General features: G+C 48.4%; 2 protein-coding genes, 3 long non-coding RNA genes, 1 other non-coding gene and 1 pseudogene across 20 annotated transcripts; 3 read left to right on the forward strand and 4 right to left on the reverse strand.

Moving 5' to 3' along the window:
* Window positions 1–8,944: 8,944 nt before the first annotated feature.
* Window positions 8,945–9,053, reverse strand: LOC120643291. The gene has a single exon (XR_005662970.1). It is a non-coding gene; the product is annotated as a small nucleolar RNA R71 (small nucleolar RNA).
* A 25,116-nt stretch (window positions 9,054–34,169) lies between these two features.
* Window positions 34,170–35,292, reverse strand: LOC120640493. The gene is made up of 3 exons (XR_005661835.1): window positions 35,260–35,292; window positions 34,822–34,941; window positions 34,170–34,198 (listed from the first exon to the last, which is right to left on the reverse strand). It is a non-coding gene; the product is annotated as an uncharacterized LOC120640493 (long non-coding RNA).
* A 920-nt stretch (window positions 35,293–36,212) lies between these two features.
* Window positions 36,213–37,844, reverse strand: LOC120640495. The gene is made up of 3 exons (XR_005661837.1): window positions 37,763–37,844; window positions 36,623–37,560; window positions 36,213–36,279 (listed from the first exon to the last, which is right to left on the reverse strand). It is a non-coding gene; the product is annotated as an uncharacterized LOC120640495 (long non-coding RNA).
* Window positions 37,845–38,650: 806 nt separating this feature from the next.
* On the forward strand, window positions 38,651–41,151 carry LOC120640494. Its single transcript, XR_005661836.1, has 2 exons — window positions 38,651–38,927; window positions 40,757–41,151. It is a non-coding gene; the product is annotated as an uncharacterized LOC120640494 (long non-coding RNA).
* Window positions 41,152–41,952: 801 nt separating this feature from the next.
* Window positions 41,953–46,090, forward strand: LOC120640492 (protein phosphatase 1 regulatory subunit INH3-like). 7 transcript variants are annotated; one of them, XM_039916357.1, is made up of 3 exons: window positions 41,953–42,304; window positions 43,796–44,243; window positions 44,687–46,083. In XM_039916357.1, exon 2 carries the CDS (start codon window positions 43,843–43,845, stop codon window positions 44,236–44,238), a length of 396 nt encoding a protein of 131 aa, XP_039772291.1. In that variant the 5' UTR covers window positions 41,953–42,304; window positions 43,796–43,842; the 3' UTR covers window positions 44,239–44,243; window positions 44,687–46,083. The 7 variants fall into 7 exon arrangements, with proteins under 7 accessions (XP_039772291.1, XP_039772287.1, XP_039772289.1 ...); XM_039916353.1 differs by having other exon boundaries at window positions 41,953–44,243; window positions 45,478–46,090; XM_039916355.1 differs by having other exon boundaries at window positions 41,953–44,243; window positions 45,486–46,090.
* A 15,319-nt stretch (window positions 46,091–61,409) lies between these two features.
* On the forward strand, window positions 61,410–76,668 carry LOC120639999 (annotated as a pseudogene).
* A 456-nt stretch (window positions 76,669–77,124) lies between these two features.
* On the reverse strand, window positions 77,125–92,613 carry LOC120640490 (phototropin-2-like). Of its 9 annotated transcripts, none has more exons than XM_039916341.1 (23): window positions 91,990–92,613; window positions 90,687–91,405; window positions 90,510–90,601; window positions 90,143–90,410; window positions 89,828–90,059; window positions 89,652–89,722; window positions 84,923–85,029; window positions 84,726–84,775; window positions 84,525–84,629; window positions 84,115–84,174; window positions 83,633–83,722; window positions 83,076–83,152; window positions 82,444–82,528; window positions 81,975–82,055; window positions 81,669–81,772; window positions 80,802–80,851; window positions 80,208–80,314; window positions 79,777–79,896; window positions 79,101–79,152; window positions 78,185–78,297; window positions 77,733–77,873; window positions 77,538–77,644; window positions 77,125–77,434 (listed from the first exon to the last, which is right to left on the reverse strand). In XM_039916341.1, the coding sequence occupies exons 1-22, from the start codon at window positions 92,596–92,598 to the stop codon at window positions 77,603–77,605; spliced, it is 3,375 nt and encodes a 1,124-aa protein (XP_039772275.1). In that variant the 5' UTR covers window positions 92,599–92,613; the 3' UTR covers window positions 77,125–77,434; window positions 77,538–77,602. The 9 variants fall into 9 exon arrangements, with proteins under 9 accessions (XP_039772275.1, XP_039772276.1, XP_039772281.1 ...); XM_039916342.1 differs by having other exon boundaries at window positions 77,125–77,438; XM_039916347.1 differs by having other exon boundaries at window positions 91,484–92,180.
* Between the last annotated feature and the right edge of the window lie 51,566 nt (window positions 92,614–144,179).

Here is a 144,179-nt window from a genome sequence, read left to right on the forward strand (position 1 = left end):
AGTATGATGTCTGTCAAAGAGTTAAAGCTAGTCACTTGAAAGTAGCTGGTACTCTCCAACCTTTACCCATTCCATCCTGGAAATGGGAGGACATCAGTATGGATTTTATTGTCGGTTTACCCAACACTTCGCAGAAGCATGCTTCTATTTGGGTAATCATTGATAGACTCACCAAGACTGCTCATTTTATTCTAGTACATACAACTTATTCTGCCAAGAGGTATGCAGAGATTTATCTCGATCAGATTGTCCGTTTGCATGGAGTTCCAAAGACGATCATTTCTGATCGTGGGGCTCAGTTTATTGCACGTTTCTGGGAGCAATTGCAAGAATCCCTTGGAACAAAATTGATTCGTAGCTCAGCTTATCATCCACAAACAGATGGGCAAACTGAACGAATCAATCAAATCCTTGAAGACATGTTGAGGGCATGTGCTATTCAATATGGCAAGAACTGGGATAAGTGCCTAGCACTGGCAGAATTCTCTTACAATAACAGTTATCAATCCAGCTTGCAAATGGCACCATTTGAAGTGTTGTACAGTCGAAGGTGTCAAACTCCTTTGAGTTGGTCACAAGCTGGAGAACGCAAAATATTTGGGCCAGATTTAATCTCTGAGGCAGAGGAGAAAGTCAAAGTTATCCAGACTAATCTTAAGGCAGCCCAATCAAGACAGAAAAGTTATGCAGACAAAAGAAGAGATCCTTTACAATTCGAGGTAGGGGATTTCGTATATTTGCGAGTATCTCCTATTAGAGGTGTTCAACGCTTCGGTATCAAAGGGAAATTAGCACCCCGATACATTGGACCATTTGAAATTATCGAAACTTGTGGACCCATTGCCTACCGACTTCGTCTTCCTTCTCAGTTGGCTGCCATTCATGATGTCTTCCATGTATCACAACTCCGAAAGTGCACCAGGGTACCTACTGAGATCCTTGAACCACAAGATATCGAGATTGAATCTGATCTATCTTATACGGAGTATCCAATCAAGATTCTTGATACCAAGGAAAGAAGTACTAGAAGGGAGAAGATTAAAATGTACAAAATCCAATGGAATCATCATACTAAAGAAGAAGCTACTTGGGAGACTGAAAATTTTCTCCAAAGAAATTTTCCTGACTTTCTTAGAACAAATTCAGGTATCAAATCTTTCCATTCCTTTTCTTCCTGTAATCTCGGGGCGAGATTCCTTTTAGGGGGGAAGGCTATGACACCCTAGGTGTCTGCACATTAGTGTTGCATACCTTTTATACATCATGTGCTTGTTTTGCTTGAATAAGGACCTTTTTGTAATTAGAAAAGGTTATATGTGTAATTATGATTTTATGCAAGGTCCTTTCTGTAGATATATTTGAATTGGGTGTGCAATTATAGCTTTTGTGGAGGGTGTTTTTGCAAAATGTGGTGTAATCATTACATGGCAGGGAACTTTTCAAATCAGCCCAAGTTTGAAGTGAAATTTCATTGAAAAAGACAAGTTCCTTTGAATTCAAATTCCTTTCTTTGTTTTCAAAATTAGCTCCCTATCCTTTGATCAAATAAATTTTTGCACAACATCAAAGTTGTAGATCTTGAAAAGTTGAACAACTTTCATGTTGGGCACTTTTTCATTTGAGCCTTATTTTAAAAGTTATCGCTGTTTTACAGTGGGGTCCCTGAAAATTTTGGAAATAGCGCTTAGGTCCTTATCCCCATCCTCCAGCCTGCTGGCTCTCGGCTCCACGCCGCCGGCAGACAGCGGCGCTGCACCCGCCGCTGTGGAACGGTCGGGAGGCCACCTCCGCCTGCTAGCTCTAGCCACGCGTCGCCCTGTTGCTCCTCCACCGCCCTCTAGCCTCGCGCTGGCCCTCTTCTTCTCGTGCCACGCTCCCCAGAGGCCACCGCCGGCCGCCACCCCAATGCCGCCGTGGCTAGCCCGACGCAGTGCCCCAACCCCTCTCCTCTCACGCGCATCAAAACCAGGAGGACCCCCTCCTTCTTTTCCCTTCGCGCTTTTGCCAGTTCCTCCACCCCACGCCCTAGAACGCCACCGCCGCCCCGCTCGAAACCCCGGCGAGCTCACCCCCACTGCGGAGCTGCCACCACAGACCCGCTCCAACCCTATAGCCCCCACCATTAGCCGCGCCTCGACCTCGCGCAGCTCCCCAGCCCTTTCCCCTCGCCTATTCGCCACCGGAGTCACCCCGCCGCCGCGTTCCGAGCTCGCAAGCCGCCGCTCGCCGTCGACACGCCATCTCCGGCCCTCCTTTCGAGCTCCAAAGCCGCCCAAAGGTCCGCGTTGGCCTGCTGATCTTTTTCCCCAACTCCACCCTCGCCGCCGACGCTCACCGTCGCCGGATTCGGCCGGTCAAACCCTGCCTCCCCTCTCTGACCCGGCCAAGGACTTCGGTGCTTGAATTTGAAAAAGCCCAGGGGGCTGTCTGCGATGTCAGTGACTCAGGGGAATAGTGCTATAGGGGCTTGTTTGTAATAGTTTGTTGTGATCTTTGAAATTCAATATCAATTCGTGGAAAATTCGTAAAATAGAAAATCTAGATGTTTTGGAATCCTCTTGAAGAGCTCTATGCAGTAGAACCATAATATGTTATGCTTTTGTTGAAAGTTTTTGCTGTACAAGTGGTTTTGTATCACTAGGTAAATAAATACTAAATGTTTTATCTTTTTCTTATTTGACGTTTGAAAGCTTGTCTTGCTCTGAAATCTTTTATGGTAGTTTACTCATGTGACACCAGTTTTCCTATAAAAATTTCGTGATCAGTTTTCTTGTATAGCTATTTATTTGATTTAATCCTTATTTAATAGACTTTATTTATGGTAAATAGTTCCTGTTCTTAATAAATCATGAAAATATTTCTGAATGTTCTTCTTGAGTAGCTTAGCTTGTCCAGGAAGTTTGAGCCTCATTTCATGAACAGAACAGGAGCTAAAAATGAATCTTGCTATTCTGATGCTGTTTTGTTTATTTTCGCAGAATTAATTCTGTGTAGATAAAATCATGAAAAATTCACAGTAGCTAGTTCATTTATGTGTAGATCTCCTGTTAAATTTTGAGCTTCTTCTTTGCTATAGTTTGACCTGTATAATTCATGCTTGCTCTAGGTGTTGTCTGAATGATGAATTGTTGTGATTAAATGGCTACATGTCTTGGCATGATTTTTACAGGGTAGCTTAATCTGTTCATGTCCTGTTTAGGGTAATTTTTACTAAATTTATTTCTGTTTGTGCTTTGAGTTGTTTATTTATTAGCAAACCATGACTTATTTGTTATAGGAAATCACCCCCACTTGTTTATGAAGTTAGTAAACTTCATTTGTGCTGTTGATCATGATGCCTTGTGTAGTTAGATTTGTTATTTAACTACTCTATAAACGATTGCCCATGTGTGTTTATAATGTTGTTCTTGCATTACATATAGATACGACTACTTTGTCGGACGGGACGTACGAACTGATCCCGAATTCCGAAGGATGTGATCCAGAAGTCCAGGTGAACGCCGCTAAACTGACTGAAGCCCCGAACCAAAGTTCAGAAGAGCCTAGAGCTGAAATAGTTAGCGACTACAGAGAAGGCAAGCCCCGGACATAACCTATATTTCAAATTATTATCATTTACTGTTGTTACTTGCTTATGCATTTACAGTTCTCAGGATTTGAATTGAAACCCTAGATGCATGATCCTAGGAACCTATGTATTGAACACTAGACCTGAGTTCGACTACTTGCTAAGCTTATAGGACCGGTAAAAGTCGAGTGATTGCCTGTCACTCGTGAGCTTTATAGGAATTGCGTGTTTACTTTCTGTTATCAATATAAGGACGACGGACGGGGTCGTATTCGATATCATGACCTTTGGTGAGACCCCGTCTGTATTGATGAACTTGCTAAGGCCGTGGTGTGTGGTAGCGGTGGTTAAGTTTTTGAAAGTACTAGCCACATGCCGTAAATATGGTACGCGGCAAGCCTAGTAGCCGATTGGACCGGGGAGTGGATATACCTTTCACTCTCTCTTTAGAGATAGGTTTTTAAATGTTATTGTTGATCAACACTGCGACTTCAAGGGACAAGGGTGGACCTCGTAGAAGGGTGGACCTTGGAGCCCTGTAGTCGGGGAGAGTGACCCTATCCACAAGCCAGAAAGAAAGGGCAACGGTTGTTTGGGAACGACCCGATGGTGTTCCAGACATGTGTGTTAGGTTTGCCTGGCCAAGTTAAGAAATTCGATTCGAATCGTCTGCTTCTCACAGTTTGGGACTGCTTGATCCCTTTGCCACACAGAGTAATAAGAGCAACAATATTACTTATCAATCTTGATGTTTGCTTAGTTTTCTACCATGATTGGATAGTAGTTGCTTACATAGAATTGTTAATCAACTAGAATCTTGAAAGCTAAAACTTGAAAGTAAGGACCTACTCTTTATTGCTTTTCAGCAAAAGAAGGAAAACCAGAGCCTCACAAACCTTGCATAGTCTAGCTAAAGTGGGCTACTTATACCCATTATCGGTTAAGTCTTGCTGAGTATTAGAATACTCAGCCTTGCTGTTGAACCCCTTTTTCAGGTATGAGTTTTGAGGAGCAAATCGCTAGCTTGACCTATCCTTGCTCATTGCCTCCTGGCTGGTCCGTAGAGTGGGATACGTCTGCGACCGGCAATGACTATGACGAGTGATACCATGCTTGGGCTAGCCTGGTATACTTTTGTGACGTGTGTAGCCGTCGTGCTTTATCTTCCGCTGTTTTAAACTCTGAACTTTTAGTTATGGCTTGTATAACTGCTTTACTTAAGTTGGTTTTGTAATAATTGTTTGAACTGGTTTGTAATCACTACTGAACTTGCCTGTGTTGTAAAATTTGTGGTTGTAATATCTCTGGACTCGCCTTCGTGCGGGGTATGCTTGTTCGATCCGAGAACCGGTGGTTGTATCGGGACGTTACCCGACAGACCAAGAATTGTTCCGTTTGAAGTGCGTTTGAGCTGGTGTTGCCTTTATGGTGATGGCCTGCGCACTTGAGCCGGGATAATTCAGGTGGTTTTGCCACATTTTCCTCCTCTGTTAGCTTCAATCTTGCACGAGGAGATGCTCCATTGAATTCCAAAGTTGAGTCCAGAGAATTGATAAAGGTTTTGTGCACTCACTCCATCAACTTATCATCACTTCATTGGTTGAGGACAAGCAAATGTTCAAGCATGGGGGTTAGGTGGAGTAAGTGCATTGTGTTGCCAATGGTTCTGAGGAGCAAAAAGAAAGAAAGAAAAAAAAGAGGAAGAGAGAAAAGAAAAAAAATGAATGATGATGAAAAGCTCCTCGGTTCCTTTAGATTCATTAAACTCCAGGTACTATGAAGATTATTCTATACTCAATTATTCCAACCATGTGCAATCCGATAACAAGGACTTCAGTCGTGCCTTGGGATCAACCGTTGTCATTTGCACATGTCCACAATCTAAAGAGTGTGTTCCATTCTCTCCCTCTTCACAAAGAAATTATTTTCCAATGGTCTTTTTGACGAGTCTTGGTAAATCCATAAGAAGTATTTCTTGTTTTGATAATATCTTGATTATAATATCTTTTGTTAGGACTAACCTTTCCAGAGCTCCAGATAAAGCCTCACACATACATATGAGATAAAGAAAGGAGAGAGTTCTAGCAAGTTTGAGAGACAAGATGAGCTGAGAGTTTCCATGAGCAAATTGCAATGAGGTTTGAATTATTGATCTTGGTTTAGCATTACTTATGGAACTTACTTTCTTAATTCTGAGACTTGTTTAATTTTGAGAGCATGTGCTTAATAATTGTGGGGAAGCATTTAACTTGTATCTACCTTCCACATTGAAAAAACTGGTTACAACTTGAACTATTAACTGCAAAATATTTTGGGAGCATTGTGTTTTCTCGTGTATGATCAAGTGCAGGGATTTGACACTGAAAGGCAGCGCTAATTTTTATCAAAGACTTACTCGAGGACGAGCAAGGTTTAAGCATGGTGGGAATGTTGGCGCTCCTTAAGTATCCATTTTATCCCCTGTTTAACTTTGATAATGGCATGAATTTAATATCAGAATCACTAACCATCCTAACCTCGGCCCAATTATTGGTCGTTTTTGTGTTTGCGAATATATTTTGAAGGTACTTCGTTTTTGCAGGTTTTTGACCAATTTTGGAGCATGAAATGGCGAGGCCCACGATCACGCGATGACACGAAGAAAGATGAAGGCCAAAGCCCGAACAAAGGATCGAAGGCCATGATGATTAGAGGCACGTTCATGCACATCCACCCTCCAATGAAGCCCAAAAGATAAAGCCCACAAGATAAGATCAAGATATTTCGGGGTTAAGCAAAGCAAAGAGATATTTAAGGAAGGATTTTCCATCCTATCCTTCTCCTCGAAGAAATCTCGAAGATAACGACGTCTAATGGGGTGCAATCGTGAAAGACATAAACTCTAGAAGATTCCAGGAGACTTGGGGAGAAAGATGAGCACGAGCCGGCGAAGGAAAGAGCCAGGCCGGCCGGCCTAGGCTCATTGGGCCGGCTGGCCCAGCCCTTTTCTAGGTCGGTTCGACCTCCCCTTTGACCGAGGGTTCCCTGAAGCTATTTAAAGACTCCTCCCCAAGGTTCACGCAGAGATCAATTCGGGAGACGACGCCAAGGAGCAGAGAAGATAGAGGGACACCTCTCGGAGAGCCGAGGGTCGTGCTAGTTGTCTAGGGTTCACCCTACCCGACGTGGGAACCTTGCAAGGAAGACCACGTCGGAGTTCTGGAGCTAGGATCATCAAGATCAAGGTAGGGCCCCGGTTGTGATCTTGTGATGTACAATCATTTATGGTGAAGTTATTTGTGATTCCGAATGTTTAGCGACCATGTTCTCTCTTTCGATTTCGTTCTTTTCTTTGGGTTTGCTTCATCCTAGATCTATTATCGAGATAGATCGCTTAGCATGATCTTGTAGTCATGGTGGCTAGAGGTTCATGACGGAATTACCAAAGGGGGTTCGACTTGCTTCAGGGTATTTCATTCAAAAGGGGGGCGTCGTGATAGGCCGTCTCCACAAAGTAGGCGGAGTATCGAGGGATCGGATTGGAGATTTTGGGTTTAAAGAGGCTTTTCATTGAGATTCACATCTACCTTACTTCACTTCATCTAGCTGGAACTACAACATATGCATGATCTAGGTGATCTAGATTGGTTATCTCTAACTCTCTCTTGCTACCTTCGGTGTTTGTCGTTTTTAGTAGATTAGATTCGTTTTCACCATCTCAACACAAAGGAATCTCTATGCTAGTAGATTGTTTCTTGTCTCTTTGGTTCTGTGGATTGATAAACCTTGGGGGAATACTCTGAGGGAAAAGCTACAGGAAACCGTGCGCTTGCGGTATATAAATCGGGGGTGCTAAGGAGCGTCAACAATGATCTGGGTACGGATAGAGGTTCGTTGTGCTTTGGGGCTTGCTCTAGTGTTTTCCTCATCCATCCGAAGGGTGGGAGACCTGGGGGCACTAGAGTAGTGACTTCATACACGAGCGTGGTGCTCGGGAATGCGGGATCCTTCGAATATGACCGTGCTCCACGGTGTGACTGGGGTAGACGGCAGGTGGTGACAGCCCTGTCCGTCCGGCGTAATAGTGGTGTTGCGTTTAGCGTACTCCCCGATGTTCGGGTTTGGTGTAGGAGTTCATGCAAAGAGGTAATAGGACTGGATATACTCCGGTGCGGGACCTTCTCACCGCTATCCCATTTTCCTGGCACCTGCAGTTCTAACCATGATCTAACATGACCCCAGCTTTGGATAGAAGCACTAGGACACCTAACCTAGCCTAAGCTCCCGCTGACTTGACGTAGGATAGAGTAGTTCATTGTTTTATAGTTTCTCTCCTTTATTCCTTCCTCTTGGAGTTTGGATGTGTGCTGTGTCGCATTACCCTTGCTTATTCTTTACTTGAACTTACCCCTGTTAGAGCATTGCCTATTGCTTGAGGCACAATGTCATGGTTAATGTTGAGTACAATACCTTTGCCACTGCCGTCCTTTGGGACACAAATAAATGACGATACCCTTACTCTCCGGGTGAAAAGCTACAACGGTATATCCGTGCGCTTGCGGATCCATCTATAATCGTATTGATTATACCATGAGAGTGGCACCCCTTGGGTGCAGTTGTTAGGATGGGTTTGGCGCCCTCATTTCTAGTGATTGCACTAAGGACTGCCAACAGACATTTCTGGCGCTGTTGCTAAGGATTAACCATTCCTAGTGATTGCGCTAAGAAATGTCAACAAGCATTTTTGGCGCCGTTGCCGGGGACGGCATGTGAACAAAGATATTGTGCTGATATTAACTTAGACCTTGTACTCAGTATATAGTCTTTACTCTTTCAGGCTAATGTCACTTTATGTCTTCTTTTATTTTTGATTTGAAAGAAGACAGTGGTAGTGTATGACCGGTTTCTCCCTGCCGGAAAACTACATAGACAATCCAGAGAGGCTCGTGAGAAGGGCAAGACCTTGCGTCGTATCTCCTCTCGCTATCCTCCCGGCACAGAAATCCATTTCGGAAGCACCACTCGTTCTTGAGACTATAGCTGAAAAGACTCTCCACGAGTTCTCCGTCCCCTCCACCAACAATGTGGCCACTGGCCCCAACATCAAGGCTGGGGACATGAACTTCGAGCTCAAATCAAGCCTCATCAACATGGTGCAGGCTAGCCCATTCTGTGGCAAGCCGAATGAGGACGCAAATGCACATTTGCAGAATTTTCTGGAGCTCTGCGACACCGTTGTAATACGGGGTGTCACCGCCGACGTTGTCAAGCTTCGTCTGTTTCCCTTTTCCCTCCTGGGGAAGGCGAAATAGTGGTTTTATAAAGAAAAGGACATCGACACCTGGGCCAAATGCTCCAAGGCGTTCCTCGCAAAATTCTTCCCGCTGGGCAAAACAAATGCCCTATGCGGGAGAATTTCAGGTTTCCAGCAGACAGGGATGGAATCCATCCCAGAAGCTTGGGAGAGGCTGCAGGAATACATCCTGGCCTGTCCTCATCATGGCATGGACAAGTGGCTCATCCTGCAAAGCTTCTACAACAGGCTCACAATGACATCTCGAGCCAATATTGATGCTGCTGCTAGAGGAGCCTTCCTCGACCTGACTATCGCCAAAGCAAAAGAATTGGTCGACAAGATGGTCTCCAATCAGGGGTGGAGCGATGAACGACTCCAACCCCATACAAAAGGCATGCATACCGTCAAAGAGACGGATATCATTGCCACGAAGCTAGACCTCCTAATCAAGAAGATGGAGGAAGGGAGCAAACAACCAATCCATGCTCCCGTTTATGCCATGGGTTCGCACTTCACGTGCGAAGTCTGTGGTAATGATGGACATTAGGGGAACGATTGCCCCGAAACCCGTGAAGACTGCGCCTACCTCAACAACAACAACAACGGGTACCGTCCACAACAAGGGGGCCAGGGGTGGAACCAGCCACGTCCACCTTTTCAGGGAGGTAATAACTACAATCCTTCTTATAATTCGAATTTCAATTCAAACTAACCTCCCTTGAGAGAACTTGTTCTTGGCCAAGTTAAAATCAACAAAAATATAAATAAAAAGCTTTTGGCCAATGACAAATCCCTGGAAAGTTTAAATGTCAAGCTTGAAACTTTGTCTTCAACTCTTAAAAATGAGTTAAGTTTCAACAAAATGATCGAAACCCAGCTTGCACAAATTGTTGCTTCGTTACCTGCTGTTGAGAGCGGGAAGATCCTGGGGCAACCTGAGTCTCCCATTGAAAATGTCAGCATGGTGTCTACCGGATGGGGTAACTCGTCCCGTAGGCCTCCACGTAATAACCATGCAGGTAGGTACTATCCCCCAAGGAACGATGTTTGGGATGGCATGGTGGCAACGGTGCAAGAGGATCCAGGGGTCCCCATGATCAGCTTCTCGATCTACATCAAACACTTCGAGCGATGCCTATGCGATCTAGGGGCAAGCGTGAATATAATGTCCAAAGTAATATATGAAGCACTTGAATATCCTGCTCTTTCCCAAAACAACTATGCTCGTACAGCTTGCAGATTCAACCATTCGGTATCCCGAGGGGATAGCCGAACACGTTTTTGTACGAGTATGAGACTCCTTCATCCTTGCCGACTTTGTGGTAATGGATATGGAGGGCGACCTCGGAGTCGACCTCATACTTGGGCGACCTTTTCTAAGGTCTGCCAAGGCAAGGATCGATGTCAGAAAGGGAGAAATCCATTTCCGTGTCGGAAGGGAGGATATGTTTTTCAGGTTCAAGAAGAAGGAAGAGCAGCGCTTCATGATCCAACAAGACAGTGAAGGGTAAGCACTCTAGGGGGCACCCGAACCCCAGCCAGAACAACGACCCTCCGCACCTAAAAGAAAGAAGAAGGAAAAGAAGGTGTGGCGGAAGGTCGAGAGTTCGGCCTCGTCCAGTTCTCCAGGACGAGCCGATGAATGGTAAGAACGACGGAGAAAAGTCGTGCACGTCGGACTTTAAACGACGCGCCCTTGCCAAAGGTAAATTGGTATTTATCTCATATTTGCTTTCTCCGCTTTTCAACATTTTCTTTACACCTTATTTATTTTTCTCCACTGCATGTTTGAAATTTTCAAAATTGTTTTCTGCATGCTGGAATTTTTCTAGCATTTTTCCCTTTTTACAAAAAGACCAAAAATATTTTCTGAGTTTTAAAATCCTTTAGGAAAAATAATTTGGACATCTTTTCGAGCAAACTTTTTGCCGTGCACCATATTTTCAAAGAACTTAACCGTTGAGGAAGCACCAGGCCGAAGGGGGACACCAGGGGGCCCACCTTGGGGCCGGCCGACCCAGGGCCAACGGCTCCTGGGCCCCACCTTCTCCAACGGATCCATAGCCGTTGTGGCTTGCCTCTCCTCTGGTGCACGCGCCATCTTCTCTTTAAATAGGGGCCGAGAGGGGTGTTGAGCTCTCTCATGCTCACACACTCACTCACACTCCCTCTCACACATTCTTGCTCGAGTTTCCATTGGATTTTGGCTCAAGTTTGGTTTCAAGAAATCTCTCTCTCATTTCTTTGCTGCAAGATCATCTGCTCATTTGAAGGAACAACTTTTGGGTAAGAGTTTCATTTTCATTTCACTAACGTAACCCGAATCGAGTTGTTCTTGTTCGTTCTTGTTGCAAGCATGAGAGGTGCAGGGCGGAAAATTTCCAGAGCTCTCAAAAGGATGACGAGGTTGGGCTCGTCCCGTTCGTAGGGCGAGTCGAGCTCTCATCATTCCCCCGAATCTGCACCAACACCGACTACGATGGACTATGAGCAAGACGAACAAGAAGAACAATTCGAGGAGCAAGCTGCAGAACCACAAGCCGAGGACATGGAGATAGATGAAGATGATGCACCTTACCTCGACTAGCAAGTCGACCGCGAGCGTCAAGCCTACGCCATGATCAAGAATCGAAGCTTTGGTCATACCAGAGCCTTCAATCCGGACCTTCTCGAAAAAAACAGGTATGGACATTGACTTTGCTCAGTGTTTGGCATGCGGTTGGATGGGATGGTTTTTTGCCCATTGAGGAGAATGGTTCTCGTCTCCTCACCATCCAGTTTCTTTGCACCCTTCGGGAGGTGGACGATGGTGTTTCTTTCCAACTTTTTGGAGGTCAACACTATTTTAATTGAAGAAATTTCAGTCACCTCCTTGGTTTTAGCGCGCACTTGCCGATTTCCCTTGCAAAAGCTTGCCGCGGTTTTGATCGACATGAGTTTTGGGGTTTGATTTCGGGTCAAGTTGTTCATGGCAAGTTTACACCTCGGTACAATGACATTAAAAATCCGACTCTTCGTTTGATGCACAAGTGGGTGGCTATCACTCTCTTTCCAAGAGATGATCCACGACCAGTGCGGAACGATGAGTTGATGATATTATATGCCATGGTCAACAAAATCCGAATCTCCCCCGCACAAGCAATGGTTAAGCAATGGCTCACAAATTTTCGGATGACGGGTCCTATTGAATGCACTTCTTTGGTTACCCGCATCGCATCAAACACGGGAATCTTAGATGGGAACCCCGTTCCCTTCGTTGAGGAGCTCCGTGTTATGATCGATGAGGCGTACTTGGTTCAAGGCCACACGCTCAAGAAAGGCCCGGATAACTCCTTGATTTTCTTTTCGCTTGGTTATGCAAATGAAATCCCGTTGCCAAACGCGGGGTATCATTTGTATAATTGCCGTTCGCTAACCATCCCTCTTGTTCCACAAGAGGAGAACCGCAGGCATAGTGTTTCTGGTCTTCCTGGCAGGGTTACAAGAAGCAGGGCCAGAAGGAACGAGTTCATGTAGCAGCAACCTCAGCCTCAACCACAGCAATATGAGGCTGGAGGTTCGTCATGGCAGAGTGCCAGCTCCACTGAGTGGGCACGGCAGGCCTCAGGGCACCGGTCCACCAGTTCCAGCTCTAGTGGTCCCCCGCGACGTACAGCTTCGTCCAGAGGCTTCGCCACTTTGACTCGACAGATGGGCGAGCTGAACGTGTGCACCACCAACATCGACGAGTCGCTGGGCTAGCACATCGAATCAACACAGAACTGGCAGCGATACACAGGCGAGAGGATCCGCAACCTGGAGCAGCAACAGCAGCAATCCCAGGAGGAGTGGAGGGCCTACTACCATTGGGCTGGGTTTAATCCCAACCAGCAGCAGTGAGCCTGAAGAATGAGAGGTACCTTGTATCAAACTCTATCTTTACTACTTTCAAAACCTTGCATGAAACCAAACAAAAATTTGCAAAATTCTGAAAATCCAAAAAAAATTTACATAACTGAAATCAAATAAAAATTGACAAAACCTTTAAAAACACAAAAATATTTACTTGCTTTCCAGTATGTGTAGTAAGCATGCGTAGTTTTTCCTTGTTGAGATGATGTATAGTTGCTCTGTTAGTTCCTTTCATATGCCTAGTTACAACCTTGTGCTCTCCCTAAATTCTGAGTTTGGTGACTAGATGTTCAAACCTTAAGCTTGAAATTTGTGGGTAGCGAAAAGCAAAATTCGAATCTAAGTTGTTGTGGGTTATGATATGGCTGAAAAGAGTTGCTATGATCTTCTCCTACGTGATGCTTGATATCTGGAGTATTTCTTTTCAAAAATACAAAAATAAAATAAAGTTCCTCGGTGATATGCAATTCCTATCCAGAGCCATATGAGTTACAAGTTTGAAAAGCCTTTTCTACATATGCAACTTGTCTTCTCATTGAGCTTTGTCAAATTGTTGTGACCCTTTGTGAGAATCACTTCATACGCCCATGATCAAGATCACGTACACGTCCACTCACATGCTATACTTCCACACCTGGAAGATAGCAAGTACATCACCCATCCATCCACAAATAAAACTCCAAGATGTGCCATGTTTATCTCTCTCCAAAGTTATCATCATAATGTATGGGCTATACAAAAAGAAATAAAAAGATGCATACCCAAAGAAGGTATGCCACATGCCCACAAGGCATGTCAAAAAAAAGGAGAAATGATGCATACCCAAAGAAGGTATGCCACACACCCACAAGGTGTGTCAAAAAAAGAGAGAGAGAAAAAATATAGCCCATACCAAAAACATTACAAGGGAAAGAAAATTCATATAAAGGAGTTCTCATCCATCATCCACCAAAAATATCCACACACTTGCACATCGTGATCAAGGCTTATGACTTGTTTCTCCTTTGAATCCGGTCTTTGACTTAGCGAAATATGAGAAGCAAGTTTGCCATTATATCCTCCATACCTACAGATCCACCAAAAAGAAGCCATTAGAAGTAGGATGGAAAAAGAAAGGCGCATAAAAAGGCCTTGGTGAGGAATGAAACACATTGAGCGATCCGAGAGATCACCCGAGGAACTACATTATTTCTTTTATAAAACCTCCAGATTGATAGTTGAACAAAGGAGTGGTAAGTGGTACTCTACAAGCTGTTCTGACCCTCAACAGCCAAAGATGAGGATGATGCTATAAGCCCCACAGGAGTAAGATAAAAGGTGTGAACAAGGCCAACTTATTCAGAATAAAGGTAAGAACACTCCTGATCAACAACCTAAGTCTAAAACTTTGCTCGGGACGAGCAAAGGGCTAGCTTGGGGAGTTGTTGACGGTGCTTAAGTGCCATTTTCACCCATTAACTATACTCAACAATAAAGGAAAATGGCATGCCTTACTCGCATATTTGTATCACTAACCTTGCTCCACAGTTGTTTTTGAGTTTTGTACATTTCAGATGAGCAGGAGCGGAATAAGACGAAAACACGTAGCAGACGGCATACAACTACGCAGAATATCACGTCCGGCGTCATCCACTTACAAAGAGGGCCCATCTGGCAGAGCAAACGGGCGTGCCACGCATAATGCATACAAGGAAAGATATTAGGGCCCACATGTCAGCCTACCAGAGAAGGATAAGGACGAGAGGTGGCAAGGTGGGGCCGGCCGACTCCCTGGGTCGGCCGAACCTGGTCGGCCTCCCGTCCAGGTGCATTTTGAGGAGGAGTCGGCCCCAAGTCTCCTGATTACCTTCCATACATGCATTTGGCGGGAACTGACCTCCACTAGTATAAATAGGGCCCCCTCTCACCCCCCCCCCCCACACACACACTTCATTCCGTTCTCTCCAAGAAGGCTCTCCTCTCTCTTGCTCTCTTAGCTAGGTAGTGGAGCTAGGCAAGTTCTCTTTAGCGAGCAAGTCGTCCTCGGGGTCGTTGAGCAATCCTCGGCTCCTGGTATGGCTTTGTATCCGACTTGTCAGACTTCTATTCATAATATAGAGTTTTGCCATGGTTGCTTTACTATCTTGATAGTTTATCAATCCATGCTTAGATCATTCATAAGTTATGCTACGATCTTGGTTAGGCCAGATGATCCGGGTACGGATAGAGGTTCGTTGTGCTTTTGGGCTTGCTCTAGTGTTTTACTCGTCCATCCGAAGGGTGGGAGACCTGGGGGCACTAGAGTAGTGACTTCATACACGAGCGTGATGCTCGGGTATGCGGGATCCTTCGAATATGACCGTGCTCCATGGTGTGACTGGGGTAGACGGCAGGTGGTGACAGCCATGTCCATCCGTCGTAACAGCGGTGTTGCATTTAGCGTACTCCCCGACGTTCGGGTTCGGTGTAGGAGTTCATGCAAAGAGGTAACGGGACTGGATGTACTCCGGTGCGGGACCTTCTCCCCGCTATCCTATTTTCCTGGCACCTGCAGTCCTAACCATGATCTAACATGACCCCAGCTTTGGATAGAAGCACTAGGACACCTAACCTAGACTAAGCTCCAGCTGGCTTGACGTAGGATAGAGTAGTTCTTTGTTTTATTGTTTCTCTCCTTTATTCCTTCCTCTTGGAGTTTGGATACCCTTACTCTCCGAGTGAAATGCTACAATAGTATATCCGTGCGCTTGCGGATCCATCTGTAATCGTATTGATTATACCACGAGAGTAGCACCCCTTGGGTGCAGTTGCTTGGATGGGTTCGGTGCCCTCATTTCTAGTGATTGCACTAAGGACTGCCAACAGGCATTTCTAGCGTTGTTGCTAAGGATTAACCATTCCTAGTGATTGCGCTAAGAAATGTCAACAAGTCATTCTTTAAGTGGCTTCATGCTTGCATCGCCATGTTGGACGCTGGGGCGCATTTCCACGTAGATATCAGCGTTGTGGTCGCCGTTCGCACTCTGAGCGCCACAGTGTACGGGCTATTTCCTGCCAAAGCTGGCAACGCAGGCGGAGTGACGAAGGTGCAGCTCCGTTCCCTCCAGGACGAAAGCTTCCGCTGGCTCGGGGATGAAGCTGTCTGTCTTGAGACGTTGCCGGCCTTGGCAAAGAACATTGCCAAGAACTTCATGGACCATATCTTCAAGGGTGAAGACCGTTCTATTGTGCGGCGTGAAGTCGAGCGAATGAAGCCCCAGGTGACTGTTTGTTTTCTCTATTACGCTGCTTCTTCGCTTTGAGAATTGCTCACTGATTTTGGGTGCTAGTGTTTTTCAGCTCCAGGCTAAAGCCGATGCCGTCACGGAGCCCATCCTCGCCGAAGCTGTGGTGTCTATGGCTGCCGAAGAAAGGCCAGAAGGCGAGGGTGGTCATGCTGGTGGGACCGTCGTGCCGTCTTCTGGCGAAGACGGTCGGGGGGCTGCCAACGAAGCCCCGACGCTCGAAGACCAAATAATGGCGGCCTCTTCTCACCCTGCGGCTGGCGAGGTGTGAGGGTCGTGGCTCGTGATTGTGTGGACAAGTTTTTAGGTTGTAATTAATATTTTTGAAAACTAACACCTTCGGTGTCTGCGCAGGACCCTGCGTTGGCCCGTGCGCAGGTGACCGAAGGCATCCTTCCTTGAGTTCTGAAACGGGGAAACTTCTATGTTGCTGGTACATCTTGGGCGAAGTTTCATGCCTGTCAACCCTTGCTCTAGTTTGAAGATTTCTGGGCAGATAGGGAGCGCGTTTATAAGCGTCGAAATGCCGATACGAAGCATTTTTTTGCAAAGTTCTAGCGCGACCCTGAGAAGCACGCGAAGATTCTCGCTGACCTCGCGAAATAAAATGACTCCTCGACACCGATAGGCCGTATAGTGCTCCCGTTGGACTCCTCGAACCGAAACCGGAGCCCGTGGACGAAGAGCCATTGTCTCCGCATGAATTTATGTATCGCCGCAAAGGCATCTTCGATGAAGGCTCTGGTTAATGTTGCATTGCCCTCAACTTCAGGGGACGACTTTGAAGCATTTCTTCCCCGAACAGCCGAAGAAATTTTAGATCATGCGGTCCGAGATGTCATATCTGAGGTGGACCGCATTATCTTCGAGGAGGAAGCCTCGGATGTAACTGTATGATTTGTTGTGTCTTCTAGCCTTTATGCGAAGTGTATGTTCTTATTGTAACAAAACTTGTACTTTGCATCTGTAATGAATGTGTTCTTCATTCCTGTTTACCCTTCGACTGTGCAAAAATATATGTTGCAAAGCACCACCCCCCTTTGTGCGGGCGAGAGGGTGAATGAGGTTTATTTTGTCTGATGGCATGGCAGTCGTGCGCGAATTGGTTTTGCAAAACGCCACCCCCCCTTCGCTCGACTGGCGGGGATGATGAATCTGTATGTGGTGGCTATTAGCCCCTTCGGTCCTTCGGCTTGAACAGGGTCACCTAGCCTTCGGCTTTCACACGATAGGACTTTTCCGCCTTAAGCTTTCGCATGTAAGGACTTTCATAGGAGACCTTCGGCTCTTTAGCCGGAGAAGGTCACACCTAGCCTTCGGCTTTCACACGACAGAACTTTCCCACCTTAGGCTTTCGCACGTAAGGACTTTGTAAGGAGACCTTCGGCTCATTAGCCGGAGAAGGTCGCGCCTAGCCTTCGGCTTTCGCACGATAGTACTTTCTACCCTTCGCATTTCATGCGAAGGGATTTCTCTTTATTTCTTTGGAAGTGAAGCTAAGGGAAGCGAAGCCCTTATTCAGGATTGCGCCCCGTGCTTACTTCTTCCAAGCGTCATGGCTTGCAATTTGTGCCGATGACTCCCCACTTCGCTTCAACAAAGAGGGATAGACGCTTCGACGCCTTCTGAATGTGCCTCTGCCTTCGAGAATCTTTTTGCGGGGGCCTTGTTTATATTTCACAAGGGATTACACAGGGTTCCGCCTCGTTAAAAAACTCACACCTTCGACGCCCAACTTGGACGCGCGAAGGCTTCCCCCATGAGGAAAAGAGTATGGGCCCTTCGATACATTGTGCGAATCTTCGCAAATGAAAAAAGAATTTGCATAACAAGAAAAAACTAATATACGAGCCCCTTCGGTTATTTCGCTCCGGTGGCTCTTACACAGTTCTTACACATAGTACTTTTGTAGCATGTCCTTGTTCCATGAATATGGGTCTTCGGTGCCTTCCAGCGTGTGAAGACTACAAGCCTCCGGTCTTGCCATGGATGCGATGATATATGGGCCTTCCCATTTGTTGTACATCTTGCCTTTTTGTTTGGCCTTCGGTATTCTTCGAAGCACTAGATCCCCCTCTTTGATATCTCTGGGCTTCACTTTCTTATTCTTCCACCTTCGTGTCTCTTCTTGATACTTGCCCAAGTTAATTGCTGCTTGTTGCCTGCTTAGATCGTATCGGTCGAAGGCTCCATGTCCTCTTCTATCGTGTCTGCCCCTTCGGCTATTCTCCAAGATTTGAGCTTGATTTCCTCGGGTGTTACGGCCTCTTCGCCGTACAAAAGCTTGAATGGGGTAAATTTTGTGGCCCTGGACTCTATTGTGTTATGAGACCATATGGCCCTTGGCAGCTCATCCGCCCACTTTCCCTTCGGCAGTTAGGTGATATTTTTCTTGATGCCTGTGAAGATGATGCCGTTGGCCCTCTCCACCGCACCATTTGACTACAGGTGGTAGACCGAAGCGAAACATAGGTTCGTGCCCAACTGTGTACTGAATTCCCTGAACGCTGCACAGTCGAACTACTTGCCATTATCCACTGTGACCTCCTTCGGTACGCCGAGCGACAAATAATGTTTTGCCAGAAGAATTTCTGTAGGGCTCCTGCCGTGATGTCTCTGAGCACCTTGGCTTCGACCCATTTCGAGAAATATTCAATTGCGACTGCCGCGTACTTGTAGTTTCCCGGTGCTGTAGGTAGTGGCCCAACTATGTCGATGCCCCACCGTGTGAGGCACCATACCAGAGGCAACAACTGTACTTCGTCGGGTGGGAATTTGCTGTATGGGGCATGCCTTTGGCAGTTTGGGCATGTGCGAACCACATCATGTGCATCTGCCACAGCCGAAGGCCAATATAAACCTTCGCGGAAAGCTTTTCCAACTAGAGCCCTCGTTGCGATGTGCGAGGAGCACATCCCTGCATGTATCTATTGGAGTAACTGTCTGCCTTCGTCTTGTGAAATGCATTTTAGAAATGGCGCGTAGACCCCCCCCCCCCTCGGTACGATTCTTCGCCGATGATCTTATAATTCCGGGCGCGGAGCGCCATTCTCTTCTCTTCCTTCTCATCCTCCGGGATGAAGCGCCCGCGAAGGTAGGCCACGATAGTAGCCCTCCAGTCTTCACTGGTTATGGCATTGATGAACTTTGCAGGTTCTTTGGCGCAATTGACAGAGGTCTGCTTTAATGTTTCAAAGAACACATCTGGCGGTAGACGATCAAATTGCGCTGCTGCCTTCGGCAGCTGGTCGGCCTGCTTGTTCTGTGATCTGGGGAAGCTGCGTATGCTGAATCCAAGAAAATATTTTTCCATACTTCGCACTGCTACCAAGTACTTCGCCAACTCTGGCTTCAATGCTTTATTGGATTTGTTGATATGCCCTGTGATCAACTCAGAATCAGACCTGATGGACAACCTTCGCGTGCCCAGCGCTCTTGCTTTCCGAAGACCCAAGAGTAGGCCTTCGTACTCTGCGACGTTATTCGTGCACCCCTTGAAGTCGAGCCTGACTGCATACTTCAGCTGCGTACCCGAAAGGGCTATTAATACTGCCGAAGCCCCAGCTCCATCTCTCTGATAGGCCCTATCACACTCGAGCTGCCATATTGTTTCTATCTTTGGCTGTTCATGCGAAGGTGTAGATGGAGTCTAGTCTGCGATGAAGTCTGCCAAGACCTGTGATTTGATTGATGTCCTGGGTACGAAGTCAATAGTGTGTTCGGCTAACTGTGTAGCCCACTTGCCGATTCTACCGGAGGCTTCTCTGTTCTCAAACATGTCCCGAAGAGGGAAAGAGGTTGGGACCTTGATCTTGTGGCTTTGGAAGTAATAGTGAAGCTTTCGCGCTGCCATGACCACAGCATATGCCATCTTCTCCATTTCTGAGTACAGCAGTTTTGAGCCATTGAGGGCTTTGGAAACAAAATATATGGGCACTTGTGTCAGTGTCCCTTCGACTGTGCGCTCTTCGACTAGAGCGGCACTAACAGCTGCACCTGATGTGGCGATGTATGACAGCAACTCTGCCTTGTCTGAAGGGCTGGATATAACTGTCAAATTTTCAATGTATTGCTTGAGGGTTTTGAAGGCCTTCGCTTGCTCTTCGCGCCACTCCATGTTGCTGGAGCCTTTCAATGCTTTAAAGAATGGAAGACACTTCTCTGCTGACTTGGAGATGAATCGGTTTAGCGAAGCCAACCTGCCTGTTAGCGAAGCCAACCTACCTGTTAGCTTTTGCACCCCCTTCTTTGTAGTTGGCGGTTTCATCCGCCTGATGGCTTCGATCTTCTCTGGATTTGCCTCGATTCCTCTCTCAGTGATCATGCAGCCTAGCAGCTTGCCTCTTCACACGCCAAAAACGCACTTTTCTGGGTTCAGTTTCAGTCCATGCTGGCGAAGGTTCGCGAATGTTTCGTGAAGATCTTGAATGTGGTCTTCCTTCTTCTTGCTTCTGACCACCACGTCGTCGACATATGCGGAGATATTTCTTCCTAGTTGGTCCCCCAGTACAGTCTTGATCATTCTGTTGAAGGTGCAACCCACGTTTCGAAGGCCTTCTGGCATTCTCACATAGCAATATGTCCCGAAGGGAGTGGTGAAGCTGGTTTTCTCTTTGTCTGCCTTGTTCATGAAGATCTGGTGATAGCCGGAGAAACAATCCAGCATGCTCACCATCTCCGAGCAAGCTGCCATGCCGACCAATGTGTCAATGCGCGGTAGTGGGTATTCATCCTTTGGACTTGCCTTGTTGAGGATTGTGAAGTCTATGCACATTCGCAACTTCCCATTTTTCTTCGGCGCCATGACAACGTTCGCCAGCCACTCTGGATACTGAACTTCGCGGATGACACCCGTGTCCAGCAATTTTTGCACTTTGGCTTTTGCTGCTTTCTGCCTTTCTTCAGACATTGTTCTTTAGCCCTGCTTTACTGGCTTCGTCTTCGGGTTTACGTTGAGCGTGTGCTCAATGACCGCTCGATTGACCCCTCGCAGATCTGATGAGGACCAAGCGAACACATCTTGATTGTTACACAGGAACTATATGAGCCTTGCTTCTTCAGCCTCTTCGAGCCCTTTACCGATGATTACCATTCGGTCGGGCACGTCTTCGCACAAAGGTACTTTCTTCGTGTGCTCTGCTGGTGATACTCCTCCTGACTCTTTTGGGTCTTCACTGAATGCAGCGTTAGTGTCCTCTTCTGGTGTTTCAAAAGCATGTACTGTTTTGTTGGCGCTAGATGCATTCTCTTCGCATCTCCGCGCCTCTTCTTGGTTGCCGAAGACCGTGACAACTCCCCCTGCCGAAGGCATCTTCATGCACAAATATGGCTGATGAATTACTACTGCGAACTTCACAAGTTTGTTGCGACCGAAGATGTCGTTGTAGGGGTAGTTGATGTCCACCACATCGAAGGTTATTGCTTCGGCTCTCTGTGTGGCCCCTTCGCCGAACGTGACATTGAGCTCTATCTTGTCGAGAGCTTCGATCCTCTTTCCTCCGAAGCCAATGAGCAGGTACTGCGACTTCTGCAAGGCTTTTTCGGTGAATCCTATCTTGACGAAGCACTGCCACAACAGGATGTCTGCAAAGCTTCCATTGTCTACCAAAATTCGCCCTACGTCATTTCCTGCGAAGTGTACTAAATTCTTGCCGATGTAGGCGCTGATGACGAGGGGGTCATTATGGGGGTAGTGCTGCAGCCGAAGATCTGCCTGTGTGAAAGATATCGGAACATGCGACCAAGGTGTTCGGAAGCATTTGCCTTCGCTCACATGAGAGATAGTTCTGAAGTATTCTTTGCGTTGCCTCTTCGTCTCATGCACAGGTTCATTGGATCCTCCGGAGATGGCATTGATGATGTTAACCATGCTGCCGGAGGGTGCATCGCTTGCTCTTTCTGGTATCTGCCCCGGCTCAAGCTTCGGAGGTGGGGGTAAGATTGGGTCATAAGACTGTGGTGTGGATCTCCTCGACCATGTTTGACTATACTGTGGAGGGGGTAGCATTGGCATTGGTTGTTGCGGAGGTGGCATTTGGTGCGCGTACTGCAGCGGGTTGTAGTTAAAAACTGGATATGACACCGGCCAATTTGGCATCGGAGCACAAGTGGTGGCGGACATCGAAGACTGTTGTGGCAACTGCGAGGTGTGATTGACTGGCTTCGCTGGCTGGGAATTCTGCCAATCGAACTCTTCTTTCCTCTCGATGGCGAAGGGGCATTCGTTTATCCAATGGCCTTTATCCTTTTCGTAGAAATAGCAAAATGGGATTTTCTCTCTTCGACCCCCATTGTCTCTTTGACTCTTGTGGAGTCGTTCTTCGCGATGGTGACGGTCATCGCAGCTGGACCTTTCATCATGACGGTCCCTCTCGCGCTTTTCCCCGGTGATGGTGTTTGGAGTCTCGAGGTTCTTCTTTGGAAATGTTGTTCACTATTCTTTGGTGCTTTGCCTGATCCGCGTGCCATGGTTTCGAATGGGACCTCTCACTATTTCGTGGCTTCTTCTGTTCATTCATTTCTTCGAGCCTTAGCCTCTTCGTGCGGTCAGATATGCAGTATTCTTGCATTATCTCAAATAGCTTGGTGACTGTCTTCGACTTGCGCCGGGATATGTATTCTCCGCATGGGCCTAGATTGATCCCCTTCACTACTGAATCGATGATGCTCTGGTTGGCAACATTCGACCCTCTTGCGCGAAGCTTCATGATTCTCTGAAGGTACTCCTGTAGGGTCATGCTTCCTTGCTTCAAGTTGTTGAAGTCGCATGATGTGACTTGGTCGGGTCTTACGGCTCGAAAACTCACGCGTAGCTCAGAGCAAAGCTGATTCCATGACAATATGCTTCCGGGGGGGATGTTTGCATACCAGCGCTGGGCCAGGCCTCGCAGCGCGAGGACGAGTGCCTTCGCCTTGCACGCGGTGCCTCCTCCTGCTGTTTCTATGGTGGCTTCGTACATGAGGAGGAATTCATCAGGGTCCGACTCACCATCGAACTGGGGCAACACTGCCGGGTTAAGGCGATGGGGCCATTGTACTTCCTCCAGTTCTTCGGATAACGGTGTTCTTCACTGATAGCTCCTTCGGTAGTGCTCTTCGCTGTCCGATTCGGAACGGTCGGAGATCTCTTCGATCAGTTTGATCCTTGGGCGGACCCTTGGTAGCTCGTGTTGCCGCGGGTTAGTTGCGGCCATCTCCTTCGGTGGTTATTGTGGTGGTGCTTGCATTTTCTCAAGCAGCATTTGTTGTGCTTGTAGCTTCTTTTGTAGCGCCTTGCAGCGAAGTTATTCCTCTTTCAGCTTGTTGTATTGCTCTTATCGCTCTGCTTCGGTTAACATGGTTTCCTTCCCCTTCGCTCTTGTTATCATCTGTTGCTCCGAGGGCCCTACTTCCAAGGCCTGCCGTTGAGCCCTTCGCACTTCTTCGAGGCGAGCGTCGATGCGGCGCATCGCCGCAATGTCTTCGGCGGAGATGCCGAGGTCGAGCAGGTTGACTTCGTGCTGGCCGTCTGCGATAGTGTCAACGGAGATGTCATCGCTGTTGGTTTCGTTGGCCTATGTCGCTGCCCCTTTGTCTTGCGAAGGTGTCATCGTCGTCGTCATCGTGTCCTCCGAAGTGGTACCGGTGGTTCCCTTCTTCTTTGTCGCCGCATGTGGTGTATCGAACCGACGGGTGGGCGACAAACTGTTGGTGGAGAGTGTCCCCGGAACGGGCGAACACTACAACAGTAAGGAAATGCACACAAACCAAGTAGGAAAGTTTCTCTTTCTCTATTCAATGTGTCCAATCAATGTACATTACAGGGGTATTTATAGGCGGTGTTTCGCTTTCCAAGTGCAATTACTACTCTAAGCCTTTACAACGGTCATATCCCCAGAATATTCCTGGATGTACACGTAATTTCCCTATTACAGTCGCCGGTGCATCCTCATTGTGTCTTCGGCCAAACGACCGAAGACCATCATATTCTTCGCTCGTCCTTTGCTTCATTGCACGTGCCGCTTGGTCCTCGCGTACCTTCGGCGTCCAGTCCGAGGGTCTTCCGAAGACCAACATATTCTTTGCTCGTCCTTAGCTTCAACGCACATGCTGCTTGGTCTTCGCGTACCTTCGGCGTCCAGACCAAAGGTGGTGTCCCCAACAAACACCACCCCCTCATACTAGACGTAGGGCAATTTCTGGATGGAACCTATCTAAATAACTCAAGTCATTGTGTGCTAGACCATTCTGATCAGACACGCGAGAACACGAGCAATCGAGTAGTTTGGTAGTCGCCCAATTCCGGCTGCGATAGATTGGCACCGTCCATGGGGAGCGCTTCGCGTGTTTTGTTTCTTCGGCGATCGGATGGTTTCATCCGCTTCCGTCGCCGCTCCGGTGGCAAGCCAGAGCGAGACTATCTGCTTTGGCACTCTGGAGTTCCCCGCTGTCCCCCGCATAGGGCAGTGGGCACCTCCACCGTTTCAGCATTCCCAGAGCTTCCATTTCAGAAGCCTGGAATTCATCACCGACAAGTTCGGTTCCCTCCACCTCCACGACAAGGAGCCCGCTCCGGCACCTAAGGAGGATGCACTAGAGCCGCTACCTCTGCCTCCTAGGCCCATTCGGCTGAGGCGACGTCGCGTGCTCCGCCCGCGCACCAAGAAACGCGGGCCTTCATGCCCCGTGCGCGTGGTGCTCCGGCACATCGCGCTCATGATGGCCTCCAACCCGGCCGCCGAGGATGTTGACTTGGTGCTCTACTCGCTGGCCAATGTCTCCCGGTAGCTGAGGGGTGGGCCACCACTTCCTCCACCTCGATCGCCCTCGAAACCATTCGTGTTCGGGCAGGCCAACTCCGCGAACGCCAATGATTAGGAGACCCACAAGGACATGCACGAGCATCGCCCTGCATCTCGGCTCGTGGGCGTGTTGGAAGGCTACCCCACTCCGTCCACGACCTCTTGTGCGATGAGGAGCCCTTGAGCGATGCTTCCAGCATGGGAGACAACTACCTGGCAGGTGCTCGCACATCTCCGTGCATGTGTGCGATGGCAGCCGTGCTGCGCGAAGGGTCACCTTTGGTCGAGCCGTCCAACACGACTCACACTCCTCCGGATCCTCGCGCGGACACGCTAACCAATGCTCAGGCTCACGCCACTGAGCTCCGCGCCTTGCCGGCGCAGGGTCCTCCCCCGGTGAACCCACCGCCTTGGCCTTGTTTCGAGTCAAAGGAGGGAAAGCCCACGGGAGCTGCCCACCGCAGGTCCCACGGGGTCCACAGCAACATCGTCAATGACGCCCGCATGCAGCTCCCTCGAGAGCTTTGCACGGGTAAGAACATTGCTGCCGCGGCCATCCTCTTCCAGGCGCCCGAGGATCCGGTGCAACGTGCCCTGCAGCACCAAGTCAAGGACTTGTTGGAACTCACCGCGGTTCAGCAGGCGGAGAGCTCCTCCCTGCAACGCCGGCAGGCGGTCTCGTGTCCCGCTAGGAACGCGCGGTCGAAGCGCGGGGGGCCCTCTGCAGCGACGCAGGCTCCGCCCGTGCCTCCGGACGCTGGCAACAACGCGCCCGCTGTCGCTCCCGTACACGCGCTGCTCCCGCCTAGGCCTCTAGGGTATGATGCGCGGAGCATGATCCGTGGAAGGCAGCAGGCGCGGCGTGACGCCGACGCTAATCGCGCGGCAGCCTGAGCCGAAGATGCGAGGGCATACACCCCGATCCCAGAGTGTTTGCCACTCCGCCGCCGCGGTCGTCCATGCGACCCCGACATTGACCTGGACCGAAGCCCGAGCCCCTCCAGGGCCGCGCGCCTTCTCTAGGGCGATTTGGAAGGCACAGTTCCCCAGCGATTCTGGCCACCGGCCGACATCGTGAAGTACACCGGGGAAACCAACCCTGGCATATGGCTAGAAGATTACCGGCTCGTGTGCCGGGCCAGGGTGTGCGAACAACGACTTGTTCGTCATTTAGTACCTACCCATTTGTCTAGGAGACAACGTTCGCGCCTGGCTCGAGTTCTTGCCGGCCGATTCGATCGGCAGCTGGGCGGACCTGCGGAAGATGTTTGTTGGAAACTTCTAGGGCACGTACGTCCATCCAGGCAAATCCTGGGACCTTAAGAGCTTCAAGCAGGAGCGCGGCGAGTCCCCCCAGGATTACATCCGTCGTTTCTCCAAGCAGTGTAACTCTCTCCCTGACATCATCGACGTTGACGTGATCAGTGCTTTCCTCATTGGCACAAGCTGCAAAACACTGGTCCACAAGCTGGGATGCCAAAAGCCACGAACCACTCGCGAGCTCCTAGACATCGCGACTAACCATGCCACTGGCGAAGAGGCCGTAGGAGCTTTTTTCGTGCAGGATCAACCCACCGCAAGAGCAAAGAAGGAAGGCCCTGCTAAGAGCCCTGCCAACCATGACGCCAGGAGGAACAAGAGGAAGCGCCGACCGCTCCAAGGCCACGAGGTGGCGGCAGCGGAACAACGACAATAGCAACAAGAGAGGCACCAGCCCTGGAAAGAGCACTTCGAGCAGCTACTCGACAAGCCATGCACCAACCATGGCTTCCTGGTGAAGCACAAGTTCAAGGACTGTGACCTCATGAAGCGCCTCCTCCGGCGGACCGGCAGGAATGAGAACGACGGCCATGACAAGCGGCCACCCGTTGATCAAGAGAAGGAGAAGCTGGCGGAGGAGAAGTTTCCGGACATTGATCACTACCTCATCATCATCGGTGGCTTGGAAGACGACTGCTCCAAATGCCAACAGAAGGTATGGCTTCGCGAGGTCTGTTCCGCAGGAAGTGCAATTCCAAAGCAGCTAAGGTGGGCGTCCACCCCGATCATCTTCAACCAAGACGACCAACCACCGAACGTGCCTCGGCCAGGGACCTACCCGCTCGCCGTCGACCCCGTCATCAACAACATGAGACTGACCAAGGTACTGATGGATGGGGGCAGCAACTTTAATATTCTCTACATCGACACACTCGACGCCATGGGGATCCCACGGTCCTGCCTACGGACCTCCCACTTCCCGCTCTATGGCATTTTGCCGGGAATGAAGGCCTACCCGGTCTGCAACATTGATCTCCCAGTCACCTTCAGCAGCTGACGGAGGTACATCCGGGTACCTCCCAACCGAGTAGTTATCTCCCGACTGGGTACCTACTCAACCAGGACCACTCTGCATGACTACCCGGGGAACAGGCACTCGGCTGGACGTCGGAAGGTTCCTCCGAGGATCAGGATCAAGGCGTGGATATGGATTCCACGTATCTAGGGATCTCGACCGACCTAATTTCATGTAACAACCCGAGTAGATATCCTCCCTTACTTGTAACCCACGGCACCTGGCCTATAAAGGCATCGTGAGGGGACCCATAGAAAACGCATCACATTATACCTTATCATTCATCATCGTCAATACATAAAACACAGGACGTAGGGTATGACGCTCCCGAGCGGCCCGAACCTATCTAAACCCTAGCGTCATCTCGCAACCATCTAGCTCTTGGCTCCAGAATCTCCTCTTCACCTACAAATCTACCGCCGGGCATACCCCTGGTGGACTGGCCGGATAAGCAATCCAACAGTTGGCACGCCAGATATGGGAGATTTCTCAGGAGTCCTTACAGTGAGTTCGATGGCATCAAGATCCGGCGTCTTCTTCTCCACCAACGTCAGCATCCAGATGCAAGCTGCCGCCGGATTCTCCTTCACCTTCGGTAGTTTCCCAGAAACTACGGTTCCCTGGAACCCACCCACCAGCCCCTCGAGCACCGAGAGCGGCAACTCCACAAGCATCAAATCCAATCTGACGGCACAAAGCTCCATCGTTCGTCAGATTTCCAAACTCGACATCAATGATCCTCCGATCGTTCGCCCCAGGGCAACGCGTCGTCCTGTCATCTCTAACACTGATCTAATCTCCGGAATAGATCGTGTCACCAGATCCATCGCCGAGTGCATCCAACTCGGCGAGAGTGTGCTGGGTCGTCCAGACGACTCGGCACTCGTACCCTACGGGCTCCGCAACGACTCGGCAGTGTACTCGGATCAGGTCCGAGTACACATGGGCAACCTGCGCATCACCAAGTTGGATCAGTCCAACTCGGAGCAGATCCGATCTGACTCGCCCTCACATCCTGAGGCCGAGTATTAGGTTGTTGTTTTCACCCTCCCGCCCAACTGCGACAACCCCGACGGCCGACGCAAGATCTCGGTCATCTCGCTGGACTTCGAGTCCTTCGACGGTGAGGACGACCAACAGCAAGCAGAACGCCTTCACCGTAATGCTCTTCGCGCCGATCGCCAGGCCAACGAGGAGGTCATCCGCCAGGGCGAAGAAGATCTCGACAACTGCAAGCGTCGCAACCCCCGGGTTGCACGAAGGCGTGGATCTCCCCCAAGGACCAGGAACCTCGAGAACGAGTTTGTCCCGGACTACGACGGCCACGAAGTCTTCGCCACGCCATCTGCAAACATGGCCGCCGTACTCCAGGTATTCGAGGGTCTTCCTCAAACCCCTGAGATTGCAAAAGCCCGTGCTCGTCTCCATGTTGCAGCAACCCAGGCTCAGGGTCTGAGGAAGGTGTACTCCAACTATCGGGCGCAATCGAGCTCCAACCGCTCGGTGCATCCCCACCGCCGTGACGAGGAGGTCGACCAGCTCGATCTTCGCGCCCACCTCGACCGCCGCGATCTTCGACCCCGCATCAACAACCATCATCGTGAGCGGGATGATGCCGAGCGGGAGTGTCGTCGCCGCTACGACCAGGAACACGGCGCACCTGGCGCCAACCGCAACAACCACCATCATCAATCTCGCGGCAACGACTACAACCCGGCGGACAATCTCGACGGCTTCTCCGCCATCCAGTGGCCCGCGACCTTCAAGCCGGTCGGCATCGAGAAGTTTGATGGAGAATCCGACCCCAAGACGTAGCTACACACCTACGCCATCGCCGTTCGAGCTGCCAACGGCAACAACGACATCATGGCGGCTTACTTCCCAGTGATGATGAGCCGCCAGGTGCTCAACTGGCTGGAATCCCTTCCTGCCGGCTCGATCAACAGCCGGCAGGATCTGTGCACCGCCTTTGTCCAGTACTACCAGGCAGCCAGTCTGGGTCCCAAAACTAGATGGGATCTGGGTAGTGTCACACAGCTTCCCTCCGAGTCCCTGCGTGACTACATCAAAAGGTATTGTGCTCATCGTAACACGATTACGGAGGTTGATGACAGGGATGTGATCTACCACTTCTACCAAGGCCTCCATAGCATTGAACTATGGAGGAAGATGTTTGAGAACAGCCCCAAGACCATCTCCAACATGATGGCCGACGTCAACAAGCACGCCAACATAGAGGATGCCGAGCGCGCACACCGTCGCCACAAGGACCACCGCGACCCTATCGACCGTCCTCGCCAAAGGGACGATGACTCGGCGTCCAGGTGATGATCGTCCTCCACGACACTGCAAGAATCGTGACCACGCCGAGTCATTCAAGGCCCGCGAGTGTAAGCGCGGCCCCGACAACACCGTCGCCGTCGCCGATCGACCCCAGCAACGCACCTCCCTCGACCAAGAGGAGCTCGACAGGCTCCTTGACGCCAAGTGCCCCTGGCACAAGGACGCCAACCACACAGCATGCGAGTGCCGTGCCCTCTCCAACAGCGTCGCCCCAGAAGAGCCCAAGCGACCCAGGCTCGACGACCGCGAAAGGTCGGGTAGCTCCAGAAGCTCCCGTGGCCGCAACCGAAGAAACCGCTCACCCAGGTGAGACGAGGACAACGAGCAAGGCAACAGATCACCCGGCACCTTCCAGGAGGAGCAACGGGTGGTCAACATCATCTTCATCCGTGGCGACGTCCAGATGTCTCACTCTTGCGAGACGGAGAACATCAACACCACTGAAGCCATGGAGAGGAGCAGCAACCAGGCCTTGGTCGCCTAGGCGGCAAAGGCCCTCGCGAAGGATCAGCTTCAGATACCTTCCAATGACTCGGCACCAGGGTCCTAGCTGCACCCTGACAACCAGACGAAGGCAATCGTCATTAGTGACGAACACCCCGACAAGACCGCCATGATCAGGGCCGAGCTTGACTCCGCATAGGAACTCACGCTCACCTCCTTCCTCCGCGCCAACTGGGACATCTTCGCATGGAAGCCTTCTGACATGCCAGGCGTACCGAGGGAGCAAGCTGAGCACTCCTTGGATCTCAACGAGAAGGCACGGCCCGTCAAGCAACTGTTGCGTCGCTTCGCTCAAGATTGGAAGGAGGCTATTAGGGTAGAAGTAACCCGGCTCCTAGCCGCTGGTTTTATCCGAGAAGTCACACATCCAGAATGGCTGGCAAACCCAGTTCTTGTAAAAAAGAAAAATGGCGAATGGAGAATGTGTGTTGACTATATAGATCTCAACAAGCACTGCCCTAAAGATCCCTTCCCTCTCCCGCGCATCGACCAGGTTGTTGAGTCAACAGCCGGGTGTGCGCTCCTCTCTTTTCTTGACTACTACTCAGGCTACCATCAGATCTCCCTGAAGAAGTCGAATCAAGAGAAGACCTCTTTCATCATGCCCTTTAGGGAGTACTGCTACAACACTGTGATGTTCGGCCTCAAGAATGCAGGTGCTACCTACTAGAAGGCCATCCAAAAATGCCTCCAGGGGCAGATCGGGCGCAACGCCGAGGCCTACGTAGAAGACGCCGTCATCAAAACAAGGTCCAATGATCAGTTCATTGCTGACCTCCAAGAAACATTTGAAAATCTCAGGAGATTCAAATGGAAGCTAAACCCCACCAAGTGCATATTTGGCGTTCCGTCCGGGAAACTACTCGGCTTCATTGTGAGCAGCCAGGGAATCGAAGCCAACCCAACCAAGATCAACGCTATCAGGTTCATGAAGCCACCTAGGTGCAAGAAGGATCGGATGAAGCTTACAAGGTGTATGGCAGCCTTGAGCCGGTTCATCAGCCGGCTCGGCGACAAAGGCCTGCCCTTCTTCAAACTTCCCAGGAAGTCGGACAAGTTTGAGTGGAACGAGGAAGCTGTCGTAGATTTCCAACAGCTCAAAGAGTTCCTCACAACTCCACCCGTCCTCACAGCTCCAGAAGATGGGGAGACGCTACTTCTCTACATCATGGCAACCACTCATGTGGTCAACACCGCCCTGGTCGTCGAACGAGACGAACCAGCCCATGTCTACAAGGTACAATGACCCGTTTACTTCATCAGGGAAGTACTCGGCGAGTCCAAGCTGCGCTACCCCCAGGTGCAGAAACTCCTCTACGTGATCCTAATCACGTCAAGGAAGCTGCGCCACTACTTTTAGGCGCACAACTTCCAGGTGGTCTCCTCCTTCCCACTCGGCGACATACTTCACAACAGAGACGCCAATGGCAGGGTTGTCAAGTGGTCGATGGAGCTAGGGGCCTTATCCATTGAGTTCCTCCCCCGTTCCACCATCAAGTCACAAACCGTGGCCGACTTCATCGTTGAGTGGACGAAGATCTAGGACCCTCCACCCGACGAACAACCTGAGCATTGGATCATGTACTTTGACGGCGCCCTCAACCTCGACGACGCTGGTGTAGGCATCTCATTCATCTCCCCGAGTGGTGAGCAGCTAAAGTATGTCCTGCAGCTACTCTTCAAGGCCACCAACAACGTGGCCGAGTACGAGGCTCTTATCCACGGTCTCAGGATCGCTGCCTCCCTTGGCATCAAGAGGCTCCTAGCCTACAGCGACTCCAAAGTCGTCATCCAGCAAGTTAACAAGGATTGGGACTGCACCCAGGAGAAGATGGATGCCTACTGCAAGGAGATACGCAAGCTCGAGGCCCACTTCTATGGCCTGGAACTCCACCACGTCCTCCGGGACTACAACGTGGCAGTCGACGTACTCTCCAAGCTGGGCTGCAAGCGGGCACTCGTCCCGGCCGGAGTCTTCGTACAGGCTCTCAATTCCCCCACTGTCAAGATCGAAGAAGAACCTCCCACTAAGCCTGACCTAGAGCCAGCCCTGGGCCAGGAAGTGCTGGTCACCAGTCCAGATTGGCGAGCCCCGATACTCGACTTTATCATCAACAACAAGTCCTATCCGAAGGACAAGGAGCACGAGCGACTCGCCCGCCGAGCCGCAAACTACGTCGTCATTGGAACCGAGTTGTTCATGCACTCGGCCTCCTCTGGAACCCTTTCTAAGTGCATCTCCCAGCAAGACGGAGTCCGACTCCTTGGCGAGATCCACTCGGGAATCTGCGAAAACCACGCAGGAGCGTCAACCTTGGTTGGCAAAGCCTTCAGATCAGGCTTCTACTGGCCGACGGCCCTGGCCGACGCCTAGGTTATTGTCAGATGGTGCCCAGGGTGCCAGTTTTTCTCCAAGCAGCAACACGTCCCGACTCAGGCCCTGCAAATGATTCCTCCATCCTGGCCATTCGCCTGTTGGGGACTCGACTCGGCGGGACCACTCAAGGCGGCACAAGGCGGCTACACCCACATCTTCGTCGCTATCGACAAGTTCACCAAATGGATCGAGGTGAAGCCAGTCTCAACCACATCGGCAGCTAAGGCAGTCGAGTTCATCGAAGAAATAACACACGGATTCGGAGTTCCCAACTAGATCATCATAAACTTGGGCTCCTCCTTCACCGGATTCGAGTTCTGGGATTTCTGCCAGGACAATTGCATCGACGTATACTACGCCTCCGTGGCTCACCCTCGGTGCAATGGCTAGGTGGAGCGCGCCAACGGCTTTATCCTCTAGGGGCTCAAAGCCAGGATTTTCAACCCGATCGAAAAATACGGCTCCAAATGGATCCAAGAACTACCCGGAGTAGTATGGAGGCTGCGCACGCAAAGAAGTCGGGCAACCGGCTACTCCCCCTTCTTCATGGTCTACGGTTCTGAGGCTATCCTCCCGACATATATTGCCTTTGGTCCTCTGCACACCCAGAACTACGACCAAGGCGAGGCCAAAACAACTCGGCGAACCGATCTCGATTCGGCGGAGGAGCACCGTCTAACGGCAGCCCACCAACACGCCCGGTACGAGCAGCAGCTTCATCGTTACCACAACAAAAATGTCCAGCAGCGCGACTGCAACGTCGGCGACCTGGTACTCCGACGGGTCCAGTCCCCCGGAGGCAAGCTAACTTCCCCATGGGAAGGCCCTTTCATCGTCACTAGTGTAGTTGTCCCAGGAACTTACAGGCTTCAGCGCGAAGATGGAACGAATGTGGGCAATCCATGGAACATCAAATACCTTTGTCTCTTCTATCCATAGAAGAAAAAAAAAGCTATGTATTCCTCTCATCAGTTGTTAATAAAGTTCAAAGTTTCCAGTTACTTGTACTTGTTCTTTTTCCTTACCCCCCGACTCATTCCGCACACTCGGGGGCTGCGCGTCGGTCAGCCTAACTTGCCTACCACACTCAGGGGCTGGGCTCGGCCAGTCCAATCCGCCCAAGTCTACTCAGCATAGACACCCCCTAATGTGACCAGTTTTTGTGAGCACAACCCTGCTAGTCCTGGAACCACCCTGCGTCGCCTCTTACTACCTGCGCGCTTGATGACCAGCTCTCAACCCGGCAAGTAAAGGCACATCGCAGGGTCGTCTTTCCTAACTACTCGGCCAACTCGACAACATCTCGGATCACGGAATAAAACACAAACACATTTATTTACATACAAAATAAATATTGTTTTTGGCCATCCGATGACCATTTTCCTAGCTTCTACAGTTGCAGGTTGAGGTCGGCCGCCACGCGTTCTGCGATCGGCCGGGCGCTGATGAGGTAGTCGGACCAGGAAAGGTTCGAGGTGTCCGGCGCCATCCCGTCACCCACCGGCTCCAAGTCGGCCTCCGGGTAGTGGGACATCACGAGTCCTAGGGTGACTTGGGCCGCATCCTCGGCGACCCCCCTGGCGAAGCTCTCCAGCCGCCCACGCGCCGCCTCCAGCCGCGCCTCCAGGTCCTCCGCCGCGGCCGCACCTTCCGGCTCGAAGGTACAACTTTTAGGTGACTGCTCTTATTTCTACTCAGAGGCAAAAACAAGTTCACTTTTAACCCACGAACAAGCTTACAGACTGGTCCAGTGGCTTAGGACTTGAGATGACAAGGTTGAAACTAAACTATTTCTTAAGGTATTGCTTACCAAGAGCCCACCAATCAATGGCACTTGTGTGTGGTGCACCCGTGATGACCTCCTAAAATAACAAAACAATTACATGACAATTATGTTAGCATGAGAAACAACTAAAAGAATTAAAAGTTCAAATAAGTTCAACAAAATCATAGGGTTCATTATCAGTGTAAAAAAATCCAAGTTATTAGGCTTCTGGTGTTTGATACCATATATTATGTTAAAAGTTTCACAGAACCGATTCATAGGGCAACGTGGCACTCTTAGACCATCCATGCTGATTGCTTGCTAAACAAATTAGTAAAAATACTTTAAAATGATATGAAAGTTACCAAACTGCACCCAAATTCTCACTGAAACTTTCCTTGGACATGAAACTGTACTCTAACTTAGGAGTAACCCATGGCATATAACAAACTACAACTCTTCTCTTATTCAGTTATTCTACAATTATGACAAGTACTCTCATCATACATCAATCTATCACAACAAATATCATGATTAATATAAGCATGTGTATGTAAGGGGCATAACTATTTACCTTAGGAATCTAATGATCTATTTCTAGATGGTAGCAAGATATAAAGACAATCACATTCAAATTATATTGAAAATCATTACATGCTGAAACAGAAAAGAGAAACGCATCAAGTTAATGAAGCTACATATACGGGCACTATATCATACTGGTGCTATGTACTCTTCAGTTCCAACGAAAGAATTCGATGGAGTGGCAGGGTCTGAAACAAAACTTAGGGGGAGAAATTCTTTAGATCTTCTCCGTCTTGAAGTCGAATGCTTTATCACCTGCAAGAGTATTACCATTACAAAGGTTAAGGCTTTGTATTTTTAACTTTAAGTGAGCAAGCTCTTGTAAAACAAAGATGGAGTCATTAAGAACACTTTAAATTAATGTGCCATTAGCACCAATAAAGAGTTATCTGTTCTCCACTTCAACAATCGTGCAAATGGAAACGACAAGCCCATAACTTAAGTATTAAGGCATTGATTTAACTCGTGCAATGCTGCACATTCTATTTCTGCATATTGTGAAATAACGTGGTTTACTGACCAGCAATTGGTATAATGAACAAAATGAAAAATGTTGGAATAACCTTGACTTACATGGGGTTTTGAAGAAGTCAAAAATGAGAGGCATAGCTCTCTGTACAGTTGGAGATGGAGCATCAGTCTCTTTCTGGGATGATCTATGGGCTGGTGAAGTTCTTTCTTCTAAGTTTTCTTATCTCTACAGTTTTGCTGCAAACACAGGGATCTCTGTCAAACAAATTATGCTCTCTGAAGACCTGGATAGTATCTTCAATTTACCCCTTTCACAGGTTGCTCATGATCAGTTGTTGGACTTGCATCCTTTTATTCAATCTGTTTCTTATGATCCTGAAAGGAAAGATGTGTGGACCTTCATTTGGGGAAATGCAACTTACTCTTCAAGAAAGTACTACAAAATGGTGTTCCAGAACTACCATCCTTCGCCAATTTTTAAGAAGATATGGAAATCGAAATGTACACCACGGCTCAAGTTTTTTGCCTGGCTTCTCTTTGTGGACAGACTAAACACAAGGAATATGTTAGTCAGGAGGCATTTTCATGTTCAGCCCAATTCCTTCTGTGTCCTCTGTACAACAAACACTCATGAAGATTTGGACCATCTCTTTTTCAACTGTCCTTTTGCTGCTGCTTGTTGGCAAAGACTGGATTTTCAATGGGCGTCCATACAGAATATAAGTGAACGTGTCCTAAACCTCATGGTTACTACTGGAATACCTTTCTTCATGAAAATATTCATCTTTGCTGCCTGGGAATTATGGAAGCTTCGAAACTCAAAGATTTTTTATCAAGGCCGCCAATTGTTAGCTTATGGTTTAGAAATTTTAAGAGTCAAGTTTTACTCCAGCTCGTGAAAGTTAGAGAGGATCAGCGTCCATGTATCATTCAATGGCTAGAGTCGCTATAGCTTATTATTGTTTTGTATATTCCCTTTCTCCTTCTGCTTTGTAAGTAAACTTCTCTTATTTTTATAAAAGTTTTGATGTGGGGAACTCCCCCACAGTCCATTGCTCAAAAAAATGTGTCCATCCTCTTGGAGCAAAATATTTTCTGGTTTTAGATCACAGTATATAATTCCTGCAACAAAAACACCATACATAACTACCAACCATTGAAATCATTTCAAACAATATCCCTTCTAATCTAAAGAATTGAAAAACAGGGCACAGATTTTCATGATTTAAAGGATATTAACCAGTACTCAATTGAAAAAACTATCAATTGATTACACCTTATTATAAAGAATTTCAATTACGCACATACAGCCGGGCTGGCTATATCTTAGATCCAGCCAGAGAGTTTTAAAAAGGTCATTTGGGACAGTGAAATACTTTGAGTTTCTAGTCCCACTAACATCTGCATAATGCACATGAGGAAGAGATTTTTCCAAAATGTTAAACTATAATAACAACAGCAGTACCAAGGCAATGGAGATACTCGAGACCAATTACAACCTCCACAGCATAAAATCTGCAGAAAAATATAAATCAAATAATATACAAGGGAATGAGAGTAACGGCAAGATTCAGTAAATATTCATAACAAAGGATTTAGAAAAAATGCAATGGAAAATAATTTAAAATAATCATTTTCAACCTCTATAATCCTCATTAAAATAGCAGAAAACTGTACAGTCCTTAGCATAGGTAATACTAGTTGTTAAATTAGAGGTATTCAGGAAATTTGCCAGCTAGAACTGTTTGTTTGATGAAAAGATAAACCAGAAGCATATCATAGAAATTCAATTTTGCAAGAGGGGTATAACCCTAATAAAGATAGATGATTTTTTTTAAATGCAGTTGTTTGCAAATTAGCCCATATCTATTAGGAAGAGGATCCATACGTTGGAAAGAATCAAAGCTTATGAACCCAAGCTACAACGATAAACTAAGAACCATTAAAAATACCCTATTATTAATCACTCTCTCTATTTTGACATTTTTTTCTACTTCCTTTGTACCATATTCAAGAAGAAATATACCATTATTATTAGTAAAAATATGTATAAGATTATAAAAATATTTATGAGACGAGGTGTGGGCTATTTTAGTACTTTTCCTAAAGATAAGCTAATATTTGTATCTGACACAAGCATGGAAATAAAAAAGGACAGACCCAGTGGTGGAAGCTCCCACACAAGTACGGAAATAACACATCAAAATTGGAAGGCACACGTTAAAATTTTACATTAAATGGTCATGTTTTAATAAAAAATCATCAAGGAGTCATCAAAATGTGCACTCACAACAGCTACCTTGCAGATTCTTCTCTGGAAAGTTGCATGGGTTGTCTATCAAGTAGTGCAAATAATTCTCCTCCAGGACAAAAGTCTGTTATCAGACAAACATGTGTTGGTGTCTGAAAAATACACAATGATTAGTTGATTAGTCATATATATATTTGAATTCTAAATTTTCTTGAAAATAAAATTACTAAATTGAAAACACGGAGGTGGATGGCCTCCTTACAGAAACCATAAGCTGGTAAGTTGTATACCTTTTTCATTATTATCAATTTTAAATGACTAAAGTAAGACACAGCCACATAACTCAGAACTGACCTGGAACGAAGTATATAGTGTTGTAGAAACGGATGATCTAACAGTGAGTATATTTCTCTTTCGATACAAGCCCGATGAACCTACACATTGAAGAAATTTACCACAAGAAACTTTACCAACTTAGCGTAACGCTGAGTTCGCATTTGACATTTTGTCATTTTCTTCTATCATTTGATAGGTTCAATGAGATACCTCTACATCGCACACCTCCATTTGATCTGAGCTACCTCAATTATTATTATGGGATGGACTAGGGGAATATATAGACTACAATCTATTTCATGTATCTAACTCAAATGTGAACTCGTATTATTTTAATCTCCACTACCCTTTTATCTACCTTTGAAAATCATTTCTCTGCTTTTTTTTACGCCTCCAGCAAAACGTGCCTCGCCTTACCAATAGAACGAAGGAATCTATCTACTACTCCCTCCATACTCAAAATAATTGACGTTTAAGACAGCGACACGGTCTCCGAAACACAACTTTGACTTCTTATTTCTCTAAAAATATTTATTAAAAACTGATATATGTATACTTTTATAAAAGTATTTTTCAAGATAAATCTATTTATATATTTTTTACATTTTCAAACTCAATAATTTGAGAGTTATTCATAATTTATATTCTCAAGATTTGACTCAAACCTTGTCTAAAACGGCAATTATTTTTTATATGGAGGGAGTACTATCTAAAAATAACGAAGTTCAGTCTACCTCTCATGTGGGTCTGCCTTGTTCTGCCCTCTCTGTGGCTCTAGGGATGGCAACGGGGAATTCCCCGCTGGGGATCGTTTCCCCATCCCCGTCCCCGCGAAGAGAAAATCTCCCCGTCCCCATCCCCGTTAGGGCTAGTTTGGAAGCAGCCTTCCCCGCCGGGATCCCGGCCATTTCTCCGCGCCTGCAGCCCACGCGGAATTCTCCCCCGCGGAGTCCACAAGATCCTTTTGGAAGCCCGTTGCTTGGTGTTTTCCGGCCCGGGTGAGCCCAATTCCCGCGGGAAATAGTTCCCGGCCTGTGGACACCGGTGAGCCCTCCCCGTCTCTCACGACTCGCGGAGTCGAGCGGGAGAGCGCCGCCGGCGGCTGCCGATCTACTCCGGCGACCTCGTGGCGGCAGTGTCTCCTTCGTCGGCGTCTCTACGGCAACCACATCCTTCGCATCAGGTAGTTCCCCCTCCCCTTCCCCTCACCACGCATCTCCCTGTGCCTCCGGTTTCTTTCACCCGCTAGGGAGAGTCGGCGCCGCGGGGGGAGCCGTCCGCGTAGCGGAGCTCACCGGGCACCACCGCCCAGCCGAGCCGGACGCCTGTGAACCCGGCAAACTTGGAGAAGGAGCAGATCTCGATGGCCACCTCCCGGGCGCCGGGCACCTCATAGATGGACTGCGGCTTGCTGTTGTTGCCGCCGCCGCCCTCAAACTGACCTTGCGCAGGTTCTGCGCTCCGTCCGAGATGAACACCTCAGACTCCTTTATCCCATGTTTGGGTACACTTTCTCAGCTATGACCTTGCGCAGGTTCTGCACATTTTCGCGAAGCAAATCAGATTGTGGTTCAGTGAACTGAAACATGGCCTTGCTTTAGGTAGCTGTAGCAGGATTAACTACACTTTAGACTTCAGTGTAGAGGGTTCTTTGCATTACCATTTGACCTTGCTCCGGTCCGTAACCCTGATATCCTTCTGGAGTGGATAACGCAAGTGCATACTAAATATTTTATAGAGTCAATTTCTTAGCGCTTTTTCCTTTTTCCTGCCTCATGAGTATGATTGATTGGTGGCATCCTTGCTCTGAAATGTAAGTGCTTACAACAGCAAAGACGTCATATCCAAAAAAAAAAAGTATTGAGTCCTTTGTTTTTTATAGAGTCAATTGCTTAGCGCTTGACATTTTGTTTAGCAATTGCTGCTGCGTAGATGTCAATGGATCCACATGTGTTAGTGTGCATGAAATTTTAAGTTGCTGATAAAACAGCAGTAATTATTTTCAAGTTTATGAATCATTTAGTAATTTAGTATGCTTAAACAAGGCAGTAATTATTCTACATATATGCAGGAACTAAAGTGCACATGCATTCAGAAAAAAAGATTGCTTTTGCTTATACTCTTTGTACTACATTACTATATTCTTTGCATGTGTAATGAGTAATGGTGCTGGCAACATGCTTGTCGCCGGCCTTGCTTGCTTGCCGCTTGCTTGCACTGATTAGTAATGGATTGCCATTGCATCCGGACCTCTCACATGGATGGAGAGGGAGCAGGCGAAACTAAAGCCTGCATTCCATGGGAAACTAGAGGTTTGCTAATTTTTCTCTGGGTCTTGTGTGGACAAACAAAATGAGTGCTATACTTATTTTCTGCCTAATGTTCAGAGTGAAAAAGGCCAGTAAAAAGGCATATACTAGATCATGGACTCGTTGATGCTGCCTTGTTTGATGGTGTACTAAATAATTACTGCATATATTGAAATTTTTAAGCATTACCTTAGTTGTTGCTGCCTTGTTTGATGGTGTACTAAATATTTTACTAAATAATATTATCTATATACTAGATCATGGACTCTTGGGATGAGGAAGTTAGGAGATTCATGTTAGAGGAAGAAGAAGACGATGATGAATTATTTCTAGTTCTGGTCCCCGCACTTCAATTGGCCATATATGATGAAAAAGAGCCAGAGCACACCTCAATTTTGACCGGTCCAAAATATGTCAAAGAAGGCATATTCAGTTTAGTTGCAGTGATAAAGCTTCTTTATTCATATTCCGTTCAGTTGTACTTCGGAGTAGCTTGTACCTGTTCTTGTCTTCATGGTAGCATGGATGATATAGCAATAGCGGTTCATGCTTTTAATTTGAATGCATAATCATTAGATTATGTGTTTAGAAAAGTAATATTGACATGCATGCTGGTGGTTTGAAGCATTGTGTCATTTACTTCTTTCACCGGTGCTTTGGTAATTATTTAACTAATGTGAACTTTCTTTGTGTTACTTTGTAGAGCACTTGCTGCAAACAGTGCATAGAAGGTACAAGTAATTTCGTGACAGGAGTGGCACAAATGCAGAGTGGTGAAAGTTGAGTATGGTGTTGCTGGGTCACAAATATTAGTGCTTCGACTTCTTCCTAGCGTCTGAAATTCTTGTTCCTGATCGAAAATGGTCAAATAAATTGCTCGCCTTATTTTCTTTTATATTATCTATCTGGGTATGTGCATGAACATGACCATATATAAGCCATTCATCTCAGTTGGACAGTATATCCTGCTATTCTGAAGGCCACGTGATCATATTGTTGCTGTTTTGAAGGCCACGTGATCATATTGTTGCTATTCTGAAGGCTACATGTTCTGGAATTATATTGTGATGACGAATCAACATGGCAGTTGACTGTTAACGATGCTACATGTCCTATTGATTCTTTGCAGTTGTGTTATTTGTATGCATGCAAGTACCTGATATGGTGGGATGATACAAATATGTTAGATGCATGCTTTTGATAGCATTAATCTTTGTTTTTTAATTTATATATGTAGGGCAAACTATATTTTCTACATTCTGTAACAGAGCCGCTACCAGCGAATATATGCATGCTACTTAATTTGTCTCAATTTTTTAATTTATTTGAGAATATACGCATGTCCTATTGATTTCCACCACTTGTCTTCCAAATAGCTATAGGGAATTAATCCCAACCGGGAATTTCTCCCCATGTAATTGAGGGGGTTCTCAGCTGCCAGGAAAATCCCCCTCGGGGGTTTCCCATCCCCTGGGTAAAATGCCTATTGCTGCCAACTAGGCCTAATAGAGGAATTCCCCGTTAGACCTGGGCATGGGTCACCCGACCCGAACAACCCGACCCAACCCGCTCGAAAAAAACCCGACCCGACCCGACCCGAGCTACGTGGCGGGTGGGCACGGGCCGTATTTTTTGACCCGCAACAATCAACGGGCCGGGCACGGGCCGTGATTTTTGACCCAAAACCCGACCCAACCCGAAAAACCCGACCCAAAGGCCAAAAAACCCGACCCAACCCGAAAAAAACCCGACCCGACATGCCCGCGCAGGGTGCACGGGCCAACCCGACCCGACCCGGTGATAGGTACGGGTCGGGCGCGGGCCGTCCTATGCGACCCATGACCCGACCTTGACCCGACCCGAACCCGACCCGACCCGATGTTTGGCCAGGTCTATTCCCCGTTGCCCCACCGTGTCGCGGACCACCTCCGCTCGACGAAGACGAACCCACCTCCTATTCCTCCGCCTCCTCCATCCGCGCCATGGCGACGACGCAGATACCTCCTGATCCTCGCGAACTGGGGTGGCCAGCGGAGACGGAGCTGTGTGACACGTGGCCGCTCACGGAACTCCTACGCCGCCGGAACCACTCCCTCCCTCCGCCGCCGCGGGAGAGTCACGGACACCGCCTCCAGTTCGCCGGAGACCGAACTGCATCCAAATCGGTGGCAGGCGGAGTCCGATCTGTGGCTGCCAGAGTTCGATCTGCGTGGAGGCGCGGCCGCTCGACCGACCCCCTCCGCTGCCGCCGGTGAGTCAAATATTCGACCTGTGCTGCAGGTGACATAGATCTGAATTCATTGCTTGTCTGCCACCATTCATGCTATCGTCATTCATCCGTTCTGATACAATTTGTCTGCCACCATTTGAGGATTTGAATTTTTTTTTTGAGCATTGAGGATTTGAATTGTGATTGGCCGTTGTCTGGTGATCCAGCAATGTGAGGTCGTGCAGAGGCTCTAGGAATTTTGCCTTACAATGAGGATAATGGAAGAGGAATTAGCCTTTGTCCCCAGTATTTCTTTTTATTAAATTGGTTCATGATGCATTACAGTATTTCCCCATTGCTTCAGCAAAGAATTGAAGATAAGTTCTCATTGCCCCTTGAATACCTCCCTAGAATTTTCTGGTATAAAAACTATTGTGGTTATGAGTAGGACCATTGGCTGGCATAGACAGATTACCACAAACACATATTGGTAAATGTATTGTTCCTACACGGATGAAAGTCTTATTTGCTAAATTTGAAACGTTTGTCAAGAATTTTACATCCTACGTGTATGTTCCCAACGACCACCAATAGCCTTCTTGACACCTCAGCGCCTGCAGACCTTCATAGACCATGTGCTTTTGTACAAAAAATCTCGTTCTGTATCTCACTTGAAAGAATTATAGTAATCTAATTGGCTAATCTCATACTTTTTTTTGCAACTGGAATTTTACATGCTCCAGTGTGTTCTGAATTATGAGGGAGGTATCACTTCTTCAACACGCCCTTTTAAACTATGTGTTCTGAATTATTGTGATTCATAGCAGTTTAGTTTCTTTTACCATTTGAACTGGAGTCAATAATGTTAGGGCATACAACAATGAGCACATGATCATTATAGCTATTTTAATTTGTCATAATAAGGTTTCATGGCCATCTGAAAGTGCTACATGCCACCTGAAAATTACTTCCCAGCGAAATAGGAAGATCCTGATCAGCAGTTACAGATACTAGATTAGTACTCTATTCAACTTGGTTTAGTCTTCACCAGGAAGGCAGTAGTTGTGACTGAAGCTTCTATATAATTGAGGCTTGTTAGCTTCTCACTATACAGATACTAGCTTTCAATCGCCACTGTCCTGGAAGAAAAGCTCACTTTGTGATATAGTTTATAGTTGCTTATCGTTTCTCCACATATATTTTGTGGTCTTTAATAATTGTTTCTATTGATCAAATATGGGATGTTTACTTATGTATTCGAATGCGGCAGACTTCATGATCGATGTGTTTCATGTCCGAAGTGAATGCTTATGGAAAACTTCTTTCTGCAAACGTAGAAGATTATCTTAGCCGCATCATAGTTAGGATAAAATAGAATTTATTATACGTTTGAATGCATATTTAGTTGACCTTGGCGACAATGGTGTGCCGATGGGTTTGATTTATCTCAATACTTTTTGGAACAATGACATATGATGAATATTGTTATTGCTACCAGATTTACACCTGTTTACACTGATTTTTTTCCTGTAGCAACACACAAACATTCAACTTGTAGAGGAGGAAAATCCACAATTCCCATGGCGACCCGTGCGCCGCCGCCGCCGCATTCATCGTCGGCCGGATCCGTGACCGTGACCGTCGACCCCTCCCCCTCTTCGTCCTCCTCGGCCCCGCCACCGGCGACGGCCGCGCCGGCGCCGGCGGAGGCGGTGGTGCTGCGGCTGAAGCGGCGGGGCAAGAAGAAGGTGTCGTGGAAGGAGGGGACGGTGGACAACGAGGGCCTCGGCCGCAAGAGCTCCAAGAAGTGCTGCATCTTCCACAAGGAGGTCCCCTTCGATGAGGACTGCAGCGATGACGAGGCCCCCGGCGGCGGGCACCGCTGCCCGCGGGGAGATGCTGGCGAGGGCACCAGTGGCAGCGGCGGTGGCGGATGCCCGTCCTCCTCCCACGACCACAGCCATCACCACCACTGATCTCGGTGCGTATTGGGGCTTCTTGATCCCTCGATGCTTATATTCAAGCTGCTGTGATGAAATTTTGTGATCTGATGATGTAATTAGTTGAGTGGAAATGCTGAATTCGTGCTCAATTGTTGGGGAGACATGTTATTAGGGTACAATTGCTGTGTTGGTGCTTGTCAATCATTTAGTGTATTGAATGTTGAGACCTATCTTTTGCTTAATATGATCTGAAGTCTGGCTGTTATTGCTGCCTGGCATTGTGCAAACATTTTGCTATAGCGTGTAGATTTGACCTTATGATTTTGAAATCCTCAGAAGAATTTTTGCATTTGTGAAAGGGACCTAGTTCATGCCTGAATGCATAAACATGCACATCTATTCTTTTTGTTTTCAAAACTATGCACTGCAGCTTTCCATTGTTTCTGTATTGATCATGCTGTGTTTTGGTTGGTGTAATCAGCAGGCAGCTTTGATGAGCCTCTTCGTCAATACCTGTAGTCATTGGTTATCCTGCCAAGGAAACTGATGCTTCTTTATGCCGGCTTTTAGTGAAAAGTTACTGTACTTTTATGCTGATGCTAAGCTAGTATTACCTCATATCAGAACTTGCGAGAGACAGCCATTGGGCCAGGCATTGTTAGGCTGCAACTTCTATGATTGATGTATTGTTCTGGCGTCCAAATATCTATTTTGACATGAGTTCCTTTTCTTGTTATTATTGTCATAGTTCAATTGTCTCAACGGTGCTAAGTCTGTTCTTCTTGGCGATTCACTGGTCAATATATAATCCTTGTTGACTTCATTGTATTTGTCTCTTATATTGTAGCAGTTTGCTGTTTGTTAATGATGAACTGAGGTTGCTCCTATATGATGTCTGTCTTATTGGTTTGGTTATACCATAATTATTCTGACCCTCATAGTAGATAACTAGACATGTTACCTTAATCAGGTTATGAAACTTGTGTTTTGTATACCTTGGATATCACCATCATATAAGAACACTATTGCGGGAACATATTAGTTGCAAATTAATTACTAGGTCCACTGTCCAAATGTCATCAGAACAACAATGAACTTCTGGTGAAATAAGGTTCTTAAGGTAGTTGTAATTTTAGACTGGAGCCATGTGGAAGTTTGTATATCTGATTTGTGTAATTATTGACAGAAATGACTGTGAAGGTAATTATCAGTTTAGTGATATGGCTGCATTGAAAATGTTTTGGTTGTGAATGTAACGAGTACTTGTCTTAGATCCAAAGAGATCTGGATGCTTGATATCTGCTCAAGATACCTTCAGTTATGATCAAGCAAGGCAGCATCACGTATTCAGGTGAAGCCCAGACAAATAAAGACAATTGTATCAGTTTCAGTTCCTGTCGTGTCGGGTGTGACCCAAGATCTAAGTTTTTGTTTGTTTTCTATTGTTACTTGTACATTGCTGTAAAACTAGTATTGATTCAAAGAATAGATGCTGATTAGGTGATGACTGCTGCAGGGGTGATGGTGATTTGAAGGGGACAAGGGACCTATCTGTCATGTGTTCCCATGGGATGTGGAGGAAATTTGCCAGAAAAGAAAAATTGCAGATTTGCAACCATTTATGCTCATCTAATGATTTACCATTTAATGATTGTTTTTTTTGTAGTCCACTTACATATTTCATATGTGCAAGACATAATGGTTTTACCTCTGACACCATAAGCTCTAACCAAGCTCGTGTCACAGACTCTTGTACCGTATAGTATTTTTTTTTCTTTGTGGATTTTTAGAGCTAGTCCCTTCTGTAGATTTTAATAACTAACTAAAATTACATGTAGTGATGTTGAAAAGTTGTATCGGCTTAATATTGTTTTCTTATTTGATAGCTTGCGAGCCTCTAATCTAAAATTGAGAAGCAGGAAAACCAATTGGCACAATGGATTGTTGCGTCACTTTTGTGTCTTACAGTAGATGCAGGGCCAAGATCACTAAACTGAAACAAATCAGACGCCTATAACAGCTTCCAGCGTCATGTTATTAATTAAAGAGAAAAGTAACAAATCAAGACCCAAGCCACCTAAAACATCTTTACAAATTGCAACACAAGGGCCACAAATAAAGAAAGAAAAGCCACCAGAGCATGAGAAGCCTCTGGAAGTCTGGAGGTCCTTGGCTCTGGTGTCAGACCGCCGAGGGCCCACTCTTGCCGTTCTTGGCCTTGTTTGGTTTTCCGTGAAAAAAATTCGCGAAAAAAAAATATTGCGTGCATGAAATATTAAATAAAATTTATTTGTAAAATCTTTTCACATATAAGTATAATTTTGCAAGTCGAATCTAATAAGCTTAATTAAGCCATAATTAGATACAACAATGCTACAGTAATCATAATCTAATCATCCTCCAATTATGCGGTCAAAGACCTCATTAGCTACAATAACTATAATTATGGAGGTACTTCTGTGATTAGACTTTATTTAATACATTTAATTAATGGTTAAAGGTACAAAAAGTTTTTGCGAAATTTTTTTCATCCCAAACCAAACAACGCCAAGACTTCAAGCAGCCATCATATGACACAGCCATTGCGCGAGGAGTTGTCACCTTAGTTCCATCTTGTTCGGGCAATAAGGTCTCAATTCTACACAATACACATAATGTTTCTTTCTTTTTCTTTCATCCACAGACAAGAGACTGCTAAACTAAAACATGAGACGAAATAGACTAATTTATTAGCTCTCTAGCCCTCTAATTTTGTCAAAGCAGCTCCGTACAGACAGGATGATCTCCGGCGTGATACAGTCACGAGCAGCCAGCTTGTATTGCTCAAACTTTGCTTTGTCGCATTTCAGTGCAGCTGTCCTGCATGCCCTAATGCTTCCTAGAAGAAGTGAATGAGATGATGAGCTCAGTAGTTGAAAACAAAGTAATAAATAGTGTATAGCAGCATGTTAGGGGATTAGTGTGTGTGTCGCGGATAGCAGGTGCTACAATAGCACCAAGTCCAAAAAGTAGAATTCAAAAAATATTCAAAATTTTAGAGCAAATATGAATATTAACATCAAATTTACTTCAAACATTTGAAACTTTTTAATTAGCCATCACATTTCACGCTACAAGTGTCACGAAGAAGCATAGATAGGTAGATACAAAAAGATGGATCAACACATATTAACATTAAGTGCTCATACCAATTAAGAAGAATGTCTTTTATCATCCTATCATTATTCATCATTGCTTAAATCATCATTTTCAATATTCATATTGCCATTCCATCCATCTTCATTCTCATTTGGACCATCTCATAGCAAATAGCGGTCCAATATGAGCAATAGTGGTCCACTAATAGCGGATGCTAAGCACAATAGCGGGCGCTAAGTCCGCACATGCTATTTAGATCTACTACCTTGTAGCGATAGCGAACTGCTACCGCTATAGCAGTCTGTAAGATTGGGTATAATGCATGGGATTGTATTGCATTGAGCCCCTTGAGCGGTATATATAGAGTATAGAGACTTGGGGGTAAGACACCTTCCCGATACATATGTCAGTCTGGAATTACATATCCTAACCTACCAAATATACTCTTAACATTTCCCCATGGTCATAGCGATAGCAACACAAACGGATAGACTTGAGAGCAATGGACATCCCCCCCCCCCCCACAGTCATAACGTCGGTGCGAATGCTTCGACTAGAGTAGCTCATGCAGATGATAGCCCTTTAGTGCCATAGTAGCCGAGGTTGAGGTTGACATGGTCGAAGCCGTGGAGGAGAGTGCAGGTCCAAAGCATCAACAGAGGCATGTGAATACACAAAATCATCAGCTTCTTGCCAATGACAGCAATAGGATGGTGAGTGGCGGATGGCGATGGTAGATGAGGCAGCTGAACACTGCTCAGGCATCTTCCTTCAGCAACATCGACCGCCGCATCCCGTGAAAACGGCAGTAGGCACGGACTCAGATCGACTGTCAGCTTGACAAGGACCAGCAGCATGGGTAGCGCCACCGCCTGAAAAGGCGGTGACATCGGCGATGGTGGCTTGATCACGAGCGTAGGAGCTGTAGTCTGTGAGGGCACAATGACAACCTCGTCCTCGGGAGTGCCGACGACGATGCAGCGACGAACGGTAGGGCGACGCAATCCGATCTCTGATCGAAATGAAAAAGACCTCGTAGGACATTGAGCACCAAGACCCGGTCGGGCACCGGACACCCGAGGTCATGAAGAGCATCAACCATGCCCTTCATCCTCCTGCAGAACTCGCCAATGGAGAGGTCTCCCCGCTCGAAGGTGCGGAAGGAGGCATCGAGTTGGAGAGCACGGAACTCGGCGTTGCCGAGGAACTGCCTCTCGAGCGCCAGCCAGGCCTGTCCAGCGGTGCCGCCATGAGTCCTGACGATGTCCTGCAGATCTAGGCTGATGGTCCCAAAGATCCAGGATATGACGACGCTGTTGAGGCGCAGCCACACCACGTCGCACGCCTCGACCGGCTTGTCGAGGAGGACGTGGTTGTCGAGGGCGTAGCGGCGGAGGGCGAGGAGGACCTAGTCCCGCCAGCGCCCGTAGGAAGAGGACGTAGGGTCGAGGAGGATGGAGACTAGTGCCTTGATGTTCTGGACGCCGGCGGCCTGGAGGTGGAGCTGGACGACCATGGGGTCGGTCGGGTCGAGCCGGGGTCCAGATCCAGAGGGCGGGGCCTGGTGGGAAGAAGAAGCGCCGTGCTCGGTGAGGGGAATGATGGGCTGCTTGCCGGAGGAGACAAGGAGGTAGTGCTCCGCCTCAGCAACCCGACGAGTGAGAGCGTCGGCCGCGGAGCGCTCGCGCTCCCAAGCGAGGGCAGCCGCGTGGATCCGCTCCTGAGCCGCCGCAGCCTCGGACTTGGCGGCGAGGAGGGCCGCGGCAAGAGCGGCGTCGGCCGTAGCAACTCCGGCGGTGATCTGCTCATCCGCGTGGGGCATACCGAGCCGAGGCCATGGAGGAGGGTGGGCAGCGGCCACGGCCACGGCAGCGGCAGTGCCGGGCGCGCCCGTGCCCGTGCCCTGGACAGCGGCGGTAGCAGCATCGGCGCCCCCCGCACCCCCTCCCCCCAGCGGCAGTGCCCGCGGCCCCTGCGGCGCTCGCGGTGCCACCGCCGCGGTGGTGCCTGCAGGGCCCGCGGCGGCGGCGCCCGCGGCAGCGGCAGGTGCAGGCTCAAGGGTGGCCAGGGCGGCGGCCGGAGCTCACCAGGTCGGTGGAGCTCCAGATCCCGCAGCGCCAGGGGCCGACACGGCAGATCCAGCAGCAGAGGAGAGAGGAGGGAAGGAGGAGAGGGGCAGCGGCGCCGGCGGCCGGCCGGCCATGGAGGCGGCGGCGACGGCTGGAGATGGAGGAAGAGAGAAGCTAGTCTGATACCATGCTAGGGAAATAATCTCAGTGTATTCCTCCAAACCCTAGAAGGGTAGGTAATATAGTAGTTGTACATGTGTCTCTAGATGGGCCTACCACACCGGCCATATGGGCCACTCACATATGCACCAACACTTTAGACAAACTGATACAATTCTGTAGTACATGCTCATTTCATAAGGTCCCTTAACAGCAAAAGAGCACGGTTACATAGATTCATGATTTTCAACTCCATCAAAATGTAACTTCCTAATAGTTGTTTGCATTGTAGCAGCTTGATCAACTCCCATTAGGAAACTCGTGTATCCCCCTGGTATGTATGGAGCAGCCACTGCAGAAGGATTTGCAAATAAATTGAAGTGTGGTAGCGTGGAACTAGAATATCCACCTTGAAAAAAAGGAGCATCCATGGTTGAAGATGGCCCAACATTATAATCCTGTGTCATAGCATAAGAAAGTGTTCATAAATCAACCTTCTAATGGAATAAATTTTAAAAATAGGTACTGTCTTACAATTATTTGGTTTGGCTCAGCACGTTCATCTCTTGTTTGTACATCGTTATTTTCCAGATCTTCACCTACATTGAAATATATAAGGAAAAAGTCCATTTTTAGCCCCTCAACTCTTTGCGAAGTCTAATTTTAACCCCTAACTGCCAAACCGTCTAATTTAGGTACCTCAACTTTACAAACCGGTCAATTTATACCCTGAGGCCGGTTCTGGGGATTTCATGCTGATGTGGCGGCGGTTTTCGGCGGTCAAACGCCATGTGGCGCTGATGTGGAAACCCAGAGAGAGAGGGAGAGACTCAGAGAGAGAGAGGGGGAGAGGGAGCATAGCAGAGCAAAGCTCGGCGTCAGCCTGCACACGTCGACGCCGCCGGCCTCGGCGGCGGCGCTATCTTTTCCAGTCGCCGTTTCCTGCCTCCTCACGCTGCCGCCGCCCATCGTGGCCATGCTGCCCGTTGAGGTCGGCGTGGTTGAGCCACCTTGTGCGCTGACGCCATTGCCGCCGTCATGGTCGTAGCTGCCTGCCTACTCCGGTGATGTGGTGGCCCACCTGCTTCGCTCCACTCTGGCGCGCCTCCCCTTCCTCGGCCCCCGCTGCTACTCCCCGCCCGCACCTAGGTGGCGCCTGCGCGCCTGCCACCATGGCCGCCAGGAGCGTGAGGTGGTGGCTCCCGCCACCGCCACGCAGGAGCAGCGCGGTGAGCACGAGGACGCTCGGCGGATGGTGGAGGCCTGAGCAGAGGACCCGACACGCGCCCATCCCCTATTTTTTGCTCCTCACGAGGAGGTGGTCGGCGCTGCCGCCCTGGTCCTAGCGGCGTACGACTCGCGCGATGATGCAGACGAGGCGGACAGCCAGGAGGCGCATGAGGAGGCGACCAGCACAGGTGGGCTGCGGGCCCAAGCTGAGGCGGCCGGCGTGGGTGGATACGGGCGGCGGCATCATCATCTCGGCGTCCTCGGGCCCCGCCGCCTCGCCCGCGCCACCGGATCCGTGGCGCGGCGCACGCGCGGTACGGCTGGGAGCCCCGGTCGGAGCGCGTCAAGTACCTCCGCCACCGCGCAACCTTCTTCCCCAAATCCGGCCATCCGCGATTTGCCTCCTCCGGTGAGCCCCATCTCGATTCCTCACGCCCACACCTTCTCCTTCCTCCTCTCCGTCGATTTTAGTGCTCACCCGACCGATTCCCCTCCTGCAGCACCTCCCCGCCGTCGGCTTCCGCCCGTCGCCGCCGTTGCTCTCCGTGCCGTTCCTCCGCTGCAGCTTCCCTCCGCCCGAGCCCCTGGTGAGCTTTGCCTCGTCCCAGACCATGTCGTGCGCGCGCCGGGCCACCGGAGATGCACCGGGGCTCGCCGGGGAGAGGGAGGCATGGGAGAGGGAGGGAGAGAGGCGCCGCCGCACGAGCTCGGGAGAGGGAGGGGAGGCGCTGTGCGCACCTGGATGGAGAGGGAGGGAATGAGTGGGTGATGCGCGGGCCCCACATGCCTATGTGGCGGTCAACGCCAGCGTGGCGTGGTCAAAACCACTAAACATCGGTCAAAACAGCATGTCCCTCGCCCAGGTGCTAAAAGTGAACGGTTTTAACAGTTGAGGTATCGGTACTAGACGGTTTTATAGTTGAGGGTTAAAATTAGACTTCGCAAATAGTTGAGGGGCCAAAAATGGACTTTTACACATAAGCAAAAGTTAGTGGGTAGGTCCTTACCTTTCTTCTGGGCACCCTTCTTCTTCTTCTTCCTCCATGGGTTCTTTTCAACAATATTTTTAAAATGTGTCTGCTTTGCAACTTTAATTACTTCAGGAATTTTAAATCATATTACACCATTTAATGGTTCCCTGATACATTTATTTGGAGAAGGACTCTCATTGAATTTTTCATGCATCTCACTTAGATAATTATCCGCTTCCGAGTTTAAGTCATGCATGGCTTTATGCAATTTGTCAAGAAGTTCTTTTGATGACGAACACTTCAATGCAAGAGATGTGGCCTGCCGAGATACAAGTGCTGCCTGTGTTTTCAAATCTCCCTCCTCGGTTCCTTGTTTCGGAATATAAAATCCATTTTTGGCATATTTTGTCCATCTAGGCAGTATGTATTGCGATGGCAAAATGTATACTCCATTCATATTGTAGACTCTAAGAGCATGTTTGCACAATAAACCTGTATGATATAGTTGGTCATTTAAACAATCTATACAACATGTTACAATGTATAAACTGAAATGTAATAGTATACATACCTATGCATTCAAACATCCGGCAAGAGCATGTAATGGTCGAGTCTTCAGTATTGAATACAACTGTTGCTCCACGATCAGATTCCATATACTTAACAAAGAATGTAGAGGTTGTCCCCGCAGCTTGCAACAATTGACAAGACAATGTAAATTGGTTTTTAAATTCTTCCTCAAACTCTGAATACATTCTCCTTGTATATGATTCAGCTGCAGTTTTCAACATAGGTGGATTTGGAATGTAGCTAACTGGAGTCTTTCGACGTGATTTAAAATCAGCATCCAACTCATTTGACCTTAGACTAGTTGCAACCTTCTCACATTCTACAAGGAGTTCTGAAAGACCCAGTTTCCTACGAAATCTTTTCTTGAAGACATTATTCATACCTTCGCTCCTTTGGGTCGAGTTCATGTCTGTTGTAAAAGAGTCACGGTATACCGCAGCCCATTTTGCCCTCAAAGCATATAGGTTTGTCATCCATGAGTTATTCTCAAGGTTGTATTTAGCCAGCAATTCATTCCATTTCTCTATGAAGTAAGCCTCTGATCTGTCTTCATAGATACATCTTTTGAAATCTGATAGGAACTTGTTTTCTGAGTTGTCTTCCGACTTGTTCTCTGACTTGTCCTCCGACTTGCCATCCGACTTGTTTTCCGATGCATGAATTACATGGCCAAGATGCTTAGCGGCATTTAAGTAAATATGCCACAAACAAAGACAGTGGCTTGTATCTGGGAATACAAAAGCAATTGCTGTTGCCATTGTTGTGTCTTGGTCTATGAAAATTGTGCTTGGGTGCTTTCCTGACATTGATGTTAGAAATGTCTCAAAAAGCCAAAAAAATGATTCAATAGTTTCATTAAATAAAAGTGCACACCCAAAAATGATTGTTTGCTTGTGATGGTTGGTGCCAAGAATAGGAGCAAAAGGCATTTCAAACTTATTAGTTTGAAATGTGGTGTCAAATGACACAGCATCACCAAAGCACTTGTAATCCATGATAGAATGACCATCTGCCCAAAAGAAATTTGCTATACGACCATTTTCCTTGTCAACTTGGACCGCATAAAAAAATGTAGGATCTTGTAACTGCTTATTTCTCAGATATTCAGATAAATAGATAATGTTTGTGCATCATTGGCTTCTAAGTATTGTCTGCGCTCACGACTAATTTCATTAAAGCAATCCATCTTTGAAAATGACACTTTATCTTCTCCTCCATAATGCTCCTTTATGAAATCAAAAACTTGGTCTGGCTTCATTCCAGCTTGTCGTATCTGCCCAATTAATTTCGTATCTGCCTCTATGACCTCTCGTTGGGACCTCAGCTTATGTGACTTATCTGGACTAGCAAGATAATGGTTGTGCTCTAGCTTGACCTTTTGCAGTATCCAAACCCCTTCTTTGTTGATACTAAATTGAACACGGGCATCACAATCCGTCCTCGAAATATCCTTCTGTGATGACTTATTTTTTCGATGTCCTTCGCTACTGCAAACAAAATGTTTCGAACTTAAACTACCATCTAGGCGGTGCTTTGTCCTGCTCTTTCTAACACTGAACCCAACCTGTCCGGCATAGGTGTTGTACATCTCAAAGGCCTTTTTCTTGGACTGAAAACTCATTCCAACTTGAGGTGCAATCAATTTTTTTCCAGATATATCAACCACCTCCTGTACATATTAATTGTCAATTAAAGATGTACTATAATAAAAAAAATATCATATATTCTGTCAAGTTTGTTACTTATATTATTTTTACCTCATTAGGTATTTCATTCTTCATTGACCCAATCTGTCTTATTGGTTGTTCCTCTTCTCCACCATCGCCACCAACAACAACAATTTGCGGTGAACGTGGATCCTCCATGAGAGCAGAAGATGCGATGTCTTTAGGGCCTCGAACACCTTCCGTGGAGGCTGCTCGTTGATCCATGGAAGCGGCGGTGAGTGGTATACTTGTATCTCCTGCATAAGAGCAAGAGCAACTAAATCATTGACAGATGGAGTGCTAAAGCAAATGAAATTAGCAAAGGATGATCGGGGGTGCAGCCCATTGAACTAAATCATTCAAAGATGGAGGTCGACCTATATGCAATAAAAACACCCGTTTAGATTATAGTTACCTATGCTAAATTATACTAGTCTAGCATGAATGCATCCAAAAAATTATACTATTCTAGAATGAATGCAAAGGAGATGTGTGTTCAAGATGTATACGAACTGGGATTCGTAAGGCTCCTCCACCAGACTTGGCCTACCTCACCGCAATGGAAAGGTGGACGATCCCACAAGCAAAGTTCTACCTTGATCACAAATGAAGCTGCTGTGCCACCACATGATCACCGGCCGGTAGGGCTTCGCGACGACACCTTGCCGCCCCCACCACGGTGACGTCAACCTTAGCTGGATGGCTGCTGTTGTTGCCGCCGGCCGCCGCAGCCTTGCGTCCTCCTCCTCCTGCCGTCCGCTTCCTGGGCGCACCTGCACTACGGCGGCCTGCGCGGCAGCTAGGGCTCCGGTGCCGCCTTCCGTGCGAGATGAGTCCACGAGGAACTTCCGTCCCATGATCGCTGAATTGATGCGGTAGCCGAGGTCGCATCGGAGCAAACTAAGCCGAGGACGCCGAGATCGGCGAGCCGAGCCACGTCTGTGTGAAGGAAGAGCCGTTCACTGCGCCATTCATCGGATTGGAGATCGATGGCGTTGTGTCAGGGAGCGCGCGGGAGCCTCAGTGTGCCCGGTGTGTACCTTGGTACGCAGGGGCTATTGCGTTCTTGGGCGGATGGAGCGGAAATGATTGGGAGGCCTTTATGTTGGGATATTTTCAATTTTTGAATTATATACTAACCTCGTTTTTGTGCATTTGATGCTACTGTGTAATCTAAAAAAAATTAGCGCTAAAGTTACTATAGAAGACGTCATGTAAACAAGAATAGGGGTAGTGCATAGGATATACTACCTCCGTTTCAAATTGTAGTTTGTTGGTTCAACCAGGTCGGCCTATGCGCTTTTTTCATTGGTGTCGGTGCCCTGACCCGGGGGTCCGGATCCCAACTAGTAAATGCTGCGTGTTTCCTCGTCCCAGATGTTGATGCAAGAGGCAACACAGTAATGCACGGGTTTATCCTGGTTCCGGCCGCGGGGCCGTACGTCCATCAAAGGGGGTGTGCAAGGGCACTGTATTATCCTGCACCCGGAGTGCTTGTAGTAGGGGGTACAAGCATGGCGAGAGAGGGAAGGAGGCTCCCAAGTCTCTGCTAGAAAGGGAGTCGTGCGTAGCGAGTAGTGATGTCAGAGCCAGAAGCGAGTGAGCGTGCTCTGTGTGTGGCGTAAAGCCTAGAGAACCGACTGACCCCCTTAAGGGATGCCCGCCTCCTCCTTTTATAGACACAAGGAGGGACGGGTACATGTACAGGGGATCGTGGAGGTTGTCGTTTCTCCCCGAGTTGCAGGGATACAATAGTCGAGTACTGTGGGAAGTACACTGTGGGTATGGCGTCGGGCGTGGTGGTCGTCCTGGGCGTCGTCCTTGACCTCGCGGAGATCGCGCCGGCGTCCTGCCTTCCCCAGTAGGCGGCGTGGTTGTCGCTGTAGGGCGCACAGTCCTCTAGATGTGGCGTTCAGTGGGCCCTGTAGGTCGGGGTACTGCGGGCTCCAGCGGCGGTCACGAACCCCCCCCCCCCCCCCGGATAAAGTGCCGGTGTGCGTACTAAGGAGGTCCGAGGGTTGCGTGGAGGTCCCGGACCCCTCGAGGGGGGAGGTCTGTGCCTCCAGCTGCTTGGCACTGGGCTTCCCTCTTGGAGGGGCACGTGGCGTCGCCGGACCCCTTCTCAAGCAGGGGGCGGGTCCGAGGCCATACGTGTGACGAGATGGAGTCCGGACGGCCAGAGTTGGCAGAATAGTACGGGGAGCAGTGCCGAGCACGCTGCACCCCGCGTCGTAGGTCCCACAGTGCTGCCACAGTGTCCGGGATGGCGGAGCAGTGACCGGAGTTGGTGGATACGACCCCGGTCACAGCCACTGTGGGGAATGGCGGCCTGACGCCGTCTGTCCTGAGCACTGTGGAGGAGTGGTTGGCCCTCGAGCTAGGCGGAAATCGTCTCGTGGGCCCGAGAGGGGTGCGAATGGGCCGTATGCAGGGCTTCTTTGAGTCATTTCCTTTCTTCCAGATAGGAAGGAGGCCGTGGGCATTTGTGGGCCCGGTTGCCTTATCAAGTGTTTGCGTTTTTTAGAGTGATCTTAGTACCCCGATTAGGGTGTCCCTAATCGTGGTACCCGACAGTAGCCCCCGAGGCTTTGGTCGAGTCAAGGGATTCGGCCAAAGGGTAATTCGGCAATTTCCCCCTTGACGTGATCGGTCAATGCCGAGCACCCGCTAGGCGCGCCTGAGCGCTAGTCCGGCGGATGTGACAACTCGTCGGTCGGGGTAGTGCGCCTGCGGGGAGAGTACTTCGAAGCACGCGCCTTTTTGTTTTATTTGTTCCGGGGACGGGATGCATCCGCATGCTGAGTGGGCCAGGAAGCCGTGGGCGCCTGCCGCTCAGCAGCTGGGGCTTTCGTCGCGCTGTCCCGCGCTCAGGACCTTGGCCCCGGTTTCCCTGGTTGCCTTGTGGCGCGCTGTTCGAGGGCGGTCGGCCTGGGCCGATGCTGTGCCGCTCAGTGTCCAGGAACTCTGCTTTATTTCGTCGCGTCGCGTCGCGTCTCGGCACGGTGACCGAGGGTATCTTTTGCTCGTGGAGGGCCGCACCGTCACGGGCAGTCCAAGCCCTTGTCCTTCGATAGGCTTGAAGTTTGGTGCCTAACGCAGCTATAAATAGGGGTCGTGGGGTTCCCTTTCCTCTCCAACTTCCCTAGTCTTTCTTCCAGCATTGCCTAAGTCTTGTAATGTTTTTCTTTGCCTTTCGTGACCGGCCCCCAGATGGGGTGGTCTAGCGTTTTGAGGCTTTGGTGCTAGAAGAATGCTTGCGAGCGGCAGGGGAAAGCCAGAGAGGGTGTGCGCACCATCCCTCAGCTTCAGTGGGATCAGCAAAAGAGCATTGGGCCCGTGGGGTCCTGCTCCTGCGATGTCCCCTAGCCTGAAGGGGGATGGAGATGCCTGACCATGGCGTTAGTGCCAGGTTTGGTGACTGTTCTTCGCATCGTCCCCCTCGGCAACAAGGTTCCTCTCGGGGAGATGGTACGGAGGGCACTGTCCGCTAGCTCGACCCCCCGCATAGTCTTCGGTGGAGGAGATGCTAGAAGAAAGCTTGTGAGGAGAGCATCCCGCTGGACCCGTGTGGCCTAGGGGCTGTTCCTCGCATCCCTAGCAGCCTGGCCGTTGCGTCAGCCAGGGGCTCGGTGCTTTTCTTCGTCGCTCGCCTCCCCCCAAGACAGGGAAAATTGCTGGTACAGCGACCCGGCGTTCAACTTAACCATTAGGTGGGTGCGCGTTAATAGCAGGGGACTTGGTGAGACACACGGAGCTTCACAATCAACGGCCATCGACTTATTCGAGGGTGCGGTCTGAACCATGGTGTGCGAGGAGCCCCCGAGCCTAGGCCCATGTGAAGGCGTTCAGGGGAACCCTCGTCTTTGATTACGACCCTCGTCGCCCTTCCGCAGGGAGGAGGGGTGAAGCGCACCATGCTACCCATGCCCGGGCCGCGAGCTATGGCTGCTTCGGTGAGCTATTAGCGGGTAGTTCAAGCGGACGTCCGTGCCCCATTCGATAAGGGTTGGCTCGTGGTCCATGGACACATCACATAAAGCGCTTGCGAAGGTTCGCTAGGCGGGGCTCGAACCCGTTCGATGGGGTCTGAGGGCTCGATGCTCTCCCTCGATGGGATCCCCCTTCTAGGCACCCTCGACTGGCCTTGAACACTGCGTAGGATGTCTCAAACTCTGAGTTTGAGGGTAGCTTGTACGGCACATCCATGCAGTCCCTGACTCTGGCGATCTGGGGCGCCTGTCGAACCCCTGACGAGCCAGGCTTCGAACCCCTGATCAGTAAGGCCTCGGAATGCAATTCCTTCGAGGGTAAAGAGACCCCTGAAGGAATATTCCGTCATGATTCGAGAACGACGCGGAGTCGTGAGCCACGCGTGCGGGTCTTCCGCTGGTCGTGGGCGACGTGGCCCGATTCGTGCGGTGCGGGCGCGCCTTTTCAGGCGGCAGCCTCGGGCAGACGAAGCGGCGTGGGCGGCGGCTGACGGATGGGATAGCACAACAGTCGCGCCGCGCCCGCCGGTTACCGTACCACAGTTATTGCTGCGCGCGCGCGTGGGAGACTCTACAGACACGGAGCCCAGCCGTCAGCGTCAGCGAAATCTACCGCGTTTAATGCGGTAGATTCGGGCTGTGGTGGCGGACCCGCCCATCGCAGTGAATAAAAACGAAGAGGAAGGGGTTGATTGGGCTCACCTAGCCATTTCCTTTGTCTCGCTTCGCCTTCTCCGCCTCCCCTGCATCCTGAGCGCACAGCCAAGAGAGAAAGGAGGAAGAGGAAGGAGAGTGAGAGCACATCTTAGCCATCCCAGAGCCTTCATTCCCACGTCCCCCCTCGACTCGAAGAGATGTCGGACGTCCAGGAGCCCTTGCCGTGGGGGAAGTCCTCCGCCACCGTGGCGGTTCTGGAGCAGTTGGCCGCCGACCGGCTGTTGCCGCTGAACCCTGATTCAGGAGCGCCGGCGTGGATCTCCCCGCTGCCAAAGGAGACCGAGCCGAAGCCTCCCCAGGGCTATGTTGTGAGCTTCGTGCGTCTTCAAGAGCGAGGCTTCGGCGTCCCCGTCTGCAGGTTCATGCGGGCATTATGCAAGTACTACGGAGCGGAGCTGCACAACTTCAGCCCCAACTCCATCTCGCAGGCGGCGGTCTTCGTCGCCGTCTGCGAGGGGTACCTCGGCATCGAGGCCCATTGGGATCTTTGGATCCACCTATCGCCATTGGGATCATACAGGTACGTGGTGGCGGAGTTCCCCCACGACCCTGAGGATCTTTGGAGGATCAAGATGCGCCCCGAGCCAGGGTACATCTCTCTGGTGAGTTTCGATTCCGAATTCATTGTGTCTTGTGTAGTCCCTTTCCCCGCCTCCTGACTTTGACTCGGTTGTATTTTGCAGGGGTTGAAATGCCACCCCTCGAGGCCTCTGGTCCCCGAAGAATGCCAAATCAACCGTCTGCACGTAGAGAAGTTGAAGAGGCGGAAGAACGCGGCGGAGGCGAAGGCCGAGAGGAAGAGGAAGCGGAAGGCGAAACACAACATGGCATGAAAGATTGCACGCTCGGAGGGGAAGCCGTGACCCGCCACGCCCGAGTCCACGAACGAGGAGGAGGAGGAGGCCTCGGATGCCGAGGGCCACCTCCCGGGGGACGACGGGGCTGCGGCGGGTGCGAGTTCCCCGCCGACCTATCAGCGGGATGCCGACGAGGGGGCGTCGGCAGCATCGGAAGAAACAAGGACCGCGGCAGAGTCGTCGGCGGATCTGTCCCTTGAGGGGGCAGAGCGGGAGTCGTCCCCTCCGGCGGCGGGTGAGGAGACACCCGTGCCCCAGGTGCTGATCCGTGGCGACGAGTCTGCGGCGGGCGCGGAGACACCCGTGCTGACAGCCTCGGGGCACCAGGCCGACCCGAGGGCGGCGACCTCGGGACAGTCTTCGAGGGGCAGCGCAGTGCCGCGGGCCCGAAGAAGCTGTACAAGAAAGCGGAGTATAAGCGCTCGATCCGGGTAAGTGAACTTGGATTTCGTTTCAGTTGCCTGTTTGATCGATTTCTCGATCCCGTTGTCCTCGACTTTTGTTCCCCGGTCTCCAGCCCCGGGGCCATTGCCAAAGATACAGTCCAGCTCGCCCCTACTAAGGCCCTCAAGGTCGGGGCATGCAGTACGCCGCACACGACGCCGCAGCCCCTGCCTGCCGTGGACCTCGTGGCGGAGGCTGCGAAGCTGCGGGAGGCCATGGCTCGAGAGGCCCAGGCGGCCCAGCAGGCTCGAGCACAGGAGGATGGAGACGACATCGGCCAAAGCGGTGCTGAGGCGGCCGCTCAGGCTAATGACGTCGGGGAGACCGGCCGGGGCGGCGCGGACGGCGCCGCCCGGCCAGACATCGAAGTTGAGGCCGGTCAGGGCGACGCGGCTAGCGCCGCTCGGCCGGTTACAGAAGGAGAAACTGGTGGGGGTGCGCAGGAGCACCCCGCCGACCATGTGGAGGTGGAGACCCTCGTCCTCGAGCCCCCGAGGGCTGAGGTTGAGAACGTCGCAGAGGAGGAAACGGCGCTAGAGGCGCCGGGGGTGGAAGGAGCCCCCGTCTCGGAGCCCACCGAGGCCCGGGACGAGGTTATCGTCGCGACGGTGCCGGTGCAAACGGCACAAGGGATCATGGTGCCGGTGGTGCAGCTGCCGGACAGCAGCGAGGAATACGGGGATTCGATGGATATAGACGCCGCTGCTGCGGCAAGTGCCGCCACGCACATCGCCGAGTTCGCGTCGGCCAGCGCGGATGTGCTCGAGGCGGGGACGTCCGAGGGGCCTCATCACAGGGCGATCATCCCATCCGGGCTCCCCTCGGAGTTTCTCCGCAAAGAGCAAGAGGAGGAGGAGGCCTGGAACGCGCAGCTCGACGTCGGCCGCGAGATCCTACAAGCCCTCGACCGCGCCTTCTAGCTCCATCAGAGGACGGATTACTAGGTCAGCAAGGTAAATACTTTCCCCAAAAAATTGTTCGGATTCGATTTGGCTTTAACGTGCTTTTACCCACGCCCTCCCACTTGCAGCGGCTGAGGGAAATCTCAAGTGAAAAGAGTGCCGAGATGACCCGGATGTACTCCCAGATGAGCCAGCTCGGGCAGCACAACGCCGAGCTAGTGCTCAAGAACATCGAAGCCAACACTAAAATGGCTGATCTGGGAGCGCACCAGCAGGCGCTGGAGGAGGATTTGACGCGGGCTACCGGTGAGCGGGACGTCCAGAGGGCCGCAGCGGAGCAGAAGGCTCGGGAGGCCGAGGCGCAAGCTGCCGAGCTGCAACGCCTCCGGACGGTGCTCGAGGAGAAAGCTCGGGAAGTCGAGGCGCAGGCTGCCGAGCTGCGGTGCCTCAGAATGGCACTCGAGCAGCAGGAGACCGAGCTCCTCCACAAGTAGGTGGCCATTGTTGCGCTCACCGGGACCATCCGGGAAAAGGGCGAGGCCCTCGAGGAGAAGGAGGTGGCCATCCAAAACGTGGAGGCCGCCCTCAAGGAGAAGGAAAACTCCTTGTCCTCGCTCGAAGAGGCCACCCGAGTCCAGAGGGAGGAGGCGCAAAAGAGTATCATGGGTAAGTACCTTCGAGTTTTCGTTGGTTTGTTTTCTTTTCGTAGCTTATGTTGATTTCCTTTGCCCAGAGCTGAGGCAAAAGGTGGCGGATGAGTCCACGGCGAAGGAAGCGGTTCACACCGCACTCACGGCGGCGCAGGTGGAATTCGCCGAGCTAGAGCAAACCGCCATGAGCGTGTGCCAAGAGCTCGAGGGGGAGGGTGCCGTCTTGGGCAGTTCGGTGATCAGCCGCCTGCGAGCGCTAGGCGGTCGGATTGCCGAACACGCCAAGAGTACCTTCTGCCTCGGTGTCCTACGGGCCCTCACCGTGGCCTCGACACACTACCTCATGGATCTCCATAGGGTGTCGTCGGGGTACGTCGTTCCCGATGACGCTGATGCGGGCGCCGCGTCGGCCATTATGGACGAAGCCGACGCAGCCGTGGAGGAGTTCGCCACCGTCCTTGCCGGGAAGCTCGAAGCAGACATCCCTCCCATAGCCGATTTCGATGCCACTGAAGACCCGCAAGGGGGGGATGGTAGCCTGTAGGAAGTCTGGGCCTCGAAGCCCATGTAATAGATTAGTGTTTATTGTAATCACACTTTGTAATCGTGCTCATGAATATAAGAAATTCGTTTTCGTTAAATCGACTGTGTGGCCCAACGAGGCCTTGTCGTTTGAGCCCGCATTTTCTTTACATTATTTCCGTGTTCTCGTATGCGACTTAGATAAACATCTGCGAGGAATTTCGCGTTCATAAGCAACGTAGGCGTGGGGTGGTGAGGGGGTGCCGTATCCTGGAGGCGTAGGCGACCCCACAACTCGGCCGGCCCCGTACCGTAGTTGCTTACGCCTCGCGTCCATTTTTTCCATGTATACGAGAAGCTTAGGGGCGAGACTGAAATATTTTGAAAAAATGTTGGCGATTTTTGGGGACGTTTGGGGGTTCCCCCCATAATAGCCCCCGAGGGAGGCTTGGCTTTGCCGAGGGTAAAGCCAGGCGTACCTCAGTGTTCGTGCGCATCTGAGCCTTCGAGGGTTCGGAAGGTTCCCAAAAATTAAACAAGTAGAGCGTACTTCTTTATTATTTCGGGAAATCGAGAATGCGAGTACAAACGATGTACAAATAGCTCGGAATTTTAAGGATAGAAGCGTTGGGGAGGACTTCGCCTTTTTCGTTCGCCAGCTTGCACGTGACGGGTTTGAGCACCTCGGCGATTATGTATGGTCCTTCCCATGGCGGTGAGAGCTTGTGGCGGCCCCTGTTGTCCTATCGAAGCCTCAGCACCAAGTCCCCTGTGTCGAGGTCTCGGCGCCGGACTCTCTGTGCCTGATACCTTCGTAAAGACTGCTGGTAGCGCGCAGAGTGTAGGAGCGCTACATCTCGAGCCTCGTCCACTTGATCCAGCGAGGCCTCGCGGGCTCGCTGGTTTTGCTGCTCTTGGTATGCCTTGAGTCTTGGCGACCCGTACTCCAAGTCTGTGGGGAGTATGGCCTCGGCGCCATAGATGAGGAATAACGGGGTAAAGCCCGTGGCTCTGCTTGGTGTCGTCCTCAGGCTCCAAATGACCGAGGGTAGCTCCGTGAGCCACCTCCGGCCAAATTTGTTTAACTTGTTGAAGATTCTTGGCTTTAGTCCCTGGAGGATCATTCCATTGGCACGCTCCACCAGCCTGTTCGTTTGTGGGTGTGCCACGGCCGACCAGTCCACACGTATGTGGAAACTGTCGCAGAACGCCAAGAACTTCTTGCCTGTGAACTGGGTGCCGTTGTCAGTGATGATCGAGTTCGGGACCTCGAACCTGAAGAAGATGTCGGTGAAGAATAGAGCCGCTTGCTCGGATTTGATTCTGCCGATGGGTCGAGCCTCAATCCACTTGGAGAATTTGTCAACTGCCACCAGCAAGTGGGTGAAGCCCCCGAGCGCCTTCTGTAGCGGACCGATGAGGTCTAGCCCCCACACAGCGAAAGGCCATGTAATGGGGATGGTCTGCAGAACGTGCGCGGGGAGGTGTGTTTTTCGAGCGTAGAACTGGCAACCAGCGCAGGTCCGCACGACGTCGGTGGCGTCGGCGACCGCGGTGGGCCAGTAAAAACCTTGCCGAAATGCGTTACCCACGAGGGTGCGTGATGCGGCATGGTGGCCGCAGACGCCAGCGTGGATGTCGCGGATCAGCTCCTTGCCCTCGGGGATGGGGATGCATCGCTGCAGGATACCCGAGGGACTGCGCTTGTATAGCTCGTGGTCGATTAGGACGAAGGACTTGACCCGCCTAGCGAGGCGCCGTGCCTGAGCGCGGTTCGAGGGTAGGACCCCTCGAATCATCCAGTCAAGGTACTGGACGCACCAATCTCATGAAGTGGGGGCCTCGTCGACTTCCATTGCTTCGGCCTCGTCCGCGGAAGTGGTCCCGAAGTCAATGTCCATGGGCTAGGTCTCGTCCACCGGGGGGTTCCCGCCGGAGGGCCCGGTGGACGAGAGGCCCGGCTCTGCCGAATCCTTGAATTCGACGGAGGGCTTGGTGATGTCGCGAGCGAAGATGTTCGGGGGAACGGTGGTCCACCCCGACGCAATCTTGGCTAGTTCATCGGCATCCTCGTTGTACTTGCGCTGGACATGATTGAGTTCTAGGCCGTCGAATTTGTCTTCGAGGCGGCGTACTGCATTGTAGTATGCCTCCATCTTCAGGTCGTGGCAACTAGACTCCTTCATCACTTGATCGATGACGAGTTGAGAGTCACCGCGCACGTCGAGGCGTTTGACGCCGAGTTCGATGGCGATGCGAAGGCCACTGAGGAGGGCCTCGTACTCCGCCATATTGTTAGACGCGGGGAAGTGCAAGCGTATCACGTACCGCATGTGTTCTCCGAGGGGTGAGATGAAGAGGAGGCCGGCACCAGCGCCGGTTTTCATCACCGACCCGTCAAAGTACATGGTCCAGCATTCGGCCTGGATTTGCGGTGGAGGTAGCTGAGTGTCCGTCCACTTAGCCACGAAGTCAGCCAAGCTTTGGGACTTGATCGCTTTGCGGGGGGCGTAGGTGAGAGTTTCTCCCATCAGCTCCACAGACCATTTGGCAATTCTACCCTCGGCTTCTCGGTTGCGGACTATCTCTCCGAGAGGGAAAGACGAGTCCACGGTGACGAGATGGGCCTCGAAGTAGTGGCGCAGCTTGCGCCGAGCCAAAACCACTGCGTAGAGCAGCTTCTGAATCTGCGGATAGCGTGTCTTAGTTTCAGACAACACCTCGCTGATGTAGTACACCGGCCGTTGGACGGGCAGAGAATGGCTCTCCTCTTGTCTTTCGACAATGATCACCGCGCTGACCACCTGGGTCGTCGCGGCTACGTACAGAAAGAGGGGCTCGCCGTCCGTGGGTGGTGTGAGAATGGGGGCTTGAGTAAGCGATGCCTTCAACCTGTCGAGGGCTTCTTGGGCTTCGGGGGCCCACGTGAAGCGCTCGGTTTTCCTCAAGAGGCGATACAGGGGTAAGCCTTTCTCACCGAGGCACGAGATAAACCGGCTGAGGGACGCTAGGCATCCCATGACCCTCTGTACCCCCTTTAGGTCTCGGATCGGTCCCATCCGAGTGATGGCCGAGACTTTCTCAGGGTTGGGTTCGATGCCCCGCTGGGAGACAATGAAGCCCAAGAGCATGCCTCGAGGCACCCCGAACATGCACTTCTCGGGGTTGAGTTTTACCCCTTTGCCCCGCAGGCAATCGAATGCGATCCTGAGATCGGCAACCAGGTCATCCGCCTTCCTGGATTTTACAACGATATCGTCGACATATGCCTCTACGTTCCGCCTGAGATGGTCTCCGAAAACATGGAGCATACACCGCTGATATGTAGCTCCGGCGTTTCTGAGGCCAAACGGCATCATAACGTAGCAGTACATGCTGAAAGGTGTGATAAAAGAAGTCGTGAGCTGGTCGGACTCTTTCATTTTGATTTGGTGGTAACCGGAGTAAGCATCAAGAAAGGATAAAAGTTCACATCCCGCAGTTGAATCTACGATTTGATCGATACGTGGCAAAGGAAAGGGAACCTTCGGACATGCTTTATTTAAACTAGTGTAATCTACACACATCCTCCAGTTTCCGTTCTTTTTCTTCACTAATACAGGATTAGCTAGCCACTCGGGGTGGAATACCAACTTGATGAACCCGGCCGCCAGAAGTTTCTGCAACTCCTCGCCAATCGCCCGGCGCTTGAGCTCGTCGAAGCGTCGCAGGCGCTGCTTCACCGGCTTGGAGTTGGGTCGGATATCAAGGTAGTGCTCGGCGACCTCCCTCGGTATGCCAGGCATATCCGAGGGGCTCGATGCAAAGATGTCTCGGTTGGCGCGGAGAAAGTCGACGAGCACCACTTCCTATTTGTTGTCGAGGGTAGCGCTGATCTGCAACGCCTTGTCGTTGGGGTGGCTCGGGTCGAGGAGCACCTTCTTGATACCCTCGGCGGGTTCGAAGCTTCATGCGTGTCGGTGCGTGGAGTCCAAGGCCTCGCCTGCCATTTTGTCGAGGGTGACTGCGAGGGCCTCGTCCTCCGTCTGAGCCTCCGCGTGCTCAACGCACTCGATGTCGTACTCATAGGCGTGCTCGAACGAAGAGCCGACGGTGATGACGCCCTTCGGACCCGGCATCTTCAGCTTGAGGTAGGTGTAGTTGGGGATGGCCATGAACTTGGCGTAGCAGGGACGTCCAAGGATGGCATGATAGGATCCCCGAAACCCAACCACCTCAAAGGTGAGTACTTCCTTGCGGAAGTTGGCTGCCGTGCCGAAGCAGATAGGCAGGTCGATCTGGCCGAGGGGTTGGACGCGCTTCCCCGGCACAACGCCATGAAATGGCGACTTGCTGGGGCGAAGCTTGTTCAGCCCAATCCCCATGAGCTCCAAGGTGTGGGCGTACATGATGTTTAGGCTGCTGCCTCCGTCCATGAGCACCTTGGAGAAGCGGGTGTTGCCGATGATGGGGTCGACAACGAGCGGATACCGTCTCGGGTGCGGGATGTAGTTGGGGTGGTCCTCGCGGCCAAAGGAAATTGTATCCTTCGACCAATCGAGGTAGGATGGCGTAGCCTTGGTGACGAATAAAACTTCCCGGCGCTCACGCTTGCGCTGCCGAGAGGTCATGTTCGTCATTGAACCTCCAAAGATGAAGAAGGCGTTCTCCACTGGGGGAACTCATCATCTCCACCTTTGTCGCCAGCATCCTTTTTCCTGTCCTCGTCACAATGCGCGACGCGGTTGTAGTATTTCTTAAGCATCTCACATTGCTCGAGGGTGTGGTTGACCGAGCCATTGTGGTAAGGACACGGCTTCTTAAGCATGCCGTCGAACAAGCCACCACCGCCTCGAGGGGGGACTAGAGGTCCTTTACGGTCCGGGGCGGCAGCGAAAGCCTCCTCGGAGTCCTCTGCCTGCCCCGATCCGCACTGGTTCGGTGGGACCGGCTTCTTTCCCTTCCTGCCCCGCTTCTGTTTCTTGGCGGTGGCATTGGGCTTGACGTTGCCTCCCTCCGCGGGCGCATCGTCCTTGCGCTTGTTCGGCTTGTCATCGAAGATAGCACCAACAGCCTCCTCGCCGGCAGCGTAGTTGGTGGCGGCGTCGAACAACTCGTTGGTGTTGGCGGGTCGGCTTCTCGCGAGCTCGTGCACTAGGTTCCTACACGTCGTACCCTCGAGGAAGGCATTGATGACCTCGACGTGGGTGACGCTGGGGAGCTCGGTGCATTGCTTGGAGAAGCGCCGCACGTAGTTGCGCAGGGACTCATTGGGCTTCTGACGACACCCTTTGAGGTCCCAGGAGTTCCCAGGGCGCACGTATGTGCCCTGAAAGTTGCCCATGAAGATCTTGACTAAGTTGGGCCAGTTGTGGATCTGGTCCGCGGACAAGTGCTCGAGCCACGTTCGTGTGGCATCAGCAAGGTGAAGAGGAAGGTTGCGGATGATGATTGCATCGTCCGTCGCGCCGCCTAGCTAGCACACTAGGCGGTAATCGTTGAGCCAGACCGCAGGATCGGTCTCGCCCGAGTACTTGACGAGGGTGGAGGGTTGTCGAAAGCGCGGGGGAAAAGAAGCAGTTCGGATCTCCCAGCTGAACACCCGGGTGCCCGGAGGCTCCAGTGACTCACCCCTGTCGTGCTCGGGGTCGAAGCGTCCACCCCGTCGAGGGGTGTACTTCCTGCCGCCGACGATGTAGCAGGCGTCGCCGTCTTCAGCGTGCCCGCGTGTGTCGCGGAGCCGCTCCCTCGCGGGAGACCTTCCGATGCGGTCATGCACCGAGGGTGCCCTCCCACCAGGCGCTACGGCTGCCTTGCCCTTTCCCGCTGGTGGAGCCTGCACAGAATCCTCATGGTCCTGGCGTGCAGTCCCACCGGGCTGCTCCGGGGCTTTCGAGCGCATACGAGACGCAGAGCTCTCGGCTTGCTGCACGGCAGCTTGCTTGATGAGTGCTTGTGCCTCACGGCGCAGGTTGCGTCCCGAAGGCGTCGATGGCTCGGGCATGGCTTGGAGTAGGTAGGCCGCAGCGACGAGTTTTTCGCCGGCCGTCTTCAGTTCCGGAGGTTTGTCGACGTTGTCGTCGGCCATGATGCGCTCCCGGGCAACGCGCGCCGCCGCCTGGGCATGTGCACCACGTGCGGTGCGCTGCTACTCGAGCGCGGTGCACAGTTCCTGGGTCTGCCGACGTTGCTCGTCGAGCTTGGCTTGGAGCTCTTTGAGCTGTGCCAGCTGTGCTTGCCGCGCCGCCGAGCTTGACGAAGAAGAAGGGGACGCAGGCGCACAGTCCTCCAGATGTGCCGTTCCATGGGCCCTGCAGGTCGGGGTACTGCGGGCTCCAGCGGCGGTGGGGCACGCGGCGGTCCTGAACCCCCCCCCCCCCGGATAAAGTGCCGGTGTGCGTACTAAGGAGGTCCGAGGGTTGCGTGGAGGTCCCGGACCCCTCGAGGGGGGAGGCCCGTGCCTCCGACTACTTGGCGCTGGGCTTCCCTCTTGGAGGGGCACGTGGCGTCGCCGGACCCCTTCCCAAGCAGGGGGCGGGTCCGAGGCCATATGTGTGACGAGGTGGAGTCCGGACGGCCGGAGTTGGTAGAATAGTACGGGGAGCAGTGCCGAGCACGCTACGTCCCGCGTCGTAGGTCCCACAGTGCTGCCACAGCGTTCGGGATGGCGGAGCAGTGACTGGAGTTGGCGGATGCGACCCCGGTCACAGCCACTATGGGGAATGGCGGCCTGACGCCGTCTGTCCTAAGCATTGTGGAGGAGTGGTTGGCATTCAATGCCTCCATACGACGGGCGGGTGAGCAGCAGGGCCGTTTGTCCCTGCGCCGAGGGGTGGCCTCGAGCGAAGCGGAGATGAGTTACCTGCTCAAGGGAGGTTTGCTGCCCTCGAGCGAGGTGGAGATGATTTGCCCGCTCGAGGGTAGATTCGCTACCCTCGAGCCAGGCGGAGATGCGGGGCGCAGTCGAGGGTCCCGATGGGAGCCCTCGAGCTAGGCGGAAATCATCTCGTGGGCCCGAGAGGGGTGCGAATGGGCCGTATGCTGGGCTTCTTTGAGTCCTTTCCTTTCTTCCAGATAGGAAGGAGGCCGTGGGCGTTTTGTGGGCCCGGTTGCCTTAACAAGTGTTTGTGTTTTTTAGAGTGATCTTAGTACCCCGATTAGGGTGTCCCTAATCGTGGTACCCGACAATTGGTTCAACCACTTTTGAGCCTTGGAAACCGATTTGGAAAACCTGGGCACCGGGGAAATGCAAAACCTTCATTTGGCTGGCCGTCCGCAATCGCTGCTGGACAGCTGACTGTCTACAAATGAGAAGACTTCCACATCCAGAGCATTGCCCCCTTTGTGACTCGGATGATGAAACAGTTCAGCATTTACTCACTTCATGTGTTTTTGCTAGACAATTCTGGTTTAGCATTCTACAACCACTGAACTTGACAGCACTGGTTCCAAATTGAAGGAGCACTTCCTTGGCGGAGTGGTGGAAAAAATCTAGGAGGAAAATACCCAAGCAACACAAAAAGGGTTTCAACTCCCTGGTCATTCTTGGAGCATGGACCCTTTGAAAGCAACGGAAATGCTTGCGTGTTTGATGGAGTTACGCCCAACATTCAGAGAGCCCTCCAAGCCTTTCAAGATGAGTTTGACCTTTGGCAGTTGGCTAGTGCAAAGGGCCTAACTGCCCTTGGCCTTAAACAGGTTGTTTCAGTAGTTCAAACCTTTCTTTGCTGTAGGTCCTTCCAGTTAATCCTGTAATAGTTTTTTGTTATCTCCTAATTTTTCACCAACTCCATTCCTGGTCCAAGGTGGGGGTTGGAATTTGTAATTGGACTACCTTTTCTTCTTAATACAAAGATATGTAGCTCTCCTGCGTGTTCTAGAAAAAAAATTGTAGTTCGTTTAACTTTTTTAACTCTAAGTTTGACCACTTGTTTTGTTTAAAAAATTTATGCAAATATTGCCAAATTTAAGTCATTCTTGAAGATCTTGTATTGATAAAGCAACCCACAACAAAAGAATGGGTACTCAACTTTGTCAACATTGCGCAAATTTTTGAATAAGATGAGTGGTCAAGTTTGGGGTCAAAAAAGTCAAACGAACTAGAATTTAGAAAAGAGAAAGTACTATATATATAATTTTTTTAAAAAATAATGTGTACTCAACTGAACACCTTTAACTTTAAGTGGGCCTTATCAATAACAGTGATATCACCCGGAACTCAACACAAGTGGTCTGGTCCCCCAACCCGGACCACCGCATCCAGGAGAATGCCACCCTGGAGTTCACCTCGGATGGTAACTTGATCCTCCATGATGCCGATGGCAGCCTCGTCTGGTCAAGCGGTACCAGGGGCCTGTCCGTCGCTGACATGGAGTTTACTGAGCTCGGCAACCTGGTGCTATTTGATCGGATGGAAGCGACCGTGTGGCAATCGTTTGATCATCCAACAAATTTAATGCTACCTGGGCAGTCACTACTGGAAGGCATGAGGCTCACAGCCGACACGTCTGGGACAAACTGGAGTCTGTATCAGATGTACTCATGTACATGACAGTCCTCTCATATGGGTTGTATGCTTACATTGAATCCACACCACCGGCGCAGCTCTATTTCTCGCGATGGGCTGCTGAAAAGAAGGTGACTTTCATGAATGGCAGCTTCGGAAGTATCACGTTGCCAGCAGCTAAGTACATCCAGTTCTTGAGATTAGAATCTGATGGACACCTGAGACTATACGAATGGTCTGATAACATAAGAGAGGAGTGGACCATGGTGTCTGACGTCATGAAGATGTTTCTTGATGACTGTTCTTTCCCAACAGCCTGCGGCGAATACGGGATATGCACAGGCAGGCAATGCATCTGCCCATCGCTGAGTGATTCTAGTATGCAATACTTCAAGCCGGTGGATGGGAAGAAGGCAAATCATGGTTGCTTGTCACATAATCAAATCTCCTGTCAAGAAATGCAACACCATGAGCTCCTAATCCTGTCTGATGTTTCCTACTTTGATACGAACAACATTATTATAGATGCAAGAAGCAGAGATGACTGTAAGCAAGCATGCCTGAAGAATTGCTCGTGCAAAGCAGTTATATTTAGATATGATTCCTATGGAAAATGTTCATGGCTGACGAATGTCTTCACGTTGCAACAGATAAACCCTGAGACCGTTCAATATAACTCTTCTGCCAACATCAAGGTGCAGCTGAGCCCATCTCCTCCCAACAAAAAGGTGATTTTAGGTGCTACATTTGCAGTATTGCTACTGTTGTGTTGGCTACCATTGCTGTCACTCTTTATTATTATGTACAAAGGAGGAGGAAGAATCAACAAGACATTGATGGAGATTTCAATTTTGATCTATTGCCTGGCATGCCAATGCGATTTTCTTATGAAAAGCTAAGACAATGCACCGAAGACTTTAGTAAAAAGCTCAGAGAAGGTGGGTTTGGATCAGTTTTTGAAGGGAAACTAGATGGGGAGACAATTGCAGTGAAACGCTTGGAAAGTGCTATGCAAGGAAAGAAAGAATTCCTGGCAGAGGTTGAGACTATTGGCAGCATTGAACACATCAATCTTGTCAGATTGATCGGCTTTTGTGCTGAGAAATCGCATAGGCTTTTAGTATATGAATATATGCCAAGAGGTTCACTTGATAGGTGGATCTATTGCCGCCACAATAATGCCCCTCTTGATTGGGCCACCTGGTATATGATCATTCTGGATATTGCCAAGGGTCTATGCTATCCCCTTGAGGAGTGGAGGCCAAAAATTGCTCATTTGGACATCAAACCACAGAATATTCTCTTAGATGAGAACTTCAACGCTAGATTGGCTGATTTTGGACTATCTAAGCTAATAGATAGGGATCAAAGCAGGGTAATTACAGTGATGAGAGGCACACCAGGGTATCTAGCTCCTGAATGGTTAACATCAGGAATCACCAAAAAAGTTGATATCTATAGCTTTGGAGTTGTTATCATGGAAATAATAAGTGGTAGAACATGTATTGATCATTCTCAACCTGTGGCGAAAATTCAGCTGATCTATTTGTTACGAGAAGCGGCTAAAAACAGCAACCTGCAAGATATGATTGACAAGAGAAGTCCGGACATGGTCTCTAACCTGGGGCAGTGATTGAAATGATGAAGCTTGCAATGTGGTGCTTGCAAAGCGATAGCAGTCGACGGCCTTCCATGTCAACAGTGGTAAAGGTACTGGAAGGTGCAATGATAGTAGAAATTTGTGCATATTTTAACTTTTTTAGTGCAGATTCAGAACATAATGGATCCCCAAATTCAGCTGTCGTGGTGCTGCAAACCACGGCCGGGTGGCGGAAGGCACCCGCCCTAGCCCAGAGGGTGTGTACTCAGGGGGTAGCTAGTCTTAGATCGATCTCCCTTCAGAACACAAGAAACACAGCAGGATTTAGAGTGGTTCGGGCCGCCGGAGCGTAATACCCTACATCCACTGTGTGTTGTATTGCCTTCCCACAAGCGTGAGGAGGTGCGAGAGCTTGAGTCTGTATGGATCTGTGTTCTAGCGGGTGTGCTCTCCCTTTTATATGTCCAAGGGGAGCACGTACACTGAGCGGGGCCCCGACATGTAGACCCGGCGATGTATTATAAACTACACTTTGGCCTTCAATGCCTCAGATCCGGAGATCTTGTCGTCGGCTTCCGTGCGTAGCTTCTGACCAGGGATGGTCTTGAGCTGTCCTGTCAGAGTAGAGTCTAGCCTCTGCAGCCGCGCGTCGAGGTCATGATGAAGCGCCGAACTACTGACTCAGTCCACTGTAGCTGTGTGCACTGTTGCTCCAGTCAGTAGCTGGTCATCATGACTCGTCGCGCATGCGCACGGCGCTGAGTCTTTAATGCTTGTCTTGGTAAATGACGAGCCGCGTCGGTAATTGGCGATCCATAGTGTGGACTGACAAAAGCTGCCCCGTGCCCAGAGGCAGCAGAGCCCACCTCAACCACTCGCACTTAATGCGGGTGGGTGAGGGAGCTTCCAGCGGAAGGCTTGCGCCCGCGCCCGCGTGACACGTGGCGGCTCCGGACCCCTCCCGAGCAGCTAGCTGAGCCGAGAGCTCACGGGGGTCCGGATAGGCACGTGGAGGTCCAGGACCCATCTGCGGGAGTCCGGATGGCACGTGGAGGCCCCGGACCCACCTGCGGGGTCCGGGTCCGCGGCCACAGGTACTGAGCATTTCCACCTCTAGGACACGTGGTGACACCGGACCCGTCCCCGAGCGGGAAGCGGGTCCGGGACCGTTGGTCCGGTGAGATGGAGTCGAACCCCAGGGGTCCGGCTGCTCAGCTCCTCAGGGCGTAGTTACGGATAACTACGCGAGTCTTGGCACAGTAGGAGTGGGTACCCCAGTTGCAGGGTACCGACAGAGGCCCCCGGGCCCGCCTCGGGAGAGGCAACGAACCCGCAGGTGGGGCCACTACTGTGAGCAACTTGGCTGCTTCTGGCGCCCAGCGGTGCGCGCCGCAAGGGTCTTGCCCCGCGTCGTCCATCCTTTGGGTCACCTGCTGCATCATCACGTTTGGACCTGCACATGACTCAAGGTAGATGCTTAGTAGCGTGCCCACGGGTCCCAAATCCTGTTGGCTGTAATCCTTTGAGATAGACAGCTAGGTTCAGTGAACGGAGCTCAAGGGGCCGGCCTTTAGGTTAAGAGAAAGTCCGGACCTCCAGGTTCCTAGTCCTAGGTACTACGGCACTCATTCACAGGAGGTGGTGCGTGCAGGCTTAGGGTACGGAACCAGGCTAAGCGGCTACACGGCTCCGGACCTCTCCGGAGAATGAGTGCGCTTCCCTGAACCTGCAGGTTCCCAGGGGTCCGAACCCCTCTCTTCCATGAGGGGTCTCGAGCTAAGTCACTAACTAGCCAACTCAATTCGGACCACAATCACCGCACAAGAGTAAGAAGCCACGTGGGGGTTAGCGCAAACAGAATGCGTAGATCGAAATTGGAATGTAACATCCTTAGAGGCGAACTGAGAATAAACTTTTCCTTTATAACTAGATGTACATGAGATGTGCGATGTAAGCCAGAACACGGGTTTATGAGGCCGGAGCTGTCCGGACCTCCGGGCCCCCAGTCTTAGGTACTACGGTACTCACCCTAGGGAGGTAGAGCATGCAGGCTTAGGGTACGGAACCAGGCTAAGCGGCTACACGGCTCCGGACCTCCCCGGAGGGTGAATACACTTCCCTGAACCTGGTTCGCAGAGGTCCGGACCCCTCCACGGGGGAGGCTCACCGGACTGGACCACACGGAAGTACTACATAGTTACAAAGGAAAAGGTTTTATTCCCTGCTGGGCCTCTAAGAGTAGGACTTACAGAGATGTAGAGTCGGGGGTACGACCGGAGTCGGCTTTCCGCCGGAGAGAGCCACCAGAGTCGGCTTTCCGCCGGAGCGGGCTTGGTGCGACCGGAGTCGGCTTTCCGCCGGAGCGGGCTTGGTGCGACCGGAGTCGGCTTTCCGCCGGAGCGGGCTTGGTGCGACCGGAGTCGGCGTTCCGCCGGAGAGAGCCACCAGAGTCGGCTTTCCGCCGGAGCGGGCTTGGTGCGACCGGAGTCGGCTTTCCGCCGGAGCGGGCTTGGTGCGACCGGAGTCGGCTTTCCGCCGGAGCGGGCTTGGTGCGACCGGAGTCGGCGTTCCGCCGGAGCCGGCTTGGTGCGACCGGAGTCGGCTTTCCGCCAGAGCGGGCTTCCTCACATGAGTGAGATATGCTGCGAGCTGGGATTTGTCGCTCCGCCGCTCGCAGCTTGTGAGGGGGCCCTTGACGGGTGCCCTGACTCTTGCCGGCGGGCGGCGCGCGCCGCTGCCAACGGTGGCTGCTCCACAGGCACAGTTGCCCCTGGAGCAGGAACGCGAGAGGCATGTGGCGCGGAGGACGCCACCCCCTCCGTCATCTCCACGTCGTCCACGCGAACCATGGGGACGAAGAAGATGATGAAATGCGACCAGCTAGCCCCCCTACCTGGCGCGCCAAATGTCGTGGTGCTGCAAACCACGGCCGGGTGGCGGAAGGCACCCGCCCTAGCCCAGAGGGTGTGTACTCAGGGGGTAGCTAGTCTTAGATCGATCTCCCTTCAGAACACAAGAAACACAGCAGGATTTAGAGTGGTTCGGGCCGCCGGAGCGTAATACCCTACATCCACTGTGTGTTGTATTGCCTTCCCACAAGCGTGAGGAGGTGCGAGAGCTTGAGTCTGTATGGATCTGTGTTCTAGCGGGTGTGCTCTCCCTTTTATATGTCCAAGGGGAGCACGTACACTGAGCGGGGCCCCGACATGTAGACCCGGCGATGTATTATAAACTACACTTTGGCCTTCAATGCCTCAGATCCGGAGATCTTGTCGTCGGCTTCCGTGCGTAGCTTCTGACCAGGGATGGTCTTGAGCTGTCCTGTCAGAGTAGAGTCTAGCCTCTGCAGCCGCGCGTCGAGGTCATGATGAAGCGCCGAACTACTGACTCAGTCCACTGTAGCTGTGTGCACTGTTGCTCCAGTCAGTAGCTGGTCATCATGACTCGTCGCGCATGCGCACGGCGCTGAGTCTTTAATGCTTGTCTTGGTAAATGACGAGCCGCGTCGGTAATTGGCGATCCATAGTGTGGACTGACAAAAGCTGCCCCGTGCCCAGAGGCAGCAGAGCCCACCTCAACCACTCGCACTTAATGCGGGTGGGTGAGGGAGCTTCCAGCGGAAGGCTTGCGCCCGCGCCCGCGTGACACGTGGCGGCTCCGGACCCCTCCCGAGCAGCTAGCTGAGCCGAGAGCTCACGGGGGTCCGGATAGGCACGTGGAGGTCCAGGACCCATCTGCGGGAGTCCGGATGGCACGTGGAGGCCCCGGACCCACCTGCGGGGTCCGGGTCCGCGGCCACAGGTACTGAGCATTTCCACCTCTAGGACACGTGGTGACACCGGACCCGTCCCCGAGCGGGAAGCGGGTCCGGGACCGTTGGTCCGGTGAGATGGAGTCGAACCCCAGGGGTCCGGCTGCTCAGCTCCTCAGGGCGTAGTTACGGATAACTACGCGAGTCTTGGCACAGTAGGAGTGGGTACCCCAGTTGCAGGGTACCGACATCAGCTATACGGAAGATTACATCTTTTCCAATGCATATCTAGCAATGCCTAATGGACATAATGTATCCGAGTATTCAGCTCAGCCTCAGGCATCAATCTTATCGGGCCCAAGGTGAACTCGAAGAGTAATGAGCAGAAATGAAATCCATAATTCTATATCATACACATACACTATGCTTTGTAGATAATTCTGTATCCTGTGCATCTTTTCTTGTTTGGAAGTATGTTTTAACTGGCCTTAAAATAATACTTATGGCAGTCATGATATTTTACAATTAAATTGAAACTCTACCTTTACAAATTACAACTATAAGAAAGAGTAGTGCCAGTTGTACACATTGTGAATGTATGAAATGTAACTACAATGAAACACAATAATATTGCCCTCTACATTTTGCGTGCTGGGCAGTTATGGCATATGTGGCTTTGTAACAGTTTGATGCACAAGGGTAAAAAAACAGTATGTTTATTTCAGGTGATTGTTTTACACCTCTTTTTAGCTCATGCTACCTCCTGATGGGCTAGAACAAAGAAATGCATAAAAATTCGAGCACCTTACAAAAGTTTAGTTATTGGCTTCGCTAAACAAATAGAATGTGATGCCAAATCATGGATTACGTGATAACGGGTATTGTATCAGCCATAAAGCGTGCATATACAATAGATGCTATAGAGAAATGCTAACATAAGCGATCAACTTGAAATGCCAGATAAGTTGCAGACACTATTTTGGAGTTGTAGTCTTCGGTGTTGTAAAACGTGAGAGCTGAAGAGGTGCTAGGGAATATCCTCTAAATAATTATGGTGCCTCTATTTAAATTGAGAAGAAATTTATTATCACATATCTCATTTCATTGGAATTAATATCACACAAGTAAACTTGTTTTGATTTCTGTTAAGATATTTAGAAACTGATTTAGATCCGCACGGAACCTTGGCTTTGTAAATGAAAATTCCATCTCAAATGGTGGTACTAATGTATAACATCAATACTACATGCTACATCTTACTGAACCATCTGTAGAAATGGTGGCAACTTTTACAAGGACCGTGATACTATTTATGTGATATATTATGCACTTAATCTAACCAAAAGAATCACTGTACAAGATCTCTAATGCAACTCAAAAGATGATATATAATTCCTTATATCAGCTCATGAAGCCTCTTATTACTATACATGCTCAAGAATGTTCCTTCCACGAGCGGTTTGTACAGCCTGCCTGCAAAAAGTAACACGGTGAGACTGGCTCAAAGTAATATGTATGCTTGACCGAACTATGAAGAACTAAAATGTTCTTTTATGGAAACATGAAGCTGACCTTAAAATGTCTCAATAAGGCAGAGTGAGAGAATCTTCCTCGGGTTTCACTTTAAGTTCAGGCTCCTACAGAGTTAATTTCAGCGGAACATCAAGCTCTGGGGGCTCCTGCACATCCAATTGTGTTGTATATTAGTGATGTACCAAACAATCATTGTCCAAGAAACTCTTCGAACGCTTAAAATTTTAAGATCACCATGCAACGAATGAGCGGCCAGTATATATCTTCAAAAAAGGGATGTTGCTTGATATCATTTGCACCAGCACTTGAGCCAAGTCGAGAAGAGGGATGTCTCTGAAGTAATCCATGGATTAATTGCTTTGCCGCAAGACTAACCTGGATAGTGAGTACTTGTTAATAAATGAACAGAATACATAGTTTGTCGAATTTATGTAATAAAGCAGCCTAATATTTATATTAAGGAACACTTTTTTCACAAAACTCTCACTGGGTGTTTTTAAAGTCAAAAACTCAACCATGGGGTGAAGACCTCCCTGCCAGGTGTTGCACTAAAGACGAAACAAATGATCCACAGGATGGTTCTAAAATTAATTCCACACATTTCAAATGTAAACGCACATAGGTAAAGTGACTCGATTCACATGCAAGTGCAGGAAAAACAAAAACAAAAGGAGAAAATTTCTTACCGGAATGCTACTAGGAAACGTAAGGTCTTTGTGCAGGATGTTATAAAATGTCTTTTTCCTATTCTTTCCTCGAAAAGGTGTCCGCCCATACAACATCTCATACAAGAGAATCCCTATACCATGGGAAAGTGTGTTAAAAAGAAACAGTATCAACTTGCTAACTAACAGTATAACCATGGAATGGACTCCTAAAATTGGGAATACCTTGATAAAATAACTCTTCATTTGGACATTTCTAGTTCCAAACTATATAGATCATATGCATCAAGCTAAATCGAAGATAGGACAGTTAGTTATTGTTCTAAGATCTAAATAACTCGGTGTACATATATTTCAGGATCAGATGTTTCATCTGTGAATAATTTTAACTGACAAATATTTCAGTACTAAGTTAATTTCTAACCTTTTACACATACAATTTGCAAAAAGAGAATGTTAAGTTGTTAACCATGATCATTTCCATCCAGTTGAAATGTTGAATTAGGACACAATAAATGGAGCATTGGACTGGTGATGATAACCATCTCAGGGTTTTCTGGCAATCAAAGTGAACATCTTTGCGCAATACTGCCATTATGTGTATAATATGAAATCCTTGTTTAAAAACACAGCACAGAGCAGTGAATTACTAAACAGTCAAGTTAACCAAACTAGGATAGCCAAATCTCCTGGTGAAAAAATTCATGTTTCAGGTCTCATTTCAAACCATTTGCAGGTTATCATGATTAATTTCAGACACTGGGTTGATCGTTCAATGTTTCACTTGCCTACAACTTTCAGGTGACTGCTCTTATTCCTACTCAGAGGCAAAAACAAATTCACTTTTAACCCACGAACAAGCTTACAGACTGGTCCAGTGGCTTAGGACTTGAGATGACAAGGTTGAAACTAAACTATTTCTTAAGGTATTGCTTACCAAGAGTCCACCAATCAATGGCACTTGTGTGTGGTGCACCCGTGATGACCTCCTAAAATAACAAAACAATTACATGACAATTATGTTAGCATGAGAAACAACTAAAAGAATTAAAAGTTCAAATAAGTTCAACAAAATCATAGGGTTCATTATCAGTGTAAAAAAAATCCAAGTTATTAGGCTTCTGGTGTTTGAGACCAGATATTATGTTAAAAGTTTCACAGAACCGATTTATAGGGCAACGTGGCACCCTTAGACCATCCATGCTGATCGCTTGATAAACAAATTAGTAAAAATACTTTAAAATGATATGAAAGTTACCAAACTGCACCCAAAATCTCACTGAAACTTTCCTTGGACATGAAACTGTACTCTAACTTAGGAGTTACCCATGGCATATAACAAACTATAACTCTTCTCTTATTCAGTTATTCTACAATTATGATAAGTACTCTCATCATACATCAATCTATCACAACAAATATCATGATTAATATAAGCATGTGTATGTAAGGGGCATAACTATTTACCTTAGGAATCTAATGATCTATTTCTAGATGGTGGCAAGATATAAAGACAATCACATTCAAATTATATTGAAAATCATTACATGCTGAAACAGAAAAGAGAAACGCATCAAGTTAATGAAGCTACATATACGGGCACTGTATCATACTGGTGCTATGTACTCTTCAGTTCCAACGAAAGAATTCGATGGAGTGGCAGGGTCTGAAACAAAACTTGGGGGGAGAAATTCTTTAGATCTTCTCTGTCTTGAAGTCGAATGCTTTATCACCTGCAAGAGTATTACCATTACAAAGGTTAAGGCTTTGTATTTTTAACTTTAAGTGAGCAAGCTCTTGTAAAACAAAGATGGAGTCATTAAGAACACTTTAAATTAATGTGCCATTAGCACCAATAAAGAGTTATCTGTTCTCCACTTCAACTACCGTGCAAATGGAAAAGACAAGCCCATAACTTAAGTAACTGGTGCAATGCTGCACATTCTATTTCTGCATATTGTGAAATAACGTGGTTTACTGACCAGCAATTGGTATAATGAACAAAAATTACAAAATGAAAAATGTTGGAATAACCTTAACTTACATGGGGTTTTGAAGAAGTCAAAAATGAGAGGTCAAAATCAGTCAGAACAATGTGTCCATCCTCTTGGAGCAAAATATTTTCTGGTTTTAGATCACGGTATATAATTCCTGCAACAAAAACACCATACATAACTCCTGGTTATTAAAACGACGTTTAAACGTCGTGAAAATGACGTTTTCACGAGAAAACGTTCTTGTGAAATCGACGTTAAAACGTCCGTTTAAACGATAAAACGTCCATCGTTTCGTTAAAATCTACCCTCTATTCGTTTTATCGTTTTAATAACCCTGACATAACTACCAACCATTGAAATCATTTCAAATAATATCCCTTCTAATCTAAAGAATTGAAAAACAGGGCACAAATTTTCATGATTTAAAGGATATTAACCAGTACTCAATTGAAAAAACTATCAATTGATTACACCTTATTCTAAAGAATTTCAATTACGCACATACAGCCCGGCTGGCTATATCTTAGATCCAGCCAGATAGTTTTGAAATACTTTGAGTTTCTAGTCCCACTAACATCTGCATAATGCACATGAGGAAGAGATTTTTCCAAAATGCTAAACTATAATAACAACAGCAGTACCAAGGCAATGGAGATACTCGAGACCAATTACAACCTCCGCAGCGTAAAATCTGCAGAAAAATATAAATCAAACAATATACAAGGGAAAGAGAGTAACGGCAAGATTCAGTAAATATTCATAACAAAGGATTTAGGAAAAATGATTCAGTAAATATTCATAACAAAGGATTTAGGAAAAATGCAATGGAGAATAATTTAAAATAATCATTTTCAACCTCTATAATCCTCATTAAAATAACAGAAAACTGTACAGTCCTTAGCATAGGTAATACTAGTTGTTAAATTAGAGGTATTCAGGAAATTTTCCAGCTAGAACTGTTTGTTTGATGAAAAGATAAACCAGAAGCATATCATAGAAATTCAATTTTGCAACAGGGGTATAACCCTAATAAAGATAGACGATTTTTTTTTAAATGCAGTTGTTTGCAAATTAGCCCATATCTATTAGGAAGAGGATACATACGTTGGAAAGAATCAAAGCTTATGAACCCAAGCTACAACGATAAACTAAGAACCATTAAAAATACCCTATTATTAACATTATTTTGACATTTTTTTCTACTTCCTTTGTACCATATTCAAGAAGAAATATACCATTATTATTAGTAAAAATATGTATAATATTATGAAAATATTTATGAGACGAGGTGTGGGCTATTTTAGTACTTTTCCTAAAGATAAGATAATATCTGTATCTGACACAAGCATGGAAATAAAAAAGGACAGACCCAGTGGTGGAAGCTCCCACACAAGTACGGAAATAACACATCAAAATTGGAAGGCACACGTTAAAATTTTACATTAAATGGTCATGTTTTAATAAAAAATCATCAAGGAGTCATCAAAATGTGCACTCACAACAGCTACCTTGCAGATTCTTCTCTGAAAAGTTGCATGGGTTGCGTATCAAGTAGTGCAAATAATTCTCCTCCAGGACAAAAGTCTGTTATCAGACAAACATGTGTTGGTGTCTGAAAAATAGACAATGATTAGTTGATTAGTCATATATATTTGAATTCTAAATTTTCTTGAAAATAAAATTACTAAATAGAAAACACGGAGGTGGATGGCCTCCTTACAGAAACCATAAGCAGGTAAGTTGTATACCTTTTTCATTATTATCAATTTTAAATGACTAAGGTAAGACACAGCCACATAACTCATAGAACTGACCTGGAACGAAGTATATAGTGTTGGTAGAAACGGATGATCCAACAGTGAGTATATTTCTCTTTCGATACAAGCCCGATGAACCTACACATTGCAGAAATTGAATACAGCTCAATAATCAATCCAGAATGAACAAACTTGATAAATATGTTTGGAATTGCCCTCTTGCATCAAGCATCCAAATAATTAATATCTTGATAAATACTAAACAACTACCTAAATAAACTAATATTTTCAGTCTTGGAAGATTTGTGCTACCATTACAATTATGAAGTTTTATTGTAAAAATTGCCCCTTCATTTTTTTTCAGTTTCCTAGCTTGAACCACTTCCCTCCCTTCTGGCAGTAGCAAGTATAAAACAAGTAGTTCAACTACTATTTGCAGCGTTGATATAAGTAAAACCAGGAGTTTGATAACATACAGTTATAAAAATACAAGAACATATCATCAAAATTTATTTTAAGAAATTACCTTGTTGCGGTTCAGCATCACTGATTTGTCCATTGCCTTCATTGCAAATAATTCCCCACTGCCTTGCAACTCCACCAGGTGTACACTGGAGATAAAAAACAAAGATTTGGTATTGTGGCCATTCTTAAACAAAGATATGGTGATAACACAAGACCTAGGAGCATGCCAATTGCCAAGTAGACTAAGAAATTTGTATTCATACGAGGTAAGTTCTAGAATCAAGCTAGCACAAACATGACAGGAGCAAAATTACTCAAACTGAAGAACTGGCTTCATTATTAAATAAATAATTTAAATTGTACACATTACTTAATGGTTCTATATATATATGGAACAAGCACCACCGTACCCTTCATTACATGGGACAAAAGTTCTTTTCTTTTTCTTTTCGGGAGAAATAAATTACTGAAGGGCACGGATGGGCTTATCAGTTTGATGAGCTGGCATGGCAATTGCCACTTTGCCAGAGTTCATCAAATATCATTGAACTTTGCTATAAGGGTATGGAATGTGAATTGACATCCATCCACTTAGCTTTGTATTGATGTAGTCAAGTGGAGAGCTTCTTGCCAGCGGCCACTAGTTCTGAAAGTCCGCTAGCAGGAAAAGGATTGTTAAGGAGATCTCAATACCTTCCAGTGTCACCACAACCCAAAGGTTTTATAGGCTTGAAGTGCTTCAAGCCTATCTTCTCCCCAGATTTTGTAATCTGAAGTAAAACCATAAGAAAAATTATTATGCTACGATGGCTGTAACTGGAAACTCCATTTGATATGTTTGGAATGCATAAACCAATCTGATGAATATCTAGGTTTAAAAAAAAGATCAAGCATTTTGCGCATTGAATATGTTCCACATACTCTAAATATGTTAAGCATCACAAAAAGATATTGCAAGTTGATGATGTGGCAAAGATTAATGTTGTATTAGAAGAGCAGGCACAATTGTTCATGTGTAAAGATATGGTATACATATTAATCAAGCTTAGTTATGCAAGACATTACAATATGAAAAGATTGAACTGAACCCGTGTAAAGATGTGTGCAAATGCAATATCGTCCAGCTTTTGACTTTCTTCTGTCCAAGACCTTTAAGCATAATGGAAAAAAATCCTAAAGCAATTTGACTTATTGCTATTGGTCTAGTGCTACTTGCATCATAATCTTATCAAAGAAAAGTCATAGCATACCTTTTCTATCGCTATCCAAGAAGAATTAAGTCGTTTGTGAGGTTTTGGAGAAACAGGTTGAGAGTGAATTGCCCACAGGTCCTCTGGTCTCTGCAAATACAACAAAGAATAGCCTAAACAAAGTAGTCATCTAAAATATTCAAAATAACTAAAATCATCAACATTACAGTAATGGTTTCTGTTTAGCAATGCAAAGTCCATATTGTGCTGAAACCATCTGAACAAATAAACTGTGTGCATTACTTGAAACTTTTGCTTCTCAAGTTGCTCCATCTCGTACTTAATTGTCTCTTTGGTCTTTGTTAGGAGAACTTACATGTTTTTATATAGAGAATTAAATGGCCATCCACAATAGCAATTTACCAAATATTTCTAGGATCATCTCTAGGGAGTCCGTGAATAGTTAGTACTTAGTAGTGAGGCTCTTGTTGGCATATGCTTTTGGAAAACAGTAAACAAAAAATAAAGTAGATGTACCTTACCAAGTTGGGATCAGGAAGCTCTCTGACTGCTTCATCCACATTCTCCGCTGTAGCTTTGACCTATTTGAATTTAATCCTACTAACAATTAGTGCACTTAAAATTTGAAAGCAACAGTACATTTACATACTGCTATAGTCCTGATTATCAAGAACCACTATTACAATTAGTTGCTTATTAATTTCTCAACCCCCTTGTCTATTTATACTAAGTGCCATCACTCCCACTCAAAGAATCATGAAACTTAACTCATCCAGAGAAAAGGATGCTGAGGACAGTAACAAACAGAATAGAAACCAACTGGCTGACACTTCATTTTACCTTTTAAAGTTGATGTCTGGTGAGCAAACCGAAGTTCTAGTTTACATCATCAAAAAGAAAATTACCCCAAAGAAAACACAAGCTGACGTACCAATTTAGCACTTTGTAGCTCGGTGTTCTCAGAGAGACGATTCGTAAGGGGTTCGAGATGGTCACTTCCATCTAGTTGAACACCGATGAAGTATTGGAGCTCCCCCTACATATATAGTATTACAGATGAGTATGATCACCATACTGACACATACATTGAACAAGCAGAAGCAAGTTGAGAAGAGCAATGGATAATCAGTACCTTCTGGTCCCACATCGGCTGCAGGTGAAACAAGTTCCAAAACTTCTTCCCTGGTCCATGACAGAGAACAGTGAAAAAATATCAGCATTGCGCACCCACATAGATCATGCATACATGTACTACACTGTGCGGCAGTAAAATGCCAATTACTCATGCTTTTATAGAACTTTTTTTTCGTTAGGGGATGCAAATTTTACCGCTCTTGGTGTAGTTTATGAGCTGGACAGTGATCTCCTTCTGCTCCCGGATGGCCTCGCGGATCTTATCGACAGTGGACATGTCTGTCTCCGGCCCTTGAAGAAATCTGCAGACATCAGGATCGCATCACTTCTAGTAACCCGTTCAAAACCAAAACAGTAGAACCAAGAAATGTATACATTTATCTTTATAAAACAAAACAAAATACAAAATACAATCACTGAGAACTCCGCGGAGCCGAAATGCAGAGGCACGCGTAGTACGCACCATAGCACGGGGACATCTGACGGAACGCGCGGCGAGAACGGCGGAGAGAACCCTCTGCCTCCCCGCCTCCCCGGCACCAGGGCAGCCGTTGCCCTTGCGCGACGGCCGTGGCGGCCGCCGCGAAAAGGCGAACGGCGGGGTCTCGTGCCCATCAGACCCTGGAGTCGGAGGAGGAGGAAACAGCGATGTGCATACATGGCCCAGGGCGAAGAGACGGACGGGCGGGGCATCCGGCGCGCCGTCGCGGGCGACCGCCGGGATTGAGGCGGTCAGGCGGCGGCGCGGCGCCCTCACCAGAGAAACCGCACCCGCCGAGTGAAGGGCCTAATGGGCCACTAAGTTCTGTGCCTGAGGCGCTGGATGAGCTTGGGCCTAAATCTTCGACGGCTCGACCATTAGGCCTGTTTAAGAGTTTGCTTTCCTAAAAGCATCTTTTGGGGCCCCTGGGCCTGACATGAAGAGGGTGGGCCAGTGGAGTGTTGATCCCGGCCGCCAGTCCCTGCTACAGTTGAAAGAAGGTGACAGAGAGGCTACTCCTTCCCGCAGTCGATTCCGTCGGCTCCTCTTCGTCTCCGGCGCCGTTCCGGCACTCGGGATGACGAGGAGGCGCGGAATCGACAGCCGGTGTACATATCCCCTCCTTTTAGCACTATTCTAGTTAGGTTAGGGTTGTGTATCTGCGCATCGGGGAGGGCTTCGATGCGGATGCTATCTCCGTGCCTGTCTTCCGCGACGGTGGCGTCGGTTTCAACCTGGTCTCCATTGGTGACCTCCGGTGCTGTTTCGGCTGCGGATATGATGAGGTACATTACTTGTACCCTATGCGTGGTTTGCGGTGGAACCTGCTCTTCTCCCCTGGCTAGGGTTTTGGCCTTTCCGGGGCACCGGTGTTCCGTGCTGGTCCATTTGGTGTGCCGGATTTCTATCCCGGGTCGTCGATTTTTTCAATGCCGCCGGTTCACAGCTTGGCCAAGAGTCCGGCGATGGCGGCCGATGTACCCTAGAGGACAAACATGATGCGGCTAGAAAATGTTGGAGGTCTCGTTGGGCTGCTTGGTTGAATTCATGTCCTGGTTCGTGTGCTTCTTCCCCGACTCCGGCGGATCCGGAAGTGGCGCATCGGCCGGGAGCTTCGACGGAGGATCTGAGGACCGCTGTGTCAAATTTGACTTTCTGTTGGGTCCTTCATGTAACTTTACACTCCTGGAGTTTGTATGATGTGGAGTTTGTTGTATTTTTTATCTTCTCCAGGGTGTTTTCTGTAAAAGCCAGGATGAACTAAATATATGGGATCCAGCCCCTTCTCAAAAAAAACATCTTTTGGTGGTGCTCGTGGTGATAAACTGATAATATAGCCAAACAAAAGCCACTCATTAACTAGAAGCCAAAAATGTCAAAGTTTTTTTTTTGTGAAAAATTACATTGAAGCTGGTGGTTACAGGAGTCTCAGTAGCATCTGAGGTCCTGGGTTCGGTTCGACTCCCTATAGGAGCGAATATTATGTGATTAACGGCGTTATGCATTCAGTGGTAGGTGATGTTCCCGTCGACAACGAGGCGCCTGTAGTGACTTTGTCAATCTCGAGGATTTGACGGTTCAGTCTTCAAAAATGCTCATAGAGGTAGGATTTGCGTCATGTGTTCATAAGGGTGTAAGTGTGCGTGTGTTGTGAGTGTCTGAGTTGTACTGTGTGATCTAAAAAAGGAAAAAAAATCCATTTTTGGCACCTCAACTCTTGCCTAAGTCCAAGTTTAACCCCCAACTCTAAAATCGGGTAAGTTTGGTACCTCAACTGTTAAAACCGTTCAATTTTCACCCTCGAGGCTGGTTTTGGTGGTTTTGAGGTGACGTGGCAGTGGTTTTCTTTTTTTTTTGCCAACTAAGCAGTGGGCCCCACATGTCATCCCTTCCCCTATCTCCCATCTTTCTTCTCTCTCCCCGCACCGCCCCGACTCCGGCTCTCCCTGCGCCGCCCCGGCCCCGGCCGTCTCCGCCCCTGCGCACCGCCCCGGCCCCGGTCGCCTTCCCGCGCCACCTTGGTCGCCTCCGCTCCTGCCCGCCGAGTGCTGCTCGGTGGACACGGCGGCGGAGGGCGCGCCGCCCATGGAACAGCAGCCATCGTCGAGGAAGGGTGTCGTGGTGCTGATGCTGAGCAGCAGGAGCCTCAAGGTGCGCGCAGGACTCGGCGTTGGGCCACATGCGGGTGACGATGCCCACCCCGTCGCCGCGGGAGCACTCGGCGCGGAGGAACCGGGCCAGCTCCAGGTCTGGGCGGAGGATGGCCGCCATGGCCTCGCGGACGGACGGGCCGGCCACGCGCGGGGTCAGCGCGCTGGCCTCGATGTCGGCGGCGAGCTACTCCTAGTGGAGCTGCAGGAAGCGGATGGCGCGGTGGAGGCCCGACGCGAAGACAGCGCCCACGCGGAGCACGGCGTGGCGCTGGCAGAGCCCGCAGGCCATATGCGCATACATGCTCTGGAATGCGTCGCGCGGCGTGCTCCTTCCCGAGCACTGTGGTGTCGACGAACCACACCCGCGCACAGTGCAGCTAGCTGTGGGGGACCCCAACACGGGAGCAAGGTGGCCACGGGGAGCGGAGGCGGCCGGGGCGGTGCGGCGCGCGGAGCGGAGGAGGCGACCGAGGCGGGGCGGGGCCTGGCGCGCGGAGCAGAGGCGGCGACTGGGGCGGGGCGGCGCGCGGGGGCGGAGGCGGCGCAGGGAGCGGAGGCCACCGGGGTCCACCGGGGTCGAGGGGGCCGGGGCAAGGGGGCGAGTCGGGCGGTAGGGGAGAGGGAAGAGAGGTGGGGTTCACTGCTTAGTTGGCAAAAAAAAAGAGAAAACCACTGCCACGTCACCTCAAAACCACCAAAACCAGCCTCGAGGGTGAAAATTGAACGGTTTTAACAGTTGATGTACCAAACTTACCCGGTTTTAGAGTTGGGAGTTAAAGTTGGACTTAGACAAGTGTTGAGGTGCCAAAAATGAATTTTTCCTCTAAAAAAAGATAAAAGAGATCCCAGCAAAGGGCATGAGGATCTTTCAGATTTGCGTCGGTCTTCAGAACGCTTATTGAAATAAAAATAAAAAAGGTAAAGATGAGGGACTTTGTGTCAGTAAGTGATAGTCTTTATTTCTAGTGCCGATCCACCGGATGACGTAAACCTTTGTATTTCTTGATCTCCACCGAAGTGAGAGAACACAAAGTTAGCGTACATCTACCTTATTTGTAGCTCTACTAGCCCTCGTTCGGATTCATCATCGTTACATCAACTGTTCCTTACAGACCTTTGTGTTTTGCATTAAGCTCGAGAATGCGTGTTAGAAGCAAATTAAAGTGCTAGTCAGCTGATATGGGGATTGAGGAAGATCGTTAAGCCGTCCGCAATGGTAATAGCTAGTATTAGCTACATAGTCTGCTGATGTGGAGGTGAGAGATAAAAGATAAGATTATTGACCCACACGTTTGTCTCACATGTTTTTGGATTATGTGAAATAAATCAGTTATTTGTTCGTTGCTAGTGACTAGTCCCTCTCCTACTTTTCTATTGACACATCAGATCTAGCTAGCTAAATAGCTAGCCATTGCGGATGCCCTTAGCGACAGCCGACAGGACTGCCAGCAAGAGATTGTGCATATGATGCAATTAACCATTTTATTTGATTTAGACATATGGCAAGGTGGGGCGGCATCAATGAGTTCACACTACTCCTTGGAACTTTTCTCACCCTCCGGAGGATTTGCCAAGTTCCTACTTATGTGAGAGAGACAAGTGCTTCTTTCTCGGCCACACCTTCAGCACTTGGCCTTCTCCAAAGTCCATATCTGATTTTCTCACAAACTTATTGCTTCATTAAATTAAGTTTTGATCATGTTGGCACCACCACAAGCTTTCACTTCCTCATGTCAACTGTCCTATCCATTGATCGGTTCAACATCCCCACATTGGCAATTGGAATGGAGTATGTAAGTGAGAGACTTAGAGCTTGTTTAGATGGGTTAAAGTTGATCGCCTATTAGCACTCATACCCCTTCTAAAGTTTTTGAATCTTGGTTAAAGTTTAGCCCCCCATTAGCGCTCATGTTTGAATAAGCTAGTGCTAAAGTTTAGTATTTTTTAGCATTAGCACTTGGATCCAAACACCCATTTAGCCTGAATTGAAAGTTTTGATCGTAAAGTTGATTGTACTCATGAAAAATTTGTTGCTCGAAATCTGTCTCAAATTAGAGGAAAAACTTTCCAAGTCTTGATTGAGAGTTCCCTACTTTTACAGTCAGTTTATAAAATGATACATTTATTTATAGAAACCTTTAGTCAAAATTTCACCTTGCGCTCCGATTTTCAGAAGCAGGAAAATTTCCCATTTTCGAAATAGAGTGTATATAGGGCTGGCCGGCTGGCAGGTTTGAAAATTAGTAGCAAAACTGTTAGCTCACTGACAAGTAGGGCACTTCATGCTCACCTGCAGTTCCTTCCGAGGATCTCCTCCCGCGTGTACTCCGTCAGCTCCAGGAAGCTATCCGACGCGAAGATCTGCACAGTCCAAGCACTCCATGGTGAGCAAATCAAACCACGAGAGGCCAGAAAATGGCGGCGACGCCACCGGTGGGTGGCCTGGGGTTTGGTCTGCGTGCATACGATGGGGTTGTCCGGGATCCTGGGGTCGGTGATGACGAAGTTCTTCTCGATGCGCTCCAGCGTGGTGGCCAGGTCGATCCCCTGCCTGATGTCCCTCTCCCTCCCCTCTTTCTCCCAGCTGTTCTTGCGCTCCTTCTCCGTCGCCGCCTCTGGTGGCGCGGGCGCCTTCACCTCCGTCGCCGGCAGCGCCTGCTCCTTGCTTCCCACCGAGCTCCTCTTCCCCATCTTGAACCTGCCAAGAAACCATCCATGCCATGCCACGTCATGTCATGTGAGGAACAGCCAGCAGCGAGGGTGAGGCCTCTGGTGACTGACCCCATGAATGAGCCGCGGCCGCTCAGCTTCCTGCTCAACGAGTCCTCCTTCTTGAGGTCCCAGAGCGGCAACTTGTGGCCGGCGGCGCCGGACGCCGTGCCGGGGCCGACCATCGGTGACGCCGTGGCCGCGGCGCCGGCCCGCGCCGGCGTGACCGGCGGCGGCGGCTCCATGGGCTCCTCCTCCTCGCCCTGGGAGCGGGCGCGCGGGTCCTTCACCGTCTGCACCACCTCCGTTATCGACGACATCGCCGTCTCCTTCTGCCGGTCTGCGGTTTCATTTCAAGAACAGAGGCACATGATCATCGTCTGCACTGCACCGTAAGGAGGCCGGGAACGGGGAGTTGCGTTCGCCGCCGGCGACTCACCGTCGTAGCGGATGAGCGAGACCGGCAGCTCGTTGGGCCGCATGCGCTTGTCGGTGAGCCCCTCCGTGTACTTGCTCACCTCCACTTGCATCCTGCCCATGAATCGATTGCAGAAGATGAATCAAAGCAGAGCAAGAGCAGGAACAGAGAAGAAGAAGAAGAAGAAGATGTACGCACCCGATGAACTTGATGACCTTGCCGTTGTCGTCGCGGATTGGGGTGACGGTGAGCAGGTTCCAGAAGGGCGCGCCGTCCTTGCGGTAGTTGAGCAGGCGGCCGCAGAAGCTGCGGCCGGCCTTGACGGCGTCCCGGATCTTGGCCACCTCGTTGGCGTCCGTGTCGGGGCCCTGCAGGAAGCGGCAGTTGCGGCCGATGACCTCCTTGGGGGAGTAGCCGGTCATGGTGTAGAAGCCGGCGCTGGCGTAGATGATTGGGCAGTCCGGGCGCGTCGCGTCGGAGACGACGAAGGTCTGCTGCAGGTTGGACAGCGCGTCCTTGAGCTCCTGCGACACCCGCGGCAGCGACGACTCCCCCGAGCCGCGCGCGCCGTCCAGCGACGACTTGGTGCTGCCCGCGCCGCCGCTGTCGCGCCCGCGCTGGAACGACGGCTGCCGGTAGCTGCCGCCTCCGGCGGCGGCGGCGCCCGGAGAGGACGACGCTGGCTCCTCCACGATCTCCTTGCCGCCGCCCGACCCGGAACGCGGCGGCGGGAAGGTGAAGCTGCCGCCGTCGGCGCCCGACGGGAACGCCATCCACTTGTCCACCTTCTCCGCCGCTTGCCTCGACGACCCCGCCGCCATGGACGCCGCCGGCGCTGCTCCTCCGACCGCTGCGACGAGGCTGTCGCGATCAACGGCCGCGCAGGTGCGGGCGAACAACCATGCGCTGAATCGCCGCTGCCGGCAAGAATCAACAACGAATGAAAGAAAGAAAACAGAGCTTCAAGTGAACGGAGCTGAATGAATGAAATCAACCTGGGGCAATCTGTGCGGTGAGGAACACAAAAGCAGCAAAACTCTAGCAGGGTGTTTTGGTCTGCGAAGCGAGAACGAACACCAGGGAAACTTTTGTGAATTGGATTTAGCAACCCGACAGGCGACAGCACAGTAGCAGAGCAGCTAGCTACTAGCTACTAGTAGCTTTCACTATTGCATTATCCAGAGCAGGCCAATGGAATGGAACGGAACCACTTCTGGTGGAATACTTTATTGCCAGGAGTAGTAGTAGGGTGAGTAGCAGCATAGGAGGGGGCAGTAGGTAAGGCACATGAAAGGAAGGAAATTACAAGGACAATCAGAGGCAGGAAACAAACAATCCAATTAGACAATTAGTAATAATCACCAGCAGGTGTTAAGATGGACAAGTGGTGATTTCCTTTGGGCTTTGGATATGACTTATGAGATGAGATGAAATGGAACCACCTGATGGTTGATGCAGGTAGAGAGAGAGACAGACAGAGAGAGTGAGATGGCTGCGGCACCTGAACTTGCAGTCGGCAGGGCACAGAGGCACCGGAGGGCGGAGGGCAAGCCGAGAGGCGACGAGGACAAGACAGAGGGAGCAAGGGGAGGAGATCGAGGCGGCCGGAGAGCGGAGAAAAGAATGGCGGGTGGAGCAGGGCAAAGCTGGCGCGGCGAGCGGATAATGCAATCCGGCCCGTGATAGACTCACGGTCGTCCCGGCGCCCATCCCCGCCGGTTCCCGTGGCCGCGGGAGGGCCACCGGTCGCCGCCCCACCCGCGGCCGGCAGGGCACCACCACCGGCCGTTGGGCCCCCGGCGACGGCGACGCGGGAGATCTTTCGGGGCCCGGCCGGCGCGCGTGCGGCCACGGATGGGGCTGGCGGGGTGGGTGCCGCCGTGGCGGGGCGCCGTTCGCACGGCCGTCGCTGTCGCCGCGGGGCGGCAGGTTCCGGCGACGGTAACAGCGGGGGAATCGACGCGGCCGCGGGAACAGGAAGCCATCGTCCGCTACCGCCAGCCACGGAGAACTCCAAGTGGAGGAGCAGTCCCTCATGCTGGGCTCGTGAATTCCGGCAGCGATGTTTCTTGATCCATCGATCCTCTCGATTTCTACTCGATGCATTCATGCCATGTCTCCTCCAAGATTGGGGAATACTCCTCCTTTGTCATCTCGACAACGGCACGCCTCCAAGTTATAAAATCTGTGCCTACTCAGTTGTAGCAATGTTCGGGCTAGCCCGACTACATGATGGTCTCTTCAATGCAAAACCGCTTTCCAAACCAGCCGAATCGAGAGGGCCACATGCTTTGGTGCTAAAAGTTTCATTGCCACCACCGTTTAATCAGTCTTGAGTGAATACAACTACAATTCTGATTCTGATGGGAGGTTGTTGTTTGATTTTTTTTTTAAATTGAGAATATATTTGTGTCAAATTCATTTGTTCAACCATCAGTTTCGAAAGGACGACGATGCAGAGATGACTATTTTTGCACCGCGCCGGCGGTTAAGCGGGCGCATGTGTTCCGGTATGAGTAACATATGATACACTGCTGGTAAACAGAGACGGCCGGCCATGATTGTAAATGATCAGGTTTGTGTTGCAGAGGTTTTGCCATGTACAGCTTCTCTCTGCCAAGTATAATTCTTCAAGGACTAGCTTGACCTCCTAGCACAGCAGGGCCGAACAGGAGAAACAGGGCGTACCGACAAACCATTCAGCCTAGCTTATCTGTATCGAATTTCTCTGCTCTACAAATATTTCGAGATTTCTTCAGCTTTATTGGGCACACAGAACGCAAAAACACAAAAACATGCATGGGACGGCAAAAAAAAAAAGACAGAATGATACAATTTAATAAAAGTCAAAACAAGATGTATATATTTTTTCTAGAAAAAGGAAAAATCAGAAAGATGTATATACAATTAGTCCTAGTCAAACTTTAGATTTTGAGTAAAATGCACTAGGGGTCCTTAAACTAGTTGACCTGTTCTGTTTAGGTCCATGAACTCCGAAAGTGCATTTCTGGGTCCCTAAATTTTTTAAGTCGTTCACCGCAGGTCCATACGCATCCATGTGGGCAGCTAGCGCTGATGTGGCACGCTGACTAGGCGCCACTCTTTCTTCCGCCATCCGACCATGGCCATGCTGAGCTCCGCCGCGCGCAGATCCGCCATGGCCGGCCGACCTCCGCCACCCGCAGATCCGCCATGGCCTTGCTCGCCCGCCGCAGCTCTGCGCCGGCGAGGTAGAGGAGTACGTGGTCGCCGGGGCGTCGGGCAGGAGGGCCCCTCCGCCGCCAGCCTCGCCTCGCCGGGGCTCCGGCCCCTCTGCCGCGGCTCACTTCGCCGGGGCTCCGGTCCCTCCGCCGCGGCTCGCCTCGCTGGCGGCGCAGGGGGGAGAGGGGGGCGGCGGCGGCTAGAAATGGGAGGCGGAGGCGCGGTGCAGGGGGAGAACGGGGGAGAGAGAAAGAGAGAGAGGGAGAAAGAGAGAGGGGGGAGAGCGGAGCGGCGAAGAAGAAAGAGTGGCGCCTAGTCAGCGTGCCACATCAGCGCTAGCTGCCCACATGGATGCGTATGGACCTGCGGTGAACGACTTAAAAAGTTTAGGGACCCAGAAATGCACTTTCGGAGTTCATGGACCTAAACAGAACAGGTCAACTAGTTTAAGGACCCCAGTGCATTTTACTCTTAGATTTTTAAGCCCTTTCATTTGCGATAAAAGGATTTTAAATTCTTTTGTGCATATTTTTGAGTATGCATGTTTACAACAAGAAAAATCCACAAGCATGCATTTGCACGTAGTGAGAATTCCCAGCTACCAGATCGATGCATGCATGCTTCGAAGAAACGATTAGAAATTTCCAGGAACCATCTTTTCAGACTCGACGTACACTCAGGATCTTCTTTCAGGACAGCTTTTCTCTGACAGGTAGCCTTTACGAACCTTTTCCCTAACGGATGTAAAGGAGTGGCCATGGAAACTTCAATTCTTTTTTCTTTTGCTGGTAAAAGAAACTTCAAGTCTGTAATATTGACGTTAAATATCGAGGGTACTTTTCTTCATAATGGTGGAGTACTTGGGTGGGTATAATTTCTCATTCCTTTATTTTAAAAAAATAATTTCTCATTCCCAGTGGGGTACTTGGGTGGGCATGACGAGCTGGCGTGGCTTGTATGGCTTCAGGGCCGAAGCTACATACAAATTAAGGGGTGTACATACACCCACAAGATTTTGCAAAAACAGTGGTTAGATTTAAGTTTTCACCATATATGCACCCCCACAGCTCAACTATATGCACCCACAAGGCTAGTGCACCCCCCTACAATTTGCTCTAGTTTCGCCACTGTATGCCTTGTAAAGTTTTCACTTACTATGATCGAGGTTTTTACAGCCGTTTTTTCCTGTAGTTTCTGGCTTCGCCATGGCTCATGTGGAGTTGTAGCATCCCTCCAATACTTCCAACATCAAGCCAATGCATGTCTTTGTTTTACACAATAAAAAGGTGTGCCTCGATGCGGTTTTGCTTATTGTTAATGACGGTTGCCATGCCACCTGATTTTGTCGCTGCATCATGATGCAGGGATGTTGACATGGAAATTTTGGAAGTCATAGTATAGATTATATGGTTTGACTATGTGTACATATATCCATTTCCTCGTAAAAAAGGTATGTTCGTTGTGACTTGTGACTTGGGTGTGAGAATATCCAATTGTGTTTTTCTGGACCAGCTAATTACTTATGTTGACTTGCCATTTTAGTTCATTTCTGTTTTTTAATAGCTTGTAGGAGCAGTGCTATATCTTTGCCAAGCCTTACAATTCAATATTACATAAAAACTTAGCAAACTTGAACATACCAAATCATAAGTGTTATGGTAACTCAGGACCTCCAAAGAGGTCATCTTGTGGAGCGTAATTTCCACCTGTCTCTCTTGTTCTACCTGGTTTGCCATTCATCCATATTCATTGAGGCCGTGACAGTTCCTCTCCTTCCATACGTTGCAAACCGTGTACATGAAAAGCATTATCGGCATTGGCACTTGGATCATCCTGTTTGACAAGGCCCTTATTCTTTCCCATACCTGCGTATAGCACAGGTTGGATTGCAAGGCAAAATTCGTGCGCCTGAATCAGTGAGGCTGCTGGTTCCCTTGTTCAGTAGTCCCAACCGTGAGATGGATGGGTTAATCGTGGTTGGATAAAGCCTTATATTATGTGTGGTATATTTCTTTCAACTACAACTGAAATGTTGGTGGTCACTGCAGGAGGCATTTAAATAATGCAGACCGGGGTTTGAACTCCCACACCCCTCCACTTTTTCTTCAGATTTTCATGAAATTGAAGCTTTTGGATTCCATGCTGTGATATATTAGGCCGATTATAGCCCAATGCAACTGCAGTTAAGCCCAATAAAGCATGGAATACTCTTTAATTAGATCCATTTCCCCTTAGCTGACCTTTTAACCAGGACCGCGCCAGTCAAGACACCGGGTCATAGTTTTTCTGGTTCTACTTATGGTCCGGTCATTGCTGTATATATCCACCAGATGAAGATGGACATAGAGACCGGTCTATCCTCTATCTAAAACCAGATGGTCCGGTCTAGTTCTTTGTTCAGTGGCGCCTATCTTACCGGTGATGATTAGTTTGCATGGCGCAAACAGGCACACAAAGAATTTGTGCTTTACCTCTTAAGAATGGCAGTGGATCGAGTTCGGGGCGGATACCCGCAGATTTTGGGTTTGGGTTCTGATTTTTGCCCGCACATTTTACGGGTCCGGGTACCCGAAATATTTTGGATTTGGGATGGATTCGCAATTGTACCCGCGGAGTTGCATCGGGCCCGAAACAAATCAGCCCAACAAAAACCCATTAACAACCCTAGGTGTATAACCCATCCCTCCTCTCCCACGTTCCCTCACCCTCACACCTCACGCCCATCCCTCCCGGCAGCAGCCGCACGAAGGGCGCCCCAGCGGCCACCCGCCCGCCCCGGCCGGCCGGCCCCGTGCCCCCGCATCGGTGCATCCAGGGCTCCAGGCCCCGGCGAGCACCGGCACCTCCAGGCCCCGACGAGCACTAGCGCCAAGCGCACGCCCCCATCCCTCCCGCCGGCCACCGCACGAAGGCCCCCAACGCCCCCGTCTCGCACCCCCGCGTCCAGGGCTCCAGGCCCCAGTGAGCGCCGGCGCTGAGCCCACGCCGCCGCTCGCGCCCCGCTGGGCTCGCACCTCGCACGCCGCCCGCCGCCCGGAGGCCTCACGGAGGAAGCCCGCCGGCCGCCGGACGGAGGCTGCTCGCGTCGGCGCGCCCCGCACGCCCCAGGCCGCGGGCCACAAGGAGGCCGCGCCCCGCACGCTCTGCATCGCCGCCGCCCGACGCGTCGGCCTCCGACGAGCTACCTTGCAGACCGCGCATTCAGGTTTTGGATTAACGGTTGGGTTTCAAGTATCCGCGGATTTCGGTTTCGGGTTCGGGTTTTAGTTTTGAGTGCCCAACACTCCACCCGAATTGAACCCGACTGCCATCCCTATTACCTCTGCAAGTGCTTTCTCGGTAGAATGGCCATGAAAAGTACTGAATGATTCGGCAAACTGGATGCATAAGTTGATTTTAGTCCATTTCGCTCCCCTAAATTAATCGCGTAGCTACAAAATTAGTTCAAAAAATGCTAGAATAAGATATCAGGCATTGCAATTCATTTATCAACTTTTTTCGACCCAAATCCGTTCAAGAGACAGTATGTGAGGAATAAAATGGATTTTGATTTCTAAAACAATCAGGCAGATATATCATATAAATATGGAAGGGTTGCAGATAACCCTTACATAAGCAAGGACGACAATTATGCCTGTGTCACAGTCACTGCTCGAATATCTCAATTATTTTTTTGTGACACATTTGATCAGCAGTGATATCTTACTAAAAAAACACTAGAAAGAATATCTCAATTAGTTTTGTTTTTTGAAAAAAAATGAATGTCTAATAAGATCATCTCTTTTTTTACGAAACACAGTACAGTTGCAAGCAAACGCACGCACACTTATCTCTGTGAATACATATACACAACCCTATCTCGAGAGACTAAGCCGGTAGATCCTCGAAATTGACGAAGTCACCACTGGCGTCTCGCTATTGATGGGTACATCGCTTACCATTGAAAGAATAGCGCCTCTTTCAAAAAAAAAAGAATAGCGCCGTGACGAGTCGTGGATTCGAATCCTAGTGTGTAGGTTCCACCACAAGGAATCTGACTAGCTGACGCTCAGCTCGCTAATAATTGCCACTAAATCCACGTCACTAAATTGAAGCTGAACCAAATCGTCACAACATACAAGCACATGACACATTATTAGGGGCGGATCTAAGGGGGGCTGAGGGGGCTCCAGCCCCCCTACAGCCATGGAACTCCATTGGAGCAAGAGGTGGATAGAAGAGGAGATGGGAAGAGGAAGAAAAAGAGAAGAAAATGAGATGAAGATGGAGGTGGAAGGGGAAGGAAGCCCCTGTAGCAGCTTGTGCTGCGTCCGCCACTGCACATTATCTCTCCTTGACCAATCACAATACAGACGGCTGGGTTTATGAGACACCCGCGGATGGTGCCCTGCTGCTTAGCCTGCTTTTTTTTTGCTATCTTTGTGATTGACTAGTGCAAGGTTGGGACGATGCAGGCATTTTTCTGTTTGATTTGTGCTACGCTAGGAACTGTAGCAACTTTGACCATTAATTAAAGATATTAAATAAAGACAGTTTGCGAAACTAACTCCACAACGCCTGCGCTAGGAACCCTGAAGAATCTAATGAGGCATTTGACCGCGTGATTAGAGGATGATTTCTGACTGTAGCTAATCATTGATTAATTATCTTCATTAGATTCGTCGTGAAAAATTACACCCATCCGTAAAGAGGTTTTGCAAACAGACTTCATTTAGTTACCCATACATAGAGATTAGCACGAATCATTGTTCATTAGCACGAGTAACAGCCAATGGCTACAAGCTCCGCCACAGTGGCGTCGCCCTCTCGTATAGCGCGGCACGCGCCCACGGTGGCCTTGCAGCCGTGGTGTAGATAGTGTGCCAAAGCAATGCCGCGGGGCTAGCCTGGTACTAGCGCCTCGACGTTGACGCATCGCCCGCTTCCGCCACGGATGGATCTCGGCTTTTTTCTTGGGGACATGCTACTGGCTACTGGGCACATATCTAGAAAAACTAGCGGCGTCCATGTTGACTGCGAGAGAAATTCAGAACCACAAAGAACGTAACTGGCTACTTGTAGCCTTGTAGGCCGGCTGGATAATAGGTCGAGTGAAGTTCTGGTTCCCATGTTTAAAAAAAAAACATTTTTCCTTTTTACGAGGAACTTTCTTTTCTACTTTTTTTTCTTTTGAGATGAAAGAACCTTCCATTAATCGGACTATCAGAGGACCATTCTTTGTAATCAGCGTCCGCCCTAAACTGGATATACATCATCAGAGCTCGATCAGGAGCCTAAAGTTGAGCTCCTCTACTCGATCAAGTTTGCATGTCTTGGATTTTATTATGAGATCGTGGACAGTACACCGCTCGTGCATCAATTAAACTAGCGAGCATGGCAAATTGCCAAATTTCATTCGGCGAAGGAGAACCTCGATCAAAAAATGATGAGAGCAGAGCCATCTTTAGGATTGCCTCGATAGGATAAGAGTCTCTAGCTTGCACAATTCGCCCTCGCCTGCTTCTGGTGAGTACTTCAAAGCTTGCAGAGCTGCTTAGGCTTCAGCGTGTGGAGCAAGCGCGTCACTAACGTTTTTTTAGATTATGGAAAAAATTCCGGCCTAGCGCGTCACTAACGTGATTCAGTCTCCCAGCTTTATAGGCCCAAACCTCTCCTTCCTGATCTCTTATTATGACAACCCCCCGCCTCCATTGTTTTTACATCGAAAGGGCTTGCTCCATGGTCAATGCCTATCCTTCCAACTTCTAAGGTTGTAATGGTAGTTAAAGGGTTAAATAGACAGCAAGGCATTTCAGGATTAACAACTACTCTTACAAGAGAATACTAATTTCATCTGATCCATGAGGTGTTAAGAGTCATGATGCTTTGAAACTAAAACCCACATCGGCGAACATATACTGTTGGCACAACATTTACAAATTATCAGTTCTAAAACTTTCTTTTTTTTCTCACACCAAACATATAATGGATGCTGATCGATCATATCCTAGACATTACCCTTGTTTGGGTGTAATAGTAGAATTATTAGTAGTAGATAGTATAGATTTATAGTATAGATAGATAGATTTTATAGTATTGATAGATACAATATACTTCATCCTAAAAAAAAGGCACTTCAGGATTAAAAAATTGTCAAAAAAATAAGTCATCTTACTCTATTTAAAAAGTGCATGTGCATGCAAAATTAATTAGTGCCCAATTTGGGTAATAAATAGGGGTAACCATGATCATTTTATATTTTTTTTAATTTATCTTAAAACTTTTAGAATGACTTATTTTTTTAGACAGAGAGAATAGAAATAAAAATAGAAGAATAGATAAATAGATACATAATTTTTTTCCTACCGCAAATGGTTTGTCCAAAATACCCAGTACCCCCGGCAGCCGGCTAGCAAACCCAAAGTCCTTGACAATTGACAAACCGTCTGTGGGTGGAGTGAAAACCTTCGGAGCTGTGCGGGCCGAGAAGTGCTGATCAAGGCGAATGCACAATCGGTGCCAACTTATTCGATGAGCTGTTTCAGATTGCCAGCGCCGATCTATCGGAAGATGACATCTTATATATCTAACTATTGGTGGGGCAGCTCAGTGGACAATCACAAAATTCACTGGCTAAAGTGGAATAAACTCACAGATTCTAAAGCAGATGCACTACGGGAGACGTCCCTTTTGCGCACACGGCAAAGCCCCAAAAATCTGCGGCAAAGTGTTTGCCGTGTGCCGCACACGACAAAGGGTACACGACAACCAGCCGTCGGCAAAGGGCACATTTTCCGTGTGCTATTTGTCGGGCACACGGCAAAGACTTTATCGTGTGCATTTTCTGACCCTCGGCAACTTTTCCGGGCACACGTGGCACAACATCTTTGCCGTGTGCTTTACCGACCTGGCACACGGCAAAGACTATGCCAGGGTATTTGCACACGGCAAAGAATGTCAAGGGCCACTGTTTTGAGGGCTTCTTTGCCGTGTGCCATGGTAAATGCACATGGCAAAGAGCCCAGTTTCGATTTGTTTTTTTTGTCGGTTACGTATATGGTACCCCAAGCATTACAGGCATTTCATATATATCACAATAAGTATTTTATGTATCCCAAGAAGCATCGCAGACATTTTATATTATTCAGAAATGCACAGATGCAAAAAAACTCTAGTATCGCTCATCGACAACCACAAGTAGTACATACAAGTCCATACAATAGTCCATACAAGTTCATATCCCTACTAATCAAGTCCATAAACTCACAGGGCCGACGGCGGCGGCGGTGGTGGCGGGTGCTGAGGCCACATCGGCGGGGGTGGCCATGTAGGCGTCTGCGACCAACCTTGCTGTGGTGGTGACGGGTGCTGCTGCTGCTGAATCCAAGCCACCCATTGAGGCGGTGGCCACACAAACTGCTGAGGCTGCTGCACCGGAGGCGAGAAGTCAGGATTCACTGGCCCATCATTGGATGTCGCCGACTGATTCTGCACGTAAATGAATATATATATTGCATGTGTTACATAAGAATTAAGTTACGGGCATTCAAACTTAGGCATAAGAATTGAGTTACATAAGAATGAAACTACAAGCATTAGCCTAAGTTATAAGTCATTGTAGATGTATCATAATGCATTATTTCTAAGTCATTCTAGATTAATGCTAAGTCACTAAGACGAATGAAACTCGATAGGAGTCAAAGCCACTTACCGTAGGAGGAGTTTCTGCCCGACGAACAAGTGGGGCCGGGGGAAATTGTGGAGGCGAAACACTCATCGCCGAGCCCCGACTTTGCATAAACGTTAGAGCTTATCCAATTTTTGTTGCATGTCGTATCGCTCGGCCTGCCACCTGTCCTCTGCCGCCTCCTGCCTTGCTTGAAAGGCTGCTTCCATCTAGGCCTAAAGGATTTGATCCCAGGGTTAGAATTGAAAGCAAACATATGTAAAAATGGAGGAACGACGGATGAAACAGAAATAACCTTGACAGCCTCAATCTGAGCCTGTGTAGTGTCTGGCCGTGGGCGTATGGCCGGGCTTGAGCTGGTACTTCTGGCTCGAATCTGCGAGAGAGTGGGAGTAGTTGCTATGTCGACTAAGCTATTGCCAAACCAGTACCGTCCATGCTTCTTGCCTCCTCCCGTCCTCATGACGACTTCTCCATCATTGGGCTCATTGATCGCATCAAACTCCGGCCCATGAACTTCTTGTGCCATCGAGGTGTACCCGCTGAGTAGGCTGTGGACACTTGCGTTGCTGTACGCTTCGGGCGGATCCTGCGGGTTGAAGGTGACATCGGACGTCGCCTTCCCTTTGTGGGCCAAACAGTATGCCTGGACTCGGGTGCAAGGCACACCACTATGTGATGCCGACTGCAAAAAAGGAAGATGATTAGAAATTATGCAGAATTGAGCGTTAGAATAAACAAATTAATTCACATACATATCTAGCCGCGTACGCCTTGAGGTTACGATTGCCCTGATGGTGCGATGCACCTGGCATCATCAAATGCCGCTGTCGGGCAGCCTCGTGCATCTCCAGCCATTCTTGCGAGCACCACCGGTCCACTATCATTTCCCTACACAGATAATCATTGGCAATCCACCACGGAGGCACCTGCACATCATCAAGTTATGACATGTAAGAAGAACAAATGGAGCATAGTTGATTTAAGTAAGATTGAGTATTTACCTGCAAGTACTATTTCTGGGTGAGTCTGATGTCTCTCGCAGGTCCTTTGTAGATCCTCACTTTTTTGATTTTAGCCTTGTAGTCGATGACGGCCTGGATGCGCGCCTCGTAAAGCATATCCGCCACCAGCTTATAACATGCTTTGCTAGCCACCTGGATCGCCCTGGGCATCATTCCCTCCTCGCATCTGTAGAAATCCTGCACAAAAACATGAACAAAGTCATTATTTCAAAAATGTGCAATGAATATGATGTATTCGTAAATGTAGTGCCATGAAGACTTACCCATAGTTCGCTCAACACCCGATGCACCTTGTTGTCGAATGCCCTGCCTTCCTCATCTGGTGCATCCGGTTTGGCGATGTAGTGCTCCCACGAAGACGCCGGCTGACATACCCCAGCAATATCCATGGCGCCTGGGTAGTGTCGCTTGCAGAGGAGTCCCAAGATGCCATTGGCCATGCGGTTGTGAGCAACACCTGGAACAACTATCACAAAGTTTCTACGCAAGTTATTGAGAGATAATATTAGTGTCAATTGTGATTTTGAATGTATCAAAAAGAAACGTATTGAAATCTTCTAAACTTACTTACCTTTTCTCGTTAGGTAGGAGGACCGGTCGGTGCTCTACAGGTATCGGATGATCCGGGAGCCTCGAGGGGCCTCGCTGCCAGACGACCAGTTCGCCCAAGTCGTCGTCGTCCTCCTCCTCCTGCTCCTCCTGCTCCTCCTCCTCCTCAGCACCGGCCTCCTCCTCCTCCTCCTCCTCCTCCTCCTCCTCCTCCGCCTCCTCCTCCACAAGAGGAGCCCCTCTCCTGCAACTCCTCCCAGTCCTCCTTCCTACAGCCGTGCCGGAGCCCTCCGTGGCATCGCGCATCGACGAACCCGCTCCACTCCTCTGACTTCTCCTGCCTGTCCGTCGAGTCCTCTGGGAGGACTCACCTGCCTCGGTAGATCTGCCGCCCAACAGGTCTGTGAGTGACCTCATCAGACCTCTGCCGCGCCCAGCCATCGCCGAACAATCTCCTAAAATTAAAATGAGTAAATCAATCAGTAGAAGTCATTAAAAAGTAGTACAATTAGTATATAAAGTAAGTACAATTACTAAAATGAACAAAAATAGTACAAAAAATTAATTAGTACAATTCTTATATGTATTAGAAATAGTCATCATGATCCTCATTAGCCGGATCATATGTCTCATCATCGCTATCCCGTGTGGCGATATAATCACCGTCGATCTCCAAAGGAGGAACACTGTCATCATCACTGTTATTGCCTAAGTGTAATCGCTCTAGTAATTCTAAGTCCTTGACATTGTGAACCTCATCCCCTGCATCATCATTATGAATTCTTTCATTGTCCAGTTCCATTCCCATCGCTTCGGTTAAGTCTATCTGAAAAGTCCCTTCTAGCCCATCTTCTTGAAAGAACTCACCGGCATATGTGTTAGGGTCTATATTGTTATCTTCATTGTTTGGTATAGGTAATTTACCGTGTGGCGATACCTTGTACACAACATCCCAACCCTTGAGATGATTGTCGGTTTGGCACGGGTATGAGAGATAATAAACTTGTGTGGCTTGTTGAGCCACAATATAGACATCGTCTCCTAGGTACACGGGCGCTTGTTGAACTTCAACTAGCCCAAGATTCGGAGTCCATCTCACAGGCCAACAAGTGTAAGGTGCAGCCGACATTCCATATGGATTAAAGCCATCTGTTGCTAGGGCAACACACACATTACGAGCTTCATCTACTTTGACTCCATGAATCCCGTCAAAGTAGGTCCATGATTCAGCATCAGATGGATGTACAAGCTTATCAGGATTGTATTGAGTTCCCATTTTGTGCCATGTCATCTGTTTCGCGGACTCCTCGGTCATGAATAGCCATTGGATCCTCGGTATGGGCGGAAGGTATTGTAGGACTTTCACGGGGACTGCGAGCTACCTCTTCTGACCATCACTAGTCTCTACCTCTATGAACCTAGAGGATTCACACTTTGGACAGTACTTTGCTTCCACATATTCTTTCCTAAACAAGACGCAACCCTTGGGACATGCATGTATCTGCTCATACGGCATCTTCAATGCACGAAAGAGTTTCTGTGCCTCATACATGCTCTTTGGAAGAATGTGACCTTCCGAAAGCAGAGTGCCAATAACTATCAACATAACATCAAAAGCATCTCGACTCAGGGAAAACTGGGACTTCACGGCCATCAGGCGCGCAATGGCATCCAGTTGTGAAACCTTGGTATCCCCATGAAGGGGTTCCTGTGCTGCAGCCAACATGTCATAGTACGCCTTCGCGGTTGGCTCTGGCTCCTCCTTGCTATGTTCTCCCTCGAAGTGTGCTTCATGAAAGTCATCTATCATATCTCCTACCCCAGCATCAGCATCATGATCTTCAATGCGTTGCCTAACGACCTCGTCTCTCATACGATTGGCTTCACCATGGTAGGTCCACCGGGTATAGTCTCTCGTAAATCCATAATTGCAAAGATATTGTGTCATGTCTTCTCGTGTCTGTCGACTCATGTTTCCACATTTGGTGCAGGGACACCAAGTGCATGAGCCTCCTTTAACCTTTGAAAATGCTCGATCCAAGAAAGCCTCGATCTTCTGAATCCATTCCAAGGTCAAGTCCCCCTTTGTTTCCAACCGGAGTACATCCACGCACAGTCATCCATACTCTATCATATCAACAAGTAATATGATATAAAAGACAATATTATATTCTACACGATGTCTAAACTTTCTACTAGATTAAGATAGGTCCTAATCCCAACCGAAGATGCGTAGCTGGAGTCAATTTCCATGCTCTACTTCGATTCGGGACAGAATTTCGGCAGCATTTCCCCGCTGTTCTCCAAATACACGTCCCGGAAGGGAGATTGTGTATCTGGAGAACAACAGGGAAATAATCCCGATACGCATCTACGCATGAAAACTAACCCCATCTACGCATCCTCGGGCTGTCCAAAAAATATAGACAATTCGAAATAGATACGGTCAAAAATATGCAAAGTTCTGCATATTTCCATCCGTATCTATTTCGAACGGGAGACGCCTAACTAGGTTACGTGATATACAAACATGCGGTACGAAAAGAGGAGTCTTGTATACCTCACCTTGCTATACGTCCTGCAAACTGAGGTGGGTGCCACAAGTGGCCCGGTGGCAGAGTCCCGCGACGGAAACTAGGAGACGGTGCTCGGCTCCTACAAAAAAAAAACATTTGTCAGATTATAGTCAGCGACATGTTACTTTTGATCAACTCAATAAAAAGCATTGAACTAGTGTTTTGCCTCAAATATGTTTCGTTTTATTTGATCTTGAACTTGCGGCGGGAGAAATCATCTCAACAAAAAGGGGTTCATGATAGACATGGAACTATGTGACACATCCAGCCCAATCATCATATCATCACAAACGAGAGTTGCTTTGGGCATGGATGTGTTACATGGTTTGATGACAATCATGACAAATATATAACTACACGACACACTGAATACAGCCACAAGCTCAAGATCATCATATGTTACCCAGAACAAATCTAGGTATCAATTTATATCATCACGGGAAACTATATTATGTAATGTACTATGAACATGAGAAGGAGTGAAGGCCTTTTTCACATGCTCACCTAGGGCTCGACGGCGGGCTAGGCAGAGATGCGCAATGAACGACTCGAGGATGGTGCAATAGCCTCTCCTACAAAAAAACATGTGTCAACTATATTGATTTAATGCATTTTGTCATGACAAAAATTAGTTGAGCAAGTTCCACTAAGCAAGTTCACCTACGACTCGATGGCAAGCGTGGCGAGCGCGGCCGCGTGGCGAGCCCGGTGTAAGGATCACCGGGGTGTCCGACCCTAGAGGGGGAGGGGGTGAATAGGGTCGCTAATCGCTTTCTATCCTAGGGCTCAATCTATTTGCATGAGATAAACCTAACACGTCCTACACATGCTAGTTATGACTAAGGTTTATCTATGCTACTATCTACTTACCCCTAAAAGACTTGCAACCTATAGCCAATCCTAATCAAACTAACTAGGAAAGTAAAGATACGCAAGATAGAGTAAATGCAGAAACGTAATATGGTAAGTAAAGAGGTAAGGGATAGAATATGCAAACTCCTGTGAATACACCAAGACACACGATTTAACGTGGTTCGGTTAGGACACCAAGTCCCTCCCTACATCCACGGCCACTTGTCCAACAAGAACAAGTGTGATGCCAAGTCTCTTCGCTTGATCACCATCTTGTGTTCGCCACCAAGGCTTCCGGCAAGGAAAGGCTAAGCGGCGCCAAGTCACCAAGACAAGGCCACCGCCACCGTCTCTCTCAAGGCGTCACCAACAGCACCGTCTTCACTATTTGGAGCTTCTCACCAAGAGGGGTCTCCTTCCCCGCACAAAGTGTCGTTGCCGCTCCACACCAAGTCGGAGGGTCACACGACGAGTACACGATTGCTTGCCGTAGCAAGACTTTGCTCAAGGGAGCTCTTGCAAGAACTAATCCCTATACAAGTGCACAAAGCACTCTCCCAAAGCTTCTCACAAGCTAGATATGACACTAAGCTTTGCTAGGATGGTTGGAGATGTTAGTTTGCTTGGGCAACACTTCCTTCAACTTTTCTGGCGTGCAACCATATGCAGCAACCGGCCTTGGGGGGTATATATAGCCCACACACCCCAAAAGAGCTGTTGGAAAAGTGGCTGACAAAAAGCGCTATCACCGGTTAAACCGATGATCCACTTTGTGTCATCACCGGTTTAACCGGTGAGCACCTTTTTCCAACTAGCCATTATACTTCAACGGCTACCTTAATCAACCGACGTAATCAACCGGTGCATGCATCTTCATCGCCGGTTTAACCGGTGCATGTAACTCTCCCAGAGTTCCCGAAAACCAACTCTCTGGACAACTACACCAACATAATTGACCGGTGTATCATCGGTTCAACCGATGTACACATTTCCTTTGGTCTTCTTCTGCCATTGTACCGACGTATTCAATATATTCATCATCGGTTCAACCGATGCAAAACCCTAGCCTCAGCTTCTGGGTTCATTGCACCGGTGAGTACAATTTTCTCATCATCGGTTTAACCGGTGATAGCAAAATGTCTCTGTCTTGTTTGTTTTGACTTGATTTCTTCACGGTCTCTTCACGCTGCCCTGAGACCCGCGAGGGGCGGCTCCCCCTCGACCCCCGTCTGCTAATCGGTTAGCGGAACCACCGTAGGTGCGGCCCTTTGGGTCTAGCTACGCCTATCTTCTCTTTGTCATCACTTCAACCTAAAAGCCTGAGAATGGTCATCTTAACAATCATATTAGTCCAAGTGTTGTGTTGTCTATATCAATCACCAAAACATTATATTGAAATATTGCATGAGAGGCCATTTTCGCTACACCCGGGCGGCAGCGGTGAGCGTGCTTACGTGGCGAGCGAGCATGCCGAGTGCGCCGGCTTGGAGGTGTGGTGAGCGCAGTGGAGGCCGGTGGAGGGTGGCCGGCGCATGGGATGGGGTGGGCGTGGCCGGCACCATTGGCGTGGCGAGCCCGGCGGCGTGGGCGTGGCGGGCCGGTTGCTCGTGCAGTGCAAGCCGGTGGAGGGCGTGGGCGACGCGTGCCGGTGGAGGGCGGCCGCATTGACTGGGGCCGGCCGGGAGTGGCGCGGAGGCGGGGTGGACGGCCCCTGGCGCGTGGGCCGGGGCGGGGAAGGCCGGCGCCATCGGCCTGCCGAGCCCGCCTGCCTGGCGGCCGCGTCGACGAGGCCGTCCGGGAACGGAGAAGAGGCGTGGTATCCACCGGCGCGCCGCCCTCCCGCTGGCCCGGAATGGAGAGGTGGGCCTGCCGAGCCTGCCTGCGCACGGGCTGGGGCGTGGCGGGGGTGGCGGGGATGCCGGTGTGGTGGACGCGCTGACCGGGGCCGGCCGGGACCGGCGTGGAGGCAGGGTGGCGGGGACGGCGCGGCGGGCGGGAGGCATTGGCAAGGGGCGGCGCCGGCGCCGGGTGAGCGGGATGGCGGCGGGGAGGTCTCGGCTGGCGGGAGGTGGTGGCAAGGGGCGGCGCCTGCGGCTGGTGACCTGGGTGGCGGCGGAGAGGGCGCGGGGTGGCAGCTAGCAGGCAGCCGTTCGAAACGGGTGAGCGCCGTGTCCGAACGGGTGGCCAAAAACGGCTAAGTGGGGGTTGCCCCTTTTACCGTGTGCCACCCGATCCGACACACGACAAAGGGGGCTCCTTTGCTGTGTGCCCCGATCCGGCCACGGCAAAGGGCCAAGGCGGCGGAGGGCCAGGCCGGTGCGGGTCGGCACGGTAGCGGGCGGTCGGGCGGCGAGCCGCGGCGGTTGGGCGGCGGGGCGCGGCGGTTGGGCGGGTGAGCGGGCACGGCATCGTGCGTGCGCGGCCTGCGGCGCGGCACCAGTTTGCCGTGTGCCTTTGGCCCAGCACACGGCAAAGGCCGGGTTTGATGTGTGCCTTCGGCTTGTGCACACAGCAAACATTTTCTCAATATTTCATTTCAAATTTTGAAATATTTTCTTTTCAATTTTTGTTTTCAGTCGCTTTGGTATTCTATTTAATATTTAAAACTTTATCACATTTTCTCATTACATTGCTAAAGTGATTGGACAATTCATGTTTTATTTCGATATTGCTATTATTTCATGTGTTTCAAACAAATATTTAATTGCAAAAAAAATAAATATACCACTTATCCAAAAATTAACCAAAATTTGGCATTAAAGAACCTATGTTGTTTTTTGCAAACACAAAAAGTTTTAATGTCAACCGCCAATTCGTTAGTAACGTTTTGTCCAAATTTAATCGATTCCTTCTCAACTCTACGGAACTTCTCCGGAGATGTTTCGATTTGTAACAAGCGTACGTCAAAACTTTTGCAAAACGTTCCCAAAATTTTTCCATCATCTCCATGCATGAAATCATGATACCATGACAACTTTTATGATTTTCAGAATTTGTTTGCTTTTAATGGAATTTTGTAACGAATCTTTCAAATAGTTCTGAGCATGGCTCGCGAGCAAGATCTTCAAAATCTACTTCTGATTCTGGCTTACGTCATCACATTGCACTCCATAACATGAAGATCATTTTTCTATCCATTATACTCCACTATTCAAAACACTTCCAATTCAACCTCAAAATATCGATTAAAGAAATTAAATGACTAAATATATCAAAAATAACGAGAAATATACCAAATTTAAACACAAAGTACAATACACTATATATGTATAGCACAAAAAAAAAATTGGGAGTGCAAAATCTACTTTTTTTTATAATTTCGCCGTGTGCCAAATGATTGCCGTGTGTAATAGCCTAGGCACACGGCAAACAAGACTTCTTTGCCGTGTGCTAGGGCTTTGCCACACCTTTGCCGTGTGTTGTGTGTTTGCAGTGTGTTTTTTTCTTGACACATGGCAAAGAAAATGTTTGCTGTGTGCCAATTATTTGCCGTGTCCTCTTTCTTCTGGCACACGGCAAAGGTGAGGTTTGCCCTGTGCTCGAGTTTTGGCACACAACAAAGTATTTTCCACACGGCATACTGGAGGTTTCCGGTAGTGATGGAGGAATGGGATTTAGAGACATGACGCTTTTTAACAAAGCGATGTTGGGGAAGCAAGGGTGGAGGCTGCTAACTCGTCCTGATGCACTGTGCTCCAGGGTCTTAAAAGGGAAATATTTCCCGAACTCAGATTTCCTTGGATCAACAAGGAGGAGGAGAAGCTCTGAAACCTGGCAGGCAATTATGTATGGAAGGGAGGTTCTGTCAAGAGGAATTATCAAGCGGATTGGCCCAGGGACATCAGTGGATATCTGGGATGATAACTGGATTCCTGGAACTAACTCAATGAAACCTCTTGTGCGGCTACCTGGTATTACGATGAATAAAGTTTCTGAGCTGTTTGCTTTGGGGAGCAGAACTTGGGATGTGGACCTGGTTCGTAATTCGTTCATCAGTCTCGACGTCGACGAGATCCTGAAAATCCAACCGAGTCGGACGATGAATGATGATGTGCTGGCTTGGGCGCACGAGAGAAATGGACACTAGGTTCGTTTGGCGTATCGATTCCTGAAGCAAGAGGAAGGCCGACGGCTGCAGGAAATAGATGGTGGCGGTGGGACGTCTGTTCCTGGGCGCTGGTGGGGGGTGTTGAGAAAGCTTAAGGTTCCACCAAAAATCCGCATATTCTGGTGGCGAGTAATCAGTGGTTTAATTTTTTGCCATCCAAAGGGGTGCTAAGAAGGAGACATATAATTGGAGAGAGCCACTGTGAGACTTGTGGCCACCCGGACGAGGATCTGTTTCATATCGTCGTGGACTGCCCGTGGGCTCGTCGTTTTTGGGCGGAAGTAAAACATGTCACCGGAAAGGTTTTTCCACAGGTGCACCCGGCTTCTTGGGCAAAGGACTTGCTTTCTGGTTTGGTGTGTACTCTAGAGGATGCAGCGGTGTTCGTGTGTGGTGGATGGTCACTTTGGTCCAGCAGGAATGACCGGGCGCATGGGCATAATCGCTGGAATCCCTTGGCGTCGGCAAGGCATGTGGCCAATATGGTGGAAAGCTTGGTGTGTTTGAATGCAAAGAGTGAGCGGAGTATTGCTCGGCCGAAGGAGAAATGGCGCCCTCCTATCGATGGCCGGGTAAAGGTCAACACAGATGGAACTTTTGATGAAGGAGTTGGGCACGGCTCAGGTGCTGCAGTCATCCGTGATCATTGTGGGTCTGTACAAGCAGCACATGCACGGTGGCTAGGAACGGTGGGAGATGCTTTGATGGCGGAAGCTATTGCAGCTCCGGATGGATTAGTGCTCGCTCAAGAGATGGGGTATCAACATGTCATCCTGGAGTCAGATTGCTCGGTGCTGGTGGCCGCCTTGAAGACGACAGCGATTGATAGGTCGAGCATTGCAGGTCTTTGGCATGAGATTAGAGAGCTTAGCAGGTCCTTTGTCGTTTCGTTTGATGTAAGTTGGATTAGACGGGAGGCAAACTCTCTAGCTGATCTTTGCTCTAGGTTTCCTTCTGTAACTTCACCAGAGCATTTGTGGCGTGGCTGCCTACCTCCGTGGCTGTTGGAGGCAGCAGCCGAGGATTGTGTAACCTGCTGTTTCGGAATGAATAGAAGCTCTCGACTTTGCTCTAAAAAAAAAACCATCTGTTCGCACCAAGATCCGGTGCAGTTGCTACTGCGACCCTCGCCTCGGCGGCGCAACCTCCACTAATTGTGGCGGACGGCGACGGGTCCGGAGGCTACCAGCGGACGAGCTGGTGGTAGATCCAATTGCATATGGGTGACCGCACCGTCCTTCCTCTTCAGCTAGGGTTTGTGGGTGAGGTCGAGAAGCAATCAATGGAGACTGAGACAGGCTGATCTAATTCCGCCCGCGGCAAAAAGTGGCCGCCTTCTTCTCCCGGTGGCGACGAAGAACCATCCATGGCTAGCCCCAGCGACGATGATGATGATTGGTTTGTTAGCGATAGCGACCATAACGAGAATCAAGGTAAATTCTAAATCACCCGCTTCTTAATTAGTTTCTTAACTTCTATTCTGTAAAGTTTGGTCGGGCTGAATTCTATGTACTAAAGAAATTCGTTAGCATGCCTGCTTACATGTCCAGCAATTGAACAAATCTGCAGTTTCCCCCTTTTAGGTCATGTTTGGATGATGGGCATACAACGCTCCTCATCCAAGGATGCTTGTGATTGACGCCGCCTCATAGAACAATGCTCCTTGATTGACTCAATAGAAAAGTCTTCTCTAAAAAAGCCATTTTTATAGAAATTATTTAGGAAATACATATTCCAGTTACCCACAAAACTACCACATTCTAATGAGGAAGGGCTAGATGCTATGTTTGAAGAGACCTTTAGTATGTGATGTCAATGTATTTTTTTAGCTTCCATTTGTACATTAAAATCTCACCAGATTACATCCTGATCATACATGACATGAATACTGTACACTTTGTTTATTACTGCCAAAGAAATAGGAAATAGGGGTAGTTTAGGTCCCCAAAGTACTCAATATTGAGATTGTGCTGCCTTCATAAACCTGGATCTGCTATAAAAGAGAAATGAAGTAAAATATTTCAGTTCACATCCCACTACATAACAAACACACTAATATCAGGTGTAACAGATTTATCACATTAAGTCAAGTAACTTATCTTCTACAAAATCAGATAAAGTAGGAGCTGATTTCATTGACTTTTTTTGTAGGAGCTGATCACCTTTATACACTCAATGATTTCCCGAGGGCTACTTGTGACTATCATGAGCAGAATCACATTTTGTTTACATATCCATACATTAAACTTCGAGGGCCTTCACCAATTAGACTTTACCCTGCATTCAAATCTAACATGCATGTATTCAGATCAGATTACAATCTTGAGGATAAATCTGAAAGTAAGTGCCTGTTTGAGTTCTCATTCATTCTTACTCTGATTTCTATACAACATTATATTCTCATCAACTGCTTACTTTTTTTTTTCAATCAGAATCACCCGTGTTAGGGATTGCCCAACTAAATGCCAATGCGTCCCGATGTTTTTGATTCAGTTTATTGACATTAATATTGCTGGATATGATCATGCTCGTCCTGGACCTTCTAGGATCTTTGGTTTTGTTGCGGCATGAGATACAATTGAGCCCTTGCGCAATTATGTCTATAAGCGTGAGATTAGCAATTGTGAAGCTGTATCTGTGAAGCGAAGCACGGTAATATTTTTCATGAAACATGATGGTTTATTTGATATGCAGTTTGAAAGGTCAAATTTATTTTTGTGCATGCTCCTTTTTACCATTGTAAAAATACCTTTACATGAGACACTTGCATCATATCAGAGCTGCATGTCTTTTGCAATGAATATTTTTAGGCTTTAAACTTACAAGTTTGTAATGTAATCTCAGTCTCCTCTATAATAAAAGAACAGCATGCATTCTTATCAACTTATTAACAGCATATGCAAAGAGGATGGGGATAATTTGGTTTGCAATTTTGTACATACACTCCTTGTATCATTATGAAAATAGCCATGCATTAGACACTGAGACTTCCACAAATAGCCATTATTTCTAAATTTGTGAGTTTTCTCGCATATGCTGCAAAAATTAACAATCTGCGTGGTAATTGATATGCAAACTTGGAATTATCTACATGGAAATGTAGGCACTATTTTAGTTTGTTGGGGATGCTCATCTCAAGTCCATGCTGTTGGAAATTCACTTATCTGCAGTCTAAGTAAAATTCCTAGTCATAGAATAACTACTGAAAGAGAGTGTATATATGTTGTTTCATACAGCTGTAATCTTGTGTTTCTGATTGGTGAAGCCTCTCTGCAGGTAACTGATCAACTATTTATATACTATGTGCTGGAGGGCATGGCACGTTTGTCACTAACCAGCCCAGCTCGAGTGATTTCAATGGTAGCCCGTGCATTTATTGAGTTTGAGCTCTGTGTCCGGACCGAAGAAAGACCTGAAGATGAGCCCAAAGGTGATTGCCTCATCGAGGGATGCACTGAATTCACCAACTTGTTTGCCTCAGATTCATACATTGAACACCGGTGCCTGTATGGCAACACCTGTGCACTGGATGTCAAGTTTGCAGTGTTGATCAATGCAGTGGAGGCCCGCATTGATATTGAGGTTCTCCGCTTGGGTGCCATTGCTAGCAGCATCAACCTGAAGGTATATGCACTAGTGGCTTCAAGGAGGTGATCGGGCTCTTCGAAGATGCTGCTCCAAAGCCAGGTGCTGTGATGAGTTTTGTTGTTGCAGTGGAGACGCACAACTATCTCGATCCCTACATCGAAGGGTCTCCTCGAGACAATCCTGTTCTTGGGCAAAAGGAGAATCAAGTGTTGCGTTCTTGGTGGAAGTGCAGCTTTGGCTCTAGCTATCACTGTATGGACAAAGAAGTGGCGGAGCTGGGTAATTTTGGAGAACTTTCAGTCAAGATCAATTGGATGTCTTATAGAAAGAGGGAATTCTGATGATATTAGCAGGAAAAAAAATCATTTGCCAACTTCCCCTGTGTTGCGGATTAACCGATTAAGCATGTCATTTCGGGAGGCCTAGGGTACAAAGCTACTTACCAATTATCTCGAAGTTAGAGCATCTCCAAGAGCTTCTTCAAATTACACTAGCTAAATTCCATTTAGCTTGCCATATAGCTAACCATTTAACTATTCAAAGAGCGAGAAATACAACAGACTATGCAAATCTCTCTCCATCCCCTTTGTCCCCATCGCCATGGCTGCTGCGGGAGTTCCGCTCCGATGAGCACGGCCTTTGCCTCATCCACCTCCTCAACTGCGCCGCCGCGGCCGCCGCCGCCACCGGCCTCCTCAACACCGCACTCGAGCACATCGCCTCGCTCGCTGCCCTTGATGGCGATGCCATGGAGCGCGTTGCGGCCACCTTCGCGGAGGCCTTGGCGCACCGCGTACTCCGGGCTTGGCCGGGCCTCTGCCGGGCGCTGCTCCTACCCCGCGCCGCACCCACCGCCGCTGAGCTCGCCGTCGCGCAGGTTCCTGAGCCTTGCAGGCGCCGACCTCTGCCCGTTCCTACTAATATCTTTCTTCCCCAAGTGTTTAATCTCCTCCACGCATGGCAGCAAAGCTTGCAGCTTCACGGAGCGAGGCCTCGCTCCATGGATGCAGCCCCCAACATGCACCCATCCTCCATGGCTCCGCTCCACATCGTTTGTGCTGCTTCTCCGTCGCCGTCCCGTGCGTGCCCGATTGGCCACCGCCGCTCTTCCTTTGCATCTTCACTAGGATTCGTGACCACGCTCATATGGCGAACCTTCACATGCGCCTTCTGCTCGCCCACAGCAGGGAATCGTTGCGGGAGCTTGCGCCGGGAAGGAGCCATGCCGCCATCTCCGCCATGGCCGCGCACTTCCTGCCGGCGCCGAAGCCGACTGTTGACAACCAAAATTGGCATACCGGTTTGACCGGTGTCCGTAGGTAGTTTGACCGGTCGGGGTTTTCCTGTAGCCGGTCTGGTACGACTGACCGGTCTGACCGGTCAAGGTAGAGTCCTAGTACAACTTGTATTTTTCATAAATTTAGATCTTATAATAGGATTCCTTGCGGGACAAGTCCACTCCACCCTATAAATATAAAGGGCCACGGCCGATTGAGGATACAACTCAATCGAACTTATCAAATACATCTACTTTTTATCGTCTTTACCTTTTCCCTTTACCCTAGCTTTTCCAATCCCAACATGCTGTTCTTCCTTCGTCTCCATGGTGTTTGAGGATGCCCTAGCTGGCCTGCCGAGTCTAGGACAACCCTACGCGTGCTTGCCCCGACGGGGTCCCTCCCGGGTGAGCGTTCGTCAGATCGTCGTCGTTCTGCACGGCGACCGGTCTGACTGGTTCCTCTAACCGGTCTAACCGCTCCATGCAGGAGGTGCTGCAAGGAGCCCCTCCTCACGCCGCGTGATTTAGCGCATTCGTGTGTTGGCCCCGAATAGGCGCCAACACAAATTGGCGACTCCACTGGGGACGAGAATCTGGTTATCATGGCCGATCCGTCAAACCCTAGCAATATATTGTCACATGAGGAACTACTTAAGGAGTATCGGCGAGAATGTAATCGGGCAGACGAAAGATTGCTTCTATCCTGTTATTGTAAAACCAAAGAAGGCATCATCAAGATAAAGGAGTGGACACCACCATCCACCATTGATTTATTAAAAGAGGTACAATCTTCAGGTACTTTATCCGATGCTCTATCTGAACTTGTCCAGTATTTGATCGATTAGGAAGATAGTTCAGTTCCAGTTCCTGCTGTTCAAAAGTTGGCTATTGAAGAGCCGACTAATAATCCTTGCAAAGATTTTCCAATTTGTGATGTTGCTGGTCAAGATACAATTCGGCCATCTCAAGCTGAAATTGTCGAACCAAATTCCCCTAGCAAGTACACAGAAACTAATTCTAGTACTTCTACGCTCGGGGGGCAACAAAACAAAGGCAAAGGCACTGGTTGTACTTTAACCGGTCTGACCGGTTCTCCAACCGGTCTAACCGCCTCATCTAGGGTTTCGCAAAATAAATCAAAGCCAAAGATGGTTAAACCCAAGAAACCCGAGATTGGTGTTTGGAAAACTGTTGAATCCCGTCATAAGCATGAAAAGGAAAGGCCGAAGCCAAATAAGAAGCTTCCGGCTAAATCTTCAAAACAAAAAGATATCAAACATGCTAGTCGTGCTAGAAGTTTCAACAAAACTCCAAGACATCAAGTCCATCGGAATCGGCAATGGAATAATTTTCTTACATCAATGCCGTTTTCATCATGTAGATCACCTATGAGTATGCCATGGGGTACTTATTTCAGTTTGCCTTATTCTTGTGCATCATGGTTTCATAATTCATATGTGCCGTCTCTTCCTACATATTTGTGCCCAAATTATATTACCTATAGGGAGCCGGCAATTAGTAAGCCATCACTTACCAATAATGACCGTTTTGCTCAGAAAAATCGGTCGCAGAAAAAGAAACACAAGGTGATCAAGCAAGTCTATCGTGTCAAAAAAGATGGACGATTGAATAAAAATTCAGATTTGACACAACATAAAGAAAAGCTAACCGTTGAAGAAACATCGGCTAGTTCTATTGATAAAATTGCTCCTCATATTGAACATGTTCCAAATGATATGGCTAAACAAGAATCAAGTTCGGCTGGGGAGCAAGACAAGAAAGAAAAGACCGGGAACAAGCCAACCAGTCTGACCAATACTCAGACCGGTCCGACCGGTGCGTCTAGTGAATCTGAGAGTTCCTCCAAAAGCAAGATGAGACCGAGTTTTAAGGAACTTTTGGCCAAATATGAGAAGCAAGGAGCTACTCAGAAAAAGAAGAAATAGATGGGACGGCCAAGCAAAGCTAAGGATGAGATATCATCAAGATCTTGCGAGCAATTGGATCCTCGTTCGTCTCAAGGTAACTGTGCTGCTATGTCATACTCAGGACTAGTTGTTCCATGGTTTTGGCCGTATCCTTCTTATTTTACACCTTTGGATTATAGTAGGATGTATATACAACCATATTATAGTCAATTTCCTTCTATGTATCCAAGCTGTATCTCCCAAAGACCGATTAGCAATACTCTGGTCAAAAAGGATCTTAATTGTAGCAAGGAGGGTGAGAAGGACGTGAAGGAAAATTCAAAGTACTTACAACCGAGGTGGTGTCCCTCAGGCTTATCTCACACTCAGAAGAGAAGATTGCAACGTTTGCGCAAGCAAGAATCGATGGAGCAACAAGTGGAGGTCGAGCCAACAAAGTCAACAACCATGAAGAAAATTTGGAGGCCGAAGCAAATTGTTTCATCACCAACTTGAAGTAAAAGCATGTCATGGCCGATAGTTTGTTATCGCCCTTAACACAAAAAATGGCCGATGTTTTAGTAATTATCGCCCTTAGACAATTTTGGTTCAGAGTAGTGTTCTTTAGCACACAAGCTTTGCCAAAGAACATGGGGGCATATGTTGACAACCAAAATTGGCAGACCGGTCTGACCGGTGTCCGTAGGCGATTTGACCGGTCGGGGTTTTCTTGTAGCCGGTCTGGTATGACCGACCGGTCTGACCGGTCAAGGCAGAGTCCTAGTACAACTTGTATTTTTCATAAATTTAGATCTTATAATATGATTTCTTGCGGGATAAGTCCACTCCACCATATAAATATAAAGGGCCACGGCCGATTGAGGATACAACCCAATCGAACTTATCAAATACATCTACTTTTTATCGTCTTTACCTTTTCCCTTTACCCTAGCTTTTCAAATCCCAACATTCTATTCTTACTTCGTCTCCATGGCGTTTGAGGACACCCTAGCTGGCCTGCTGAGCCTAGGACAACCCTACGCGCACTTGCCCCGACGGAGTCCCTCCCGAGTGAGCGTTCATCGAATCGTCGTCATTCTGCACGGCGACCGGTCTGACCGGTTCCTCTAACCGCTCTGACCGCTCCACGCAGGTGGTGCTGCAAGGAGCCCCTCCTCGCGCCGCATGATCTAGCACGTTCGTGTGTTGGCCCCGAATAGGCGCTAACACCGACAACCGCCGCCGCTACGGGAGCTCGCATCGGGAGGAGCCACGCCACCTCCGCCATGGACGCATACTCCCCACCGGCGCCGAAGCCGACGGCCGCTGTTGACGCTCACTAACGATCATTTCTAGGCGTCAACTTTATCAGAAAATCATGAGAGTTTGCATTTCTTACACGTACTTATATTCAATAAAGTCCCTAAACAACACTTTACCTTTTAGAATATGCAAGTTGTGCTTTTGAGCTAATATGCTGGTTGCAAGCACACTTTGGCCCAGCAAAAAATCACAAAAAATATCAGAGTACCAATTCAGGCTCAAATGGACCAAGTGTAGCCCAAGAACCGAAGCAAAACAAGTCAAGACAGGCCAACCCCAGCGTGAATCATACAAGGAGGCCCAGACAAGCCCAACCCCCAGTAGTTGGGGGCGGTTGGCGGCCAGGGCAGGCCAGCCGACGTATAGGTCGACCAACCAGGCCCATGGACCCCACCGCCTCAACTTTGCCATGTGGCGCCTCCCTGTTGCTCCTTTAGGTCGGTTTGGGGTGCTGCGGCCGGTGGCTCCCTCCTATAAATACAAGGGAGCGGGTAGAGAATAGAACACACACACACCTCACTTCACTCACCTCTCAAGTTCCTTCTTGCATAGTCTTTAGGCTTAGTGGAGTTTAGGAGAAGTCTAGGAGTCATCGAGTCGGCAGTATTGTTCGAGAGTCTGGTATGGGTTCATCTCTAGTTCTCTCTTGTAATATTCGGTTGTTTGTAATAGAATTAGACTATGGTTACCGATATCTGCTTGAAGTATGTTTTGAGTTATCGGATATATGCTTCTTGATATGGTTGCATTATCATTCTATGCTTGCATTGTATGATTGCCCTGTGCTGGAGATGGTTAGTCTTTTGTTCTTAGAACTCTATCAACTGCTCTAGTATTCGTATGATTGCTCTAGTGTGATGTCTGTCCATCCGGAGGGTGGGGGCTCCGCGCGGGACACTAGAGTATCCCTTACTAGTGTAGACATGGTGTCTAGATTAGCTAAGTGTTGCTGAATGTCAACTATACCCACAGTTTGTAGAGGTAGCCGGCAGGTGGTGACAGCCCTGTCCGAGCCTTTTAGTAATCCTCCACGTTCGGTATGGGGGGTAGGAGGTACATAAAGTCGCCGGGGTGTACGGGCTCCTCTAGTCGCTTCGATAGCGATCTCCCTGTTGTGTAGTTTAATCTCTGACGAGCTAACCAATGAGAAAGTGTAGATATAGCTAGCCTAGCACAACTGACTCGAGCTCTGACTTTTACCTTGCTCCCGGCCTAAAGCATCTTTTATCTTTCTTTTATTTATTTATCAGAGAGGGTAGTTTGTGTGTGTGTCACACTACCTCCTACCATGTTATTATCTTACCCCTATTTATGCATGAGAATATCCAATCTAGATAGAGTTCACCAACTAATCTATATATTCTCTCACTCGCCGCCTTCCCTGCTGAAATATAAATGACACCCCGGTATACTCCCGGGTAAAATGCTACAGTGGTATTCTGTGCACTTGCGGATTCATTCGTGGTTCATGAAATACTGCCACCTCAAATTGGCATCTGCGGGCGTCATCGCTGGTGACGTTGGTAGGCGCCAACAGCCGCCGCCACCGCCGAACGGGAAGAAGAGGCGGGGAAGAGAGACGAGGCGTGGCGACAGAGGAGCGAATCAGAGGCTAGGGCACGAGGCGTGAGGCGAGATGGCGAGGAAGCCCCGGTCGGCAAAGATGCCGTGCGCGGGACTTGGGATGCCGATCGGGATGGCGAATGGAGTAGTATGGAGAAGTTGTTGGACGCTGATTTTATGTGAATTTATTTATTTTTACCTATTCAACTCTTTTTACATATTCTCTTGGAGTTGCTCTTAGTATGGTTGTGTAACGCAATAGCAATGGCCACATTCAATCATTGTATCTTGCACGGAATCGATTTGCCTTGCATGATACAAGTCACTGTTATACTTTGTAAGTACTTTGTAGTACTCATTTCTGATCTCCACATTTGCTTTTCAATTTTTGATTTTTTTTATTTTTTTGAAACAGAATTACTCTAGTTTTTATAGAAAGCAAATGTTTGGTACATGTTTAAGCCAACCTCATGCTGGGCGACTCCAGCTTCACGACGACAGAACTAAGAGGACGCAGCCTTGGACGAAACAAGCACACTATCTCTGCATTTTAAGAGAAAACAGAACATCAGGGGCTGTCTCGGGAATTTATTTTCTATTCTCTTTTTATTTCGAGTAAGCAACAGTTTCCTGCGCAACACCTTGCCAAGATAGTTAGTGGGATCATCATCTCATACCTAGGGGTGGTAATGGGCCATGGCCCTAATGGCCTCTTCACAGCCCAATAAAGCCCTTAAAATTTTTAGTTCAAAAATACATATGTTTAGAGCCCGGCCCTTTTAGGGCCCGATCCTTAGATTTTCTAGTTCAAAATGTTGGGCCCTTTACCACCCCTACGTCATACCTCTTCTTCAGCCTCATCCATTGTAGTATCATCAGCAAAGGCACCAAATTCAGCATGGCTAAGAAAGTTGGCATCGCAGTCATCTTCCTGATGCTTGAAGTGAATAGCATTCCCATCTAGGATACCCATGCTTGAAGCGATGCGGGTTACTAAAGAAGTGCAATCAATAAGGCCTGTCATCCTAAAATTCGAAAGCCACTGCTTAACCATCGCCTTCATGGGGGAGATTTGAATCTTGCTGACCATGGCATATAGAATCAGCCCTAACCATTTATGCATCAAATGAAGAGTCGGATTTTGAATATCATTGCACCGAGGTACAAACTTTCCATGGACAACTTGATCTAGAATCAAACCCCAAAATCATGTCAATGAAAACCGCAATAGGTATGCTCAAGAGAAATTGGCAAGCATGTGGTAAAACAAAGGTGGTGACTTAAAAACCTTCCAAGTAAAATAGTATTAGTTTCTGAAAAGCCAGAAACAAATACTATCATCCACCTCACAAAGAGTGCAAAGAAATTGGATGGTAAGGAGACGAGAACTATTCTCCTCAACAGGCACAAAACCATCCCATTTAATTGCATGCCAAACACGAGCAAAGTTAACGGCCATACTTGTTTTCTTGAGGAGGTCCGAGCCAAAGGCTTTAGTGTGATCAAAGCTTCGACGCTTGAGGATGGCGTAGGCTTAACACTCGCAGTCATCCAGCAAGTTGAGGTATTGTGCATCGTCGTCATCTATCTCCATGTCCTCGGCTTACGGCTCTTGGGTTTGTTCTTCAACTTGTTTGTCTTGCTTGTAGTACATCATTGTTGGGCTTGGCATTGGTTCAGGAGGGTGATGGGAGCTTGACCCACCCCGAGAATGGGATGAGATCACACGCGTCATCTTCTTGAGCACTTCAAAATTTTTCCAACCTACGCCCTTCAAGCTTGAAGCAAAGAACGAACAAGGAAAATTTGATTCGGGTTATGTTAGTGAAACCTAATTGAAATGCTTACCCAGAGTTACTCCTCCGAAAGTGCGGCAATGCTTGCAGCATAGAAATTAGAGAGGGAGTGTTCTTGAATCAAAGTTTGAGCACAAAATCCAAAGAGACACCAAGAGCAAATAGTTTGAGAGGGAGTGAACGACAGTGGTTGATTGAGAGCTCAACACCCTCACCCCCCAACCCCCCCTCCCCCACGTCTATTTCAAGAGATTGGGAACGCAACAGCCGGGAAGGGAGAGAGGTAATGGCTAATTAGAAAAATTTCAAATATGCAAAAGGGAAAAGCAAAACAACTTGAATAAAGAGAAAACCGAATCTTAGAAAATCAAATATGGGATAACTACCACTTTACCATTTGCAAGGGCTAATTGTTTTGAGTTTGCCGTTGAAAAGATCTTGGTGATGCCTGGGGGGGGGGGGTTGTTGAATAAGTGAAGCTGTAAAAACTAAAAAAATTCTTCGCAATGCTTAAATACGTCAGAACTTCCAACCCTGTGTAGGAAGTTTCGATGGACCTGAACTTCCGACACGGAGTAAGAACTTCCGACAAGAGTAAGAATTTAAATGAGAACAAGTCCTATATGGACCTGATCTTGCTCAAACAAACAACACACAAACATAGACCGGGACAAAACAAACTCAAGGTCAACAAGAACTAGATAAAAGGAATGAGAACAAGTGACACAAGATTTGTTCTTGAAGTTCAGTCCCACTAAGGAAGATACGTCTTTGTTGTGGAGCTCACAAAGAGCAAGGTTGCCCACTAACCCTTTCTCTCACCCAATCAAATACTAAGGAGAATTGAGTCACTTACTATCAAAGCCCACCTAGGATGGGGTAATACAAACTTCCCAGGGCGCACACACACGAGAGGATGCTCACAGGGTGACACCTAACCATTTGGAAGCAAGCTTCAAGAAGGCAATGCTTCTAGTGCCCTTGAGATGAACTTGGCTGGACTCACAAGTCTATGGCTCAAGCTCACACCTCAATCTTGCTATCACCCAAACCCTAGATCAAATTCACTCAAAGTTGAGCTCCGAAAAGAATTGGGGAGAGGTTTTGGAAGCTCAAAAGGGTGTTGTGTTCGTGGGGGTCACCAGCAAATGAAGGAGGGTCCGAGGGGGGTATATATACCCGATCCCCAAAAGTTAGCCATTGTTGTGCAGATTATGTGTTTGTCGAAACTTCCGACACTATGTCGGAAGTTTCGACCTAGTTTAAATTGTCCGGCTGAGAACCCCTCATCAAAAGATTCATGGAACTTCTAATGGGGGTCGGAACCAATAGAAACTTCAAGAACCAAAACTGCAAGTGAGTGATTTGTGTCTCTCATGTGTTGTTAGCATCTCAAGTAGTCACTTTGGCATCTCCTAGCAATCTTTTTGTATCTCTCTTAAAAGTACGGTGTTTCCTATAATCAAATTCAAAATAGAAATTTATAAAAGATAGTCAATGAAGCTCAAACACCATTTCTTATATTGCTCCTTTCAATATCAATGATTTTCGAACCTTTTGATTGCTCAATAAACTCATTAGCTCCTTAACTATGCATGTCATCAACACCAAAACCCACTTAGGGGGCCAAATGCACTTTCAATCTCCCCCTTTTTTGATTGATGAAAACACAATTAAGGCTTACAAGATATTCAAAGAATCATTTTTTTAATCAAATGATATATTTGAGCTCCCCCTCAATTTGTGCATTGATCAAGATAAGTTCAACAATGGCCTAAAATGCCATTTGCACAAGTTTAAAAGAGCCCCACCCTATATCATTGCATTCGTGGGGTGCAAGTGTGAGGAATAATACGTGATGCATATGACAAGATATATCACACAATAAAGTGAAAATAAGCATTACACCAAGTTATGATCATCACAACCATTAAGTTCTACACCACACTAGCACAAATAAGTCCTATAAATTTAAATGTGTCACTTGGCACACCACCACACATCACAAACATAACTCAGGTGTTACATGTCCACAAGCACTAGAAAACAAAGTTCACAAAAGGTAAATATAAAGCATGTCATGTCTACCATCCAAGTATGTTCATGACTATGGTGAGCTCACTCCCCCTTTGGCATCAAGCACCAAAAAGGAGAGGCCCTGCCACAGCCACTAATTGTCATCCTTGTCACAACCACCATCATCATCTTGCCCATCCGAAGGAGTGTTGGCAGCTGGCACGTCCTCATCTTCCTCCACATCGGAGTCCTCATGTTCTCCCAAGTCTTCTTCAATATCATCAACTTGAAATGCTCCAAACATCATGGAAGGACCTCTCATTTTCTACAAAGTATTGTAGTAGGTAGGCAGTGGAGGAAAGTCCATGGGAGCTAGATGGGCCCTGGAGCTAGAAGGACCATGAGATCTTGAGGGAGCTTGTGGAGAACTAGGTAGAGCATGTGATCCAATTTTGAGATGTCTCTCAAGTGTTCCTTGCTTGTCTTGTATACTTGATGGTCCTTATAGTCAAAATGTTCACCCCTATGACTTCCTTGATCATGAAGAAGATGTAAAGAGCATAATGGCAATCTTTCTTTTGTGAAACAGAGCAACTAATGATCTCATCACAAATAAAATCAAACACACTGAATTGAGCTCGATTGAGGGCCATCCTAGCAAGAAAGTTCTTGCACATCCTAAACCCTAGCAATGTTATCTGTCTCACCACTCTTGGGGCGAAGTGTATAACAGAAGAGTTGATTGAGGAGCTTATAGTATGGAATCATTCCTTTGACCTTTCAAAACTAAACTTTGCCATATGCAATGTCATACATGTAGTGCATGTCACCATTTTTCAAGCACATTCTCATCATGTATCTTTTCTCTATCAAGATCTTCTGCTGAAAACTCAAGAATGGTGGCAAACTTGACATATCCAACTAAGAATGGCTTGCCTTGGATAGTCCAATGAAACTTATCTTCACGGTTGATATAGAGAGTGGCATAGAACTTTGTTACAACCTCCTCATTCCAATTACAGTTGAAACTCATGATTGATTGCAAGTTCCTCCTTTCACAAGCACTGATAGCTTCATTGACCACTGCCATATCAAGCTCATCTAGATGAGTCCAATTTATGGACTTCATCTTAGTGGTTGGATGTGTCTTGTCTATTATGACAGTCTCATACCATTCTGCATGAAACCACATCCAAAAGTGAATATTACCTTGCTGCTCTTTGTCATAACTAGTTGGGTAATCATATCTTAAGTTGTAGAAGTTGTGCTTGCACTTCATATAATTCACTGTTCGATGACCATTGTAAGGAGCTGAAGTTCACCGTGTAGGTGGAGTCATGCAAATAATAACCCTCTCTAAAGATTCCAATGCATCTCCATCACCTTCCATGTGAGTACCTGGTGTTGATGCCCTCTTCATTCGTGGGCGAGGGCCTTGGCTGGATGATTCTTGAGGGTTAAGATTTCCATGACCACGAGCTCATTTTGGAACCTTTAATGCAAGGGCCTTTCTCTTTCTCTGAGTGGCAACAAGGAAAGCATCATGTGTAGCCTCTGAATTTGAAAATGGTGAGGATTTAATTTCTAGTGAAGCAGCCCTCTTTTTTCCTCTCTTCTCATGAGCCATCTGAGAGATAAAAGATACAAATGATTGGTTGGATCAAAGAGATAAAACAAATGAACCAAAGTACACAACTCAGGCACCTATTGGAGGTTCTGACCCAGGGTCGGATGTTCCGACGGGGCCCAAGCCAAGCCAAAAACTCAAGGAACAGAAGATTTCACCCACCAAATTTGACAAGATTCTAGACAAGTGTTTTAAGATGTACTAGGAATCTACCCTTAAAACGAATCCATTTAACACTTTCTACATTAAGAGATTAGGTGATATGGATTTTGAATGAAATACATTTTCGATTTCCCACATGAATCGGAGGAAAGGAGGGGATTTGAACCTCTTATGGATGTGCAACTCAAAGAATCCACTTGTAATGAAAACCCTTGGTTGAATCCTCAAATCTCCACAAATGGTGGAGAGGGGAAAGTAGGAGACTGCGGTGGAGAGAATGAAAGGAGCTGGGTTTGGAGGGATGGCTGTCCAACGGGTATATATAGGTAGAGCCTTTATCAGAAGTTCTAATGGACCATTAGAAGTTCTTATGAAATGAAGTTGAGACCTGAGAGCCTTGGGTCGGAAGAAGCGTGAAACTTCCGTGGTTCATCGGAAGTTCTGACCTTGTGTTGGAAGTGCGGGTGCAAATAAAACTGTCTCCCAAGAACCCTTTGTCGGAGGAAGGATCAAACTTCCGTACGTAGGGGGTTGGAAGTTCCAACCTGGTGTCAGAAGTTCCGACGAGCACTTCACAGCCCCAAAAAGATAGATCTTGAAATTGAAATTATTTGGAGATTTTGAAGGAATTGTCTTGGAGACATAACTATACAAAACAATCATCACAAGAATCAATCTTTGATCCAAAGATCAAAATCCAAATTTTAAAATAACTAACACAAATAAATTTATTTATACTATCTAGGCAACAATCAAGTATGTGCAACAAGTCAAGCCAAGTTACTAGAATCCAAGATATTTAGTTCACTCCTCAAAGAACAAATGGGTGTCTTGATAGGCTTTGCATTATTGGCCATGTCAAACTTCTTGAGCATATCCTTCACATACTTGGTTTGACATTGTTGGCGATTCTTATGCCCAATAGAATATCAATTCCGCAAGTGCACCGAATCACCATTGTAGCACTTCACTTTGGAGTATTCCAGGGTATCATATTTTTTCTGAAGGAAGCACTATGGTTAAAAAGTATTGTGAATCGAATGACAACTGTACTGGTTAAATCAACCAACTATCTTAATTGGGGTAAGCTAGATAGATGAGATAAACTGCCAAGCAATGACTGTTTGACACACAAGAAGCTCAATGCCTTAGAGAGGTAGCAGTTGGGAGGACAATGAGTGAGAAAAGACACCTGATACACTTATGAACTATCAAGCTAGCCTCTCTAGATCAGACTTAGCTTCAAACTAGTTATCCAGAATCTAGAGCTTACTTCGGCGGCTAGAAGAGGAAGGATTTTAGAAAGGGATGAGAGGAGAGTCTAATGGCAACCTGCAACTACTACTATAAAAGAAAATAACTTATATTAATAAAGTCAAAAGAAAGATACAAGAGCTATACCAGACTTTCGACGACTACGAAATCTCGAGAAAAACTCGACTCGATTCTAACTGATCCCAAACTACTAACCTACTATAGAAAGGGAAGACTGAAGAGCTCCTTTGGTTTGTGTGTCTACAAGTGAGGATGAGGGGTCTATTTATAGTGCTTTAGGGTCGGTGAAAGACTTGGCGTCAGTTATAGGCAGGTAATGCGGTTGTGCTTAATTTCCATGCCAAGACCGAGGTTGAGACACCCCAGAGTGGGGCCAACCAGCCTCCCCTAAGCCGGCCAGCCTAGGGATGTGGCCACGTGGCCACCACCTTCTGGTTCCTAGAGTTGGTGATCAATTTCTCGAGTCTGGAAAACGTGGGTAATAGGCCAGATGGCCTGAGCAAGGCTAGTTGTCCTGGCTTCTGTGCCATGTCGCCCTCCATTTTACCGATGTTGCACATCAATGCTTGTGGATTGTCTAGGGTAGTGGATCACTAACTTGTGCTTGAATTGGTACTAACTTGTGGGTCATTTGATCCATGTTGACGCCTTTTGGTCTTTTTGATCGAACCGACCTTCAATCCATGGTTAAGAGGCATTGTGGGTGTGTCACATTGCCCTTGAATTGAAGACGTGGCATGGTCTTTGGAGGTGCCAGGCTGGCCGGCCAGGAAGAGGTTGGGCGGCCTGGTCACTAAGTCCAATATTGCCTATCTTTGGCACATTTGTTCCTAAAATCAAAACTCATCTAAAACTTATGGAACTCATTAGAAATAAATAAAATATGCATAGAGTGTAGTGTAAAGCTCAATTATTCCCGAGAAATTGATGTTCAAAATATAAATATGGGTGGAACCTTGTGCATCTAACCTTGCTTTGTTTATTGTGACGCCACCATGTTCATCTTGTTTGTTCCGAAAAACCCTTGGTGCCAATCACATTTTTCTTGGGTCTTTCAACCAACTCCCATACCTCATTTCATGTGAAGTTGTTTAACTCTCCTTGCACAGCAATTACCCAATCTGAATCATCAAGTGCTTCATCTACCTTAAGAGGTTACAAAGAAGAGACAAATGAGTAATGTCCACAAAAAGTTGCTAAACATGAACGAGTAGTTACCCCTCTTTGAATACTCCCAAGGATGTTGTCAATGTTATGGTCTCATTGTATGCTTTAATGAACACTTGGATGAGGCACTTGTGACTGAGGTTGAATGGGTCCGCCATCATCATCGTCTTCAACTTGAGAAGCATCTTCTTGAGCTTCTCCACCTTGTTTTCCCACTTGATCAATGCCATGGACTTGGTCGTCACCAAGAGCTTGACTTTGATCTTGAGGACGTTGAGAGCAGGCCCACCCGTGGGGGGGGGAGGGGGAGAGGGGCACCCCCCAGGCCCCCAAAAGTTCAAGGGCCCCAAAATCTAGATATAGCATGTATCTATATATAGCTATAACTATAGCGCTACACGGATAAGTAAGAGCAGGACTAATAATTTAGACAAGTGCGGACTATTTGTTGCCATGTTATCTTAAGCAAATCTAATAGCTAGCTTATTGTTGACGCCTACCAACGTCACCACTGGAAATCAGCGATGGCGTCCGCAGACGTCAATGTGGTGGCAGGTATTTCATGGGCCACGAATGAATCCGCAAGTGCACGGAGTACCGCCGTAGCATTTTACCCGAGAGTAACCCGGGGTGTCATTTATATTTCCGCAGGGAAGGCGGCGATGTATAGAATTTAATTAAGCTAGGGGGAACCGCTATGAATTAATGTCAATGATCCAAACAGGGGAATGATATTTATGATAAAGGGGGTAGTGAACACACAAGCACAACTAGATAATATGTCTAGGACATCAGAGAGAAAAGAGCAAGATCAAGCGTAACTAGAGCCATAATCTATCATACTCTCATGAGCAAACTGGACTGAGTCGTTCATACGCAAAAGAAAAGCCTGATCAATGGACTAGGAAGACCACATCTAGATGAACAGAAGGAACCTGAACATCCGACGGCTTTATGTACCTCCTACCCCTCTATCCGAATGTGGAGAATTACTAGGGCTCGAACAGGGCTGTCACCACTTGCCGACTACCTCTACAAACCGTGGGATAGAGTTGCATTCAAACGTGGTTATCAACCCAGGCACCACGCCTGCGCTAACAAGCACCACTATAGCCTTGCGCAAGGACACCCTTGTCTATCCGGGGCCTTAGTTCTAGAGCGCCCAATTAAGGAAGATGAAATAAAGCCATGATACACGAACTAGTCTACGCATACAAATCACTCAAGGCGATCATAACTCACAACAAGGATCACATACACAACAAGAGCATATGAACCAAAGTACTGAATAAATAAATAAGCATCTAGTACAAACTCAGAACATTACATAAAGAGAAGGTAAAAGACATACCGGACTCTCCATGAAGACTCTAAGACCTCGAACTACAACTCAAACCTGAACTCCTCTAGTCCTAAGATCTCTACAAGTGGAAATGAACTACATATTGAAGGATTTTCTTGATTGCTTGGGTTTCTTGGATGATTGAAATGGAGCCCCTCCCCTCGTATATATAGAGGGGAGCCACCCTCTCCACGGTCGGGAATTGTGCATGGGACACCTTGAACCGCCATTGTGAGCCAATGAGAGAGTGCCACGTCGAAGCCTGAAGGCGATGGGGCCCATGGGCTAGTCGGCCGGCCACCTAGCTGGGCCCACCAACCTTCCCTTTCTTCCATTGTGCTGTTCTCTGGGCCCACTTGTCAATGGGTTGTATCTTGGCTTCTGTCACGTTTGTTTTCTTCTCTAGTAGGCCTTCCAATCCATGTAATGCCTGCGTGGTGATATCTGATTGGTCGGTGTTTCCTCCTTGGCCAGAAAGGGTATGATTGTCCTCCATTTTCAGCTAAAATCTGCACTCATAGAAATTTAGAGGGACATGTGGAATTTGGTGATTTATTAGTAGCATGAGTGTAAGAAATGCAAGTTCATCCATTTATTATGGCAATATTGACGCTCAGAAATGGTCATTGTTGGTACTTTGTAACGTCACGAATAAAATCCGCAAGCGCACGGATACCGCTGTAGCTTTCACCCAAGAATATTCTAGGGTATCGTATCCACTGGGGAACGTGAGTGCACTATCTATAGGTTTAGACAGTCCAAGGACACACACACTGGTGTAAGAGGATAGGAAAGAGAGTACTTTCTAAGATCTAGAATCTATGTTTAGAAGAAGAAATCACGGCGCCATTATACTTCGAGCTACCGGTTTTGACCGGCTTATACAAGCTGATAGCTCCAGTAATAGTCCTCTATCCGATATCTGAACATGGAGGATTACTAGGGCTCGAACAGGGCTATCACCACCTGCTGGCTACCACTACAAATCGTGGGACTATCGGACAACTGAGTGGTATAGTTCAGCCTAAAAACCACATCTACGCCTTTCCCTACTAACTCTAGAGGCGATCAGGTTATCCTTTTCTATCTGAAGCCCAACTCTAGAGTCAAATGCTACTCGCTAAACATACACATCAACTAATATAAGGCAGAGATGATAACTTGCGATCTAAACTCTAATCCTAAATAAATAAAGAAAGTCTCGTACACTTACAACCGAATAAGCATCCGATGAGATACAAGCGGAGAAGAGCGCTGACAAGCCCGGCACATCCCCCGACTCCTCCTCACTCTCGTGTAGAGGTACAAATTGGAGAAGAGCGCCGTTGCCGGCGCCCCTCCTGAGTACCTCTACTCCTAACTCCTAACTCCTAACTCTACACCTCAAGTGAGGACTCAAGAGAAGAGTGAAATGTGTTGTGTGAGTGTGTCCATTCCTTACCCCCTCCCCACATATATATAGGAGGGAACCAGGGGTCATGCGTCACCGAGCTATAGGTACTACTCCTCAAACAGACGTTCTCCACCAATGAGGAAGCGCCATGTCAAAGCTTGAGGCGGTGGGGCCCACTGGGCCATCGGCCGAACAGGTTGGCCGGCCGAACTGGCCCAGCTGCCAACCACCTTCAGCCTTCATCCAGTGGTTGACACGTGGGTCCCTCAGTCTTTAGCACGTGGTATTGCCTCTGGTAAGTCGGTTTAGCTACTACATTTGGGTCCATGGATCCTCGCGCTTGCATCTGATTGGTCGAGAGGAGTTTGCCTTGGATTGCTGACGTGGCATTGCTTCATGGGCTGCGCCTCCTTCTCTTGTGTGGCTGCGATGTGGGCCCTTTTGGTTCCTGGGCTTGCTTGTGCTTGACCCAGGAATTTATGCCTTGGATAATATGCAGTTACATGCAGTTTTAGTCCAAATTCACCTGCACACATTCTCAGACCAGCATCTGTGGAATTCGTTAAATAATCATCCTATGCTATCATTTATTCCTTCTGATGCTCGACTTTTGCACGATAGTTGACGGTCAAAATGGGTCGTTAGTGACCGTCAACAAGATCCCCCACACTTAGTTCTTTGCTCGTCCTTGAGTAAAGGCAAGAACTAAAGCGGACCTGACTATATATGATATGATACCTGCATACAAATTATTCTAAGCCTTACCTTTGCCTGTGAATTTTGATGTGTCTACCATAAAGGTTTGGGAAGTTGAAGAGCGGAACGGTATTGACTTCAGTATCCTTCACTTTCCTGCCATATGTCTGGGGTTTTGGAAATATTTTTGCAAAGACCAACCATAGCTTTACTTCTCCATAGGGTTTCTCATGTCACTCATTGTGTATATATCCTCACCAAAGCATTGCCTCTTTTCGCCCTACTTCTAAAGATGGCTTATGTGGAGCTCATGGTAGGGGAAATAGAAGCATGCACTTGTGTCACATGTATTGCAAAATCAAACAATGGATCCATGGAGACGACAAATCAAACAAGTTGATCAAGATTGTGCACATAGGTCGAAGGTGGATGATGGGATGATATACTCCTTTTATGAATATCTCTCTCCTTTATTTGGATAACATGAGGACATGGCTATATTATTGTTTATCTTTTTTTCCTTGGACTTTCATGTGTCCAATTTTTTTTGGGTCATGCTTCTTGGGCATGCCATCTTTTTCTCTCTTTTTTTGATAGCCCATGCCTCATTTGAAGGATACTAGAGAGAGAGAGAGATCATTGGAGTTTTATTTGGCGGATGGATGGAATGGCATAGCTGACTTCTAGTGTAGAAGTTTAGCTGGTGGAGTGCACATGATCTTGATCAAACAAGTATGAAAGGCATCTCACTAGGGTCACAAAGTTTGATGAAGCTCAATGTAATAACAAGGCACATATGTTTGAAGATTTGTCTCATGAAGATCAACATATGGCTTTGGTAGGACAGACACATGGAGTTGTAAAGCTATGGAGGTTTTCCTTTTTGATAAAAAATTTCCAAACACATAAGCAGATAAAGCAAGGATTCTTTCATCAAATCATATCTCACTAGTCAATAACTTAACAATTATGGGTTCCCTAAGATATGATCCACAAGCTCGGGTTTAGCAAAGAATAAAAAGTATGCAAGCCAATCATAGAGAAGCACAAGACCATAGGATACCTTGAGTTTAATTTTAGTGATTAAGCAATGGCTTCCATTTAAACTCATAGGTTGGGGAGAGTGAGGGTTAGAGTGCGCAAACCGTCGCGATGAAGAATGAATGGTGGTAGGACCGGTTGGCCAAAGCTTGCTAGCACTAATTCGTCTTGGCCTTTTGCGTTCTGGTTCGTTCGGTATTGTGCACGTGTTGTGGGAGATCTCGAGTGTATATACTTGAAAGTTCCGAGAGATCTCCCCCACACTTGTTCTTGTACCTGGTGCTTATTCAAAAATAAAAATATAGAAACAAACTAATAGCTCTACCGGTTTAAAGAACCAGGAAGCTTCTAAAATTTATTGAAACTAAAATTTAATCTCACCAAGATACTTACTCAAGCAAGGCTGAACTAAGATTGCATCAACATGAGTATGTTGTACAATATTAATCCAAAACCTTGTCTTACCTTTCCCTTTGAATTCAGCTCAATGACACACCCAATTGGATTTGATTTTCCTGCATGGGTTAGTCCACAGATACAACCAATATCTATACAAGTATTTACTCTAGAACATCAATCAAACTTGACACCATGTCGGTTTGATCGAAGAAGACATTTTAACCCAAACACCATGCTTGGTTTAAAAAGCCTATGAATGTGTTATGCATCACACATTCAAACTAGAGCATACGAGGACAGATAAAGGGAGCACGAAGCATGATTGAGCATTATTCGAAAAGAGATAGGTATGAGTACGAACCTGGTGATCCTCGGGCGACCTTCCGGTAGGGCTTTGTTTAATGTCAAAAGCAGGACATTGAGAGTACTTACCACGGCGTTTTGTTGATGAAGACTCAATGTTGTCACCATGGCAATTCCTTGGATGGCCTGTTTTACAAAATTGCATATGTTTTTACTGTTGAAACACAGTTGGATAGCCACCCCTTAATTTGTTATAACCATTCCTTGATCACCTAGATTAATGTCTAAATATGATTCGTTATATTTGGATATTAATTGCTCCTAGAATTGCTTAGGACCTTATACTCTTCAAATATTGTGTGATTGTTTATAAAAGAAAATGTGTGAGTGTGTGAGGAGGGAAAAGGTGGATTTATTGGAAAACAAATGAAAGATGTGTTTTGACGAGACGGATGGCATTTCGGTGCCAATAGGTGTGCTTGAACCATGTGGTTGAGCAAGGGTGGGAGATGTTCATCTTGTCACAGTTAAAGACCGAGTTGATGTGACGTCTTGCCTAACCCAATCCATCATGCAACCACTCGACTGTTGTATTTGGCAACGGCTTAGCATAAACCCCACTAGCTAGTCTGTTAGTCATCAGGAGAGCTGAGAGCAATGGGTGGCCAAGGAGACGGGATAAGATCGTGGTGCCTTATGCCCCGGTTATACCTCAGTGATAGGTCAATGACCCCTTGGTGGAGTCCGTGTTGGCTAGTCAGGCTTAGCTAAGGTAGGTAATGGCTTTGTTGGGATCTGCACTGGCACTTAGGTGATCGGGCTGCGGTACCCTACTTGTGGGTAAAGTGTACAACCTCTGCAGAGTGTAAAACCTATTCGAATAGCCGTAGTGTTGTGTGCTACGGCGGATGAGGAGTCTGGTAGCAGCTTTTAAAACTTGGATCTTGGGAGGATCAACCCCATTTCGTTACTCGGCTACGATAAGAATTGTTTTGTGAAAACTCTTTTTCAAACTAAACCCTCTGGCAAAATTAGCATTCCGCCAATTAACCGATAGCATTATCCTTGATTAATCCTATGCATGTATTCTGTGTTACCCCCTCCGTGGGTGGGGTTGAACTTGCTGAGTACGTTTGTACTCACCCCTGTTTAATTTTTACAGAGGAAGATCCAGAGTTCATTCCCGAGGACGTTGAGTAGGGGTTTCGTTCTGCACCCAACCTTGCCTGTGGTTAGGGTCACCCGCAGGAAGCTTCGTATGGCGCAAGACTCTGATGACCTCGATGTGGTTCATGTTCTTGTTTGGGTTTTAGTTGTTGTTCTCGCGTTAGTGGCGCTTCATTGCCCATTACCGCGTAGAGTTGTACGGTGATGTACCATCTGATGTAATAAATGTGTTATCATCATCCTGGGACTGATATTTGTATCACATTTAAGTCACCTCTTATGAGGGGATGCTTCAAGTGGTATCAGAGCCGTAGGTTGGCCGTAGGACGTGACCCATAGGACCGAGGACCTGTTCTAAGCCAGTTTCCCACTAGATCTTTCACTGCTCAGCCCATCTTCCACACAGCACTTACCTTTGGCCTTTGCCTAGTTCCAAATGGCTGATGATGAATGGAGTAGCGGAATCTACCCCACAGAGCCTGGCCTCCCTAAGTTGTTGCTACTCAGCCTGGAACGCCTTGGAGTTGTGGATCCACCGGAGTACGTTTATCGGGAGTACGACTTGATGATCTTCGTGGGAAAAAGCACTCGCTATCCTAACGTGGCACCCTGGTTCATCTCCACCACTGGCTTTTGCTTCCCAGACACCTACCGAAAGGCTGCACGAAAAGCCATGCGACGCCTGCGGGTGGTTTACAACCATCATCTCCAGCAGACTCCTATGGGATTTTTCCAGACTATTGGAGGAAGAGGACGCACATGGATTGCCCGGATGAGAGGACTTGGAAGGGAAAAAGAAGAATTAGAAGATACGGTCTCCCACCTATCCATCTACCTCACCGGCTTGGACCAACTCTATCAAAAACAGGCGGCACAACTGAAGCACCAAATCCGCAGGGCAGAAAAGGCAATCCAAGACATGGAAGTACAACAGAAAAGAGCCATACAAGCCGAGAAGTCCCTCGCCACTCTCCAAGCCCAATGGCAAAACCATGAGGTGCCCAGGACAGAAGAAGAAGAACTCGAAGAAACCTATTGGGATAAGGGTACTCAGACCGAAGATGAAGAGCACTGTCTTCCACCAAAGAAGTGCCGCACTTGGTTCAAGGAAGAGTCCCCATGATAGGAGAGTAGCACACCTAAGCTAGGGCCTCTATCCTAATAATCGTGTATCCATGAAAAATATACCCCCACCCTGTTGTAATAATAAAGACCGTCTATCCCCTTTTGTACCCAAGTATTTGTGCAAAGCTTGTTCACCCTATCTTGTTTTTCAGATGGCTGAGGAAGGATGGACCTAGGGCATTTGCCAAGCTGCACCTGGCTTCTCCAGCCTTTTGATCAATGCCCTGGAGAGCCTTGGCGTCACGGAACGCCCAAGGTACTACAGTAGGGAGTACGAGCACCATGGTACTCTCCGCTATAGGGTGATCCTGGTCATCGCCAAAAGTGACCGCTACGCCGACATCCAGCCATGGTGAGTGACCGCCATTGGGTTTAGGTACCAAGACACCTATCCCTTGGTCGTAGAAAGGTGCTCCGTTATTTGTGCCAGATTTTTGAAGGATACCTCGCCCCCACACCAATGAGGTTCTTCCCTCCGGCCATCAGAACCCCAGTTTGGGAGGCCCGCATGAGAAGCCTGGAACGGCGCTGCCATGAAGAGAACTCCCTGTACCAAGTGGCTACTTACCTAGCCTCCTTGGATCAGCTCTTTGACGAGCAAGCCAGCATCCTGAGGGAGCAAATCCACCGAGCCGAGCAAGCAGAGCTCACGGTAAGGATGCATCAGATCCGGGTGGCTCAAGCCGAGGCAAGAGCCACAGTCGCGGTCAGTAGCGAAGCGGTTGCCCAGGAGAGCCTCAGGCAGGCCCAGGACCGGCATATGCAAGAATGGACCAGAAGTGGAATGCCTGTTCCGGCAATTGGGGAAAACCATGTCCTACTTGGGACGCCCGTCATAGGATGGGGACCACTTTTTGGGACCCCACAAGCTCCACCCGAGAATCCCGAAAGATCAACCGCTGCAGTCGAAGGAGAGGCTGCTGAGCAACCCCTGGAAAACAGAAACCCAGAAGACGGTGAGTTGCTCGTTCCCCTGGAAGCACGTTCTGCCCCGGAAGAAGGATCGCCCCGCGAGTAGCATGCCCCGACGCCACCCTAGAACAAGCCCTCCTAGCCCCTATGGCTTAAGTTGTACCCTTAAGCGTGGCCTTTGTACCCGGTCATGTAGTACACATTTTGGCCTTGCGCCAATGTTGTACCCCCCTGTAGTAATAAATTTGTTTGTGCTTGTTGTTCTATGTGCTTATTTGTGTGTTTTTCGGCAGGAGGTAGATTCTGCTTTTTCAAAAATATGAACTAAATAAATTAAACATCACTTAATCCTAATCTCAGTCTCACAAAGACTCTACCCAATCTACAGATGTCTTCCCGACGCGGTTCAAGAGCTTCCCACAGTTGGACCCCTACAGCCCCTGGCGCGGGAGGACCGCCTAATGGACAGGACCCTCTTCAGGAGGAGCAGGAGGTAGACCAGTAAGAAAAAGGAAGCCAAAGGGAAGTGCCACTGCCACCACCACCCCTCGGGGACCTGGCACAAATAATACACAACCAGACCCTCATACTGGAAGCACTGGCCAATGCCCTTGTCAATAAGCGGCCAAGAGAGAAGACTATGAACGACAAGCTGACAGCGTTCCTGAGAACCAAGCCACTCACCTTCACCGGATCCAGCAACCCCTTGAATGCAGATGGTGGCTGCGTGTGATCCAGAGGAAACTCGAGCCGTTCGAATGCCAAGATCAAGACAAAGTTCTTCTGGCAGCTCACCAACTCACTGGAACTGCCTTAGCTTGGTGGGAAAATTACTGTGCCGCTGCCAAAGATGCCTCCACCATCACTTGGAAGGAATTTGTGGAGGAGTTCCACCGCTATCATATCCCCATGGCTACCATGAAGCACAAGGCGGATGAGTTCCGTGAACTGCAGCAAGGAAACAAATCAGTGGAGGAGTACACCTACCAGTTCATCGAGCTTGCCCGCTATGCACCAGAGGAAGTGGACAATGATGAAAAGAAGCAGGACATGTTCAAGAAGGGGTTGAACCCAGAACTTCGGACCTTGCTTACCCCTCAGATCTACCCGGACTTCAATACTCTGATGAGCAAGGCCATTCTCAAAGAAAGGGCCAAAGCTGAAGAAAGGAAGGATAACAAGCGCAAGTTCCTGGAAAGCAAGGCCCGCCAGCAGGACCACTTTCAGAAACCAAGAAGCTTCAGCTATACTACACCAAGATCTCATGCTCTAATGCAGTATAGGACCCAGTCCCAAGTGACAGGCCCATAGGCCCCTAACACACAGTTCAGGAGCCAGAACACCATGAAGGCCCCGCAGAGCAATGCAAGCCAAGTCACCACCAACAACAACAATGCTAGAGCCTGTTTCAACTGCCGTGAGACAGGGCATTACATTGCCAACTGCCCATATGCCAAAAATAAGCCTGCTGCATCGACCTTTTCCAACTTGGTGAATGGGCCTAGGCCACCTGTAACCGGAGCCAACCGTGTTCCCATCGGCAGCAACAACAAGGGCAACAACAACAGCCAGCAGCCTTACGGACGAGCCCGTGTCAACCACATCAACGCACAGGAGGCTCAAGGTGCACAAGGAGTGGTAATTGGTGAGTTCCTAGTTAGCTCAACTCTGGCAACAATATTATTTGATTCTGGAGCATCACACTCATTCATATCGTCAAGCTTTGTGGATAAGCATAAAATCCCTACAGTATTACTAAAAATACCCCTATTAACCCGGACGCTTGGAGGTGACATCAAGTGTCAACTGGGTTGTTTACGGGTAAGGATCAATTTAAGTGGGGTAGAATTCCTAACAGATCTAGTAGTACTTAAGTCTAAGGGGATAGATGTGATCCTTGAAATGGACTGGTTAAGCCTACACAATGGTCTCATAGGTTGTGCGAACAAGGTAGTACACCTAACCAACTCAAATGGGATGCAAGTGACCTGCCATACTCGGGGAAGTGTACCAGACTCAATGGTTTTTAGTATGGATGTGAAATCATTAGAAGGAGTGCCAGTTGTGAATGAATACCCTAATGTTTTCCCCGACGAACTCCCTGGAATGCCACCAGATCTGGACATAGAATTCTCCATTGACCTTGCCCCAGGGACCACTCCCATAGCCAAGAGACCCTATAGGATGGCAGCCCCAGAGCTAGCAGAGCTGAAGAAACAACTAGAAGAGTTACAACAAAGTGGATTTATCAGACCTAGTTCATCCCCGAGGGGAGCCCCAGTCCTATTTGTCAAGAAGAAGGACGGAAGTATGATGATGTGTGTAGATTATCGTGCGCAAAATGAGGTTACCATAAAAAATAAGTACCCTCTCCCCAAAATTGATGATCTCTTCGATCAGCTAAAAGGAGCCAAGTACTTCTCCAAGATTGATCTGAGATCAGGATATCATCAGCTCAAGATTAAGGAAAGTGACATCCCAAAGACAGCTTTTGTCACCCGTTATGGGCAGTTTGAGTTTACCGTGATGTCTTTAGGACTCACAAATACCCCTGCTTATTTCATGAATCTCATGAACAAAGTGTTTATGGATGAGTTAGATAAGTTTGTCGTAGTCTTTATTGATGACATACTTATTTACTCCAAGAGTGTCCAGGAACATGAGCAACATCTGCGGGTAGTTTTGGAAAAGTTGAGAGCGCACAAACTCTATGCGAAATTCAGCAAATGCGAATTTTGGCTAGAGAAAGTGGCTTTCCTTTGTCATATTCTAACTGCAGAAGGAATAGCAGTCGACCCTGAGAATGTCGAAGCGGTTTCCAATTGGCAGCAACCAACTAATGTTAGTGAAATAAGAAGCTTTTTTGGATTAGCTGGGTATTATCGGAGATTTATTGAAGGATTCTCCAAGATCGCCTGGCTCACGACGGAGCTTCTTAAGAAGGAAAAGAAATTTGTTTGGACAGAAACCTGCGAAAGAAGTTTCCAGGAGTTGAAGAGGAGATTGACAACCGCCCCGGTACTCACCCTACCGGACATCCATCGGGATTTTGTCATTTATTGTGATGCATCCCGACAAGGAGTAGGGTGTGTACTGATGCAAGACGGGAAAGTTGTTGCCTATGCTTCCCGCCAACTCAGGCCTCATGAGCAGAATTACCCAACACATGATTTGGAATTTGCAGCCGTAGTGCATGCCCTTAAGATTTGGAGACATTACTTAATTGGAAATAAGTGTGAGATTTACACCGACCATAAGAGTTTGAAGTATATCTTCACCCAGCCAGATTTGAACTTGAGGCAAAGAAGATGGTTGAAATTGGTTAAGGATTATAATTTGGAAATCCATTACCACCCCGGGAAAGCTAACGTGGTAGCCGATGCCTTATGTCGGAAATCTTATGGACAAAAGGATGCCCATCTGCAAGAAGAAATGGCATGATTGAATGTGCACATTGTCCCTCGTGGCTCCAGCCACAAGTTGAGTGTCCAACCTACCCTAGAGGATAGGATCAGAAATGCCCAAGGGTCGGACAAGGATTTAATGAGAATCCGCAAACATACCGGAGAAAACAAAGCACCGGATTTTCAAATAGACGAAAAGGGAACCTTGTGGTACAAGAATAGAATTTGTGTGCCCAAAGAAGGGGACTTCCGGCAAGTGATCATGGACGAGGCTCATAACTCAGCATATTCTATTTACCCAGGGTCCACCAAAATGTATTTGGATCTTAAACAAAAGTATTGGTGGAATGGAATGAAGTTAGACATTGCCCAGTTCGTGGCCCATTGCGACACATGTCAAAGGATCAAAGCTGAGCATCAGAAGCCAGCAGGATTACTACAACCCCTGCCTATCCCAGTTTGGAAATGGGATGAGATAGGAATGGATTTTGTGGTAGGATTTCCCAAGACCCAGAAAGGTTATGACTCCATTTGGGTAATAGTGGACTGGCTCACCAAAGTCGCTCACTTTCTACCCGTACGGACCAACTATGGAGGAGAAAAGCTAGCCCGGCTTTATGTGGATAATATAGTAAAGCTGCATGGTGTGCCTAGAAGAATCGTTTCAGATCGAGGGACCCAGTTCACCTCCAAATTTTGGAAAAGTCTGCATAACGCCATGGGGACCAAATTACATTTTAGTTCGACCTATCACCCGAAGACCGATGGACAAACTGAAAGGGTAAACCAAATTATGGAGGATATGTTAAGGGCATGTGTACTTTCCTATGGTAAAGATTGGGAACAAAGCTTACCCTATGCAGAATTCTCATACAACAACAGTTATCAGGCAAGCTTAGGCATGTCGCCATTTGAGGCTCTCTATGGGAGAAAGTGCACCCCTCTGATGTGGTCAGAAGTAGGAGAGCGTTCATTAGTTGGACCAGCCCTCATAAACGAAGTAGAAGAAAGAGTAACAGAAATCCGTGAAAAATTGAAAGCAGCCCAGTCCAGACAGAAGAGCTATGCGGACAAGAAGAGACAAGAAATAAGTTTCAATCCAGGAGACTTCATCTATCTCAAGGTTTCACCTATTCGAGGGACCCGGACAAGTACATGAAAAGTTAGCCCCTAGGTATATTTGACCAAACCAAGTGCTAAAGAAAGTCGAAAAAGTAGCCTACCGACTCCAACTACCAGAAGGAATGTCAGACATACACCCGGTGTTCCATGCCTCACAACTAAGAAGGTGTTTAAGGGTATCCGAGGCAGAACCCTTGCCAGTAGAGGCAATAGATTTACAGCCTGACCTGTGATACCAGGAGGTACCAATCAAAATTCTGGACACTGTCACTAAAAGGACAAGAAACTCAGAAGTACGGATTTGCAGAGTGCAATGGAGCAGACACGGAGTAGAAGAACCTACATGGGAACGCGAAGATGCTCTGAAGAAGCAGTTTCCTCATCTCTTTAGCAACCAGCCGAATCTTGAGGACGAGATTCTTTTTAAGTGGGGTAGGTTTGTAACATCCCGAAAATTCGCCCAAACAAATTACTCGCTAAAAATGATTTTCAAAATCTTATTTCATCAATGAGCTCAAACCATTTCGAATTCTTTTCTGTCCGAACTCCAAACCCCCCGAAATCTTTCCCGGCGATCCCGCCGTCCCGACACCAGTGCCAATCCCCGTCCCGTCTTTTTTTCTCGTTCCGCGTACATTGCTTCGCGCCGAAGCTGCCGCGCGCTCGCGATCGAAGCCGCGAATCCCGCCGGTACCTCTCTTTATTTCCCCTCTCTAATCTTTTGCCTAATCTTTATCCAATTATTTTTTCTTCTTCTAATCCATCGATCAGGCCAGCCTGCTTCATTCTTAATAATACTTTTGCTTCTTCTTCCTGCTGAGTTCAACCGAGCAGCACCTACATGTTTTGCACACACAAGCAAGCAGCACTCACGCACAAGCCATCTACAGCATGCCCACGTGCTCCATGTGCCGGGATGCTCGCCGCGCCGCTCGGTGCTGCCCGACCCATCCCATCGCCCAGTGCTCGCCGCGCCACCCACCGTTCAGCACAGCGCCGCCTCCTCGCCGCCCGAGCCGCACTGCTCGCGAGCAGAGCTCGACAACGAGCACAGCAGCCACCCCCCCTTCACCCTCTTCCACTTGCGCGCGCCGATGCCCTCGACGCTCGTGCCGCTCCACGATGCCCGCAAGTGGCCGAGCTGGCCCCAACACCATTAAAGGCGCCCGCCGAGCTCGCCGGCCGGCCACCACCGTGGCCCCCCTCCTCCACCGCCTTACCCCGCCTATAAATAGGCTCCTCACGCAGTCCTCGACCTCCGCAACTCCCGCCCACCACCACCGGCCCCTCCCCCAGCCTTGTAGCGCCGCCACTACGAGCCACTCCGCCTACCTCCGCCCGCCACCGTGGCCAGCCCTCCTCGCTCCACCTCCGCCCAAGGTAGGAAGGGGAATCGAACCCCCTCGCTCTCATCTCCGCTTTCCCCTCCTTCCCGGCCGCCGCCGTGCCCGGAGCCGCCGGATCCCATGAGGCGCCGCCCCTCCTGGCCCTCTTCTGTTTCCTGTCGATGGGGGGAACGGGAGGTAGAAGAAGAAGGTAACTTTGCCCAAAGCCCCCTCCACTTTTTCTTTTTCTTTTAAGAGTCCCCCCACTTCTTTAGCTCTTTCTCAAGGAAACCCCTCCCTTGGTTCCTTTCTAGAAAATTAACCCTCCCTCCTTCAGTTTTCCCATATTATTTACCAGCCAAACTCACGTACACATCTCCCAAGCACAAAACACCTCCGGCCAACTAGATCTTAACTCCCGTTTAAAACATTTCAATAGTTAGAATTAATTAAACCATCAATCCTATGAATATACTATCTCCTCCATCCGAGCTCCATCTCATGTGATTCTTTTTCTAAATTCTTACAAATGTTGTTAAACCCCTGGCCATTCCAGAGTAGCCCAAACATTTTCTAAAATTATATTCAAGTCCTTTCACTCTCGAGAGTATTTACAAATAAAACATTGCACCCCCGTTTAGCCCCTAAATCCCTCTTGAACCTATAATTCCATGCACCAAAAATCCTCCAATTATTCCGAAACTCGACCACGCCATTCCCAATATAATTCCAGCCGTGCCATTAGAAAACCACCCAAAAATATTATTCCTATCTCCATATTTTAATTTCCTCTGATTTGAGATCAACGATAAAATCTTTATTTCATTTTCTTTATTGTGTGTTTGTTTGTGTGCGCCGTAGATCACGGAGTAATCGAGGAAGAACCCGTCGACGAGCAGTACCGCAAGCCGGAGCCAGAAGACCCATACCGCGAGCAGAACCTCCCGGAAGGATTTGAAGACGGCAAGTTCAATCTCATCCTTTGATGCATATTTTGTCCCAGTTTTATAAACACAACATATTGGCCTGTTTTACAAAATTGCATATGTTTTTACCACTGAAGCACGGTTGGATAGCCACCCCTTAATTTGTTATAACCATTCCTTGATCACCTAGATTAATGTCTAAATATGATTTGTTATATTTGGATATTAATTGCTGCTAGAATTGCTTAGGACCTTATACTCATCAAATATTGTCTGATTGTTTATAAAAGAAAATGTGTGAGTGTGTGGGGAGGGAAAAGGTGGATTTATTGGAAAACAAATGAAAGATGTGTTTTGATGAGATGGATGGCATTTCGGTGCCAACAGGTGTGCTTGAACCATGTGGTTGAGCAAGGGTGGGAGATGTCCATCTTGTCACAGTTAAAGACCGAGTTAATGTGATGTCTTGCCTAACCCAATCCATCATGCAACCACTCGACCGTTGTATGTGGCAATAGCTTAGCATAAACCCCACTAGCTAGTCTGTTAGTCATCAGGAGAGCTGAGAACAATGGGTGGCCAAGGAGACGGGATAATATCGTGGTGACTTATGCCCCGGTTATACCTCAGTGATAGGTCAATGACCCCTTGGTGGAGTCCGTGTTGGCCAGTCAGGCTTAGCTAAGGTGGGTAACGGCTTTGTTGGGATCTGCACCGGCACTAAGGTGATCGGGCTGCGGTACCCTACTTGTGGGTAAAGTATACAACCTCTGCAGAGTGTAAAATCTATTTGAATAGCCATGCTCACGGTATTGAGTGGGTTATGATTTGGTCACATAACTAGCATTTCTTCTGG

The sequence above is a fragment of the Panicum virgatum genome, chromosome 7K (genome assembly GCF_016808335.1).
Source record: "Panicum virgatum strain AP13 chromosome 7K, P.virgatum_v5, whole genome shotgun sequence".
NCBI classification, from domain to species: Eukaryota; Viridiplantae; Streptophyta; class Magnoliopsida; order Poales; family Poaceae; genus Panicum; species Panicum virgatum.

Excerpts from the sequence above, each read along its gene's own strand:
- LOC120640492 (XM_039916353.1), top strand. The coding sequence starts at position 43,735 with ATGATGAATATTGTTATTGCTACCAGATTTACACCTGTTTACACTGAT.
- LOC120640490 (XM_039916341.1), bottom strand. The coding sequence starts at position 92,598 with ATGAATGCATCGAGTAGAAATCGAGAGGATCGATGGATCAAGAAACAT. Across the intron at positions 85,030-89,651 it reads ATCCTCGGAAGGAACTGCAG|ATTTCTTCAAGGGCCGGAGA; the intron begins GTGAGCATGAAG and ends TGATGTCTGCAG. Across the intron at positions 84,630-84,725 it reads AGCCGATGTGGGACCAGAAG|GGGGAGCTCCAATACTTCAT; the intron begins GTACTGATTATC and ends CTATATATGTAG.